Source organism: Lotus japonicus, chromosome 1, assembly GCF_012489685.1.
Source record: "Lotus japonicus ecotype B-129 chromosome 1, LjGifu_v1.2".
Taxonomy (NCBI): Eukaryota; Viridiplantae; Streptophyta; class Magnoliopsida; order Fabales; family Fabaceae; genus Lotus; species Lotus japonicus.
In genome coordinates, this window is record NC_080041.1 from 102245861 (window position 1) to 102390039 (window position 144179).

Consider the following 144179-nt stretch of genomic DNA (forward strand, 5'->3'; position numbering starts at 1 on the left):
ATAAAGGTGAAGATCTTCTCCAACTCCTGGAGCCATAAGTCAGCTTCCTCCGGATCGAAACCTCCAGAGAACTTCGGTGGATCCTGACGCTTGAAATCGTTCAGACCCCTGGTCTGAGCAGCAGCTTGTTCACGCTCCTCACGCTGAACACGGCGAGCATTCTCTTCAGCTTGGTTTTGGGCAGCCACCAAAACCGCAGTAGCAGCACGTTGAGCTTCAGCTTCCTCCCGTGCCGCAGTGTTAGTAACTTGTTGTGCCATAAGGGCAGTCAGATTAGCAATAGCTTGCTCCATCGGATTCATGTTGTCTGAACCTTGAGTCTCGTCCAGTTGTGGAAACCTCCTGTTCCTGTTTTCATGAACAGTCAAAGACCACAACAGATACTCAGGCCAGAACAACACGAGGCTCTATAATGACTAACTATGTATATACTTATATCAAATGTATAATTAACGATAATTAGCATAAGGTTATTCACCTACGAACAACCTTCAAAAATAATCTACATAAGCAGTAATCAAGCACACTCTTCCTCCGATTGACACCCCATCAATCGGTCTCAGAGTTCAAACATCTTAAGCAGACACTCTACCCAAAAACTCTGGTTTTCTAGACCAAAGCTCTGATACCACAATTGTAACGCTCCAATTTCTCAACTGAGGAGTCACATTAGTTACCTAACAAAATCTAAGGACTATTTCGTAATCCTAAGAAAACACAATATTTTTTTTTTCCTTTTCGAAACAGCTGAACATAATTGAATACATAACATAGACTTTATTCAACAACCCGTTCCCGACATAATAATAATAGTGTCTTACATCATCATGAACATGTTTCCAAAATAAGTACGCTCACTTAGACAAGTGGCGAATATAAGGTTTAAACAACAGAGTTTTCAGAAGGAAAAAGAAACTCAGACAAAGACCACCAAAAGGGAGAAGCAACTGCTTCATCCACCTCTACTCGACCGCCCACGATCACGGTCTCCAACTCGAACAGCTAAGCTTCAGCGGAAGGCTATCCATCGCCTAATAGCGTTAAGCGCCCAAACAACAAATAGCAAATAGAAAGGGTTAACTCCATGCAATTACCATGTATGAAAGAGAAAATCATGTCATTCAAATTTAATTACCTATCATGGTAAACAAACTAGCAACATAACTAAACTCGTATATCAACAACTTAACATATGACCTCAAATCAGATATCAAAAACCTCAACAATATAACATCAATTCAGATATCAACAACCTCAACAATATATTATCAATTCAGATATCGACAACCTCAACAATACAACATCAAAATCAGATATCAACAATATCAATCAAACCATAACGTCTCGCAAGACGGGACAACTAGGCGAACACAATCACCTGACCGCCACTTATTCGTCACACAAGACGGGACAACCAGGCGAACACAATCACCTGACAGCCACTTATACGTCACACAAGACGGGACAACCAGGCGAACACAATCACCTGACAGCTACTTATTGTGCCACACAAGGCGGGACAATCGGGTGGACACAACCACCTCATTGCCGCTTATCGCCACACAAGGCGGAACAACCAGGTGAACACAATCACCTGACAGCCACTTATACGTCACACAAGACGGGACAACCAGGCGAACACAATCACCTGACAGTCACTTATTGCGCCACACAAGGCGGGACAATCGGGTGGACACAACCACCTCATCGCCACTTTAGAACATCTCGAAAGATGGGACAATCCCGCGGGACCACACCCACCTCATTGCCACTTTATAACGCCCCGAAAGACGGGACAATCACGTGGGACCACACCCACCTCATCGCCACTTAAGAACCAAAGCCTATATGCCAAGTCAGTCAACAACAATCCCCAAACCAATGATTAATTCGGAGTAACCACATGTTATTCCTATTATCAACGAACATAACTCAATTCAATTGCATACCAACTCAGTTCAATGACAGAAACCAGTAAACGACCGAAGCCTCTCAGAAAACGGAGACACACGTCTCAATAAATTTACTCGGCCGAAGCCTTCAGAAAACATTTGGCATAAGCCTCATAAACAATTAACATAAGCAAGCATACAACATTGAAAGCATACCAATATTTCAATCAATTGTCAATCAAGTTTAAACAACTTCATCTCAAACGCATACAGTGCGATAAAAGCATGCAAGACTCAAATGACGCTCTAAAACTGAGTTACCCTTACCTTCGTGAGTAGAAGTTGGGCATGGAAGTTGTGAACCTAGAACAAGGAAACACAATCATCAACACAAGCCCTACTAGAAGTAACACTATCTAATAACGCTAATCGAAACCGGAAAGAAAGCTTTTAAAGCTTCAGAGTTCACATTTGGGCACGAATTGACAACGGAACTTCGTTCGCTAAAACGAGCATAACTCGAGCTACAGAACTCGGAATGACACGAAACCAGCGCCAAAATTTTGACAATCGAAAGAGCTACGCAATGGCTCAGGTCATAGAGAATCAAAAATTATTTTTGGACACGGTACCCTAAGCAATATGTTTCGGCCACTATGTAAAATAGGGTTTCCGAACTTTTTCTTCGATCTAAATCAATTCCTAGGTATTCTTAGGCGATATCTAGGCCAGGGAAACTCTCAGAAAAATTATCGGGTCGAAAACTGTCGCAGGGGTATTTTGGTCAATATTTTTAGCTCGGAAACTCAAAATCAGAATTTCGAAAAACAAATTAGATGGGGTCGATACCAACGGCGATTATGACGACTAATCTTACTAACGCTAAGCTCAGTCGAGGGTTTTTGATTCAAAAAGCGGAACCTTTGTCATAAATGGGTATTTTCTACAGAAATGAATTTCGGCAGCATTTCGGCGACATTCGGCAAAATGTAATCCGCTAGAAGTACTCTTGGGTACGAAGAGAATATATTTAGACACTAAAATCAACCTATTTGGACAGTTTTACAAAAAGCTCAAAACTTGAGCACAAAAAGACAAAACAAAAAGCGATGGAATTTAAAGATCAGAAGAAAGAAATAACATCAGTACCTCGAGGCCTACGCGTAGCAACGAACAGAGCAACGATCAGGCAAGAACCGGAAAAAAACTCTTCCTCCTTTCTCCCTCAAACTCACCCACAACCAACAAAGAAAATGAAAAGAAAAAGAAAAGACCAGAGAACGTGGTCTGCAGAAGAAGAAGAAAGAAAATGAAGGTGTGATTTTTCTCAGTTTCTGAAGTCCTATATATAGGAAATTGAAAACGCGAGAAAATGATTATTTCGCGATTCCGATTTTTCCTACTAATTCCAACGTATTTTAGACACGATATTCTTCCCGCTGAATCTTCTAATTCTTCGAAGAAATATCAGTATGATTTCTGGTTTTCGAGGCTTGTTTTTAATGTTTACCGGCTTAAAATGCACTTTATGCACTTTATGATTTTGACCTCGGATGCAGAAACTTCCTTCTGAAGAAAGATTTGGAACGTCGATTAGAGTGGGCGTACGCGTGTGGAATCTTCATTTGAAGCTCTGAATAGAAAAAGTCTTCATCGTCGGTTGATTCTAGGGTTTTGAAATACCAGGGTTTCGGTTTCGGCAAACTTCCGATGATTGGAATCGGACGTTCGTAGATCCTAGAGTTTCGCCTCGAAACGATTGTGATATATGGAAAAAGAGACGTTCTAACATTTCTCTGAAATTTTTTTGGAACTTTTCCCATAGTGTTCCAAGGGTGGAACTTTTTGGAAATTTTATTCCTATAGTGTTCCAAGGGTGGAACATAGTTTGATTTCCTAAGGTTCTTGTCCTAGGTTTTAAAACGGATAATAGTCGTGCTATAACTTAAATCGACTTCGATACAATCCTTTGACTTTTCCTGAACTTTCTCCTTCGTAAATTTATTTCATCCGATAAACTCTTATTCAAGTCTTTCCTTCGCGATACATCAAGCCTAATCGTAAATGGAAATCTCTTCCACTTATTCTAAGCTTAAAAACTTGGGTCTTACAATACTACCCCCCAAAAAGAAAGTTTCGTCCTCGAAACTTGGTGTCAGAGGAACTCGGGAGTGTCATTCCCTCACACAACATTTTCTAAGCTATCCTCAAGGTCTCGTTTGCCCTTAGGTTCTTGGTGACTCTCACAAATAATAACCTCCAGTCTGCAATTCAATGCTAGAACTTTCCGTCCTTAACCTTGTCACTCCCATGTCAATCAAATCCTTAGTTTACTATCCAAAGTTTGACAGTCTCCAGGTTTTATCCACTTAGGACAAGAATTCTCAGACTTAAAGTCTACTACATCTTTAATAAGTTTGGACCTCTATTATCCCTTCGCTCTCTCACACTCCTCCTTGCAAAAGATACTATCCTACTCCTGGAACTCATACGACCTCTCATCAGAATCCGTCTCTTAACTTCTATTCCTTCTACTGTTATATCCTTATGAAACAAGGATAGATACTATCAGGTCGAACAGTAATTCTGTCACATCTAGCTTTAACCACGTCACACAAGCTAAGTCTATAACAGAATGTGTAGCACCATAATCAAATAGTACGATAAGGGAATTACCCGGGATCTCGCGGTTACCGCGGATCAAACCATCGTCTTCATCAGCTACAGTTCCAGTAATCGAGTAGACTCTTCCACCAGCAGTAGGCCTCCTTGCCCCAGCAACATTTGCGGCAACCTCAACTTTAGGAACCCTACACTCTACAGCAGTGTGACCTGGCTTGTTGCTGTTCCAGCACAACAGAGGACCTTCAGTACATCGATTAGCAAAATGCCCCTTTTTGTTGCACCTAAAGCAAGTCACATCCTCTCGGCTCAGCGAAAGATGTCTCGGTCCAGTCCCATCCCCGCCCGAGGGATAAAAAGTCCCAGAAGCTGCTCCCTCACCCTGGGAACGGAGGTATAGCTTCTTCTGATAGTGCTTGCCCTTGTCATTTCTTCCTTGGTTAGTCCTTGTCGGACCTCCACTTCCTTGGTTAGACTTGCTCAGACCTTGGTACTTTCCCCTTGCGTTATCAATGGCCTCGATTCCCTTGGTCTTCTCCACCAGCACTTGGTAGCGGTTAAGCCCTAGCGGTTGCACCGCCCTCTGCAGCTCATAGCTCAGCCCATCAATGAAGCGCTCACACATATAGCCTTCATCTATATGTCCTCTAAAGTAGCGGAAGTGTTTAGCCAACGACTCCAACTTTGCAGCATACTCAGCAACGGTCATGTCTCCTTGACGGAGTCTCAGAAATTGTGCTTCCTTAGCGGCTCTAGCACTAGCAGGAAAGTACTTGTCCAGGAAAGCTCCCCGGAAGCACTCCCAAGTGATAGCTTGATGGTCAGCTTCCATCATAGCTCTAGCCCCGCGCCACCAATACTCAGCTTCACCAGTCAGCAGGTAGGTCGCATAATCCACTTTCATCTCTGCAGTGGTATGCATAAAGGTGAAGATCTTCTCCAACTCCTGGAGCCATAAGTCAGCTTCCTCCGGATCGAAACCTCCAGAGAACTTCGGTGGATCCTGACGCTTGAAATCGTTCAGACCCCTGGTCTGAGCAGCAGCTTGTTCACGCTCCTCACGCTGAACACGGCGAGCATTCTCTTCAGCTTGGTTTTGGGCAGCCACCAAAACCGCAGTAGCAGCACGTTGAGCTTCAGCTTCCTCCCGTGCCGCAGTGTTAGTAACTTGTTGTGCCATAAGGGCAGTCAGATTAGCAATAGCTTGCTCCATCGGATTCATGTTGTCTGAACCTTGAGTCTCGTCCAGTTGTGGAAACCTCCTGTTCCTGTTTTCATGAACAGTCAAAGACCACAACAGATACTCAGGCCAGAACAACACGAGGCTCTATAATGACTAACTATGTATATACTTATATCAAATGTATAATTAACGATAATTAGCATAAGGTTATTCACCTACGAACAACCTTCAAAAATAATCTACATAAGCAGTAATCAAGCACACTCTTCCTCCGATTGACACCCCATCAATCGGTCTCAGAGTTCAAACATCTTAAGCAGACACTCTACCCAAAAACTCTGGTTTTCTAGACCAAAGCTCTGATACCACAATTGTAACGCTCCAATTTCTCAACTGAGGAGTCACATTAGTTACCTAACAAAATCTAAGGACTATTTCGTAATCCTAAGAAAACACAATATATTTTTTTTTCCTTTTCGAAACAGCTGAACATAATTGAATACATAACATAGACTTTATTCAACAACCCGTTCCCGACATAATAATAATAGTGTCTTACATCATCATGAACATGTTTCCAAAATAAGTACGCTCACTTAGACAAGTGGCGAATATAAGGTTTAAACAACAGAGTTTTCAGAAGGAAAAAGAAACTCAGACAAAGACCACCAAAAGGGAGAAGCAACTGCTTCATCCACCTCTACTCGACCGCCCACGATCACGGTCTCCAACTCGAACAGCTAAGCTTCAGCGGAAGGCTATCCATCGCCTAATAGCGTTAAGCGCCCAAACAACAAATAGCAAATAGAAAGGGTTAACTCCATGCAATTACCATGTATGAAAGAGAAAATCATGTCATTCAAATTTAATTACCTATCATGGTAAACAAACTAGCAACATAACTAAACTCGTATATCAACAACTTAACATATGACCTCAAATCAGATATCAAAAACCTCAACAATATAACATCAATTCAGATATCAACAACCTCAACAATATATTATCAATTCAGATATCGACAACCTCAACAATACAACATCAAAATCAGATATCAACAATATCAATCAAACCATAACGTCTCGCAAGACGGGACAACTAGGCGAACACAATCACCTGACCGCCACTTATTCGTCACACAAGACGGGACAACCAGGCGAACACAATCACCTGACAGCCACTTATACGTCACACAAGACGGGACAACCAGGCGAACACAATCACCTGACAGCTACTTATTGTGCCACACAAGGCGGGACAATCGGGTGGACACAACCACCTCATTGCCGCTTATCGCCACACAAGGCGGAACAACCAGGTGAACACAATCACCTGACAGCCACTTATACGTCACACAAGACGGGACAACCAGGCGAACACAATCACCTGACAGTCACTTATTGCGCCACACAAGGCGGGACAATCGGGTGGACACAACCACCTCATCGCCACTTTAGAACATCTCGAAAGATGGGACAATCCCGCGGGACCACACCCACCTCATTGCCACTTTATAACGCCCCGAAAGACGGGACAATCACGTGGGACCACACCCACCTCATCGCCACTTAAGAACCAAAGCCTATATGCCAAGTCAGTCAACAACAATCCCCAAACCAATGATTAATTCGGAGTAACCACATGTTATTCCTATTATCAACGAACATAACTCAATTCAATTGCATACCAACTCAGTTCAATGACAGAAACCAGTAAACGACCGAAGCCTCTCAGAAAACGGAGACACACGTCTCAATAAATTTACTCGGCCGAAGCCTTCAGAAAACATTTGGCATAAGCCTCATAAACAATTAACATAAGCAAGCATACAACATTGAAAGCATACCAATATTTCAATCAATTGTCAATCAAGTTTAAACAACTTCATCTCAAACGCATACAGTGCGATAAAAGCATGCAAGACTCAAATGACGCTCTAAAACTGAGTTACCCTTACCTTCGTGAGTAGAAGTTGGGCATGGAAGTTGTGAACCTAGAACAAGGAAACACAATCATCAACACAAGCCCTACTAGAAGTAACACTATCTAATAACGCTAATCGAAACCGGAAAGAAAGCTTTTAAAGCTTCAGAGTTCACATTTGGGCACGAATTGACAACGGAACTTCGTTCGCTAAAACGAGCATAACTCGAGCTACAGAACTCGGAATGACACGAAACCAGCGCCAAAATTTTGACAATCGAAAGAGCTACGCAATGGCTCAGGTCATAGAGAATCAAAAATTATTTTTGGACACGGTACCCTAAGCAATATGTTTCGGCCACTATGTAAAATAGGGTTTCCGAACTTTTTCTTCGATCTAAATCAATTCCTAGGTATTCTTAGGCGATATCTAGGCCAGGGAAACTCTCAGAAAAATTATCGGGTCGAAAACTGTCGCAGGGGTATTTTGGTCAATATTTTTAGCTCGGAAACTCAAAATCAGAATTTCGAAAAACAAATTAGATGGGGTCGATACCAACGGCGATTATGACGACTAATCTTACTAACGCTAAGCTCAGTCGAGGGTTTTTGATTCAAAAAGCGGAACCTTTGTCATAAATGGGTATTTTCTACAGAAATGAATTTCGGCAGCATTTCGGCGACATTCGGCAAAATGTAATCCGCTAGAAGTACTCTTGGGTACGAAGAGAATATATTTAGACACTAAAATCAACCTATTTGGACAGTTTTACAAAAAGCTCAAAACTTGAGCACAAAAAGACATAACAAAAAGCGATGGAATTTAAAGATCAGAAGAAAGAAATAACATCAGTACCTCGAGGCCTACGCGTAGCAACGAACAGAGCAACGATCAGGCAAGAACCGGAAAAAAACTCTTCCTCCTTTCTCCCTCAAACTCACCCACAACCAACAAAGAAAATGAAAAGAAAAAGAAAAGAAAGACCAGAGAACGTGGTCTGCAGAAGAAGAAGAAAGAAAATGAAGGTGTGATTTTTCTCAGTTTCTGAAGTCCTATATATAGGAAATTGAAAACGCGAGAAAATGATTATTTCGCGATTCCGATTTTTCCTACTAATTCCAACGTATTTTAGACACGATATTCTTCCCGCTGAATCTTCTAATTCTTCGAAGAAATATCAGTATGATTTTTGGTTTTCGAGGCTTGTTTTTAATGTTTACCGGCTTAAAATGCACTTTATGCACTTTATGATTTTGACCTCGGATGCAGAAACTTCCTTCTGAAGAAAGATTTGGAACGTCGATTAGAGTGGGCGTACGCGTGTGGAATCTTCATTTGAAGCTCTGAATAGAAAAAGTCTTCATCGTCGGTTGATTCTAGGGTTTTGAAATACCAGGGTTTCGGTTTCGGCAAACTTCCGATGATTGGAATCGGACGTTCGTAGATCCTAGAGTTTCGCCTCGAAACGATTGTGATATTTGGAAAAAGAGAGGTTCTAACATTTCTCTGAAATTTTTTTGGAACTTTTCCCATAGTGTTCCAAGGGTGGAACTTTTTGGAAATTTTATTCCTATAGTGTTCCAAGGGTGGAACATAGTTTGATTTCCTAAGGTTCTTGTCCTAGGTTTTAAAACGGATAATAGTCGTGCTATAACTTAAATCGACTTCGATACAATCCTTTGACTTTTCCTGAACTTTCTCCTTCGTAAATTTATTTCATCCGATAAACTCTTGTTCAAGTCTTTCCTTCGCGATACATCAAGCCTAATCGTAAATGGAAATCTCTTCCACTTATTCTAAGCTTAAAAACTTGGGTCTTACATCATGTCTTCTTGCGGGTTACCCCGATGACAGGTGTCGGAAGGGCGATCAAGTCAAAGAAGCTTACTCCAAAGTTTATCGGACCGTACCAGATTACGGAGCGTGTTGGACCCGTGGCGTATAGGATTGCCTTACCGCCGTTCCTATCCAACATACATGATGTGCTGCATGTGTCGCAACTTCGGAGGTATATGGCTGATAATTCTCATGTGATTGAACCTGATGATATTCAGCTGAAGTATGATCTAACGATGGAAATGCCGCCCATCAAGATCGTCGACAAAAGCACCAAACGCTTGAGGAACAAGGAAGTATCCTTAGTGAAGGTTGTATGGAATCAAGCTACGGGCGATGCGACTTGGGAATTAGAGGATAAAATGCGGAAATCACATCCCGAGTTGTTTGTAGACCCTTAAGTTTCGAGGGCGAAACTATTTTTAAGGGGGGTGGTATTGTAAGGCCCTAAGTTCAATTTGGAACAATTTTATGGAAGTTTGAATAAAATTGAAGTTTTTGGCTATGTTTGATAACTGGCAGATTAGAACTGTCAACTTGTGTGAATTTTTAGAGGGTCTTAACGACTTCATTTGGGAAAACTTCCTTCATGAGAGTGTTAGCCCTTCAAGTCTAGAAAATTCTCCAAGTGGTTTCGTGTCGATCCGATATCTGTAGCTCCAGATATCCCCGTTTTAGTGAACGTAGTTCCGGCTGTACAGTGCCAGCGGGATTATTACATTGTTTTTCTTCTAAGTCCGAATTTAATTATGAATTTACCTTTGAGGGCTTAGGTTTTAGTAAGTTTCAGGTCTGATTAGGTAATTAGACTGGTGGGTTAAGGTTGGACTTGGGTCGGGCTTGTGGAAAACAAAACCCTAGCCCACTTGTGGGTTGCATGGGATTTTAGCCAAGGGGGGAAACCCTATTCTTCCACAATCAGAAAACAGAGATACACTACAGCACCTTCACGTGAAAAACAAAGAGAGAACGTGTGAGAGAAGAGAAGGGAGCCGCCGCCCAAGCCACCACCATTGTCGCCGGTCACGCGCGCGAGCAAGGGAGAGAGCGCGAATAGAGAGGGTTTCGCGAAGGAGAAGGAAGGTGAAGGAGACTTGGACAGCAAGAGATTGTTCTTCCAAACTTCATTCTCTTCTTCTTTTCAGACCAAGAACCCAAGGTAAGGGCTGGTCCTAGGATTGGGTAGATTGCCTAGGGTATTTGCCATGTTTTACTATGAGAAAAGTCATGAACATGATTGCTTTTGCAAGAGTTTTGTGTTCATGATGCTTGCTGTTTTTTTTCTGCCTTGAGATCTTGATGTTTTGCTTCTGATTTGAGATGAAATGTTGATGCCATGATTCTCCATTATTCATCACTACAACTACCGTTTTCTTCTATGACTTTGCTTGATTAAAATGATTGAAGATTTATATGCTTAGATCTGCCTTTTGTGCTAGAATTGATGGTTATCTTGGTTCTGGAAATTTAAGCATGATATATGATATATGATATGTGGTTCTTGCTGCTGGAATATGGTTTAAAACTCTGGGACTTGAATGGTTGAAAAATTAATTTGAAGGCAAAAGTATCTCTGCCAGTTTCCTGTACTAGACAGCGAGTTTTGGAGCTTAATTACACCTAATTCGGGGACTCAAATGAAAAAGGGATAAACTGGAAAATTGTAGATTTTCGAATTGGCTTTCTATGCATATAAAGAACATAATTTTTGGTCTAGTAATGAGGTCTGGAGGTCGATCTTAGTGACTGTTGCACCTGCTGTTCTTCCTGTACCGGACAGCAAGCTTTAAGGCCTAATATCACCTAATTCTGGATCTCAAATGGAAAAGTGATAAACTATAAAAGTGTAGAGTTTCGAATTATCTTTCCATTCATGTATCATGTGAATTTTGTGGCTAAGTATTGCGGTCTGTAGACCAGTTTTAGTACACGCTGCACCTGTTGTCCAAAAACACTAAATTTGAGAAATTGTTGGAAATGTTAGTAACATGTGATTAGGGACCTTTGTGAGATTTTTATATGATGATATCTGTAAACTGAGCCTCTGGAATTTGTAAATAATTTGTGAATTTGGGAGGCCCTGATTATTTCTATGCTTTGCATGAAGTTTAGTTGTGACTTGTTTAGGAGGTCGCTCACCCAGCTGTAATTCCTCCTAGTGTGACTGTTATTTCTTGACGTTGTAATCTGATACGATATTAACTCATAAGACTCTAGGATTGACATTAGAGCCTTAAACACCAAGAGAATGAATTTATAACTCGCTTGCAAGTAAATGTGAATAATTTGGACATAGGTCTGGTTAGGACTATGGACCATGAGAACAATGGTTCCGTTAGAGACAAAACGGATAACTTGCACGCGAGGGTGAATGCGGTTTGAACCGTGATGTTATGACTTGTGGGTGTCTGACCCATGGTGTGATGTGGTCGTTCCAAGGAACGCCATGATGTTGTGAGCTTTGCTCATGGTGTTGTTCGTCTGCTGGACGAATGGTGTTGGATCCAAGGTGAAAGGTGGTTGTGTGAAGTGAGATTCCGTTAGTAACTGACTCTTTCCCATAAAAGACATATAATGTACTTATATTATATATGTTGTTGTTGATTTTGTCATTATCATTCTTTTTGTTGGACCTGACCCTGCTTGTTTGCTATGTGTTTATTTGGGGGGGTAGATGGTCGTGAAGATAATGGCGATGACTCATTCTTGGGAGTTGATGCTACGTGACGTGCCAATACCGGAGGACGACTACACTTCAGAGGAAGAGGAAGAGGCTAAGGAATAGGGTTTTGGTTGAGAGTCTTTTGTTTTCTGTTGGGGTTGAGAGTTTCCGAAGTGTTGGTATCGAACAATTTTATTGCTTAAATTCGAATGAACAAGTTTTGATGTAATCCTTATTTTCATTCAGGCCTTTGATTCGTACTCTTTACAGTTGGTTATTTAAAAAGTTTTACGATGTTGGTTACTTCCGCGTGTTTTTGGAAAGGTTATGTTTCAAGAGTTTTCGTAAAATGAAAGGTTTGTCATTAATTGAAGATTAATAAGTGAATCGACGAAAACTCTTTACGAAAATGGGTTAATTAGTTACTGAGTAACACTCGAGAAATCGGGGCGTTACAGCTGAGGGCTGAAAGGGGTCATCAATGTAATGAGAAGACACTGACAAGGAGCGATTCTTGGAAAGACTTCTAGACAAAGGAACACGTGTGACGTGACTAAGCTGATCATGCACTAGTACATGATGTGTTCCAAGATTGTATAGGTATGGGACTTTATGGTTGATGATGACATATAAGATTTGATAAGTACTACCCATAACAACAAAATGCATCTTTTTTTCAGAAGCCAAATTCATGAGCTCCAAGGTTAGTGGTGTTTTCCTTGGAGAAATATGAGACGAGTTACGTCTGACAATTTTTCTCATAAAGCGTGTGAGTGAGCACAAGTTGTGCTGAAAAGGGTTGTATTGTCACCATGAGGAAAATCGTCAGATTGGGATGCTATATTATTCATCCTCGTCCAATGTGAACCACCCTCATCCCGTTGAGAAACTCGAAAAACCATGAGGCGCCCCGCTGTCTTTCCCGTCCACCGCCGTCGTTAATGTCGTTCTTTGACCGCTCACCTGGTCCTGACCTTCTCACCATGTAGCCACCACTACCAACCACCTCATCATACCCCATGTTGTTTCGTTTCTTCAAGTATGAACCGCTCTCTGCTATACAAGTACACCACCCTCACCAGAACCGCTTAATGCTCCACCTTTATCTCCCCTTGGGCTTTAATTTCAATATCGCATTTTATGTGAACTACAATTCTTCTGAATAGTGTAAACCAAACTGAACAATCTATAGTATAGTTACTTATCATCAGTAGTGGGTTAGTGTTGTGATATTTATTTTTCACCCAATAAAATAAAATTGATTATTTTAGTCTGAATCCTATCCGACTATAATATAATCGAGTGATGGACAGGACAACCCTATTAAAAATCAAAATCACGCGAAATTAAACTAAAAATATCAAATATGCAATTAAACTGAACATTATTCCGCGGCAACTCGATTTTAGTGCCCACTCCACTCCGCATGGACGCCGCCGATCAGATCACAGCTACGGCGGAGGACAGAGGCGCCGGCGGCAAGCTCCGGAAACCACCACCGAGAAGGCCGCCTGCTAGCCCTTACGCCCGTCCGGCGCCCCGCCGTTGGATTTCCAAGCTCGTCGATCCCGCCTACCGAGTCATCGCCGGCGGAGCCACTCGTTTTCTCCCTTCCTTCTTCTCCACAACGGTTCCCGCCTCTGCATCTGCAGCACTACGTCTACCTGACCCTACTTCTTCATCTTCCTCTCCAGACCAAGGTCAGATTCCAATTACTCTCTTCCAATTTGTGTGCTGAAACTTCAATTTGAATGATTGCAAGTTTTCTCTCAAACTGAATGAATTGATATGATGATTCCCATTGAATGATAGAGTTTGAATTTGAGGTCTTAGTTCATAGTCACTGTTTATAGTTTGAATATCAGTTATTTTCCATGATTGTAATGACTCAAGTATATGAAGCACACTTCAAATACTTAAAACAAGGTGTTTCCCAAACCCTAGTAGCCATAATGTTTGCGGCAGTGGACTCTGTGTGTGGTGTTGGGCTTGCAGATTGAGGGTCAGAGATGGGTGGAGGTGAGGGAAGCGAGAGTGGGGAGGAGGACGAGGCAGAAGATGGCGCGGCACCTGAGAGTCTGTAGGGCCTTGGAGGTGCAGGGTTGTCCGAGGAGGCTGATGCTCTTGGTCGCGCGGCTGAAGGAAACAGGGATGAGGGAGAAGAACAGGTGGCTGAAGATGAAGGGGTATCTCAGACTCGCTCAGGCGGTCGAAGGGGAGCTGAAGGATGCGATGGGTGGTCCTCAATAACCTTATGTACCTCCTTGGGTTAGGATAGGGCTCCCCCTGGTTAGGTAGTAGAAGCTTCACATTGGGGTCTATAAATTTGTCAACATGTTTACAATCAAGCATTCCAGTTTCTTCTAGAATATCAAGAAAATACTTTCTTTGGGAGATAACAACACCTGCCTTTGATTGAGCCACCTCAATCCCAAGAAAGTCATAACTGGCCGAGATCTATAGTTTGGAAATACTTGAAAAGCATTGTTCAACTCCTCAATGCCCATTTGATCATGACTTGTGACACGTACACTACCTAACACATACACCAAATGATAAATAAGTTTACATGAATTTAAGCATTTATAAACACAAATGATATGCTTCACAGCTTGTCATGCCACAATCCTAGATGAATTAGCTAAACTCCAAACCCAAGCTCGAGGTGGCTATTTTCAGACCATATAGAGATTTTTTCAATCCGCAAACCTGGCCCAACTCCCCTTGAGAAACAACCCGTGGTGGTTGCTCGATATAGATCTCCTCGAAGTATCCATGCAAGAAAACATTCTTAATTTCGAGTTTATACAAGGGCCCTCCATAAATCTCATCAATATCTCAAAACATGGCAGGGTTAACTTGTCAAAGGCACCCAATTTTTTTTTTTTTTCTCTTCACTAGTGTTTAGTCTCGGATCTAAGTGCAGTAATTGTGGTACTTCCTGTACCTGGAGTACGTGGTCATGTAAGGCCAGCATTTGGCAAATTAGTGGTTAATTGATGGGCTAGCATAATGGCAATCATATTGGCTGATTGAAACTAATAACTTAAGGTATGCTGGCAGCACTTTGACTTTTGTTCTGAAATGGACGTAATGATGCTAGGGCATGGAATTTTTCATTTTTATCGTACTGACTTCAGGACTAAAGAAATATTCAATAAATTATATCATAAAAGAAATGTTATTCTCCAGTTCCCGTGAAGCTACTAACTGTTGAATATCCCAAGCATATCATCTTCCACTGTGTATATATTTGTATTTTATTCTATCTTCAATGCAATCAATGTAAAATCATCTGGTCCTTGATAAGTGTTAAAATATTTATTTGTTGCTCCTTGTGCTTTCAGCTGGTGGAGTTAAATCTGCAGCCTATTACTCTTATCTGTTTCATGTATTTACAATTTACTGATTAGTCTGGAAAATGTTTATTCATTCATGTTTCTGATCCCAACTTGTTTATTGGCAGTATGTAAAGGGCAAACTGGTGAACAAGGAGATAAAGATAATACACTCAAAAGTGATTTACAAGTAAGCTTTGTTTTTGCTTCTTTTCCTGAGCCCCACATACTTGTTATTGAACATGCTTGTTCTTTTGCAGCTCTTGGCATCCGAATCAATTGAGTACAGACAGGATGAAAAAGGAAAGCAGTCTGAGAAAAATAGGCTTTCAGATGTCGAGCAACTTCTGCAAAGGAAAAAACTTTCTAGGTACGTTACTTAAACTGTTGATAATAGTGGTAGTTTTTTCCTTCCCTTGAATGGATCATTTCAGAAGTTTATAATGAATGTCGTTCCTGCTTTTAGATCAGATTATTCATTCCAACATTTCTCGGCAGCGCTGGTTGCTTTACTGTTGAAATGGAAAGTTTTATTGCCATTTTTTGTTGTTATTATTTTATTTTTCTGCTCATGTGAATGTGAGAATGACTAGGAGCAGGAGAACATGTCTCACATGGATACTAATCGCATGCAATGGTATTATAGTAGCCACCATGTCTCCTATTTGGTGAACCTAGGTTTTGAAATGAGTGGAGCCAAGCCTAGTTCGGGCTTGGCTCAATAGAGAAACTAATGTTGAGCCTTTTAGTCCCATCAAGATAGGTTCAAAATTGTAACTGGGTAAATCTTTTCAAGATATGTATAGTTAAAATACAACATGGTTTACAAAAAAATCAAATGCAAAACGAACTAATATTGAGCCTGTTAGTCCCATTTAGTTAGGTTCAAAATTGTGACTGAATAAATTTTTTCTAGATACGCACAATTAAAATTCAATATGGTTAGACAAAAAAAATTCAAATGAATGTATGAAAGTTTATAATCATGTACTCCTACTTGTTTTCTAGAAGCAGTATGTTGGTTATGACTTAGAATTCGCTAATGCACTTCCAAAGATTTAGGTTGCTAATGTACTAGTATTTTAGAGAATGTTAGTTATATTTCGAAGATGTGAATGCTTTTGCAACTTGACTTATTTCTGAAGCTATGTTGTGATGCTCGGGAAAACCTGTTAGCATTTACTGTTTTCTTTAGGTTATGTTTGGATGAGGGCTTCAGGTGGATGGGAAAGGAAGTTGAATTTTCATTTTTAATTGAGAGTCAATAAGGGTCAATTGAAGTCTAAGGTTACATAACAATCTTTCACTTTTTACTATTTGAAGATTTTCAAACTAGAGAATTTGTACGCAAAATGAAAAGTTTACCCTCGTTTCCCTTCCTTTCCCTTTCAAACATACCCTCAGTGAAAAAAAAAAACTGTTCGTTGATTGTTATCTAAAGATTTCCATGTTTAAAACTCTTGAATCTCCTCATGTAGAGATGAATTCAATCATTTGGTAGAGGTTTTAAATTCAAGGGTAATGGACCCCGCAATTGATGAACATGGAAAGGAAAATACAAATTTGACTACTGGGAAAGATGATGGGAAGCTTGCAATGGCAAGCATGCTTCCAAAGGTTTCAAGTGAACAGAGGCATCAAGAGTTGAATGGGGCCATACCGGTAGGCTCTTCACCTCTTGGATTTTCAAAAGTAAGTATTGCAACTTGTTTAAACCATTTGTTTTTACTGGTAGATTATGAACAAGCTTACCTTATCTATTTACATCTGAACTGTGTGTCTTGACTGCCCCTCACTCGTGTATTTGTGTCAGCATTAATTACTGAGATATACATTATGATATGATCCCAAGTAGCCCCCTCTAAAGTGTACGTAGGGAGAGATAGAAGGTGTGATGCACTTGACTGAAACCAAGAGAGAGAAGATAGTAACTAACTGCCAGTGGCCGTGCGTGGGTACTGGGGAGGGCAGAGTGAGTGGGAGAGCAATGTAACAGAATTCAGATATTAGAGGGATGGAAGGCAAGGAGGAAAGGTAGGTTGGACCCTTAGGAGAAGTGAGGCCTCTCGAAGTGCCTTAGAACTTATTTTCTTGTTTTTCTTTTCTAAACCCAGCTGTAAACACTGATATACCTCAGTCTGATCATCATATCATGCCTGAAACCAAGAGAGAGAAGATAGTAACTAACTGCCAGTGGCCGTGCGTGGGTACTGGGGAGGGCAGAGTGAGTGGGAGAGATAGAAGGTGCGATGCACTTGACTGAAACCAAGAGAGATAGAAGGTGTGATGCACTTGACTGAAACCAAGAGAGAGAAGATAGTAACTAACTGCCAGTGGCCGTGCGTGGGTACTGGGGAGGGCAGAGTGAGTGGGAGAGCAATGTAACAGAAGGTGTGATGCACTTGACTGAAACCAAGAGAGATAGAAGGTGTGATGCACTTGACTGAAACCAAGAGAGAGAAGATAGTAACTAACTGCCAGTGGCCGTGCGTGGGTACTGGGGAGGGCAGAGTGAGTGGGAGAGCAATGTAACAGAATTCAGATATTAGAGGGATGGAAGGCAAGGAGGAAAGGTAGGTTGGACCCTTAGGAGAAGTGAGGCCTCTCGAAGTGCCTTAGAACTTATTTTCTTGTTTTTCTTTTCTAAACCCAGCTGTAAACACTGATATACCTCAGTCTGATCATCATATCATGCCTGAATACGTAAATAATACAGTTTTTTGCAGTTTCCATAACTATCTTTGTTTGATGCCTAACAAATTCGTAATCAAATGAAAGCAATATCTCATATGATTGCTCCTACTCGATCTTATCGTTCACACAATATTCTATCATATATATGATATGCAACCCCCCTGTAGCTAATTTGTTAGTTTAGGAGTTAGTTTGAGATTGAAAGAGGAGATGAAATAACAAAAAATTATGAGAGAGACTTCTTGTCATTAGGTTTGTAATTCCAATTCTTATCATCTGGTATCAAATTTCAATCCCGGAGTTGTGGGTGCTTGGGGAGCGAGATTCAAGGTTCGACAAGAATGGAAAAGGCCATTATTGCCATCCTTAAAGAATGAGACACGATTTCTGGAAAATGATATGCATTGATGGACAATGGGTCCATTGTGTATGATGACGGATTAGGATTGCCTCTCGTCAGGCTCTGATACCATGTTGAATTAGGAGAAACTGGCAGACAACATTAGACTTAATCTGTGTGTTTAAACTTTAAACTACACAGCGGAGGTTATTGTATATAATATCTTTTCCTGTTTACATGAAATTGTGTTACCTAATAAAAATAAAGATAAGATATCCTACTTTTCTATAATTAACTTACACTTATCTATAAGATATCTAACAATTATTATTTTGCATTAACTCATATTCTATATGTATGGATATCATGCAGTTTGTTTGATACAAACTTTTAACGTCTTTCCTAAGATTTGCAAACATTTTTTGTATCAAATTCTGTCTTTTCTTAAAAACTGAATTTAGTTTGACAGGTAATGGAAGTTGTATTATTTTAGATGCATTTGAATTGTAGAACACCAGGTCTGTCCTTATTAGGGTCATATGTAATTTTGCTGTTATCATAGCCGTATTAACAACATTTCGTGTTCAGGTTCGAGATGATATTGGTGCTTCACCAATTGAGCTTGCTAGAGCATACATGGATTCCCGTGCATCAGATGCAGGCCTCAATTCTAAGAGCATGTTTGATACTGTTAAAAGCACAACTTTGTATTGTGATGAAGCTGCAATAAAGCCACATGATCTGTCACCATCGAAAAAGTCATCAACATGCTGGCCTGGTGCTATGGTGCAGGATGCTTACTTAACACCACAAAGCCAGAGAAAGGGATATGGACTTCACAACCTTCGCCGGACTCCTTATTCCAGATCTCTATGGACAAACTCTAAGTCCAAGGTACATATTGTTTAGATAGTTTGTCTAGTAATCTTTAATGCTTTGTTTGCAAGCTTGTAATTATTTTTCTTTTTCATTTCACTAGTCAGTTTATGCACAAGTAGAAGACGGCCACTTTTCATCAACTCCCCTCCATCAATCAGAGACTACTCCATATCCGCAGGTATCTTTGAGTAGCTTGTGCCTGTATTTGATTTGTAATTTTTAATATGTCAATTCTTTTGGCAGTCTGTGAATCACAAAACCTCAGATTTGTTATGATAGTGTCTTCACTGGTTTTTTTTTAGAATGTAAGCTTGTTAAAGATTTGATAGTTTATGAAATTCCTATCTTTCTTGCTATATCTAGAAGTGCTTCTGTTAAGACTTAGGAGATTATAGATATATGACATGAACAGGATAGTTTTAAATGAAGAATGGTTTTAGAAGATTCCTTTTTGTTTTTTATCTCTCATTTTAGCATCTTTTCATAACCTACTGCCATACTTTTGATTATACAAACCAAAAATCATTTTTCCTTGACTTTTACATTTAGGTTAATCTGCATGGTAAATGGAATTGGATGCATATTCTTGGGCATCCTATTGTTGTAAAGGACTTGATTTATTTTTCCTAATTATCTTGATTATTGCCTATCCTTCAGATAATGGTTGCTTAATATCTATGCTGATACTGAAACTTGAAACTATCTCACATTTCAAATAAAGGGCATCTGGAACCTAGGAAATATGATCACCATGCAAGCAGGATTTCTATGTTATTTTCTTATCTAGCCAAGTTCTGTGGAAGCTAGACACACTGATTTTCTGGTTGATCTTACTTGTTCTATTCAGTAATTCTATTTTATTTCAACTATGTTACCTTTAATTGCTTTATTGGATTTCAATTTTCTATAATTTAATTTGTGGATTATTTTTTTTTTTGTGGCAATTGGTTACTAACGTAACCCTAATAGACAAAGGATAAATCTAAAGTTGATGCATTGGGAAGTGGGTATGGATCTGTTGGACCTATTCGTTCAACTAGGCGTAAATTTGGTGTGCAATCTACTTCACGAAGACCAGCTTATTCATCTCTGAGTATTCCTTCACAGCGAGAAAGTTCTGGTGTTATTGAAGGTTTCACTCCTACTGTTACAAAGAGCACGGATGCTGATGGGATGGGCAACAATCATAAGCCCCTGGGCTTTAAGGGGGGTGTTCCCATGCATACCAGTTTGATGGCTAAGAAGATATTGGAGCATATTGACAGAAGTGTTCCCACTCCTAAAGAAAAATCTGCTGAGTTGAATCTAGCAACTAAATGGAAGAATCCTGAATCTTTGGTTAATTTCAAAACTACCTTTTCAAATGAAGAAAATGGCTTGGTTAAATCAAAAGATCATAGTCCTTATAAATATGATGGACCTGATGGAAAGAAATATACTCTAAAAGATGATTGTGAAGGAAACAACAATGTTGATATTCAACCTAGGGAGAGAAATGATAAATCTATTGATATCAGAAAGGAAGGAACTTTGGCATCTGACAAGAATGTTTGCAGCAACATCCCTAGACATGGTAATGATGCAAGGACTGGTGATTCTCAAACTTCTTCAATGAGAGCTTCTGAAGAGGTACTCTATATTTTTAACAGCCATAATTTCTTACATGTAGTTTTGTTCTTCGAAAGCAAAGTATAAGATATATATAGATCATAGAAGTCAATAGTACAAAGCCCATTTCAAAGAGGAAAAACTACCCAAAAAGACAACAGAACAAGGACAACCCAAAGAAATCTAAACTCAATTGTCATATTACATATAATTTTGCTAGCTGCCTGGAGAACCAATTTTTTTCTTGATGTGCTCGCCGTGCAGGAAGCTTTGATGACTCTACCAAGAGTAAATGAAGAAAAGATGCCTCTTACTAGCTCCGCAGCGAGTAAGCCAGTTTTAGCTCCTATTACGGTCAAGAAGCCTGTATCAAGATGGACCTCAGGATCTGATAATGGCTCAGGATTTACCTTTCCTGTTTCGGCATCCTCTTCTGTATTCTTAGAGCCGCCGACACCTTCCATAATGCCATTGTTCTCTGCTGCTGGGGATCAACACCAATCAAAAGAAGGATCTAGTGTACTGTCATATAGTTTTGGTTCAAAAAAGTCCGGACCGGCGGTTGTATTTTCCTTCCCTTCAACAAGCAATACCATTCATAATGGGATCGGAGACATCAAGTTTAACTTTGGTTCACCAGAGAAGGCAAGGCTGTCGTTTTCATTTGGAAAAAATGCTGTCTGCTGCTAAGCAAAACCAAGAAATGGTGTTCTGATGGTTGTTCCAGCTACTTTTTGTTGGATTATTGTTATTTTTTTCGTTCAACATTCTTGGAGAAGGTTGTATATTGGTTTTCTTTTCTTTCCGTGAAGATGAGTAAGATTCAGCCGTTGAGTCCTAAATTGCGTGGTTTCTATGATCTTATTCTAAGTTCCTCTTTTGTGATTTTGATTTTGTTTTCTTTTAAATATTAGAATTCCAGAGCAAGCTTGTCGGAACATGTGATGGTGCCGGGCTGCTGGCTTTGGTACGAGTAAACTTAGTAGGGCAGCGGTGCCGGTGAACTACTCTTTAATGACAATTTTGTCTTTTGACTTGTGTTTACAACAAACTTTATCCCACGAGCTGTATGAATCCCACACCATTATACTCAATCAAAACACACATATTATGAGGGATATTATTATGTATTAATAATGAGATCATTTTTAATATCTTTCCAATTTCATTTAGTTTAGGTTTCTCTTTACCTCTTTTCACATGATTAAACACCATGTCATCCATCCTCATTGGTGGTGAAGATACAATATTTTGCGGTGAGCAAAGGTAGATAGGGTATTAAAGGACAAGGAAAGGAGATAAAGAAAGAAGGAGATAAAGAAATAATTGTATTTTTGTCTTCTAAAAAGAGGTTTGTTTCCTTTAATGAATGACTACTTTGAAACAACCACATAACTGTGGTAAGTAAAACCGGTCGACCTAACTAAAATCTGTGGTCACATGGTTATGGTAGTTCGGGAAAAAAAGTTAGATATTTTACCTTAACGAAATTGAGACGCTCAGTCTAGAAAAACAAGTGGAAAGTAACTAGTGGTTGAATTAGATCAAGCCATGCCAAACTTTGTGTGGCCCAACCCAGGTCTGGTTTCCGTTCTAATTTCATTGCCCAAGCTTGACTTGTGGCATGTCATAGGCCAAATTTCAAGGTCTGGCTTGACTTAAGGTATTGGCTAACAGATCATCGGGTAAAAAAATTTATACATAATTAATTAAAATATATATTATCAATAAACATCTTGTCTATCAGGTCAAATAAACTTTTTTCTTTAGTTTCAAACAATAAACTTTTTTCTTTAATTTGATTTTAGTCCCTCTTAAAAAAATGATGTTTAGTGGCTGTCAAAAACCACCAGTAATTGTAAAAATGACCGCCACTAAACGTCATTTTTTCTTAGAGAGACTAAAATCAAATTCGCTTACAAACTCAGAGACTAACTTGACCATTAACCATTTTCTCTCATACTTATAAATTATTGCCAGACCTTGTATACAATGTTTTTCAAGTTTAAAAAGTGCAAGCTTCATGAATTTCCTGCTCTGCAAGAAGCCTAGTAGTATGAACATATTCAGAAACAGAAGGGACATTTATGGACTCCATGCTGATTGATTTCACAGTAAACTGGGTTTCAATTGCCTTAATTGTTCTTTCAATAAATTCTGATCTTGGGAGATAGTCCTTCATTCGACAAACAAAATCCATGTGATCTCTTGTCTGCAAAATTGCAATCAAATGTATGAAATTTAGAAGACATCTGGAGACGATATGATAACCCAGATCCAAACTACACACAAACACACACACACATATGACATACCAAAAAAATCATCTTATTTTCACATTCAATTAACGCTACTCTATGTGTCGGCAAGTGGCGCACACGCATGGAGGGGGGCCTGTAGCTGACGCATGTGCGTGGGTGATTGGCGCACATGCGTGGAGCTTCTGTCCCTACAACACTAAGTGACGTTTTTTGCTACTTTTGAACTGTTTTGTAGGCATTTATGGTTAAGGGTTGTATCATTGAATATTATGCATGATATACATGAAGTTTATGAGTTAAGAATGCATGATTAACATGATAAATTGATTATGAACATGATGAGTTATGAATTGCTTATATGCATAGATGTTTGAATAACATGAATGCGAATGATGAAATGTTAAATACCTTGATGATTGAGAACATGATTACTTGTTGAACATGATATGATGAACCCTAAGATATCTATGATGAGTATATGTTTTGTTTTATGTTCACATGATGCTAGATGAAGTATGCTTTAATATTTAACGAATAATATGCGATGTATGGGTGACAGTGATCGATGAGATCGAAAGTGGAATCTAAGATGGTTGGGCTACCGTGGCGACAGATAACTGGTGACACTCATGAGTTGGTGATCCCGATCACTTATGAGGTGAAGGTGTGGTGAAGTCGTCATCGAACGAAAAAGACTATAACTATGTTGCATGACTAACCGTAAAGCATAGCATTGCATAGAATGAAGGTACTGCTGGAATGAGTATTGTGAGTTGATTACTAATGATTGCTGGAATGGATCATTAGATAAGTGGAAATTGACTGCTCGAATGGGTCTTTGTCCCGTCTGCCTTGTATGAAGTTGGCGTTTATCTAGATCATGGTGTAATTGAGCATTGAGCATATAGCATACGCTAACAATATAGAGACACATAGGTTCCCTTGAACGTCGACGATGTTAGAACATCGGTTGTTATCTCGTGACTTGTGTTAGATGAATGAATACAATATGAGGTACAACATGTGGGTTATGGGCCTTGTGCCTTGCTTGTTGAAGTGGTTGCCTTATCCTATGCTACACCTAGAATTCCTTAGGACAGTATAGGCATGCTTTTGCCTGCTTGTATGTGTGCACGCCCAACATATGACCTTGTGGTGTAAGAAGTTGACCCTTGCACCTTTTCTCTCTTATGAATATCCAACGACGCCGCTCTAAAGGATGAGCAAGAGGTCGATAGACGCACGAGAGGAGACGTTGTCGGGAAATGATGTGACGACGAGCTACCGAGTCAGAGATTAGTCGTGTGGAGATTGCGGGGAGCTCGATGGACATATGAGGCTTCATTTTGTTTGTTTTGGAGTTTATATTGTAATTATATTCGTTGATGTAAGGGTACTCATTATTGGGTATTTATTATGTATGTTGTAGAAGCACTACTTTTAAAAAGAAAAAAAAAGCCTGCATCTTTATGATTTCGAAAGTTCATTAGCATGATTACTTTACTTTTGGTATCACTAAGTAACCCTTAAAAATCGGAGCGTTACAATGTGATTTATATCTATACATTTTCTGTCAAAGTGATTTTTATAGGAAAATAATATAAATGTCTTGTGAGAAGAGCTAAAAGTTCTTTCATGTTAACTAAAAGTTTGGTCTATTTGCTTTAGCCTCAACATTGTTTTATTAGACTGAAGTGTTTCTAAGAATTTTACCCAACATATTCTGATAATGAAAACCCACGTTAGAGAATATTAAAAGTACGTATGTGGATAAGTGTTGTGTAACCAAACATTCACTAAATGGCTATGGTAAATAAAAGTAAGAATCTGAAGTTACCTTCTGTATGCTACAGGTACAAATACAATCCCAACCTTATATTGTGCAATGTGCTGGAAAATAGGTTGAGAAAGATCAAAATGGTGATTGGGAGGATCACACCAACCACCTGGTGGGCAGAAATTGGTGGTCGTGACTATAATGGAACCAGGAAGGCACGTTCACACATTTAATTTGAAAATATGCTCCACAGCTCAAGCCACTGTTGAACAATGCATTGCTAAGTGTTGCTGTATTAGATTTTCATACCCACAAGCCCCACCTACAAATTTGACATAAATAGATGCTATGAATCATTAATAATTGTTGAGAAATTTCACGTTGACTGAAGATGTGACTAAATAAGTATTTATATTTGGTAGGTCAATCCTCACCCCCAAGCTAGCTTTTAGGACTGAGTTAGGCGTAACCCGAATTTTAAGAAGAGCCAAAGTACGTAAAGCACAACTAAAACACAACTATGACAAACTTAATGCGAGTTACATTTGGGCAGGCATACCCATTGTCCCATAAGCATCACTTCCACCTCGGGGTGTCAAAGCAGGTAGCCCGCCCCGCGCTTAGCCCGCCTTAAGGAATACGCTCTATATCAGTCCATCACACAAAAGGAATACACATCCACTAGTAAGAGGCTTATCTAAAAAAACTGGTAAGAAAAATTGAAAAACTTGGGGGTGACTAAGCTTCGGTGAGTCACCCCACTAGCTCCGCCCCTGGAGGGGAATGTTCAGGGATTAATCACGGCGGGTGCAATTTAACTTTCCGATGTACCAAAAAAATTGTATGTGGCGTTTTCAAGAGTTACAAACAAACAATGATTAAGTATTATTGTGAATGATGAAGAAGAAAATGTGTGTTCAACAACTACAAATGATTTATAAGGATGTTTTCACTGAGATTTGACTAAAGCTTGATAATTTTTATGACATACATGTTTGTTTAATTTAATTTTTTATTATAATTATTATAAATTCGCACCTTTCATAATATAAGCCGTGCATGACACAAGTACAATACTAGTTATATTGATTAAGGTATTTTTGATTAATTTCCGTATTAACAACCATTATTGTATTTTTTTATTATGTATATTAATGTGAGGTGCACAAGGTAGTCAGGATCGGGATCCTATGTAGGATCGAGAGTGGGGATAAGAGATCGAAGATCGGAGGATCGGGATCTGGATCGTAAGATCCTACAAGAAACGCTAATATTTATTTAATAAATACAAAAAGTCACATATAGAACAAAAATTATTCATGATCAACCATAAGAAACACAAGTTCTTATGTTTCTTAAAATATGAGTAAAGACATAATGATATATCCATAAGTTAATTAATATAACATAATAGTATAAGACATATCCAAAACATTACTTTTGATTCACCATAAGAAATTAAGAACACATGTGGGTAAATGGGTATTGACTATTTCTAATTCAAAATAGAACTAAGGTTTGGAATGGGTGGGTAAATGGGTATTGACTATTGGGTAAATTAGTGGGCCAAACCAGAAAAAATAAAAAATAAACAAAATTAAAATTTGATCCATTAAAAGTAGGATCGGATTAAGATCTGAAGATCCTACCTCAAAGATCGCGATCCTAATATGATCCACTAAATTTACGATCCTGGTTACAATCCAGATCGAAATGGCCCTTGCAGATCGTAGGATCTTACGATCTTACGATCCAGATTCCGATCCTGACTACCTTGGAGGTGCAAGTGCCACAAGGGAGAATGATTATTTAATCAAAGAGGAGCATGATTGAAATATTATTGCATTCAATTTCATGTCACAGGATTTTGTTTTGGGTTTAGGATTTTACGCATTTAGTTTGTTCAATTACAATCAAAAGAGATGGAGACTGGAAGTGAGGGAAGGAAGCTCTTATGCCCTAGTTTGTTCAATTACTCTAGCGTGTGCTCTTGTGCCCTTGACCTTGTTATGACTCTCACTATCGCACTTAAACTTAAACTTATCCCCATGCTTGTCTTTGGTCTTAGCTAAGTTTCATATACTTACTTTAATCCTAATTTATGATATTCATTATTTTATTGTTGATACATGCATTATAGATGAAATGGCATGGCGTATAAAGAGAATATATTTTCATTTCAACCTTAAAATTACCATTGAGAAGTTTCCGTAGTGCTTCTTTTTATATACAATTTGGCTTATAAAAAAAAACCATTGGGAAGTTTCCATTGTCATTGACACCTTCCATATTTTTTATCCCACAAATTGTGTTCGGGGATAATTAAGAGCTTCCTTCCCTCACTTCCAGTCTCCATTAAAAAATGTAATTGAGCAATGCAAAATCCTAAACCCAAAATAAAATCATGTGATGCATGAAATTGAAATGCAATAATGATTCAATGCCCTTCTTTGATTAAATAATCATTCTTCCTTGTGGCACTTGCACCTCACATTAATATAATTAATCAAAAAATACAGTAATTGTTGTTAATACTGTAATTAATCAAAAATACCTTGATCAATATAATTGCTAATATAATTAAAGTCTTTGTAACTTTTTTTTAGAAAGCAATAGAATATGTTAATCACAGTTTTGACAAAGCTAGAAAGGAGACAAAACAAACAATGATGGTTAGTAGCATCAAAAAGCTAATCACTCAGAGTGAAAGACACTCCTGAAGAGAAAAAAAACCTATAAGGCTATAGGAATCCTACAACCAACCAAAAAATAAAGAACCACCACAATAAAAATCAACCTTCCACTAACACTATGAAAATCAACCTTCAACAACACATAGGAAATAAAGTCACACATGAGTACAGACCAAAACAACAAGGGAGGCAAAGCAGCAAGTCACCACTGGAAGCCTACCTAGGATATAGATTCTAGGCTTCTTCTGATGAAGCTTACTGCCACAGAAAATAGCAGATCGAAACAGATTAGCCAAGAGGAAGATTGGCCACGAGAGTTGCGAATGGAGGTAGAGAGAAATAGAGGTCAGAGCTAGAAAGAGAGGTAGAGCTTCGCGCAGGGGAAAACGCGGCCGCCACTTCCTTGAAGAAGAGCGGCGTGAGTCGTAAAAGTCGACGAAGACCTAGGAAAGTAGAGCAGACACAACACGCGCAAAGAGAAAAAAACGAGCACTAAACTGAGAAGGAGGTCAGAGCCTTCCTTCGGGCTGCCGCCGCTGCTGGACGGACTAGAGTTCCAGAAACCTTAGTAGAGAACCACTACAACGATAACGACCATATTATAATATAGATTTCATAAGTCTTTGTAACTTATTTGTAATCTAATTATTTTAGGTTATATACATAGTGTATCAATTAAAAATTGGACCTGATTGACCATTGTGGAGTACAAATGCAACCCTTCCTCTTATACAGGTGCAGCTCTCTCTCTTAGCGCCCTCTCGTCGGAGACAACAAGTAGCAATGCGGATCAATTAGAAGAACAAAACAGATCCCAAGTCCATTGATTCTTTCTCAAGCTTGGGAACGGTCCTTCTTAGAGACCCTTAGAATGCTCATGACGTTGTGGAGCACGTTGGTCCTACTACTGGTGTGCCACACAACCACACTAATTCTTTTGTACGATCAAAGAGAAGGAAGTTCGAGAAGACTAGTGGAAAGAGGAAGATTTGAGGTTTCAAAGTTTGTTTCAATAGTATTCAAGTGTTTACCTATTAAATTCAGTGAAGTGAATGGTCTCTTGGTGGTGCCTTGCTTCCCTCGACTCCGGTCCCTTTGCCCACGCCGTCGATTCTTGTTCTCCAGGGTGATTTTTGGTAAACAAGTAGAATTCAAAATTAAAGCAATTTAAGGACTGACTTCTGAGTCCTCTTTGGGTTCTTTAGTGAAAACGTTTTAAGTATCAATTCTAGGTTTTTATGAAGAACAATATGAACAAAAGAGAAAATGAGTACAAATGTAGAAGATTGAAAGGAGAAAGAAGAATAGAAAGCAAAAATAAATCAAAATGACAAAGGAAATGACATTACATTGAACATAAAAGTGAGAATCACAACATGCTCTTAGTCTCTTTGTAGTCGTTTGTCACATAAGACTTGTAGCCATCCAGGGAGAGTTTTAAGTAATTGTATGCATCTGCCAGTTTTTACAAACAAAGTCATATTTATAGAACTTGGAATAAAACTGCTACTAGCTATATCCTACTGTAGAGATTAAATCATAGAAAATAACTCCCTACATTAGAGTCCTACACTTGACATAATTATGTATAAACACAATAACTTTCTGCAACTTCCATTTTTCTAAACCACGTACCATGTTGTATCTCCAATAAGTGCTACATTTTCCTCTATGTCCACATACTTCCACTTCAATAGTCACATCTATTTGTGTTTCTTTATATGCTTCCTTGAACCGGTATATAATTTACTCGAACCTTTTTTCTTCTCTAATCGAAAAACATTGCTTCTAGAATTGACTTGAGAGTTGGTCTTCATTAATTCAAATGGTGTCTAACACTTTTATGAATAAATACTTGACCACATCGAAAAAGCATGTTTCGACTTTGTATATTTTTCGACCACAACTATCCAATTCAAGGTCATTCATATAAACTTGTTTTGATCACAAGATTAAAGCCAATAAATCCATTATTTGGCTAACATATATACATTGGTCGAAAAACAATAATTTATTTCCTTGAAACTTAACCAACTTACATGGCTTTATTGTTTAACCAAGTTGACATATAACTTTGATCTAGGAAAAGATACAATATTCTCGACTTAGCCAACTTCCAAAAATCGACCAATACAGATATTTGACAATAATTTGGCAGAAATTAGAAACTACACTAAAACATGTCATAAATTCACATATACCAAGACTCAGTGGTTAATTTTTAAATCTGAGAATTTAGGTGTTAACAGTTTTATACATAGTGTATCAATTAAAAATCAGACATTCACTTCAAATATGACCCACATGTAAAAATTTCTCATTAAATAATTAAAATAAATGAAACAATGGAATACAAATGCTATTATCAACGTCGTGTATATATACAAAATCCTATATATGATGCACTTAAAAGTTGAATCCAAAAATAATCTAGAATGCCCCTCATTGCTCGGCGGCTTTGGTCACGCATATGTGGATCTTTCTTTATGTAACCAATGTATATATCCTAATCAATAAAAAACTTGCTACATTTTATGATCTTTATTAATGTACAAGTAAAATTTTAATTTTAATTTTTTTATAACAGAAAATGGTTCATGCAACACATACACCCAATTTAATTATGCCACATCAAAAATTTATTTTTATTTTAATTATAATTAATAAAAATGTAACCAATGTATATATCCAATTTCACAATTTAAAAATTTGAGAGAAATGAAAAAAAAATAGTTTTGAAAGTTTGAAATTAGTCTATATTTAGGACATTTACTCAATACTCAGTCGGTGGTGGAGGTGCAATAGGAAAGCAGTATAGAATTTAAAGTAAAATTAAAACCTGAAATTAATTAAGATAACAAGAGCAAGACCCTTGATAGTTGATACATATCCATAACAACCCAGCTTATGCTATGCTGGGGAGGGGGAAGATAAACTAAATAACAACTAATTAGAACCTTGATACTAACAACCCAACTACTAGAACTTAAAACACAGACACCCATCAACTAACTAGAGAAGAAGTCTACTAACTACCAAAGTCTATATAGACTTCTTTCTTTCTTCATCCCTAATAAACTAATCTATTCCCCTCGATCTCATTTCTTTCTTTCTTTAATACTTATAATATAATGTAAATAACTTTTTTCCCGATGTGCACGCAACCTGTATAATTTTGCTTAGTTGGGCTGTGCAGTGTTGTTAGGAAAATCGGCTCCAAATTCAACCAGGCCACTCTCTATGCCATCACGAATAAGTACGTGCATCCACCTCTCTTTCAATGTGTATACCGTGACCAATATGTTCGAGTTCCCAAGATCCCCTCATAGGAATCACAGCTGCGTTACCGACTTCAGTAACAACAGTGTTAAGGTTCTTATGGAGCTGATACTTCGCTTTGAGTATCTTTATGTGCTTAACTTCAGTGGAATTGGCAAGTGTAGTCATTTCGGTTGAAAATGTGTCAAACATAGAACTAGAATCCATTTGAATTGGAAAATGATTGGTTTTCCGTGAAATATAACAGTAGTGAGAAAACCATTATATATAGATAGAGTCTGATGTGTTTTACTTTTACCCACCTGTTTTACTTTTACCCACCTGTTTTACTTTTACCCACGTCTTGTTCAAGGGGATTTGTTGCAGAGATTCGGGAGCCGCTTGTATTGATGTTGGTATTGATGTTTGATAAGGAGTTTGATATAGACTTTTTTTAAGCACGAGAGAGGGTGAAGTACACTTTTAATAAAAATTGGGTTCTTTAGTGAAAACGTTTTAAGTATCAACCGAAACGTTTTTTAAGCACGAGAAAGGGTAAACAAGTAGAATTCAAAATTAAAGCAATTTAAGGACTGGATTCTGAGTTCTCTTTGGGTTCTTTAGTGAAAACGTTTTAAGTATCAATTCTAGGTTTTTATGAAGAACTGTATGAACAAAAGAGAAAATGAGTAGAAATGTAGAAGATTGAAATGAGAAAGAAGAATAGAAAGCAAAAATAAATCAAAATGACAAAGGAAATGACATTACATTGAACATACAAGTGAGAATCACAACATGCTCTTAGTCTCTTTGTAGTCGTTTGTCACATAAGACTTGTAGGCATCCATGGAGAGTTTTGAGTAATTGTATACATCTACCAATTTTTACAAACAAAAGTTCTACTTATAAAACTTGGAATAAAACTGCTACTAGCTAGATCCTACGGTAGAGATTAAATCATAGAAAAAAAATCCCTACATTAGAGTCATACACTTAATTATGTACAAATTAAACACAATAACTTGCTCCAACTTCCGTTTTTCTAAACCACGTTCCATGTTGTATGTCCAATAATTGCCACATTTTCCTCTATGTCCACATCCTTCCACTTCAATAGCCACTTCTATTTGTGTTTCTTTATATTCTTTCTTGAACCGGTATATAATTTACTCGAACCTTTTTCCTTCTCAAGTCGCATTGCTTCTAGAATTGACTTGAGAGCTGGTCTTCATTAATTCAAATGGTGTCTAACACTTTCATGAATAAATACTTGACCACATTGAAAAAACATGTTTCAACTTTATATATTTTCCGACCACAACTATACCAATTCAAGCTCATTCATATATACTTGTTTCGATGAAAAGATTAAAGCCAACAAATCCATTATTTGGCTAACATATATACATTGGTCGAGAAACAATAATTTATTTCCTTGAAACTTAACCAACTTACACGACTTTATTGTTTTACCAAGTTGACATATAACTTTGATCTAGGAAAAGTTACAATATTCTTGACCCAGCCAGCTTCCAAAAATCGACCAATACATATATTTGACAATAATTTGGCAGAAAAGTAGAAACTACACTAAAACATGTCATGCATTCACATATACCAAGACTCAGTGGTTAATTTTTAAATCTGAGAATTTTTGTGTTAATAGTTTTATACATAGTGTATCCATTAAAAATTGGACATTCACTTCAAATATGGTCACATGAAAAAGCTTCCCATTAAATAATTAAAATAAATGAAACTATTGAGTACAAATGCTATTGTCAACGTCGTGTATATGAACAAAATCCTATATATGATGCACCCGAAAGTTGAATCCAATAATAATCTAGAATGCCCCCCTTTGCTCGGCGGCTTTGGTCACGCATATGTGGATCTTTCTTTGTGTAACCAATGTTTATATCCTAATCAATAAAAAGCTAGCTACATTTTATGATCTTTATTAATGTACAAGTAAAATTTTAATTTTAATTTTTTTATAACAGAAAATGGTTCATGCAACACATACACCCAATTTATTTATGCCACATCAATTTTTTTTTAATTATAATCAATAAAAATGTAACCAATGTGCAGTGGCGGACCTTAGTGGAGACAGGGAGGAGCTGTAGCTCCCCCAAAAAATTTAGAAAAAGCTTAAATAGTAAGGTTTATATAAATTTTTTAGTCATTATAGTATTATATTAATAATAATGTGCACATTATTTGATAGAGCTCGGCGGCTTAGTGGTAGCACACTTTTCCTATCTCCACGAGAGACAAGGTTCGAACCCGCCAGACCTCAATTCTTGTTTTTCATTAATATTACGTTTTTTTCTTTTTTGCTGAGTTGTTTTCTGTACCTTTTTGTATATGTATTTATTTCTTTACTCTTTTTTAAACTTTTTCGATACAGGCTGCTAAAACTATTTTTTCAACTTATTAATCCTTACTATTCTTTAAATATTTTTAATGCACACATTTTTTTTAAGACTCTATATACATCTATATAAATATATGTGTTTTGATGATTAAAATATTTTAATTTATGTATCAAATTTTATTTTAGCTCCCCCAATTTTTTTTACCAAGGTCCGCCACTGCCAATGTGTATATCCAATCAATTTCACTATTTAGAAAGTTGAGAGAAATGAAAAAAAAATTGAAAGCTTGAAATTAGTCTATATTTAGGACATTTACTCAATACTCTGTCGGTGGTGGAGGTGCATTAGGAAAGCAGTATAGAATCTAAAGTAAAATAAAAACCTGAAATTAATTAAGATAACAAGAGTAAGAGTCTTGATAGTTGATACATATCCATAACAACCAAGCTTATGCTATGCTGGGGGGAAGGGAAGATAAACTAAATAACAACTAATTAGAACTTGATACTAACAACCCAACTACTAGAACTTAAAACACAGACACCCATCAACTAACTAGAGAAGAAGTCTACTAACTACCGAAGTCTATATAGACTTCTTTCTTTCTTCGTTCCTAATAAACTAATCTATTGCCCTCGATCTCCTTTCTTTCTTTCTTTCTTTAATACTTATAATATAATGTAAGTGACTTTCTTCCCGATGTGCACGCAGCCTGTATAATATTGCTTAGATGGAATGTGCAGTGTTGTTTGGAAAATGGGCTCCAAATTCAACCAGGCCACTCTCTATACCATCACGAATAAGTACGTGCATGCACCTTTTTTTCAATGTGCATAGCGTGACCACTATGTCCGAGTTCCCATTATCCCCTCATAGAAATCACAGCTGCGTTACCGATTTCAGTAACAACACTGTTAAGGTTCTTGTGGAGCGGATACTTCACTTTGATTATCTTTATGTGCTTAACTCCATTGGAATTGGCAAGTGTAGTCATTTCGGTTGAAAATGTGCCAAACATAGAACTAGAATCCATTTGAAATTGAAAAATGGTTGGTTTTTCGTGAAATATAAGAGTAGTGAGCAAACCATTATATATAAATAGAGGCTGATGTGTTTTACTTTTACCCACCTGTTTTACTTTTAGCCACGTTTTGTTCAAAGGGATTTGTTGCAGAGATTTGGGTGCCGCTAGTATTGATGTTTGATAAGGAGTTTGATATAGACTTTTTTTAAGCACGAGAGAGGGTGAAGTACACTTTTAATAAAAATTGGGTTCTTTAGTGAAAACGTTTTAAGTATCAACCGAAACGTTTTTTAAGCACGAGAGAGGGTAAACAAGTAGAATTCAAAATTAAAGCAATTTAAGGACTGGATTCTGAGTTCTCTTTGGGTTCTTTAGTGAAAATGTTTTAAGTATCAATTCTGGGTTTTTATGAAGAACTGTATGAACAAAAGAGAAAAGGAGTAGAAAGGTAGAAGATTGAAATGAGAAAGAAGAATAGAAAGCAAAAACAAATCAAAATGACAAAGGAAATGACATTACATTGAACATACAAGTGAGACACAACATGCTCTTAGTCTCTTTGTAGTCGTTTGTCACATAAGACTTGTAGGCATCTATGGAGAGTTTTGAGTAATTGTATGCATCTACCAATTTTTACAAACAAAAGTTCTATTTATAAAACTTGGAATAAAACTGCTACTAGCTAGATCCTACGGTAGAGATTAAGTCATAGAAAAAAACTCCCTACATTAGAGTCATACACTTAATTATGTACAAATTACACACAATAACTTGCTCCAACTTCCGTTTTTCTAAACCACGTTCCATGTTGTATCTCCAATAATTGCCACATTTTCCTCTATGTCTACATCCTTCCACTTCAATAGCGACTTCTATTTGTGTTTCTTATATGCTTCCTTGAACCGGTATATAATTTACTCGAACCGTTTTCCCTCTCTAGTAGAAAAACATTGCTTCTAGAATTGACTTGAGAGTTGGTCTTCATAAATTCAAATGGTGTCTAACACTTTCATGAAAAAATACTTGACCACATCGAAAAAGCATGTTTCGACTTTGTATATTTTTCGACCACAACTATCCAATTCAAGGTCATTCATATAAACTTGTTTTGATCACAAGATTAAAGCCAATAAATCCATTATTTGGCTAACATATATACATTGGTCGAAAAACAATAATTTATTTCCTCGAAACTTAACCAACTTACATGGCTTTATTGCCTATAAAAAACATGGCTTTATTGTTTTACCAAGTTGGCATATAACTTTGATCTAGGAAAAGTTACAATATTCTTGACCCAACCAGCTTCCAAAAATCGACTAATGCAGATATTTGACAATAATTTGGCAGCAAAGTAGAAACTACACTAAAACATGTCATTGATTCACATATACCAAGACTCAGTGGTTAATTTTTAAATCTGAGAATTTTGGGTTTCACTGTTATATACATAGTGTATCAATTAAAAATTGGACATTCTCTTCAAATATGGTCACATGAAAAAATTTCTCCTTAAATAATTTAAATAAATGAAACTATGAAGTACAAATGCTATTGTCAACGTCGTATATATATATACAAAATCTTATATATGATGCACTCAAAATTTGAATCCAATAATAATCTAGAATGCCCCCATTACTCGGCGGCTTTGGTCACGCATATGTGGATCTTTCTTTATGTAACCAATGCATATATCCTAATCAATAAAAAGCTAGCTACATTTTATAATATTTATTAATGTACAAGTAAAATTTTAATTTTAATTTTTTTAATAACAGAAAATGGGTCATGCAACACATACACCCAATTTATTTATGCCACATCACAAATTTTTTTTAATTATAATCAATAAAAATGTAACCAATGTGTATATCCCAATCAATTTCACTATTCAGAAAGTTGAGATAAATGAAAAGAAAGTTTTGAAAGCTTGAAATTAGTCTATATTTAGGACATTTACTCAATACTCTGTCGGTGGTGGAGGTGCATTAGGAAAGCAGTGTAGAATCTAAAGTAAAATAAAAACCTGAAATTAATTAAGATAACAAGAGCAAGAGTCTTGATAGTTGATACATATCCATAACAACCCAGCTTATGCTATGCTGGGGGGAGGGGGAAGATAAACTAAATAACAACTAATTAGAATTTGATACTAACAACCCAACTACTAGAACTTAAAACACAATCAACTAACTAAAGAAGAAGTCTACTAACTACCGAAGTATACATAGACTTCTTTCTTTCTTCATTCCTAATAAACTAATCTATTGCCCTCGATCTCCTTTCTTTCTTTAATACTTATAATATAATGTAAGTGACTTTCTTCCCGATGTGCATGCAGCCTGTATAATATTGCTTAGATGGGCTGTGCATTGTTGTTAGGAAAATCGGCTCCAAGTTTTAAATTGCGTGGTTTCTATGATCTTATTCTAAGTTCCTCTTTTGTGATTTTGATTTGGTAAGAGTAAACTTAGTAGGGCAACAATGAACTACTATTTAATGACAATTTTGTCTTTTGACTAGTGTTTATAACAAACTTTATCCCACGAACTATATGAATCCCACACCATTATACTCAATAAAAAAAGTGAAAAACACAGATTATTATGAGGGATATTATTCTATTATTATGTATTTATAATGAGATCATTTTTAGTATCTTATCAATTTTTTTAGATTTTTCTTTACCTCTTTTCACATGACTAAACACCATATTATCAACCCTTCTCGTTTGTGGTCAAGATGCAATATTTTGCGGTGAGGGAAGGTAGACAGGGTATTGAAGGACAGGGAAAGAAGGAAATAAATTAATGATAGTATTTTTGTCTTTTAAAAAGAGAAATTTTTTCCTTTTAACCAATGACATAGTGTTAAACAACTACATAAATGAAAACCAGTCGACCTAGCTTAAATCTGTGGCCACATGGTTATGGTGGTTTGAAAAAAAAAGTGTTAGAAATTTACCCTAATGAAACTGAGACTGAGATGCTTAATACTCTTAATTCTAAAAGAATAAATTAAAATATATGCTATATTATTATTTATTTATATTATCAATAAAAAATAATATTCAGACCAAACAAATATTTTTGATAGTCTAGACTCAAGCTTACTGGTTTAGGCTCACATAAACCCTGACAATTCAAACCTATAGCCGCTCGGAGCATAGACACCGGAGAGTTTTCGTCGCCGGCTTTGCTACCGGAGTGACCGAACCACCAGCTTCTGCTCCTGTAAGCTTCGGTGCGAGCCAACCACCTTCTGTAAAGAGCTGAGGTATTTTAAGCTTGTCTCAATAAATGTAATTCTTAATAGTAATGCTACACTCATTGTTAATTCTGGTACAATCAAAACATAATGTTCTAATAACCCAAAACATAACTTGATCATGCTCACAATTTGAATGTTTTGTTGTGTTGTGTTGATTTGTGTTCTTGTTTCTGTAATTTGATAATTGAATCATATCATGCACACAAAGTGGCAGGGCCCAATGGTGGTTGTAAACTCCAGGTACTTGCCACCCCTTGAATACATTGTTAAGCTTTTGAAACTCTCTGCTGATGCCAAATGCCTAACCTCTGGCAAAGCTATCCATGCTCAGTTGCTTGTCCGCGACCAAGCTTCGAAGCGCTCTGATGTTGTTCAACTTAACTCCCTGATTCATCTGTATGTCAAATGTGGCCGGTTGCGTCTTGCGCGAAGCATGTTTGATAAAATGCCCCTTAGGGATGTGTTTTCTTGGAATGATTTAATGACTGGGTATATGCATAGTGGGAACTACTTGGAAGTCCTTGTGCTATTCAAAAACTTGGTTTCGAGTTCGACAACGCAACATGCGTGCCCCAATGAGTATGTGTTTACCACTGTTCTTTCTTCTTGTTCTCATAGTGGGAGAGTCCGAGAGGGGATGCAGTGTCATGGGTATTTGTTCAAGTATGGATTGGTGTCTTATCAGTTTGTGAAGAGTGCACTTTTCAACATGTATGCAAGATGCTTACATGTTAACTTAGCACTGCAGGTTTTGAATACAGAATCGGGTGGGGATGAAAATGATATTTTTTTGTACAACTCTTTATTGAATGTGCTTGTGGAATCTGGGCGTTGGGAAGAGGCTATTGGAGTTTTGAGGAGGATGGGGAATGAATGTATGGTCTGGGATAATGCTACATATGTTGGTGTGATGGGCCTTTGTGCTCAGATTGGAGATCTGCTATTGGGTTTGCGAGTTCATGCTCGATTGTTGAGAGGTGGTTTGTTGTTTGATGAATTTGTTGGTAGCAAGCTAATAGACATGTATGGAAAATGTTGTCATGTTTTGAATGCAAGGAAAGTTTTTGATGGATTGCAGAACAGGAATGTGGTTGTATGGACATCCCTCATGTCTGCTTACTTGCAAAATAGATATTTTGAGGAGACTTTGGATCTGCTTACTTGTATGGATCAAGAAGATACTCTGCCTAACGAGTGCACTTTCAAAGTTTTGCTTGGTGCTTGTGCAGGTATAGCATTATTGAAACATGGTGATCTATTACATGCTCGGCTTGAGAAGTTAGGCTTCAAGAATTATGTCATTGTCAATAATGCTTTGATAAATATGTATTCTAAGAGTGGCGACATTGATTCTTCATATAATGTGTTCTCTGATACGATGTGTCGAGATGTCACCACTTGGAATAGTATGATATGTGGGTATTCCCATCATGGACTTGGTCAAGAAGCTTTACGGGTGTTCCAAGACATGAAGTCTGCTGGAGAATCTCCAAACAATGTAACCTTCGTTGGGGTTCTATCTGCATGTGCACATTTGGCTCTTGTAGACAAAGGACTTGACTATTTGTATAATGAAATGAAAAACCATAAGATTGAGCCAGGGTTGGAGCACTACACTTGCATGGTTGTACTTTATTGCAGAGCTGGTTTGCTCGAGAAAGCTGAGAACTTCATGAAGACAACAAAGGTGAAGTGGGACATTGTTGCTTGGAGAACTTTGCTTAATTCATGCCGTGTTCATCGAAATTATGACTTGGGAAAACGAATTGCAGAATCTATCTTACAAATGGACCCTCAAGATATGGGGACATATACCTTACTATCAAATATGCATGCCACGGCGAATATGTGGGATGGAGTTGTGGAAATTCGGAAAATGATGAAGGAAAGAAATATTAAGAAGGAACCTGGAGCAAGTTGGTTAGAGATCAGAAATGTTAATCATGTATTTGTTTCAGAGGGCTGCAAACATCCAGAGTCTAATGAAATTAACAAGAAGGTACAACAGTTGTTGGCAATGATTAAGCCTTTGGGATATGTGCCAAACATTTCCGCTGTGTTGCATGATGTGGAGGATGAACAGAAGGAGGGTTATCTAAATTGTCACAGTGAGAAGTTGGCGATAGCATATGGCCTCATGAAAATGCCTTCACCAGCACCCATCCGCATAATAAAAAACCTTCGGATGTGTGATGATTGCCACACTGCTGTGAAACTAATATCAAAGGTCACAAACAGGTTCATAATTGTCAGAGATGCTAACCGTTTTCATCATTTTCGAGATGGGTCTTGTACTTGTGCAGACCACTGGTAGCATTTTTGTAAGGTTTATAGTCATGATTCTTTAGTGAATATTGTAGGTTCAACACCACTATTTGCATGTGCTGCAGCTTAAGGAAAGCAGGAGCATAGTTTGAGAATGTCCATTCAATATGGATAACATCTGTGTAAATATTAATGGTCTTGTTGTGGTCTTAGATTCTTGAAATCAATTCCATTTTGATGGTATAAATAAATTATTTTATCTTCTTGAAATACTTGTACTTTCAATGTCGGATTGAAAAACGGAATCTCCTCTGAAGTCTGAAATGGTTGACAGGTCAGAAGCATTTCTTCAAACAGTGTGTTTTTCCTTTTTCTTTTGTATTTATAACTTCAATTTTTATCAGATTTGGAAGAGCTTTCACTTGAATTCCATTGATAGTTCTGCAGAGCTACTGTTTGTCTTTTCAAGTAGTGTAATAATGCTTTTATTTATATCACTAAGAACTAGTAAGGAATTTTTTCAGTGAGCTTCAGCAAGCTTACTGTGGTCTTTTTCTCTATGTTGTGGGCTAGAGACCAATAGAGTTTTTTGTTTTTTATTCAAAGCTATCTTCTAGATGTCACATGAATTCTTGTTTCTATTAAATTTCTGATCTCTTATTTACTTATAATAGGAACAAAAGGTAACTTCATGCTTTAAAAGGAGATCTGGTAAATTCTACAAAATAAATGCCATTCAAATAAAATATTGCCCAGTGCTAGAAAGAAATTCTGCACTCCAATATGAAGAGCGACCTATTTCTCTGTCTTTTCAAAATACTACAACATAAAACCTCATTTTTATACTACAATATAGGCCAGAATAAGTGTATTCTTTGTTTTCTTTTATGAATGTCTTCAACAATTTCTTCCTATTGCAGAAGTAAAGCACTGTAGAATGGCTATGGCGGGTAAGGCAAGAGAAGCTGGAGTACCATTGATGAAGCTGGTTAGGTTAAGAGGGCTGCCTATTTTGCAGCAATTGCATTTAGAGGAACGGCTGCTTCGCACCAGTTCAGATAATTGGTGCCTTATTAATGATGGAACCAGTTCCGCTGCCATTGTAATGGGATTGTCTGGGTACTTCTTTATAACTTTAGAATGTTTTTCTGCCTCAGATTCATGATCCAGTTTTGCTAATATTCCTGTACCTGATGTTTTTTTGTTCCATTATTTGGCACTATTCCATGAACATAAGTGTTTGAAGTAGGTCTCTTATTTATAAGTTTACATTGAGTTTAGGAATCTGATGCACATGCGCTTGTGAAAACTGAAAAGTTTATACATTGCAAGTAGTTATAGATGGAGTATAAAAATCTGATACACATGTGGAAACTGAATATAAGCATTGATTGTTTTCCTGCAGTCTAATTTTTTTTTCTTGATTTTGTACCATGTTGCTGTTAAATTGGGTATTTAAATCACTGTCAAGCATTAAGTTCATGGAGTCTTTTTGATTCTGAGGAATTTCCTTGTGTTTTTCACTTTTTCTTTCTTTAAAGCATTCTGTAATATTTTTTTCAAATTCTCTGGAGATTTTTTTTTTCTATTGATTCAAACTGAAAGTCCAACCAATCTTGGCCATTTTCTCCGAAATCCGAATTTATGCTTGGAGGGTGGTAAGTGGGTGATGTCATGTTCTTACTTGTTAAAATTGTTGCACGTTTTAGGAATGTACATTTTTCACCTCTCCCATGGAATTGGTTTTAATCAATCTTGTGGGATGTTGCATTCCTTGGTATGAAAAATACCTCAGACTTCTAATAACACTTGTATCTAGCAAATGTATGTTACATATACTTGTTGATTTTTCTTTATTTGTGTAAATGCCAAAATGGACTTAATTTAAATGTGGATATTTACTTAGGAAACTTTCAGAACTTATCGAAGTCAAGCCGGTGCTGCGAGATCATATACCCATCATCAGAAGGTTTACCGGAGGAGGAACTGTTGTTGTTGACCATGGCACTATATTTGTTACACTGATATGCAATAAAGATGCTGTTCCACACGTGCAACCGTTTCCCCGCTCCATCATGTCTTGGAGTGGTCAATTATACAGTGAAGTTTTCGAAGGGCATGCTGATTTCCGCCTCCGTGAGAATGGTACATTGATCGAGTCCAGTATCAATATGCTTTTGCAATGTTCCTAGGGCCATTACACTACCAGTTTACATGAAATGGACACAGAAAATGGATAGTATGGAGTTGTGTTTTAATTCAATAATGATATTTCTCTTCTTATCTTCCCCATCAAAACTTTAATGAGTTACAAAAAGCATTTGAAAAATTATATTTAAAAAAAAGCATACAAAAAATGAAATTAGTGCATTTCTGTCTACTTCTGTAGTTTCTTTTGGCATTTTCCATTTTCTCAGCCAATCATGTTTCAGGCATCTATATCGAGCACATGCTGCTTTTTATTTTTCTCTGAGAAGCAACTAGAATCATTCAATGAATTCATTTAATTTCTTTGTTTAAATTTCCATATCTGTTTAATTGAAACTTAAAATGAAGTTCTGATTGATTCTCATTTCCTTTGCGCTTTAAGATTATGTGTTTGGTGATCGTAAGTTCGGCGGGAATGCTCAGTCTATAACCAAGCACCGGTGGGTACACCACACGTCTTTTCTATGGGATTATGAGGGCAAGAACATGGCTTATCTCAAGTTACCTGCAAAGGCTCCTAAGTATCGATTAGTAAGCTTACAATTTCATTCTTTTCTCTGCATTGGAGTTATTAACTTGTTATATGCTCTGTGCTCCCTGTCTCCTTGGGTTGGATTGATATGCTTTATGCCACTCATATAAAGATGTTATCACATCCTTTTATGTTTTGGTATGGATTAAGAACTTCAGTTTTAAACTTGTTCCAGAATCCAGACTAAACCGAAAGGATAATAGGTTTTAAAAAGTTGGAATCCAGATAAAAGTGATGATGTTACGAACTTGTATATGATGATACAGAATTGGCTAATTTGTCTACCAAATAATAGCATAAATTGCCTGGCTTGTGTAACCTCCACCTTCATAGCATAAGAAAAGTTGAGTAAATTACTATCTCCTAAAGAAAGTACTAACTAACACAGAGAGCTAGTTAATTGAATCTGAAAATAAGATGATTTTTTTTTGTGTCTTTGTGCGTTTGTGTGTAGTTTGGATCTGGGTTATCGTCTCCAGATGTCTTCTAAATTTCATACATTTGATTGCAATTTTGCAGACAAGAGATCACATGGATTTTGTTTGTCGAATGAAGGAGTATCTGCCAAGATCAGAATTTATAGAGAGAACTATTAAGGCAATTGAAACCCAGTTTTCTGTGAAATCAATCAGCATGGAGTCCATAGACGTTCCTTCCGTTTCTGAATATGTTCATACTACTAGGCTTCTTACAGAGCAGGAAATTCGTGAAGCTTGCACTCTTCAAAGTTGAAAACATTGTTATACAAGGTCTGGCAATAATTTATAAGTAGCATGAGAGAGAAAATACATCATTGGTGATATTGGTGTCAAGGACTCTGATAAAATTGGACTGCTATTTATATTGTTTTCAATCAATTTTTTCTTTTGACCCCAACTTCTTGTGACCAAATTGTGTGTTCTTTTATTTTGGCAGAATGTTGTCTATTTATATTACATAATAACTTTCTCAAATGGTTCATAATTATTGATAATAAACATATGGCAAATGTATTGAGTATACACAAAATAGTTTAAAATAATTCGTAATGTAATACTTTTTTCAGCAGGCTTCATCCATATATATTGCCTTACATTTCTGTTTGTGGGAAATTGAGGTGTAGCATAGAAGAGAATGAGTGCCACAATAGGGTTTTTATTTATCCATACAAACCTTTTCTTCTATCACATTTCCACTTACTTACCTTTCATATCTCTTTTTTCTCTTCATATCATATTCTCATATCTTTAAATTCTATGCCTATCTGGCTATATCTCACAAGGTGTTGGTGGAAATGTGATGTGAATGAAACTTTTTTCATTATGGGGGAAATGAGTATCATATATATGTGTGTTAGGCGCGAAGGCAAGCTATGGCTCCATGGACGACAGCTAAAATAAAGTACCTATGCATCATAGCAAATAGATGAATGAGCTATTTTTATTATACTTATTTAAAATTTTCAGAGCATCACTGATTATAATTTGTGAGTTAGTGACTGAGTAGTCCATATGAATACTAGACTGAGTTGTCCAAAAGTAATAAAGACAAAAATAGAGCAACAAACATGACTTTTCTCATTCATTGATCAATTACTAAAGTACAAGAGCACATTCAACAATCTTTTGATTATTGATCTAGCTTCCTCAACAAAGCAAGTATACCATTTGCTGAGGCATAGCATAAACCAGCACATCATCTGCAAATTCTTGCTATATATAAACCAAATATATGTATAAGAGGGGCTAAACCATCTTCTATTCAGCCCTCTGCTAATCCATCTACACTAATACACTAATCAACTATACCTTGCTTCTTTTAACAGTAATGTTGAGATACTTATTACATATTTGGAAACCCTTCAATAATTGACTCTGAAACCAGAACCAATTATGGGAAAAAAGCTTCTCTGAGTGGTTTCTAGGTTTCAGAATTGATTCTATGAAAAAATAAGTTGATACAAACGTACTATCAATAACATTATTGAAAAGATGCTCAACTGAAAGACATTTTAGTAGTTGAACTGTCTTCCAGTGTAGGTCTGCCCAAAGGACCAACTAGCTGGGGCAACATTGAAGGAGACCACGCTGTGGCCATTACTGGTGGTGACTACAAAGGAAAGACTCTGTCCATTCAGGTAAGAGTTGCTCTGCCAGTTTTGCCCCCAGTTCCTTGACATGGCCTGCCATCTTGTTCTTGAACCTTTGATGGCCACAGCATGCACATCACCAGCACCTCCAACATTAGTCACAAGGACTAAATTGAAGTAAGAATGACCATTGATGGTGAACCTGATGCCATCTTTTCTCCTGCATCTTACCCTTCAAAATCCACGAACGAGAAAAAAAATAAGAATTTCAGCTTCAAGGCCAAAAGTTGGTACATGTTTAGAGTGTATTTGGTTCCACATTAGGGAACTTTAGAATCAAAATTCTGTTAAAGCAAAATCAGTTTTGGAGAATTGATTTCAGTCTCAGTTCTGTTCTGATAGAAGCTAAGAAGAGTAGTTTTTGTGTTGAATATCATCAGCTCTAAGATTTTACAACTGAATTTCACAATACTACTCTACAAAAGTCACTTTTTTCATAAATGTAACCAAACATAAATTACATTATTTTAGCTCATATTTATCATACGCAATTTTACTAGAATCAATTATGTTAGCGTTGATCCAAACACGGACTAAACATTGACAAAAGTAATTTTGGATAGAATTGATTCGGCAAAATTGATATGGTATAGGTGATTTGAAAGTGATGTGATTGATATGTATACATTTTCTGGCAAAGTGATTTTTATAGGAAAATAATAGAAATGTCTTGTGAGAAGAGCTAAAAGTACTTTCATGTTAACTCAAAAGTTTGGTCTTTTTGCTTTAGCCTGAACATTGTTTTGTTCGACTGAAGTGTTTCTAAGAATTTTACCCAACATGTTCTGATAACGAAAAACCACGTTTGAGAATATTACAAGTACGTATGTGGATGAGCGTTGTGTAACCAAACATGCACTAAATGGCTCTGGTAAAAGGAAATGAGAATCTGAAGTTACCTTCTGTATGCTACAGGTACAATCCCAGCCTTATATTGTGCAATGTGCTGGAAAATAGGTTGAGAAAGATCAAAATGGTGATTGGGAGGGTCACACCAACCACCTGGTGGGCAGAAATTGGTGGCAGTGACTACAATGGAACCAGGAAGGCACCATTGAGGGTCATTCACACATTTAATTTGAAAACATGCTCCACAGCTCAAGCCACTGTTGAACAATGCAGTGCTAAGTGCTGCTGTATTAGTTCCATAACCTTGGCTGATTAGATTTCCATACCCACAAGCCCCACCTACAAATTTGACATAAATAGATGTTATGAATCATTAATAACTATTGAGAAGTCTCGTGTTGGCGGAACATGTGACTAGATAAGTGTTTATATAGAGTAGAACAGTCTTTACCCTAAGCTAGCTTTTTGGGTTGAGTAAGGCATAAGCCGAGTTTTAAGAAGAGCCTAAAGTACGCCTATATTGATGTTATGCAGAGAGTAAAGAACCTAAGCACAACTATGAAAAACTTAATGTGAGTTACATTTGTGCAGACATACCCATTGTCCCAGAAGCATCACTTCCACCATAGAAAGTGGCATGAGCATTAGTCCAACCCCCATAACCATACCCATTTACATGTGAGACAAAGGAGAAAATCCCCAGAAGAATTAGAAATCCAAGAAGAGCCATTTTCCTGCATAAATGCAACATTAGAGTGTTAATAATACTGATTTGGTAGCTATGCAACTAGAGCAGTTAATAACACTCTATGAAGAAGTGAAAAGAGAAAAAAGAAAGGAAGAACAAAAGGGATAGAGAATCAGTTATTACAAGAAGCTGAACCTTGAAATGAGATGTTTGTGGAAAATGGATGGGGAATTGGAGAGGAATAAATAGAGGTCAGCTATCAAACCTGACAGACAGAATGACAGATCCGAGCTGTTGGGTCCATATGCAAATGCTGAATATGAAAAAGCAGTTCAATATAGTTCCTATGCAATTGGAGTCCCCTGTATGAGGTATTGGGGAAAATGATTGGTAGAAATATGGATAGTGTATACACTCTGAGTTAGATAGAAAAGTAATGGATGTAATATATGATGAATCTAATAACAAAAAAAGTTAGAGAGAAAAATGCAATGTGTGTGAGGTGTTTGCATTGTAATTGTTTGAGTGTTTTTCTTTTTGTCAAAGATGTTTGAATTAAACACCCAAAGAGTTTCCCACCAACACTTATATCATGTGATACAAAAATTTCAAAAAGTGATATTGCAATGCACATAAATAAATAAGTAAATTAAGAAACAACATGCTCACTGCTGGTACAACCAACTATACATGAAGCAAGCAAAACCCGAAAAGCTATATAGAAGCCCCGAAGCCCCAAAAATTTAACTAATAATCTAGCTGACTTCTAAGCAGAGATAGTTTTTTTTCTACTTTTTAATCAATGTTCCAATATTAACAACTCATATGGTATAGGATGAATGTAAAAAGAAGAGAGAAAACTAAAGTGTCTGCATTGTTTTAGTGTTTAGTATCATTATTAGACATTGGGGCTACACTCACTGTTATCCACATGCTAACAAAGTTGCCTGCATTGCAAGAAAAAAGGACAAAAAAGTTTATGGCTCTACTACAAGACTACAACAGTAAAATTACATCATAGTCAAGAAGTCCTAGTAACTATTTGAGTACAGCCATTTATTGGATAGCAACAAAGATAATGTTCTTGTGACTTGTGAGTGCATTTATACATTGTTTGACATGAGGAAACTATAAATTATAATATGACAAAGTCATACAAACAGTACCTTTCACTTTGTTTCCCCTATACTTACTTACCAAGACAAATATATGAATTTTGATTTCACCCTTTTCTTTATTTGAGTTCAATGATTCTATTATCAACAAGCAAGGTGCAGTAAATAGCTAAAGCAAGGACCAGGATCATATATTATATGAACGTACCACACTCCATAGTACTGGTACTGTATGCACCTAGTGCTGGAATCCTTCACTGGCAGAAAGCACACTGGTCCAGAGGTTCATATTGGTACAATTAATACAGATATTTTATTTATATCATCATAATCAATTTCAATGAAAATAAAATCTTTATTTCAATAGATACCCATCTAGGAACAATGCTACAAAATTATTCATACCAATTATAAGTCACGAAATTTAGAAGACCCAATCACAGCAGTGTATTCAAATAAACGGGAAACGAGTGACCATTACCTAGCCAAGTGAAATTAGTTTTTAATAGACTGCAATTAATCCTTACCATATTTGAAGTATATTTTTTTAGAGTTCTACCATATGGATAGGATATACACCTTTCTGACACACGCATTAGTGCGATATAAAATAACTGCAAAAGTTTGCCGCAGTTAAAAAACTTCAATAATGCTGCGTCGGAAAATTATCGATCAAATGTGTATGTTGACTAATAATTTCTGTAAAAATAAATGTGCTAACATTATATCATAACTAGCGTTTTTCCCGTACATTGCACGGAGAATATGTCTATTTTATTTGATACATTAATTAATCATGAATGTGATTATGCAAGTTCATTTTCTTTAATCTGACATTTTAAATTTTAAATTTTCCTATATTTTTTCCTCTTTCCCCATTAATTGTCCTTCTCTCTCCCCCCAATTTGCAAATTAGGAAAAATCTTAGATATGCAGTATCTTAGATAATTAGGGAAAACCTTTTAAAATTTTAATGGATTATAATCCCAACACTACATATTTTATTTTTATATTGTAGATCATGAGAAAAAATAAAATGAGAAATTCGGGGAACCTGTAAATATATGCAGTAAATTAGGCTTGAGACTTTTCCTAATTTAAAGAAATAATGAAAACGGTTTATTTTGGAAATAAATTTAGTAAGGAGTAATCTAGGTAAATCTTAGATAATTAGGGAAAATCTTTTAAAATTCAGCTTCAAGATAAAATAACACAACAAAAGAGAAACTCTCTAACAAATTGACACGTGAAATTTGTTATCTAACAAATTAACATGTGAATTTTTTCTTATGAGATTGCACCAGAAGCTGCCACCTCACCAAATTGGTCTTATAGAAGTTTTTCTTATTTAATATATATTGATTGATTCGTGTTACTTGTATCTTTCTATTAATAAATGTGTGTTTTAAATTTTAAAATGGGTGTTTAGAAAAACATGGTTATAAATATTTTTTCATTAAGTTAAAGTGTTATTTTATGAAATTACCCATTTTAGTCTTCATGCATGTTTGGTTACATTGTGGCAAACCACAGTGAGAGGTAAAAATTGGGGTAAACAAAAAGACTTTCATTAACTTTTACAATTGTCTACTATAATTTTGGTTTTATTGTAGTTTTTCACGGTGTATCCAAACAGCACGTTAATATTTTTATAATATATCTATCATTTTATATCCATTTTAGTAATTTTATCTAAAAAAATGATTTGAATCTATTTTATCCGAACAAGGTTCATTTATTAAAATTTACTTTTAAGTTTTACCCATCGTTCTCAAATTTTGAAAACTTAAATTTTATCAAACCTTTACTTCTTTTGTGAATGTTAAATTTAGTGGTGTAATCTTAACGAAGTTTATGAAATTTATTTAGTTTTAATTCTTGAATTTCTACCTTGATTTTTTTGAATTTCTACCTTGACTTGAATGCCTTAATTAATAAATATTTGTTTAATTTGATAAATAAATTTAAGCTTATACATTCTATACACTATTTCGACCCCTATAAAACCTGATCCCCCCTGTATATGAATACGAGATTACTAGTTTCAAAAAAAAATACGAAATTACTTAGCTAGATAGAATTTGCGTATGTTTTGACACAGAATGCCTAGCTCTGGCACAATTACTGGGGACGAGAGATTCCGGATTCGCTCCCTTAGAGACGGTGGTTAACAATTGTCGTTTGTTAGTTTTACATTTTGATGTTTTTAATTTTGTGTTTGTGCGTAGAACTGACAACTATGTTGCAGACGCTATTACTAAGTTAGCTTTTCGTTTGGGGTGTTTGGTTTAGATTGAAGTGGCTCTATTGAAGGTTTCCTCTCTCATCCAGAACGATGTTGTTGTTTATGTGGTTTTTTTTTTTTTTGAATTTATGTGGTTTTTTCTTAATTGAATGAAATTCCAATTTCAAAAAAAAAAAAAAAAAACTTAGCTAGATAAAATCTGCAAAGACATCTGTGTTTGGTTGGCAAGCATGCAAGGTTGCTTAGCCATTAAATACAAACATGTGAGATTTATTCATATCTGCAGACACAAGTACCTACTTAGTTATTATGCTCATGACACACAACACTCAGGAGAAAATATTATCTTCACACACTAAATTCATCTATGCCTAGTGAGCCATAGACATAAGAAAAGATAAAAGAGAAAATAGAAAAGAGAAAAATAAAAAATAAAAAATAAGTGATGTGATATAAAAAGATAAAACTAATTTGATTGCGTCTATGTATCATAACACAATAGAGTAGCTTGTTTGTTTCGTTTTTATTTCAGCGTGCAACCAATAAAAAGATGGAAAAAATATGAAAAAAAGTGGTGAGAATTGGATAGAAGAGAAAATGATGTGGTTAAATCCAAACTAGCTCGATATTAAGCCAACAAAAACGGTATTGGAAAACGGATCTTCTCAATTAAAAAAAATAAACTTGAGCATAATGTTGTAAGTTTAAGTATAGCCAAGGACGAAACCAAAAAAATTGGACCAGGCCAGGGAGCGAAAATTTCGCACATTAAATAAAATCAATAATGGCTAATTGAAGAATTAATGTTGTATAAAAGTTGGGGTTGTCTAAATGACCCATGATAAAATTTGGGTTAAATAACCCATAATCCAATCACATTGGAGATAAGTGAGTTGGAATTTCTATATTTTATTTATTAATTTATTTCCAACTCATTTATCTCAAATGTGATTGGATGATGAGTTATTTAACCCAAACTTTATCATTGGTCATTTAGACATCCCAAGTTTAAGGGAACAAATACAATATTTGAATACTGTTGGAATTAGCTAGCATCCTGCCTACTCTCATTAGCATTCGATTAGGGGGGCTAGCGTTTGGCGTAGTTATATCGTGCATGTTTAGAAATTCTCCTTGAACTAATTTTGAGAAAAACTTAACTGTTTGATTCAAACATAAGTCTCCAATGTCTCGGTTCCTCGATGCAATGGTTAACTAACTTCATCTCAGCATTTTAGATACTTGTAAATATAACTATAAGATGCTAAATTTGACCATTGTAATTCATTCATTTCGTCGGCAGAGCTTTATGCAGTCTTTAAATCTGAAAGTGGGGACTTGCAAATACAACATGTAGCTACTTTTTCACATGGCATGGCAAAGCCATTTAGGCCTACCACACACTCACCACACATCACTTTAGAGGATCTTGTTGGAGTTTCTATCTTGCATTTTGGAAACACACGGTCTCTATGATCACATGTAATTTTTAATACTAGATCGTACTTCAAATCTTGACAAATATATTGAGAGAGAGAGAGAGAGAGAGGAAATCTCATTCGGGGATATACTTTGGTCTTGTCTATAAAGTTTTTAAGTGTTTGGTAAATTTGATTTGTTACCAAATAGAAGGGAACTCATGGAAATCACGTATCCGTATTATTTTTCAAAAAACATAAATTAATTTTATTAAGAACAAATTGCTCTTGAGATCAAACACTTTCAAGTGTGATAAGCAAAAACACTTCTATCGCATCAAAAAACAGAGCAAAAGCTCAAAAGGACTTAATAACAAGAACATTCATAATTTGTAAAAGCCAACATATAAATTCAGACCAGCCATCATATATAAGGCCAACCAAATTCAAGAACTTGTGTCACATGAAGAATATTATAGTGCATGTTTAAATACATGGTAAAAAATCATGATTGTTTTGGTCGGTCCAAAAGGTTACTATGCCCAATATTTTTTTGGGGCGGCCGGAAGGTTTGACAACTAAATAGACACCATGTTAGTCAGCCACGATGTTTAAAAATGAGTCGCATCTCGTTCATCAGTTCAGCCGAGCAAATTTGAGCCAAAACATTAATAAGACAGTTGCAAGGTTGTCAACAAGCAACCATCATCTCAGAAGTCATACATAAAGGCTTCACGAAGGCTCAACATCTCGAGTACGCTTCTCATCATGCCTATAAATCCAAATTTAATCGCTCATTAACATAAGCACTACTCTTTGGCTAACTCATTGTTTTTCTATAACTTTGACATTTCTTATTTGTGCTCTCACACTAACTTAAGCATCAAAGTGCATTTGCAGGTACTTCCCATGTTATGTCAACACTACACTACTGTGTCGGAAGATCCTACCAAGCATCTTTCATTGAAGATCAAGAGTATCTTGTAGCTCAGATTTTGGAGGAACATTTTGGTGTTGTTTGTGGGAAACATAATCAACTCCCTGGTTCAAAGGCACAAACGACAACAATCTGATGAAGAATCATCGTCTAAAGGGCATTTTTTGAGATATGCCTCATTTAGAACATGTTCAAGATCAAACTCCTCATGATCAAACTGGAAATCATGTTTGAAAGCTTGATGAACTCATCAAGCGAATTGAGAAGTGACTCTACCACTTGGAGAAATCATCCATGTGTAGAAAATTCCTAATCAAAGCCACCATGTGGAAAACTCTCTCGGGAAGTATGTTCGTCATGAGTAAAATCAAGAAATAAAAAAACCTAGAGTGCAATCATGTGAGAATAGTAATCTCTTTGAGGATGAACCGAGTAAGACCATTGGTGTATGGAAAAATATTTGAAACATTTTATCTACGAAAATCATACTATTGATACCCCTAAAGGCTTTAGGAAGCCAATCGGGATAGAAGCATTCATTCGAGATACCGATCGACCAAAGCATTTGGATGCATTCTGCACCTCCTGTCAAACACCCTGACCTTGAGAAAACCAGCTTTACACTGGTTTCAACTGCTCCCTCCTAATTCAATTCTTGGGATGAACTTTCAACTCAACTTATCCAACATTTTATCACTAGCACCATGTCAACGCTACACCACCATGCCGAAAGATCCTACTAGGATCATGCACCACCATAAAATATCAAGAGTATATTTTAGCTCAGATTTTGGAAGAAAAATTGAAAAACTAAACTTACGATGGACAATCAGAAAATTAATTTTCTATTGTCAAAATCAATTGTTTGGTATTTCCTTTTACAAGCTATTCTATCTCCAAACTTAATTGTGGGATGAAGTTAAAAAACATATTTTTTGCATGACATATATGGAGCATTTGAGTAAACGACTTTAATTAAAGCGTTTGACCTGTTTATTTATCAGCTTAATTGATAAGTTTATTGAAAGAAACTTATAATTTAGCTTTTAGGTAAACATAAACGTTTATTTATAAGCTAATATTTTTTTGTGAATATATATAAACTAATATAAATACTTATAAAGTTGATCATAAACTATTTTTTTTTGGGTAAGCCAAACTGAATTAACAATACTTATAGCACAAGGGAAGTCCATAATTAGGTATATAACTATAACCTCCCAAATTAACTAGCCGCCTATGACCTAAAAAAAACTAGTCAAACATTATATCATTTAATAGTCTAATAAATCATGCATGTAATAAAGGTGAAGCAACCAAGAACTCCAGAGACAATCTTAAGCCTATTAAAGGCCTAAGAAAAATCGAGACTAATATCTTCACTCTAACACTAAACCAGCAAACTAGAGGCTTGATGTTCTACTCATTTGGTACCCTCTGGTGTTTAGGAAGAACGACCTAATATAAGCCCAAATAAACTCATTCAAACACAACCATAATCAATCGTTGAATTCTACAGCTGAATTTCACTACATTACATACAAAAACCCATTTTTTATATATTCAAAATCAATTCTAATTAAGCACACTCATCCAAAGATACACTATTATGATCAAGACAGCTAAATTGTTGGAACAAACGGGAGTGTTTAGAGACCAATCCTGATGACAATACAATATATTGAGAAATAACAATTTGAGCCGCAACTACAACCAGATGCAGACTTTGATTCTCTACCTCTCACTCCATTTTCATTCCACTGTCACATATTTTCTCCTTAGCACATCAAGTATCCATATTTAACAAAACATTGCTTACCAGAAGGTATGAAATAAGCTTATCATATTTATTGGACTTCTCAGTGCCTGTTTACACGTAATTTATGGTGATAATAACTTTCATCAATAATTCGAGTGGCTGCAAAATATGCCAATGCAATGATACCGAATTTTGAGAATCTGTCTTGTATTAGACAAGAAGTTGGTTCAACTAGTACATGTTTGATTTTCAATAAAAAAGGTTTTGATTCAACTTTAGTGTATATAAAAGAAAAAAAATCTCCTCGCAAGGAGAGGTAATATTACAAGAATATGAATGTTCATTACTCGACTAAGATTTACTTCAATTTTACTCTTAATTAATGGACTAATGGTATACATGCCTTTCGATGCTCCTACAAATTGGAAAAAAAATCAGCTATATCAAGTATTCAATAGCAGAATCTTGTTTCTGCTAGTGCTTCATTGTTGTCATGTAATGTAACCAGAAAGAAAATTATATTTAACTATATGATTTTTAGCTGGACCTGAAACACGTCAATTTTGGGTCACTACATCTTCATTAAATTTCGTCGGTCACCGAAATCACATTTTTTCCTCCCTAAAATTGAATTAAATAAATCACACACACACACACACATATATATATATATATATATATATATACACACACTACAATTTTACTTTTTTTTTTGTTAAGAACGTCGATAGTAACAGCAGTGATTAATTCTCTCATCGTGGGTGCTCACGTTAAATGGTAAACGACTTATAGGTGAGAGTGACAACGATATTGATTATAGAATTACTCAAATAAATGTTAAATATTAGCACAAGTTCAATCCAAGATGTTACTTTCCTCTTGTATATGAATTCTTTATATTCTGGGTCTAACATTACCATTGCAGTCCCTTTCAGAAGTGTCAACACCTATGTAAGGTTTTCAGAAAACGCGTTGCTGCTGAGTTAGTATTGTACCTTTGATTGGGAGATTTTAGAACTTGGGATTAGCCTAAGCACTGAAAACCACTATTTACAGACAAGGAAAGTGCACCATCATAATTGAATGTGACCCATAGAAAAACATGGGGTAGTGGATAACAACCTCATGTAGCTTTCTTCTATAGGTGCGCACATGCATTTGTGTTATGGTAGGAGGAAAGTCTAAAGGTATTAGGAAATAAAGTTACATTCTTTTCCTGCAACTTTTCACTTCATTTTATATTTATATACAATCAACCACGTTCATCTGATAAATTCTTTCAAGATACTACACCAAAATAAACATACTTGGACTAATCTATATTCTAGTGTTAAGGTAAAACTTTCTGGCCCCTTCATGGTTAAGTAGCCAACTCAACTTGTTTTATAAGCAACAGCTTACTAACATAAAGTCATAACCCAAGTGAAGTAAGCGAAAGGAAGATAAGATAGATGTGATATATTATTAATGCAATATGAATATGAAAAGAATAGAGAGATAAATTCTAAGGGGGGGGGGGAATACATTTGCAGATTATTTAGCAAATTGTGCCTGTGGCATGTGGCAGGAATGATGTCTTATGGCTCAACTGCGGTTCTTTGTAGTTCTGGTGATGAGAGTTCTCATCATCCTTTTGATGTTTCAAATAAATAAGTTCTGTTTTAGAAAAAAAGAGAAGAATAGAGAGATAAAGAGTAAAATAGAATATAAGAAGTGTTAATACCTTCGGAAATTAACAGGAATTAACATTTGTGGGTGAACCCATATATGAGATCTCAATAAACAGATTTATGATATACTTTTTTGAAATTCAGATTTATGATAACATATCTATGATATAATCTAAGACCATCTTGAAATTTAGATCATGTTTAATTCTACCATAAAAGTTATCTTACGGGTGAGGATTGCTCTACCATATATAAGGAATTATTTAGTCATATCTCTAGCTAATGTAAGAATTCTCAAACATATCTGTTAATTGTGTATAATGTGTATGTTGTGTTTGAGACAAATATATCTGTTAGTTGTGTATAAGTGAATGCTTTATTTCAGACAAATATTTGTTATCTTTGTATATCACTGACACCTAAGAGACCTTTTCTGGTGCAAAATGAGTACTATACCTTGCTGGTTGTATCAACCAGAAACGGATAGATGCTCATTTTGGCACATAACATGGAAGAACAAAGCAGAGGAGAGAGCTAGTAAAAAGGGATGATAATAAGAAGCTTCAAATATGTCCACAACCACAAATAAGGTTGTTTGAATTTTCTTTTCCTTTCCAGAAAAAAGTTGCAAATCTTCATCTAATTTAATTGATGTGACCACTCAAACAATATACTGAGTTGGCCACATGAAATTTGAAAAGCGTTTGAGATATCATAGTTGTGGTAGTTTACAGTAGAAACCACCATGTTTACATATGGTATTGCAAATTAGTTTTAACATCCAAACACAAATATTTTCAAGTCAAAATGTGAAACAAACAAGCAGTAAATCATCCCCTTAAGGTTACAAAACAATTTTTATGATCAATTGTAGCTGGAAGATTGGTTTAGTACCAAAACCCTTCTGATTGGTTATTCAACCAATACAGAGATAGCTATCATCTACTCATCTAGAGATCTGATGGCTTCAACTTCGATGCGATGACACGTAAGTTGAAACAGCAATGTCCAAAGTTTCACATGGTAACTATGTAGCTACTGTGGGTAATTGACTCAGTTAAGTTTGAAATATTTGGATTAGTCAAATAGAGAAAGATGTTTAACCCCTCCGTTTTACCTATGTGAATATTCCATGAAAAGTACAAGAACTTCAAAATGGACAAAAAAATAGAAAAGAAACACGATGTAGAGAGTATATCATACGATTGCTAAGCTTTGTTTGCAAGATAAAATTAAGATGACAACAAAAATAATGAACAATTTTTCATCCAAATAACAACTTGTTAATATCATGGCTCGTTCATCCATCAAAACCGTTCTCTTTTCATTGAGAGAGAAGTAAGGCTATGACTTCCTAACCATAATAATGTGGACCTGGATGTGACGCACCACCAGGTCTCACATTTGGCTGAGCCCCAGGCTGTGAGGAGGCGGCAGCGCCTGCCGGCGGATATGCAGGCATTGAAGGAACTGCACCAGTTTGAACAGGATAAGCACCGCCTCCAGATCCATAACTAGGTCTAAATGACTGCTGGGTTGGATCCCATGATGGCATTTGTCCTCCAGGAACTTGAGTCTGATAAGCCGGGCCGCTGCCAGGGTACATAGGTGCAGCCTGAGGATTTTGCCAGGCTGTGGCAGGAACTTGTGATGAAAGCACACTAGGATCTGGCACTGTATAGTCTCTACTTTTGTCACTGAAAGCCTAAAACCAAAACATATAGTATTAAAATCATATTCGGATAATCACTCACTTATCTTAAACAAATTACTATAGAAGGTCAATCAAGTGTCAAGAAGCATACATTTAAGAATAAATCTCTCTCCGATTAAGAAAGTGTCCACATTGCTTCTAAGGATATCTTAAATTCCCCACCCCCCCCCCCCCCCCACCCCCTTTCATTTTTCCCCTCATGAACATTAACTCAAAAACACGTTTATATACCTTCACATTGAGATCAGTATGACGAGAATATGTTAGATGAAGCTTACAATAGCCACCATCATATATGCAATGTCCCTCTAAAGCTTCTCTAGCAGCAGCTGCTGTTATGACATCTGCGAAAAAATGTGTACACATGATCAAAAACAAAAACATGCTTTGTCCAAAAAAGGGAACTGGAAGGCTAACCAATCTGGTACCCAGTTCCCTCCCCTGCAACTTGTGTTTGAGTATGCCACATGAAATGAACCCTACTCTACATGATGTCTAGAGTAAATAAAAATTATGAAACAATCATGTATTATTAGTTGGAAATAAGAAGGCCACATAAGAGTATAAGAAATTCTCCTCAACTAACATAAATAAGATAATACAAGTAGATAGAGGTGCTAAAAACTACAAAAAAAAAATGACCAGCTTCTTTTTCATATCATTAATGATTGATGATAGTTCCTCTAAAAATACCATCTAGTCCTCAGAATAAGATCCAGTTTATCTCAAAATCATAGAAAAGCACGGTAATTAATCTCTATCTATTAGCGTAAAACACCATCCATTCAGCATTGGAGCAGAAGCATGTGGTTAATGAAATGATCAATAATAAGAAAGAATGAAATATGTAATAGAATTTGTGTGAAATGGTCAAAATCACTGAAAGACAGCAATCTGTTCCTAGCTACCAACCATTCAGTCCAAACACTGGTGCATAAGCATTACAATCTCCAGCATTAAGCATATCAGGAACCTCCAAATCAAATTACACAAAATACCTATACAACGAAGATAATAGGCATATAAACTATATAAATTACACAATAAGGGACCCAGTGCACTAGAACGAGAACTAACAGTCCAATAGGATTAATACCAGGGTATTGAATCAGTGCCTGGGTTTGACCGTTCTTTTCAAAAATAGCAATTTTCTGGACAGTACCAAATGAAGAGAACACCTGTAAAGATGGACCAACATGTAAGAAATTAATTCACGTACAACTTTGGGAGTTTTACTGAAAAATACAAATTCTCACCGTGTGAAGGACATCAACTGTAACAGCATACTGCATATTTTCAATGGAAGCCAAAAGCACATTGCTCTCAGGTTCTTTCTTCTTCCCATCAGGACCAACAGCAGGCTGAAGATTATAAACTATTAGCATGTACTAAAAATAGGAAAAGCAAAAAATAATTGAAGGAAAAAACAATAAAATACCTGTCCTGCCCCTTCAATAGCAGTAAGATTAACAGGAAGCATAGGATTTGTATAGTCCCTGAAAGGTCACGGAAAAATCACTAATAAGACTAACGTCTGAAAGATGAAATTTATAAAATAGAAACTTAGCCGTGCACATTAGAAAAACGTTATGCCTGAATCGAAGATTTAAGAATTATCAGTACATTAAACATACATCTCCAGAGATCTTGCTAGATGCTAGAGCCATTGAACCAAAACAGTTAACTGGCTAGATAAAACACAAGAATGAATAGACAGACAACCCTGTTATATTCATGTACTTCTCAAAAGGTAAAGATAGAAGAGATTTTTAGTACAAAAAATATGCTTTTTGTACAATTATGATTCACTAACAATTTCTTAGAGTTCAATGCCACAACATCAAAGTACTCTTAACATAAATGTTCCCCAAACAGCCAAGTAAAATCACGAAAGAATTGGCAATTACAGATTTTCACAATTTTTTATTTCTTCTTCCTTACATCTAGACTGTAACCTGATTTAGGGAACAGGGCTTCAAGTGAGGAAGCTCGTATTACGGGAAAAAATCAGATAAAAAAATTTAATATAAAAGAAGATACTTTAGAGAGTAAAACCTGATGATGACCCGTGCCAAACACGAAAAAAAAAAAACCAAAGAACTAAATTTACAAAACAAGAAGCTGTTTGAACAACTCTTATTTGGTACATAGAACAAAATTACGAGGCAGCTGTGCATTGTCAATATCAAAGTCGCCTCCAAATATGGAGATGGCAACTAGATTAGATTGAGAACAACTGAACAAGTACAAATAATTAGTACTGTATCCCCAATATAACTTATTTAAAATAATCTTGCTCAATGCATTTCAATAACATAAAAATGATTTCAACAATATTGACAGAAAATACATCAAGCAGCTGGAAAATGATCAAGAAAATTACTAAGTGGCCATGGCAACTCAACTGTATCCTGACTACCAAGCTTCAGTAACCCCTAGATGATAAAAGCACATATATCAATCAATGGATAAGATAACACCACAAAACATTACATACAAGAACTTTTAAAATTTGCGTAAGTATCTTAGAAAATAAACCACCAATAAATACAACTGAAGAATAATATATGATGGTTGTCTCGCTTGCTTTCCACCATTACCTGCTGCGATTTGATTGAAATTTGATATTCAGATCTCTATGTGCTGAGTATGAAATACGCAAATTACAAGAACCAACATGATCTGGAAGCAGGTATCTGAATACAAAAGCATAAGTGAATCAGCAAATTTATGGCTTGTCAAGCTATGAGCAGAATTAAAGATGGGGTTGAGGAAGTTAGGGGCAAATACAAAAATAATTTTGCCTTGGTATGCTTCTTCCATCCAATGCGTCCCTAGCTTGAAAAGCAGTATCAGCATCAGTGTACTGAATCAGAGCCTGCCATGACATAAAACAAAGTTAATACTTACAGTGAGTCAAGGACATGTTGAATAAAGTGCAATTGATGATAATTTTCTAACCTGGAAACCTGCAGTCTTTTCGAAAGTAGCAATTTTGTGAACAAAGCCAAAAGCAGAAAACACCTGAATTAAGAAGAAAGAACTAGTTCATACATCGCATTGAGTTTCTTTAAACAAAAAGGTCAGAAGATAATATGAAAGCACAAGTTTGGGAACCATCACAAAGGTTGAGATGACAAGGCAATGTCATGAAGGAATGAGAAGTTTCAAACAGGTAAGAAAGAAGTGCAGAATAACACCTGTACTTATATGTGTGACCTTAGAAAGTTGTATGACCATATAATAATTCCAAACTGTCTCCGACAAAGTATCTAAATATGAGAGATCACCATCTGTGATTCAACCGATTTCAGTTAAAAAATGGCATATGATTTAATCAGGATTCTGTTTAACTCTAAATAAAAGGGTAAAAGATAAAAAGATCACAAGACTATATGAAAAACGATGGAGCTGCATATGAATAAAAGGTATTAAACCCAGATTCCTCGCCAATCACTCATGAGATAACCCTTGCCCCTCCAAACAGGGAAAAGTAAATTATTTAAAAAGGATATAAGATTTGCTCGAGACTTAAAAATCTTTCCAAGAAAACATCAGACGAAATCAAGTATAAAGCAGGGTTCAGTCAGAAATATTTTCTCATTTAAAACAGTCGCAGAATGATTCAGGTGGACATAAATTTTTCCTAAAAGCAATGTGAATGGAATCTCTTTTCAACTCCATATCATACTTCCAAATTCAATTACATATCTTCACTGATATTTATTTTACTATTTATTTAAAGTTATCTTAAATAATTTAAAACTTCAATTAATTCACATTTTGAAATGTGAAATCCTAAAGCAAGAGGAACAGGCCTTTTTATTGAAAAAAAAAGGTGATATGCAAGAATTAATAATGTAGGACTTAATAACTACAAAAATTACATAGTTTCAAGTTTCACTTAATAAATATTAACAATAAATTTTTAGTATTGGGCACATATCCACTAAGAAAACGTACTGGCACCAATGTTCTTAAGGCAGATGGTGATTAGTGAAGACAAGCCTAAAATTAGCTATAACAGTATGGTGGATGGCATTGCAGCCTGTGGTGAAAGTATGCCTACTATAATAGAACATTGTACAATCACAAAATGTATATAAATGCAGAATATAATAGACTAATAACCTAAGTCAAGAAAAATGAATAAGAAACATATTGCAATAAATAAAGTTCCTCAAAAGTACTGTTATTAGAAGTCCTTGAACCACTGAACAAAGACGACAGAATCACAGAGAAAGGTATGAATAGGACAGAGCAGAGAAGGGAATAGATGGAGATAGACAAAGGAATAGAGAACAAAGCAAGTGACAGAGCAGATACTGAGACTTCAGAAAATAGGGAAACGGAAAAAAGGAAATGAGGAAGAGCATGGGTTGTTCACTAGAGATGTGCAGTTTGTCCGAGATGACCCATTCACCGGAAAAGAGCCATTCACCAAGATGGCAGAGGAGATGTGGGAGAAGCTAAACGGATAACTTTGAGTTTTTCAGGTATGAGCATAGACGTGCCAATAAGAGCAGACAGCAATGATGCGTGACAGTGTGAGAGTGAGAGCAAAGATGTGTGGGTCTGTGTCAGAATCGTGTCAAGTGATATGAAAGCACATTCAAAATAATCCATACTTTTACATTTCAAAAGAACTTGCACAATCCAGAAAGACAGATATTTCTGAAAGTTATTAAAAGTCACTCTCGGATTCATAGATTAAGAATTTCATTACATTTACTTCAAAATTAACATCAGTTTTATTGTGATCATGACTTCTTTTGGCATGTTGTCAAACAATGTCTTCATACATAAGCATTAAAACAAGTAGATCTAAACCAAGTTTAAAAATAAACATGTTAAAAAACAAAGCATCACAATTCACAAGATGCTTCTATCTAAGGAAGATGCCAACAAAATCACACAGAGGAGAACAAAATCAACTCAGTAGTACTTACCAAGTGGATAACATCGATGCTCACATCCCCAGCTTCCACACCTTCAATAGTGACCAACAACACATTGCCGGGAATATCTCCAGGGCTTTTATTGTTCACAATTTCGTGTCTATTAGAATACTGTATATAAACGCTTTTACCACGGACCTGAGCAGGTTCTGAAGATGAAGCATAATATGAAACCATCGAAATGGCTTGATTTAGATCTGCCTGGTAAAGCATGTATATTAGAGAGTTCAGAAATCTGAGTTGGAAAATCAGAAAATGACAGGGTATAATCAAATAAAAGGACATGCATCCTCAAACAATTGGCAGCCACTTATAATACTAATCAAAGGGAAAGAAAAATGAAATAGCTAAACTGGTGACCACTAGCACAAAAGATGTTTAAGATTCAAACTTTTTTCATCGTATGATAGGCTCAATATCCCCAATATATTAAATCATCCATCATGAAGGAAAAACTGAACAGCCACGCACGTGGATTAAATTCCGGCGATGGGACTTTGGGTCCCAGCTCGACGTTAATGGGTTCTCTGATCTAGAGGTTCAAAGGCAAGATCTAATCCACCACCTAATCAAATCTAAATCAGAAAACATAATAACAGTTGATGTGGCCACCACTGATGTCTATGAAGGGCCGCAATCTCTAGCTAAAACACTCAATCATGAGTGCATGGGAGTGGGAAAGCTCCACTCAGGCTGGCATTGACTACCCTTTATGTTATATTGCTTTTATCTATTTAATTCCTTGATTATTACATTATTAAATAGACAAAGAGATTCTATTCACGAACAGCCGCAGATTGAACTTCAAACGCAATATGAACTCATCATTCTAGTTTAAAGCAATGGCTAAACCACATTTAGCCATGAGAACCTTTGCTTTATGTGTGACTATGCCTACGCGATTTCTTCATAATTTCCAGGTTTCAGTTAATCCAAAAAGTTGTTCACTTTGCCAACCCGACAATAACAAGTTGGTTAATTTCTTTCAAAACCCTAACTGTCTGTAAAAAACTATATTTGTACAAACATTAGCAGATTATCCTAATTGTTTGTAACTCATTCATTGACACTCACAAAATCTTATTATTTTTATTCGATATATATTTCAGTTACAATTATATCATTACATTGATAAGGCTAGGAGCAAGATATATTAGTTGCATGCTTAATTTGAAAATATAAAAGCTCAAATATAAAATAACTGATGCATCATTTGAAGATCAAACTAGTCTAAAGGAAAATAATCATAGAAGTCAAAATCAGCAGTACCCCATAAAAGACCTAATTTCGATACCCTAAGTACATGATAATGAACAACCTTGTAATATCAGCTTAAAGATACTGATTGATGCAAATTCAGTGAAAAAATACATGATTAAATGAGAATTCAAAAAACCCTGATTTCATTCAATGATTGATTAATTGAAAGAACGAAATGAGATAAAGGGATTCAGGGAAGTTACGAATTCAACGAAAGCTTGGTTGCGATTGGCGCCGACATTGCACTTGGTGTTGACGATCTTACCGAAGGGTTTACCGAGCTCAATGAGCTCCTCTTCGGAGCACTCCCATGGAAGGTTGCGAAGGTGAAGAACCTTGGAAGGGGTTTGAGTGTATCGGAACTGGGGTTGGCTTGAGCTTGACATAGTAATAGCTATTCACTGTAGATTCCGATGGGAGAAGAGGGTGTTTGGTTTCCGAGAAAAGTAGAGAGATTTTCCCGGGAAAATATGAGAGAGAATGATTGTGGTGGTGGATTTTGTTCTGGTATCGGTCAGTAGATGCAATCAGAGTCCGTGGTGGAGATTTGTTCTGCTGCAGCTGCACCCAGCGGCACACCCTTTTCGATTTATTTGCTACTATCTTGTGACACGTCACCACTCTCATTTAGGCTTTGTTTGGTTGGCAAAGAAAAGTGAAAGGAAAGAAAAAACGAACTAATTAGATGATTTTTTATGATGTTCAATTTAAAGGAAAGTGAAAAGAAAGTATGTGTGTGTGTAAAATGATATAAATAATCATTTTTATTTGATGTAAATTAGTAGCATTTTGAAAAGGTTAGCACTTACCTTTTCGATGAACGTATGTTAGTTTCGAATTTCAAATTGATGTTTAATGTCTTATGACAAATTCAATATTTTTTACTATATAAGAAGCTCAATATTTAAAAGGGCATTATAGTTTTTTTGGACAATAAGAATGTCAATCACGTCACGTAAGAAAGAGTGAAAAGTTGATGTTGTGAGACACGAAGGGATAAACACATAGTTATTTTTTTGACGGGCAAAACACATAGTTATGATGTAATGAAAAAGAGCTATAACGACTAATGAATTGTTCTCATTTGTATTCTAAAGGCTAAATTGATTGTATTGGTTCTATTTAAACCACCTAGAGTTCTTTGAGTAAGTTTACGAATTTGATTACATTTACTTCAAGAAATTATAAGGTTTCTTCTATTACAAGTATTATATTTACGGGACTTCTCTTAGAAGTATTTATTTGTCAAGCCTCTTCAAGGTTTTAGATTTTTATGTAGTAAACATTGTTGTTTCCCTCTTGGCAGCAATGTTTTTAAGGTGAATTTTGATGCTTCCAAGTATGGAGAGGTAGATGTGGATGATTGTGTGAGAATCATTCTAATGGTAATGGCAATTTCTTGCCCAAAATTAAATATCAAATCATCACATAATTTAATTAAAATTTCAGAAGACAAAACAAATTTAAAAAATTAAATATCACAAAGATATTTTTTGATGAAACGACGTTATAGTTGACTTTAAAACGACGGCACATGTAAGGCGGTGAAAAAACAAAAACAAGTGCTACAAGAAACCCTAGCGGCTACACCTTCATTCTGTTGTTTTTTCTCTTCACTCGAAACCGTTCAGCACTAGCCAAATTGCAAGCGATGACCGGTCAACGCGGTTCTTACGGCAAACGCTCCCACTCCCAATCCGACTCCGACCACCACAACGGCGGCGGTAACAGGAACAAACGCCGGAACCCTGGCGGCGACGACCAGCAATCCCACATCGGCCCCGACGACACCGTCTACCGCTACCTCTGCCCCATTCGCAAGATCGGCAGCGTCATCGGCCGCGGCGGTGACATCGTCAAACAGCTCCGGGCCGAAACCAAGGCCAAGATCCGCATCGGCGAGACACTCCCTGGATGCGACGAACGTGTTGTTACCATCTACAGCTCCTCTGAGGAGACTAACGATGTTGAGGACTCCGGCGAACCTATCTCCCCGGCGCAGGATGCGCTCTATAGGGTTCACCAGAGGGTGATTGCTGAAGACCAGCGCTACAGTGAGGATGAGATGGAAGAAGATGGAGCGAACCAGGTCACTGCGAAGCTTCTGGTTCCGTCTGATCAGATCGGTTGCGTGATTGGAAAAGGTGGCCAGATTGTTCAGAGTATTCGGAGTGAAACCGGAGCGCAGATTCGGATCCTTAAGGATGATCGCTTGCCTCCTTGCGCCTTGAGCAACGATGAACTTGTTCAGGCAAATTGAATTTACCCTCTTTTTACATTGATTGAGATGATTGCAACCAGTATCTAATTGGAATTTAATTTGCTTATAATAATTAGTTTCATACTGAATTCAATAGGCTTAAATTGAGGGATGGTTAGCTTCAATTTCAATTTGATATGCTGCTGATATTACAGCATTAGTATGACTTGTTTGAATTTGGATTTGATGATATTATGGACCATCAGGAAAAAAATTATTGAGATGAAGTGATGAACACTCATTTGAATCTGAACTCGAAGAATTAAAACAAAAGAGAATGATTAGGAGGGTGGTTTTGGGATGAGTTTAGTGAGTCAAGATCCGCATTCAGTAGCGACTAGCGAGGCATAGGAGTCTTGTTTAATAATTAATATATAGGAGTAGATCCTATAGTTATTGTTGGTCATGAATGAAAACTTATGGCATGTCTTTGTTTAATTGTAATTGTCAGTTTTTGTTGGTTGTGAACTGCAGATTTCTGGGGAGGCTGCGGTTGTGAAGAAAGCACTGGTTCAAATTGCAACTCGGCTTCATGACAATCCGTCACGTTCTCAGCATCTGCTTACTTCTGCGGCTCCTGGTGTTTATGCAGCTGGCGGTCCAATGGTGCCGGCTGCAGGCCCTCCAATTATGGGGATGGCTCCTCTTGTGGGTGCTTATGGGGGCTATAAAGGTGATGTTGGAGATTGGTCAAGGTCCATGTATTCAGCCCCTAGGGATGAAGGGTCTATGAGGGAGTTTTCGGTTCGAGTTGTTTGTCCAACCGGAAACATTGGGGGAGTGATAGGTAAGGGTGGTGCTATAATAAATCAAATTAGACAGGATTCTGGTGCTACGATCAAAGTTGATAGTTCAGCAACTGAAGGAGATGACTGCTTAATAGCCATTTCAACAAAAGAGGTAAAATTTTGATCATTATGCATACTCTTTTATTTATTAGCTTTGTTTTTTGTGATGGAATATCATGTTTTTCTTCCATTCACGATATTGATTGTTTTTAAATTGTTTTTTTATGTAGTTCTTTGACGATTCTTTCTCCCCGACAATTGAAGCAGCTGTGCGTTTGCAACCCCGGTGCAGTGATAAAGTTGAAAGGGATTCAGGGATTGTCTCTTTTACTACCCGGTTACTGGTGCCATCCTCACGAATTGGTTGCCTTATTGGTAAAGGAGGAACTATCATAACTGAAATGAGGAGGCTTACGAAAGCTAACATCCGCATCCTACCTAAGGAAGATCTTCCTAAAATTGCATCTGAAGATGATGAAATGGTGCAGGTATAGGAAAATCTTGTTTTCTTTTTGGGTGATTAAAAGTTGCAATTCTCTATAATTCTGAACTATGGTGGTCTTTTCTTTCCATTCTTTATTAGATATCTGGAGACCTTGATGTTGCCAAGGATGCTCTCGTGCAAGTGCTTACACGCCTAAAAGCAAATCTTTTTGATAAGGAGCGGGCTGTTCCAGGATTCCTTCCTGTAATGCCATATCTCCCTGCTTCTGTTGATGGATCAGATGGTTTGAACTATGACAGTAGAGATGGTAAACGGCATGGACGTGGACATTCTTACTCTAGTGGCTATGGAGGCTTAAGTGATTTGCCACCGGGTGACAGTTATGGAAGCTATGGAAGTCCACAGGTTCTTTTTACAACCATACTAGTTTGTTAAGATTTTCTGTGGATGAGTTCCACAAGTTCAATTGTTATTTCTCAATTCATTGTTTTTAATATTGTTCCATATGTCTGTAGGTTGGTAGTGGTGGTCCTTATGGAGCTTATGGAAGTTATGGTTTGGGACGGACCAGTACTTCTGGGTAACCATTCAAGTTATTTAATGTTCTGAGTATCATGATTATCTTCTTTTCCTGATTTCACTATTGTCCCCTGTCTATCCTTGAAGTGGCTAGTCTCACTGATATTTTATTCTGCGTTTTTCAAAATTCATCGATGCTGATATTTTGTATCTATTGTCAGATTGTCTAGCCAGAATGGTGTTTCTCGGAGGAGAAACCCAGGATACTAAAACTTGATGGGTCTCTACAGGTAGATTGTAGTTTCATGATTTATGTGGTATTTTATCTGGCAACTTCCTATAGTATAGGCAATTCACATTAATATATAACACATTGATATCTTAATCTGACCAGTGTACCGTTTAGAATTCTGATGCTCTTCTTTTCCCTTTTTTCCTTTCCCCTTCCCATCCAAACAGCTGAGTCCTGTGAAGCCCGCAGCCTCTGCCTAAACCAGAAGACCAGCTGAACCAGGGTTTGACAAAATGGCCCCCCTAGACGCCTCCACCTAGTGGACCAAACATATGGAGACTAATGAAACTGGCCATGTCCGTTTTACCTTATTTCCCAAGCTTGATAACTCGTGTCCCATGAACCTTTAAAGCCGGCTTGCCTTTGTGGCTGTTTTTTTAATTCCTGTTCACTGTCTTTAGATCTGAAACACCATGTAGCTATGATCCTCTGGCAGTTGTATACCTGTATTAATATTATTGTGTTTTGTTTTCCTTATAGTTCATTGTTTCATGCAGCATGAACTTTTATAGATATTTGAATTTGATGATGTTGATTCTTGGTAAGTAGACCTCATTACATCAAAATTTGGTAGGGCTTTTGTGTCATCTGTATTGCAGGGTTCAATATCTTACTATATCTTTAGCAAGGGTGTGCGGCGTCTTCTGAATGTGTAAATTCAGATTTATGGCTGTAGTTTTGAGTACTTCAAATATGATGAATTAAAGGTATGAAGGCTGTTTTCCTACATGCTGTTGCTGTAGCTCAGATTTGATTCATGTGATTCTGACTGTAATGATCTAAACCACTGTGCTAGATTTGGAAGTACCATATTGCTTTTCATTTTCTGTTTGGTTTATTTAGGCAACCGCCTAGTCCACACGTGTACTATATAGTGCAAATGCTTACATGGTGGACAAAAAGGGGAGACACACCATTGGTGAATATCTCTTTCATTGATCTAGTCTGTCATGCTTTTACCCTTGAAAATAATGTCTGGAAGTTTTGGCTTTAATGAACTAGGAACAGGAGGCTTGGAGTACCCGAGTTTCTTTGGGATGTTAATCTTGCCCCTTTTTTAGGTTGTTGGTTAAACATGAATCAAGTGTAACATGCCACTTTCATAATTCCTGGTATTTTAGAAATTATTCAAAACAATATTTGGAGATATAATGGATAATTGAAATTATGTGGCTTATTGTTCTCTCATTATTGCCCGGGTCTCCTGATCTGAAATTGAATGCTTCTGAAGTTTTCTTTGCGACTTAGTTGTCAAAGGAATCACATTGTAGAATTTCAATGGATGAGGTGGAAGAGTCTTTTTCCCGCCATTTGTTGCCTTTGATTAGAGAAGTTATGATAGTGGACTAGTGGTTCAAGAAAATGGGTAAAGAAAATGATTGAGCGGTTTATTTAATTCAACCCGATGTCTTGGTTAAACCGACTTTTTACATTCTATCTGGTAATTAAGATCTTAGTTGATCCAACGTATATAATAAAACCATTGCTCTGAAACAGCTTAAACTAGATCGTAATATGTTGACCATAAATAAAGAAAAAAAACTAGATCAAAGTATGGTTAAGTGAAAGAATAGATGAAGAAGTTAGTGTGGAGAGATCTTACTTGGAAATAATTGGCTTGTTGTGATGATATTGTTAGCTAATGTCTTGAGCCAACTATGTGAGCAATGACCGGTCAAGTGTTTGATAAGTTGATGTATGTTATGGTTGCTCTTCTACATTGCGCTCCAACAATTCGTTATATCATATGATGTAATGTGTCAAACAATCAATTTCCCCAAAAGTTTAAGTTATTAGTAAAGGTCACATGAGTGATTTCATATTATATTTCTAACACGCCTCATTACATAAGAGCTCACAATGAAGTGTGTACAATGCATAGTCTAACCTACCATATGTCAAAATTTCAATTTTTGGATACTGTGAGCAGCAAACAACCAGTTATCTGAAAAGCATAAACTATTGGTAAAAGTTTAAGCATTTCTATTAATTTCCACATTCCCTTTGCTTGTAAACTATCTCTACGTTCGCATTTTATACCTGGGTTCCTTTTCTACTTATCACTTTAAAATTATTCATATGCCCCTTATCTAATCGCATAAATTTTGGAGATAATTGTTTTTTTTTTGTGTATGAACATTTTATTTTTATATTCGCGTTAATGTATGGAAACAATAAAACAAATAGATGCGCTTAATTTGAACTGGTATGAATGATCAAATCTCAGAAAGATAAGTTTCTTATTATCGTGGGAATCTCAGTGGAGTTGGATGAAGACCATTATATTAAAAAAAAATAAAAATAAATGATAGAGCAAGTACGGCAGGTTGTCTCTGATTCACTATTAATAATATAAAAAACAAACTTTCCTAAATGAGGAAAAAGATATAGCATTGTCAAGCAAAGGAAATTTCTTCTTCTGTTTTTTTAGTCAACTAGCAAATTTCAAATCAATGGATTTGTTTATTTTGATTAGGTTCAGTTTCTGGATGTGGATATCTTAATTTATGCATGGCAACTAATCAGCATTATTATTGCATGGATGAATTTGAAGAGAGTGCCTATAAATGCCCAGTATTCTCCCATTCAAGTTCATCAATACATTCTATCCTTTCAAAGTCTTTTGAAGAATTGAGGTTCATATTAGTCACAATTCCTTCATTTGAGATAAAAATGAAGTCAAGTCCTGCTGAGCTAATTAGTGAGGCAAAGAGTTCCACCCAAAATAGCAAGATGAAGAGGGCAGTGTCTGTGCTTGATTTCATTCTGAGGCTAATTGCAGTTGTTGCCACCTTAGCAAGTGCCATTGCAATGGGAACAACGGATGAGTCACTTCCCTTCTTCACTCAGTTCATTCGGTTCAGGGCTGAGTATGATGATCTTCCTACTTTGAGGTGTGCATTTATGGGCTTCTATTATGAATGTCATTGAATTCATGTGTGTTTGTTTAAATGTTGGATGAATGTAAAAGAGTGTTTGCCCAATCCAACCTCTCACATCTATTGACTTCTTAGCATTATAATGTGTATGAATATGCTTTGGGAAGGAGGCCAACAGAAAAATAAACAATCGAATCATAACCCAAACCTTGCATTATTTTAGGCTACGACCATATTTTTGCCTCCAAACATGATCAGGATCAGGGTAAAAAGAAAACTACTATGCTAACCCATTTGAATTTTGATTTGAAAACAGGCTTTTTGTAGTTGCCAGTGCATTTGCAAGCGGCTATCTCATTCTTTCCCTACCATTATCCATCTTGCATATCACAAGGAGCAGCGCTCGAAGGACTAGAGTTATCTTGATTATCTTGGATATGGTAAGTCGTTAATACCAAATTTTGATATACTTCTATACATGTTTTTTTTTATAATAATCAAATTATAACATGACAGTGAGTTGGAAAAGAAGTTGAGGAAGGTTATAACATCAAAAAAATAAAGTGAAAGTGACCAAGACTTTCACATGACAACATGAGAGAATTTAAATATGAGGAAACATAATACAATTTTCACATGAGAGCATCCTAATCTTAACAAACTAAGTGTTAGTAGCATTTTTCTTCAGCTAATCGTCTTTTTCATCTTTCCGGGATGAAATTAATTGCATTTTTTATTTTTCAGGGATTAAATTGAATTTTATCTTTTGGAGCTAAAATAACAATTTTCATTTAGAACTAGTAGATATTACTAAAGTGACTTACCAGTTATCTTAAAATGTGCAAAATGAGTATTTACTCCTAAATCTAAATAAATAAGCAACATAAATGGGTAATTTATGTCTGTTTAATATACAAGTTGAGAAGCCAGCAAATTCTGAAATGTTTAACTATATATATGCAGGTAATGCTAACTTCATTGACAGCTGCATCTTCTGCAGCAGCAGCTATTGTTTATTTGGCTCACAAGGGGAATGCCAAAGCAAATTGGTTTGCCTTTTGCCAACAGTATGACTCTTTCTGTGAGCGCATATCTGGATCTTTGATTGGATCCTTCATTGCAATTCCACTGTTCATCATGCTGATCCTTTTCTCTGCTTTGGTTCTCTCAAAACGTTAAACAAATCTTTGAACCACTCCAGCTACCAATACCATGACCAGACATGCTTTGTTTGGATAAAAATGTGTGTGAGATGTATTCCACTTTGTTGTGTACTTTATATGTTCTCTGTTTGATGTTCAATACTTGTATTGGTTTTCTTCACAAGCTCCAGCTTCAGCTTAATTTACTTGAACATTTATCACCTGTAATCCTGTATGTGCATGTTTAGAAATCATTCTAAAGGAAAAATCAATTCTAAGGAAAGCTTCTGAGTAGTTTCTGAATGTCAGTTGATCCAAAATTTCTATAATTGCAACCATTGTTCATCAGGTATATGCTTCAACGAAGCTTGAACCACGATTTTTTGTCACACCACTATCATCCATTAACTTCCTTACCTTCGCAACCCCATCCCACTCACCTCGAGAAGCATATGTGTTTGACAACAGCACATAGTCACCACTCTGGTCCGTTCTCATTTGAAGCAGCTTCTCATTCGCGTGTTTTGCCAACTCCATATCCCCATGAACTTTGCAAGCCCCAAGCAAAGTCCTCCAAACAATTGCATTAGGTTCAATCTTCATGGAGGCTATGAAGTCAAATGCTTCCTTCAAAAGTCCCGCACGTCCTAGCATGTCCACCATGCACCCACAATGCCTAATGTTTGGCTCAATCTTATACTCACTTCTCATAAGATCAAAATATTGATAACCCTCATCAACTTTCCCTGCATGACTGCAAGCTACCAAAACACCAACAAATGTGATCTCATTTGGACAAATCTTGCTCTTTAGCATCTCCCTAAACAGACCAAGTGATTCCTCAGCATGGCCATGAAAAGCCAACCCGCCAATCACCGAGTTCCACGAGGTCACATCTTTATCTCTTATTGACCAAAACACATGAAGCGCTTCTCCAATGCTTCCACACTTAGCATACATATCAACAAGAACATTCCCCAACAACGTGCTCAACACTCCCCTGCTCATCTCCATGACCTTGGCATGCATCTTTCGACCATTTTCTAAATCCCCTAACTCGACACAAGCAGACAACAAGCTCAGCATTGTCACTTCATCCGGGCGAACCCCGATTCCACTCATCTCATCAAACAAATCCAATGCCGGTTGGTTCAAGTTGCAAAGCACGTAACCAGCAATCATTGCGTTCCAACTAACCACATCCCTCACGGGAGCCTCATCGAAAAGCTTCCTTGCGCTAACCATCTCCCCTTGCTTGGCATACCCGGTGATCATCACGTTCCATGCAACCAAATCTTTGACAGGCATTTGATCAAACAACCTGCGCGCAACCTTCAAATCCCCTCGTTTAGCATACCCAGCAATAAGTGCAGACCAAGCAACCACATCACCCTTATCCGAATCATCAAATATTTCAGTGGCAACCTTCAAATCTCCACATTTAGCGTGAAATACCAAAAGGGTATTCCTCACAAACCGGTCTGAACCAAACCCCAGCCTGAAAACCCGACCATGAACCGCTGAACCGGTGTTGACCCAGAGAAGCTTGGTGCAAGCCTTGAGGACGAAGGGGAAGGTGAAGTGATCAGGCTTCACAGAACGGTGGTCCATCTGGGTGTACAATGCCACCGCCCGCAGGGGATCGAGGCTCTGAGATGAGCCTCGGATCATGGTGTTCCACATGAAGGTGTCTGGTTGGGGAATTTGAGCGAACATTTGGTGTGCATATTCTGCGACGGTGGCGGCGGCTCTGGGGCCCACCAGTGACGTGGCGGCGGCGGAGACAAGTTTTCTGAGGAAACTAATGTTTGAAGTGAAACCGTTGATGATGATTAAAGCGTGGATCTGTTTGAGGGTTACGAGGTTGGTAATGGTGGTGGCTCTTGTTTTTCTGATCATTCTGCAGCAAAACTCTGTTTCATTGCGTGGCTAGTTTTCATTCTAACACAAAATTAATGTCATTAGAACTACATTGATAATACTACATATATATATTTGTTGTAAAACTAAAAGCTGTCAAAAGGAGTTGGAGTATTTGGATTCAAATATAGAAGTTTTCTCTTCTGTGTCAGTCAAGAAAGAAGGCTCGAACAAAGTGTTTCTTTGAGAATTCAATAATGAAGATAGAGGTGATCCCTTCTCTAGTTTCACTTGTCTATTTCATTTTATGTTTTGTAAAAGCAATGTATGATTTTTTGTTTTAAACATGACAATCATATATTGAGGTATCATATTTCACTCGGGTGTGGTAAAAGTTAAATATATGATTTAAGTGTGGTGGAGAGAGTTTTTATTTAGGTTCTATTTGTTTGTTTGTTTGTTTTTGTTCACATTAATATGAACATGTTCTCCTTGAACTTCGGGGATCTCAAGCTCAAAGGGTAACGTTAGAGTGAATATGTCTCATACGTTTAGCCAAAGTCTATTATAGAGGCACATTTTGTCCTTTGGTTGCTGGAGTTTATGAGGTTTCATGGTGTATTAGTGGTATTAATCAGGTTTCATGATTAATTCATTAAGTTGGACAACACCAATAACTTAGTTGGGAGTTACGATCGCCCTCATTTATTATGGAGAAGCTATGATCTACACATAACTCCCTTGTTCCTTGGGTCGGGAATACTCAGGATGGTTCATTGGTCTAGGCCAGACTAATGTCAAGTGTTCCCTATGTCAGTTTGGAACTTACTAAAGTCAGAGGGTAAAAAATCATTTCCCAAACCTACTAACATCCACTACATTCAATTCCAAGTTCTTTGTCCACAATAATACTCACATTATTCCTTCCTCTAACTTTGGCAATGTACAAAAACTTAAATCTTGTGGTGTCCGGAGCTCCTTAGCTTTTCCCCCCCAACTCATTTAGTATCCTAAAAGCATAATATGTTAATCCTTCTTCGAATCACAGTATCCACCGCCTTTATAGATTTACTTGTCAAAATATCAATATTCCAAGAACTAAACTTAATCAAACGATCATGGGGTTATTTCTTTACCCACACCTATCTAGAAAATGTGAGGACTCTTTCTCATTTAACATTGCATCTAGACGTTGATATGCAACGACTCTAGCACATTGAGCCATAAGCGCGTTGCTTCTGGGCAACGATATATATCATTTACACAAATCGGTATTGTTTGATGTCGGTTAGTTTTAAAATAATCATTCTCTTTTACCCGATCTTAAGACCGCTATACAAGAAGAAGTTTGAATACACATTAAATTAGAGAAGAAAATAAGAAGAGATGAGATATGTAATGGATAATATGGTGTAACAAGTTGACCAAAAAATGGGTCGAAAAAATGGTTGTTAAGGTACTCTAATAATGTGTCCAAAATGTGATTATGTTTGATTCATTCATAAGAATATCTTCACCTTTCATCTTTTGGACATATTCAACCATGAACTGGTGCACATACACCATAAAACACACAGCTGAAAGCATGGAACAGTGAAAACTCCCCGAGGTTCCTTATGAGCCACGTTTCTGCATACCTAAAAGACTAGTATTTAAGAAGTTCTGTTTTTTTTTACAACACAATCTTTTCTTAACAGAATCATTCATCAAATTCCCCAAAACAGAACTTCTCTTCCCACTACTTCTATTGCATATGCAGATAAATCAGAAAAATCCATAACACCCACCACAAAACACAGGCAATCTTTTACAGGTTGGTTTCTCCTGCTTTTTCTTCTTTACTTCAATTTAAGCAAAAAAAAAGTTTTAATAATTAACTCACTGTGTTCCTTATCAGAAATTATAATATAAATTGAAAATAATATTTTTGTAAATTGGCCTGTTTTGTTTCTCACTTGTTTTTTTATGAAACAGGAAATTTCTGGTGAAGGATGAGATCAATGGAGAATACTTCCGGACAAAGAAAGGAAGATCAAAAGTTTGAATTGCCACCGGGTTTTCGATTTCATCCAACAGATGAAGAGCTCATAAGCCACTACCTCACCAAGAAGGTAGTTGACAGTTGCTTCATTGCTATGGCAATTGCTGAAGTTGATTTCAACAAGTGTGAGCCATGGGATTTGCCTGGTGAGTCTGTGAATTTCACCATTTCTTTGAGTTGTTGACTTTTTTTCTATCTTTGAACAAGTGTGATTTTGTGAACCATGCATGATCAAAATAATGCTCATTTTTTCATGCTTTAAGGGTTGGCTAAAACGGGTGAAACAGAGTGGTATTATTTTTGTTTGAGACACAGAAAAAACCCAACTGGTTTAAGAACAAACAGAGCCACTGATGCTGGATATTGGAAGGCCACAGGCAAAGACAAGGAGATAATAACCATGGAAAATGCTTTGATTGGAATGAGGAAAACACTGGTTTTCTACAAGGGAAGAGCTCCAAATGGTGAAAAGACCAATTGGGTTTTGCATGAATACAGATTGGAAGCAAAAGCAAAACATGCTGAATATAATAATCTTCCTAAACCTGAAAAGGTATCAAGGTTTCCCTCTGCTTTTTCTCTTTTTTGTTCTGATTTGCTCTGTTTTTGCTCTGGCTCAAGGTAAACATTTGCTAATAAGGTTCTTAAGTTTGAGTTGATTTGATTTGTACCCTTTTTAGAGTGAATGGGTTATCTGCAAAGTCTTTAAGAAGAGTCCTTGTGGAAACAAAATACATATTCCAACATTTGGAAGGTTCAACTCCTTTAGAGAGGATCAGGAAACACATGATAACATAGAAGCTCCTAGCTTGGACTTTTCATCTTCTTTGGATAAAGCAAATCCTGCATTCTCCAACCAATGCACAATGATGACACATCAAATTGGGAAGTCACAATCACAGTGCTCAAATTATTTTCTCCCCGAAGAACATTCCATGTTCAGGAGTGGGAAGCAAAATGAGAATGAGGAGTTTTCTCTGGGAAGAGACTTTGATGCTGATAGTGATATCCCCTCTTTGGTATACAACAACAACAATGACATGTTTCAAAGGTGGTTCGGGAATCAAGAGCATTCTTCAGCTTCTTCAGGGAATTTGGACATTGATTGCCTGTGGAATCAAATCACTGATTAAGGCTGAAGGAAGATTTTTTAGTTTATTAAAAAAGTATGCCATGTACATGATACATGTAATTAATTGATTACCTGGGAATTGCATAAACTTATTATTATTATAGTAAGTATGGGAAATGCATGATGAAATTTAACTGTTTTTCAATTTTTAATTCATGTATGTCTGGCTAAACAAATTAATTAAGCGTTTAAGACAGTAAATATTTATCATATAAAGTGCTTCTTATAAGCTTATTTGAGAAACTTATTAAAATCAATTCAAACTTGTTTACGGGTATAGGCGTGTTTATTCATAAACTATATGAGTATCTTACAAAAATAAGCATAAACTGTTTATCCAGGTTGAACCACCACAAATGTTCCCTCGTCACTATCCTTAAGTCTTCTTTTGGATTAACCTCGTACAACAAAAGGTGAGACAACTCACCGTTCATACGGTCCAAATATCTCAGAATGGAGAGAAACATTTATTTCGAGAGATGAGAGCTCAAAATGAAGGGCGCGTGTTGTTAGAGTACTGCAAATATTATTCTTTAGTATCTTATAATACTTCATCCGTTTCTAATATAAGAACCAACTAACTACTTCACATCCCTTAATAAAATTGGTTAATTTATTTAATTGCATGAAATTTGTTCTTAAATACTGCTGAATTTCCAAATTTGTCATTTCCACATGGAAAGAGTAGAAATTACAATCAATTTAATAAGGAAAATATTGGGAAAAAATAATTAATATGGTTCAAAATTCAATTTAGTTCTTATAAAAAAAGACATAGGTGCATTTCTCATTTAGTTCTTATATTAAGAAACAGATAGAGTACATGTTGATGTTACTATTTGAGCTAGCATAATGTTTTAATGTGGATTTTAATTGGTAGGTTAGTTCATAATGATTTGCATCAATGCACGCTATCTCTTTATTAGGCCACCAACCGGTATATGCATGACGTGATTTGACTCTTCTAAAGTGAAAGAATTACTTTAGAGTTTTAGAGGAGCTAGGCCCATGTATGGAGGTAATGGAGTATTATCCGGAACCGCTCAAAGTTTTGGCAAAGTCAAAGCCACCAAATATTTTAAAGCAATTTTCCTCTCTTTATGATGAACAATTTGTTTTTCTCTTTATGATGATTATGATAAGATGTTAAAATCTAATTGAATGATCTTTTTTCAATTTCAATTTAATATAATATGGCAAGGTGTTGAAATCTAATTGAACGTCCTTGAAAAACTTATATTTCAATGTAAATGTGTAGTTATTAAACATTTAATGCATGTATCATATGGCTAATCAACCTGAAAAAAATGTTTTCTTTTTCTAAATGAATCCATGGAAGTCGAAATTGATTTAAATTTGATGCAGATGCTCAATGGCAGATTCGACATGGAAACAACTAAAAGAAAAACTCTATGATATGGTTGGTATTATTGTGTTGTCTTACATTATTGCATCACTTTGCAATTTCAATGATCTTAAATGACTTTTTTTTTTCGCGGTTGAACAAAGTATATTTTTTTTTGGTACAAAACAAAGTATATTAAACATATAACAATCAAGTTTTATATATTTTCTTTAAATAAAAAGTTTTATATATTTACATGGCTTAAAAAAAACTTTTAGTTTCTGTGAAATACATCATTTTTTTTATCCCTGAATTTTTTTTTTTAACATCCTTCCAAAATTATACTCCTATGTTTTGTTTTTAGCTCTTGCCTTCACATTTTTCATCCAATCTAAGTTGGAATAAACACAATTAATGTAAAAGTATAATTGAATAAACACAATAACCATTTAACATAATTACTATTTAACTCATACCATATGTAATTCCATTTAGATTAGATGAAAAATGTGATTGTACGACTAGAAACAAAAATTTTTATTTTGGAAGGATGTTAAAAAAAATATTTTTCAGGAACGACAAACAAAATGATGTATTTTGCAGAGACTAAAAGTTTATTTAAGCTTATTTACATCTGTCATCTCTTTTATCTCATTTTCACCGACCAATATTTTATTTCTCATCTCTTTTTTCTTACGTCACCCATCGTATTTTTTTTCTCTTTTTTCTATTTATATCCCACTCAAAATGGAGGCAGACTAAACTCGATCATTTGAGATGTAAAGATGAGTTAACCTGTCCCAACAATTTCACACAAAGTTAAGGATGAGATTCTTGTAAAGATATTTGAGAAATTGAAAATATATAATAGAATCTCATTTAATTTAGGTAACGCACGTATATATATAATAGATTTACGTCAAATCCCTTTCCTCAATCTTTGGACCTAATTCTCTCTTTAGACTCAACATCATTCATCAGTGAAAAAAGAAACAAAGCATTCTAGTGTAAGTTTGGAGGTATATATATACCTCACTACTGGCCATTGAGTTTCCAAGCAAATTGTTTATGTGCTGTCTATTACACATCATTCATGGTATGGGCAAACATGCCCATGCTGTTTCTTATATATGATGACCATTTTGAGTTTGAGACATTCTTCTCAATTTTATTTTATTTTTGCAAATTTTGGTGAAATCGATCTTCAAAGTGGGTTTCATGTAGTTACTGGATTCCTGACAAACAGATTTTTTTGGGCTGATCTGATCTTCTAACTTTGCATGCATTTCACAACACATATTAGTGGCCATGGAAGTAGAATTATGGATGGTTAGGTATCTATTCTTTGTTAAAATATGAAGTGTAAATGGGCACTAGTCAAAGCAAAATGCTTGAGGTTACAAATGCTAGCACAAGAAACTAAACGAATTGTTATATTTGATTGGTTAGAACTTCTCTTATATTGCAGCATTCCTCTGTGATTTCTGCCAATAACCCATCTTAATTGGTAAAACTTAGAATTTTTGCATTTCTTGCTCAACTTTCTTTGTAACAACCAGCACTGTTCTTACTCAAATTATTATATTTTATGTCCATCCATTTATCTTCTTTCTACTTTATATCTTTCATAACGCGATAAATATTGAACTCGGAACTCAACACAAGTGGAGAGTATGATGAAACAAACCTAAGACACCATATTGCTTTTAAAAATAAGATTCTTTTAAAAGGGTACACATTTTGTTTTTCTCATGTATTAAGAGTTTAATAATTAGTACCAAGTAAATAATTTTTTTTTGAAACACCATGTAAATAATTTACGTAAATATTTTCTTAAGTGATATGGAGATAAGTGACCTACTGTGAAATTTTCATAAGAAGCGCGTGAGTGAAGACAAAGTGCGCTGGAAAGACTCATGTTGTTATCGTGAAGCATTCATCATATTAGAATGTTACACATGCAATGAAATCATCAATATGCTCAATAAGATTAGCCTTTCTAGAATGCATCTTCACGATTGACCTTGACAATTCTTCTGGAAGAATTCTTTCGGAAGATACAAAGACAATGTTTCTTTTGCGAATGGACTGTGAATTGTTATTTATCCACTCCGTCGAGAATAAATCTTTGCAAAACCAGAATCTTTGAGCTTCTGGAATGGAGTTTCCAGCTGGAAATTGTTTGTGGCATAATTCAACCATACTCTCATAAATTGATTTACATACTTTTCCACATAATACGCCAAATGTTCATCCAGAAAATGATTGAATGTACTTTTGCATGAGAAGTGGTGGTACGAAGTGGTGAAAGAGTTGGAGAATGCGGCGAAACAATATGTTTCCACAGCGGGTGATGTACCTGCAAATGACACTATGACAATCAAGTCAATTCAATATCAAAGAAAATAACTAAAGTCTATAAGAGCAGTATGTTAACAAATGAACAATGTTTAAATTACAGAATACTCAAAGTTATATTCATAGAGTTCCATCATGAAGGTTTTTAACGCTTGTTTAATCATTGTAAGTAGCTTTCAAGATAGTTACTAGCATAGTCTTTGAATCATTAATAATGTTTAACCTTTGTTGGGCTATCTGATTGAATGAGTTAAGATTTTATTTTGGTCGTCATGTCAACCAACACAATGTTTTTTTTTGTAGGTAAATGTTAGTGGTTGGTTGCTAGTAATTACAAATGCTCATCCTCAGGTTCGAACCCTAGACCTCCAACTCCAACACCTATTTCTACCCTTAGCTCAACCAACACAATGTCCATTTAGTATTGAATCATCTGGACCAACTAGTACGATGATGAGCTAAATGGCTACTTGGGCCGACTAGAACAATAATTCAATTTTTATTGTAACTTGCATTTGTTTGTGAGTTAAATATTAAAGTTTGAGACTTGAAAAAATCATACACTACAGTATTTTGAATGAAATTAGTCTTGTTTTAAAATGGTTGAAATACTACCAAGGATAAAAAATAAAAATAAAAATATTGACCACGTCAGACTTATATGAATTTGACAAGTGTCATGAGACCCTATTTAATAGGATCATTAAGTCTACTATGGACCATATGACCATGCTAGAGCTGGCAGAGATCAAGGAAAATTTATGGCCATGTCCCATTTTCCTTCATATAGCCAATACAATTCTTGGATCCACGAGAGCTTTCCCTCGCAGACCACATTTATGTTTTCTAATTTAAGCCCTCTTTTCTCATCACGGGACCCTCCTTTTGTCTTTTCATGCACCAACTGATTCAAGGTACCCTGTCCCAAACTCTATAGCCCCCACCCCTCCATAAATTGCTCTGCCCTTCCCAAATTACCAAAAAATTTCCACCGTTCAATTGTTAATTAAGGCAGTTGATCTTCAATGAAACCTTACTCATGTGACAACTTATTTTGGCAGCTCAAGTTTCTGATCTGAGTTTTAAACATTTTTATGAGTAATGGTTCTTGTGCCCATCCCAACTTGTCTTAATATTTGATTTACCACCAATGAATAATTCAAAAGCGGCCCTAGCTACGCCATAAGTTCTTAGTGACGCATGGCACTTGAAATATTTATGGACATAACTTGATAGCTCAAGCCTCAAAGCAAAGTTGTCTGATACGTTTAAAATTGTACCTTTAAGTACTCTCACATTACTCATCCCTAAATTTCAACCTTACTCTATGTCTGGTTTTCTATTGTGTTTTTTTCTTTTTTGGCAAAGAGGGAATATTAGAGAACCTCAAACACTACCTTTAACCAAAAAAGAGGTGGAAATATTTTCAAATTTAAGTGCATGCTTGTAATTTATTTTTTTAAAGTTGGGGTCAATTATGTAAAAAAAAAAAAAAAGTATGTGAAATTATTTTAAATTTTAGAATTGATTATAAGTAAAGAGAAAGTGACACATGCTCATTAATTGTTTGAGTGTATTTTTTTTTATAAGCAGTTGTTTGAGTGTATAAAACACTACTAATTATACATTATAAAATATGAAAATTATAAATATCGAAATTATTGTAATAGGCAATGAGAGTGAAAATGAAACAAAAATATAAGTTATCATATCATATATATCCAAATAAGTTCTGACTCTGCTCTTCCATCAGGATAAATTTTACACGTAATGAAGACGGTAAAATAAAAGATAAGACTCGCTCAGGATAAGTTTTACACGTAATGAAGACGAAAGAATAAGATATAAGACTCGCTCAGGATAAGTTTTACACGTAACGAATACGGTAGAATAAGAGATAAGACTCGCTCAGGATAAGTTTTACACGTAACGAACACGGTAGAATAAGAGATAAGACTATGTTATCCTATCTGGCTAACTCATCAAACATCTCTTGGAATAATTATATCTCCACACCTCATTTTTGAGGTGTGAAGAGGTGGAGGAAGAGAGAAATAGGAAGAAAGGAGAGAGAAAGTAAAAATGTGATAGGTGATTTGATTGATAGAAAAAAGATAAATAGATAGAAATGAAGGTGGAAAAGAAGTTGAGAGATGTGTATATATATAATAACTCATTTTGCAATGTAAAAAATTATAATATAAAAACAAAAAAACAAAAACAAAATTTCATATTTGTTTGCATTTTTTGAAAATTGTTTTCTGCTGTTAATAACTAAAAAAATTAAAAAACATATTTGTCATAACCACTTTTCAAAAGCTATTTTTTAAAATAGTACTACTGTTCAGCTTTTAAAACTGAAATATCAGAATAATTTTGAAAGCATTGATGTTTACTATTTTTTCTGATTTTAGTTTTTAAATTATGATTTGAATAAAAACAAATTTAAAAAGTTGTATATAAAGTTAAATTCAGTTTTTGAAAACAAATTATCACAAACAAGTTTTTTAATTTTTCAGTTTTTAAAACATATAACAGTTTTCTAAAGCCTGAAAGTCTCAAACAAACATGATATTGAAAGCCATCTCAATAAGATTCATTGAGAATAATCATTTCTTCACACCTCATTTTTTATGTATAGATAGGTGGAGAAAGAGAGAGATAAAAAGAAAGCAGAGAAAAAGTAAATATGTGATAGGTGATTTGAGAAAATAAAAATGAAGGTAGAAAAAGAGTGGAGGTGTGTATATATCATAACTCGATTGATTTATTATGAAGTTAATGTAAATTCTCTAGAAAAGTTTATGCGACTAGTTTTTTTATTCTAAGAAAATAAAAACTAGTATTGATACCATATAAAATTTACACTATTATTTACACTATCATGTGATATTCGATGTCAAGAAAGTATATAAATCAGTGACTAGTCTAGTGCAGTGCGTGTTCTTAAGGGTATTCTAATAGTAATGATATCAGTCCACATACCCAGTGTTTATCCCATTTATTCCGCTGACCTTTCTTCTCTTCCCATCTCTTTCATTCAGAGTCCTACTGAACCTTCTTTCTTTCTCTTTCGATCTCCTTCTCCTCTAGTGCTATATAAAGAATACTAGAAAGTTAAAGCTACTACACTCTTCAGTCTTCAGCACTGTTCCATTACTCAAAATGGGACGATCACCATGCTGTGAAAAAGTTGGTTTGAAGAAAGGACCATGGACTCCAGAGGAAGATCAGAAGCTCTTGGCTTACATTGAAGAACATGGCCATGGAAGCTGGCGTGCTTTGCCTGCAAAAGCTGGTAAGTATATGAAGAAAAAAAAAACAGTGACAATGTTTGGTGAGTTACATGGAAACTTAAGCTTGTTCTGGCCATTAATGTGTACAGGACTTCAAAGGTGTGGCAAGAGCTGCAGATTGAGATGGAGCAATTATCTAAGGCCTGATATCAAAAGGGGAAAGTTCAGCTTGCAAGAAGAACAAACCATCATTCAACTGCATGCACTCCTAGGGAACAGGTTTGATGTTTCTCTAAACTCTATATTCAATTGAGTCATTCGGTTAAATAAGAAAGCTCATACAATTCAGATAAGCTTAAAATGTAATAAGTCATTCAATTTTAGTTGAATGACTTTGATTCCTTAACTGTGAATTTAGAATTTCACTACAATTGATCTTCAGTCCATGGTCTTCAGGTTTTTGTCTTGATGTTCACAGGTGTTCATTTGATTATTTTCCTTTTTTCCCTATGAGTATGTTCATATAGTCAAACCTCATCAAAGGATTCTTTTGTTGTTGTTGTTGAGAACCATGATATCTATGACCCTGTACAAAAAAATTTAGTTGCACTAAGGTTGGTATTCTGACAGCCGACAATTATGAGACTAATCTCCTTGAGCCACTTAATGTGATTTCAGAGTCTCGAGGTAATTAGTCTGGTATCCGTTAGTTCTGGAGATACATAGTCCAACCAAGAAAGAAAATATAATTTATCTATGACAATACTTCTATGATAATTTAAAAATCAAATGAAAAGAACCATGATATATTGTTTGGCACATAAATATTTAACTATTTGTTTTCTTACACAAGCACTTAGTGTGTGTGTGTGTGTTTCAGTCATTTTGCAGCAGGTAGCTATAATTTCTTTCTTTTCCAACTCCCTTGCTGAGCAGAATGTCTTAAATTCTATGACATCTCAAGTTCTTGAACCACATATAATTCTATCCTACATTTCCAACACACAATCTTAATTGTTCCTTCACCATGCTCATAAATTTACTCCTGACACCCAAGTTTATTCAAGACGGTCCTTAAATGTAAAAGGCTAGCTAGCTAGCTAGCTCTTCTTCCTCGCCAAGCTAAATCAATACTATGGTCCATCAAATATGATTCTAACCCTCTAAAATATGTTCTCTTAAATTTGCATTTTAGTCTTTCAAAACAAAAAATAGCATTTTAGATAATATCAATGGAACATAGTAAAAAGAAGTTTAGGCCCAGCTTCACCTACGTCTTGCTTATGGGAAATTTTCAATATGCATAGTATTTGATTTCAAACTTCTAAAAAATAAACCTTTGAAATTTACGAGTACTTATAGAATTTCTGATATATTCAAATTCATTTTCACTTATCACTTTTTATTTTTATCTCTTTTATTTCATATTATATCACTCATCAAATTTCTTATCTCTCTTTTATTCTTTTCTATCTCACAATGTTGGGTAAAATTGAGATGTGAATGTAATATTTTCATTACACTCTGTCTAGCATCAACCACATGTTCCAATGGTGTACCAGTACATTGTTTGTAACTTGTAAAACATTGGATTTGTGACCATGTAAAATAAAGTTTGTAACTTGAAAAAATTGTTAGTCAAAAAATTAAGTAGCTGCCAAATAACTGTGAATCTATCTTTCTCATAACAAATTCGAATTAATTTGGAAGCATTATTTACATCCACCACGCGAGTATACTCTATAGTCTATACTGCCCTTTTTCATTCTAAAAAATTGAGTTACATATAATTGATTTCAGCTTAAGGAAAAAGTTTGATTCATTTTACCTTTTAAACACGAAATTGAATTTAGAAAAAATGATATCTTAATTAAACATGTTTTCTTGTCTTGTACTTCACAGGTGGTCAGCAATAGCTACACATCTTTCAAAGAGAACAGATAATGAGATCAAGAACTACTGGAACACTCATCTAAAGAAAAGGCTAATCAAAATGGGAATTGACCCTGTGACTCACAAGCCCAAGAATGATGCCCTTCACTCTAGCATCGACAATGGCCATTCCAAGGTTGCAGCCAACCTCAGCCACATGGCTCAGTGGGAGAGTGCAAGGCTTGAGGCTGAAGCAAGGTTGGTCAGAGAATCTAAACTACGTTCACACCTTGGAACAAGCTCTTCTATCTTACCATCACCATCCTCATCATCATTGAACAAACATGATACAGTGAAAGCTTGGAACAATGGTAGTAGTGTTGTTGGTGACCTTGAATCTCCTAAGTCTACCTTATCTTTCTCAGAGAATAATAATAATAATCATAATGATAATAATGTGGCACCAATTATGATAGAGTTTGTGGGGACTTCTTTAGAGAGAGGAATTGTGAAAGAAGAAGGTGAGCAAGAGTGGAAAGGATACAAAGATGGCATGGAGAATTCAATGCCTTTCACCTCTACTACCTTTCATGAGTTGACAATGACCATGGAAGCCACATGGCCACCTTCTGATGAGTCTTTGAGGACCATTACTACTGCTGCTACTACAGCTGCTCGTGCACATGTCCTTGGAGACCCGGTTGTTCAGGAAGGGTTGACCGATCTATTGCTGAATTCTAACTCCGATGATGATCGGAGTTTGTCGCCGGAGGGTGGTGGAGAGTCTAATAGTGGTGATGGTGGTGATGGTTGTGGCAGTGACTTCTATGAAGATAACAAGAACTATTGGAACAATATTCTTAATTTGGTGAACTCTTCCCCTACTAATTCACCTATGTTTTGATAATCATGATATTATATTTGTATTTACTTCTTTTTCTCAAAATTAATTCTGACACGTAGAAGCGACTTTGCATAATTGATTTTAGCTTGAGGATCTATTTATATTTGAATTCCTTTATTGATTCCAAACAAAAAATCAATTTTAGAAGAAGCTTCGGTCTTTAACTTCTAGATGGATGTCAGAGTTGATTTTGAAGAAACCGAAGAAAACTAAATTGATCCAAAATGCTTATGAGTAGGGGTAAATGCTACATTGGTTTCACCTTCACATTATTATTGCCATAAGAAGCGACCACATGCACACGGAATAGCTAGTAATGTATAGTGTCAGAGAGCAATAAGGTTCTACTGTGAAAAACAGCTCTTTGTCGCTTATGTGGTATCATCAAATGTTCATATCAATTTGTTATGGATTTGACTTGATTTCTATGCTGTAGGGTAGAGGGATATATACGTATGCATGTAGACAACTGATATAATGTATGTGAGTTGAATGACTTTTACTCGTATGTAATTTCCTGTGTTCAAAGTTCAAACTGTATACAATTATATCTAATAAAATAGAAGTAGTTACAGTGGACTTTATTGCTGTTGGTTTCATGTCGCATTCTTGCTTTAAGAGATCTTTTATTCATTGTTTATGTTTGGGGTTCTCTTTCTTCTCTCTTTTCATTTTGCTTGGTTGTCATGTACTATATCAAGATGGAAACCACAATAGCACTTCATTTGTGTTATGATTTAATTTGGATTTCACATCTTCGGGAAAGAAAACAAAATTTATATGGGAATATGCACAAGTGATTTGTTTGGTTAAGAGAAAATGAGACGAAAGAAGATGAATACAGAGATTTTTTTTTTTTGCTACAAGAGGAAGAGTATGAGTACAGAGATTAAGTGGTGTGTGCAAAGATTAAGTGGTGACAAAAAAAAAAGTAAATTTGTTTACATTCATGTGATGACTTAATTTGGATTTTTCTTCTTCTCCTTGTAATTTTTTTTTCTATCTCTCCAAAAAAAATTAATTTTTGTTTGTTATTGACATTAATTTTTCCGTCTAAATATAATTGCTTAGCAGGACATATGTTTAGGGTTAGAGTATAACCCCTCTCTTCTTCCTCCTCGCTTCTCCCCCCTCTGACCCAACCTAGTTTTTCAAAATCTTATTTCTTCAATCCATGTTAAACTTAATGTGGCAAATTCTAGCTTCTCCATTGGTCCGAAATCACGTCTATGTTCAGTCAACTGCCAAACCAAACATGCACATAGCTAATGTATATGTTTGCTTTATTGTTGTGATTAAAGTATTGTTGAAGTTTTTATTTGGTTATTGTTGAATTGAAAGAAAAAGGAATGGGGTTGATAGTGAGGCTGGTAAACCTTGCGGGTGGGTGGTTTGGTTTGGGGTTTATGAAGGGGGAAGAAAAGGATTGAAGATGATGGAAGCAGGGTGAGGGGTTGAAATCGTGATTTGTTGTTAAGGTTCGAAGATTCAAGGGATGAGTGGAGGAATTGAAGGGGGGAGAAGACAAGGGGTTGAGGGTGGTGAGGTTGGTTAGAACCTCATCGTCGACGGAGATTCCACTGATGAATGGTGGAGCTCTACCAGTCTTGATACTAATAAGATATTTGAAACGTATGTGTCAATGTTTACGCCGGTAAAGGTTTCCCTCTCTTATTCCTAGCTGTTTTTTGTCATTTGAAACATATGTGCTTCAACTTCTAGTTCAATCCCTTATCCTCTTCTTGTACACCTTTACTTACCCATCCTTGCATGGTATTCTCTTCTATTTTTGTGTTAAAAAATGGAATCCAATTGGCTAGGTGATATTGTGGCTATAGATGAGTGGCTTGGTGATTTGGGTTTCCCTACCAAAGAGGATTCATTGAAGACGAGGATGTTGCAATGAGAGTTTCACTTGGCGGTGCTGAAAGGGTTTGAAGGTGGTCTGAGGGGAATTGCAAAGGTTGCGGCAAGGTGAAAGGTAAGATGGTTTGACGGTGGTGGAGAGAGTGAGCTTGTGGTGGATCTTGGAAGATGATGGTGAAGTTGCAATGTTGGCTCGGTTGTGAGCTTCAATGGAAATAGGGAGGCACGTGGGGGTTGGTGGTGGTGGTCCAAGGCAATTTGTGGAGGTTTCCACGAGGTGAAAGGGACTATGGGACAATGGAGCTCAATAACGGCGGTGTCTTCGTTGAGTTGTGATAAGAAGATGATTCCTTGAAGATGGGGATGGTGCGACGAGAGTTTAGTTGGCGGTGATGAAGGGTTTAACGGTCTATGGGGATCTGCGAAGGTTGCGACCAGGTGAAAAGTACAATGGTTCAATGGTGGTGGAGAGAGTGAGCTTGTGGTGGATCTTGGAAGATGATGTTGATGCCGCAATGTTTGAGTTCGACTGCGAGCTTCAATGGCAATAGGGAGGCACAAGAGGGTTGGCGATGGTGGTACAAGGCAACTTGTAGAGGTTGCGACGATGTGAAAAGGACTTTTGGATAGTGGAGCTCGACAACATCACTTAGTCGAGATAAGAAGGGTGTTTTAGGTGGGAGGGGACTAGGTTTATTGTTTACTTGGACTTCCATCTCAAATGAACAGAAAAATTAACGTCAATGATTAAAAAGAATAGCCAAACTTTAGAGTGACAGAAAATGATAAAACAATTATAAGGATTAAATTCTAAAGTGAGTTTATTTATAAAGACCAAAATCTTATTTAAGCCTTCTTAATGATAATATTTTGTATTTGTACTGAAAGTTCTTTAAAAAAATTATATTTTAATATATATATATATATAATTATATATATAGGGAATATATATATATATATATCAAAAATTATATTTTCATTTTTCATTTTGAAATCCACAAAAATTTATGTTTTAAAATGATACTCTACTAAAAATTAATTTCTCAATTTTTAAAATATATTTTTCGTGTATTGCATGAGGAAAAATGCTAGTTTTATGTGCGCATAATGCTCAATTCTAATGTCTACTAAGCATATTATTTTACGAACATAAAACATGTGAGTGCAAAAAAATGTGATGAGTAACTAATATTGTTTGGGACTAAAATGTTGACCATTTCACAATGGCTAGAAACATGTATTGATTGTGACCCAATATGAGATTTTAGTTGTAGCCGATGTAAGATGAGTACTCGATAAGAAGTTTTGCATTTGGATAAGATTTGTGGACAAATACATAAGCATAGATTTGAGGATTAATATACTTTCAAATATTAATTCATAATTTAGGTTTGTCACGTCACATTTAGAGATGGTAATGAGTAGGGTCTGGGTATGGTACTATAGTACTCATTTTCATACTCGCGTTTTTATAAAGTACTCGTACCCGTTCCTATGCACGCGTCGGTAGCAACCTGAATGCCCGTCCGGCCGTCCCCATACCCTATGAGTACCTATATGTCCGTACCCGTGCCCGTTACCTGCAATTTAGTTAATGAAAATTTAACTTTCTTCAATTGAAAATCAAAATTTAATTATTATTATTATAAAATAAAAATCATTAATTAAAAATACAAATGATCATCCGAGTATTTAAGAAGTAAAATCATTTAAATAAGTATAAATTTTATAAAAAAGAATAAGTGATAATTGAAACTTTAATTTTTGTAAATTTAGATTTTTTTTTTGAAATCGTAAATTTAGATTATTAATAAACTCCTAAAGTTGTTGGTTAATAATTTATTTTAAAAATAAGTGAGAATAATTATGAATCATATATATAATATTAAAACTTCACTTACGTATTTTTTAAGTGAAGTTAGGAATTATACTTTAAGTTTATTAAAATATACTACCAATTATGTGTACGTATAATTGTATATGTATAATATGTGTGTGCGTATATGAGGCGGGTTAGGTATTATAGTACTCATTATAGTACTCATACCTGCACCCGTACCCATTAATTTTTAAGGATATTTACCCATACCCAACCTCATACCCATTTAGCGGGTTTTTACCTTACCCATTGTGGGTATTTTATGCGAGTATCCAATGGGTCTTGGACCAATTATCATCCCTAAGTCACATCTCAATGCCAATAACTAAGAGCTCTTTGAAGTGTCTTAAGAACTTACGTTGACGAACAAAATTTCTTCCACGAGTTATCGCTTGTTTATAAAATTGTTACGTTGGTTTCATTACCGACATATGCGGTTAATATTAGGTTCTCCCCAAAATTTTAACCTCATTCTATCTTTCACAAGTTCACCTACGGCACATCTCTGCTTAACTATTACGACGATCAGAAATTGTACTACACACCATGGGCGGACCCATGTTGAGGCAAGGTGTGGCTTTAGCCACACCAGGTTTTTCTTTCTTTCTTGTTTTTTAAAAAATATTTATATGCTTCTATTTTATATGCTCTCACAACTGTGCGTTGCTTTCATTATATTCTCTTCCTGAATGTATTTGATACTGTGTGTCTGTTGTTCATATCTATCATGAAATTAATGTTCACTCAAATTATTGTGTTCATCATGTCATCCAATACAATACATATATAAAGAAGAATATACTCAAACAATATAAATTATAATAAACGACAAAACCTTCACTCAGCACTTTGCAAGCTACTAAAAAAATTCATTAGAATAAATTTTGTTGTAACCTGCTATGTGTTGCTGTGGATTTCTCATCAACCTCCTATTTTTCGGCCTCTACTATTAGTGTAGTATAGATTGTTGTCTTCCTATTTTATTTTACTTGTTTTATTGTCCTTGTTTCTTTACTGTACTGTTGTTTTCACTTTGTTTCTTTTGTTATATTTCGTTGTAAGCTTAGTCCTTCTTGAACTGTAAACTCTTCTATTTCCATGAAAAACTTTATCTCATGGTTTTATCTATAATATTTCTCTTTTTCAAAAAAAAATTCAATATATTTTAGTCTATAATTTCTTTTATGTTTAGCCTCATTGATATATAAGGTCTAGATCCGGCCCTGCTACACACCATCAACAATGTCAACCTTCGTTATGGCGACCAAGGAGAAGAGGAGCATCTTTTCTACGCCTAACTAGGAGAAGTTGGTCATTCTTTCTTCCAGAACCTACTTATTCCACTTTCACTGAAGAAGCTCTTTAGCGCCCTTGAGATTGAGCATTGGCTCCAGCGAGATTGGGCATATGAACCTACTCTGCACATCACATAACTCCATCTCTTCATTCATTCATCTTCCTCTAGAACCAACTTCTCACCCAAGACACCACCATCTTTAGCAACAATGTCCAAATCTAGAATATGGCCACCACTGCCACCACCATCAAATCTGCAATCTTGTTCATTCATCTTCCCCCAAAAAGTGCTTGTTTAAGAGATTGTATCCTCTTTTATTGCAGTTTTCTTAGCTTACCAAAAACATAAGAAAACTTCCGTTTACCAAAAGTTGACTTAGGTTGGCATTGTATGTTCAGGAGGTTTTGGGTTTGGGTACCATCCTTTTGGGCACAAAATACACACCTCGCATAAACTTGTTATCAAGTCAAATTAGCTAAAAAGAAACGTTGAAGAGATGTTAGGATCATACAAGCATCAAAGACATCGGAAGTTCATGCCTAAGTGCTAAATCCAGATCCATTATTGATATCTGCACACATACATTTGGCATCCAATGATACAATTATAAAGGAGCCTCATAAAGTGGGAGTGCAATTGGAAAAAATGAGAAATAATTGCAAACCCAATACTGTTGAACTCAATAGTATTGAGTAAGCAAAATGGACAGTGGATAGATTACATGGTAGAAAATATGTGGCACCTAAACTTGGGATGTTAAAACTACCAAATACATGTTATCAAATTCTCAATATTTACTTCTGCACATTTAGATTAGGCTTCCAATCATCAAAGGCAATCCATCAAGGGATTTTAGGCATACAACTGAGCATAAAGGATGCAGGTGCAAAAGTGGAAGAACAAAGTCATACTTAGTTGACATGGTATCTTTATAGATAGAGGAGAAGAGACTACCAATAATAGAGACAAAAAAAAATCCTAGAACCGGTAGCCACTGATCCTCCGTATATTGAGATACAAAAATGAACTGCAGAATCTGTCTAACCAGAGATCAGGTATGTTTGGAAAGCAAAAGCAATTATGTGGGAAAGCCTCTGTTAGGAGTTTCTAGATTTCAAAATTGATTCTAAAAACCAAAAAGATATTCAAACATATTATAGGAATCAAAAGACAAACTTTGGAGTTAATGTATGGGTAATACAGGCAGCTAAAACACATGTGAAGTTAGATCTGCAAAGCGGTTCCCAACATTCAATTTAGCACATTGAAAAATTAGGCTACTTATAACATTAATCTTGTTACAGAGCCTCAGTACCCGTGCAGTATTGAAATCTAATACCAATCTCAAAACATTAACAAACAATCCAATTTGATATTAGATGCTGAACAAAAGAACAAACATCAGAAGCAGAAGTCAGAACAAGATGAACAATAGCAAACTAGAGATGCTGCAACTGCATAATTTCTTACACCCCAGAAGTTAAAATTGAAAAAGTTGAATTCTTTAGCATAGTTCAGAGCTGCCATCGATGTGAATAGCGATTTAGGGATGGAACTTATAAGAGGGTGAACTCAGAAATTAGGGCATCGTATGGAAGACCCGCATTTTGAAGCCGCATAAAGATCAACGGTGGAGAAAGTTTTGATGGAAACTTGATGGTTTCACTTGGCGACACGTGTGAAGCTTGATTTGGTAACCAAAGAGAACGGTTACTTACCGGGAATTGAGTTTGGTGCCCCACCCCTTAGGCTTTGCACCCCACTTTATTAAATACGGAATTTAAAGTTCCGTATCAATACGGAAAATAAAATTCCGTATCTGTTTTAGTATATAATGAGTGGTTGAAAATGTGACACGCATGCTTAAATACAGTACGGAATTTTAAGTTCCGTATTCAATAGGGAGAATACGGAATTTTAAATTCCGTATTTGATAAAGTGGGGTGCCAAGCCCCATAGGTGGGGTGCCAAACCCAACTCCCTTACTTACCTCATTGCTTAGTGGTAAGCAAGCAACCTTGCTTAATTCTTTTTAGATTAGTGGTTAAATTAGTCTCTGATTTTGAAAGCGAGTTTGATTTTAATTTTTTAGCGGAAAATGATATTTAATTACGATCATCTTATAATTATTGGCTATTTTACTGACACTAAACATCATTTTTTTTATCAAATGACTAAAATCGTATTCACTTAGAAAATCATAGACTAATTTGACTTTTAACTCATTCTTTTTCATTGGAGCATGATTATGCGGAAAGTTGGTTGTAAGCATTTTTACTAATCCAGTCAGGTCTTAAACATGTTAAACCCACCTTTGTCGATGTCTAACCTACTTTTATCTAAAGTACATATTCATACTTTATTTCCACTTACATCCAAAAGAAAAAAAGATATAAGATATATGATAGGTGATATTTTTTATAGGCAAAAGTTAGTTGTTAATTGTTAGTAAATTAGTTTCTTCGTCAGCCCTGACTCTTCACCCTGCAAATCCCTTCATTTCTCGTAACTCATCAAACCTCCCCCATGATAGATGATGTGATATGAAGAAAATAAATAAATATTAATAGAAAGTGAGTTGACATGAGATGAAATAGATAAAAATGTGTGAATGAAATAAAAACCCTTCCATCCATAATGAAAAAATGAGAAATGTGAAGAGCGTATGATGTTAGGGTTCAATTTTCTACTCTAATCTGTCAACTTGAGTGTACTTTACCCAGTTGTTGTTTTGTGCTACTTAGAGAGTCTTGTTAAATTAAGGTTCAATTCATATGTGTTGTGTATGGATAATGATTTTTTGAGGGAGACTCACCCGCTTAATATGATTTTAGAGCATTTAGAGCATTCAGAGCATTAACTTCATGATTGTCAGTTCTAAAAACACCTTGTGAAAAAAAGTTTTGTAAAATCTCTGTAAGATACTAGGATTCGTCTTCTTTTTATGGTCAAACTCTGATTCGTCTAAGTTGGGTGTTTTTCGTGGGCTTTGAGTCCTCTCAAATTCTTGAGCTTTTTTTTTTATCTTTTGGGCTATGTTGTTTTGCTGTGCTCTGGGCCTGTGTGGGTATATCCCCCAGCATAGGGGTGGCAAAATGGGCTAGGCCCGCTGGGCCAGCCCGTTTGGCCCACCTTTTTTGACGGGTTGGGTTGAGATTTTGAACCCAAATTTAAAAGTGAGTTAACCCAACCCAACCCGTCATTAACCCATTTTTCACTTTTTTTTTTGAAATTTTTGAAATTTTTTTTCTATTTTTATTCTTTCAGTAGATTATTGTAACGTGCGCATATAATATGACAAACCTAAACTAAAAAAAAAAACTATTTTGAAAACTAGTCAATGACCTTCTATGGATTCACCTATATAAGTTGCAGCTCTTATTCGTAGGTTATATTTTGTCTAAAACTTCCATGCCTACTCGACATTATATTTTATAATTGTTGGTCGACTATTATTGGCTAAAGTAAACTCTTGTTGATGATTGTAAAACACATTTAGTGATGTTAAGTAATATTAAATGAGTGTGTATCAAAGAAAAATGACATTTATCAATGATTTGATGAAGGTTATTGAAACTTACACTTGATAGTTGCTAGTGAGGTTATAGTTTTACAACTTTTAATAACCACACATGATAAATATTTTTTTGGTATTGCTATTGGTGAGAATTTCTAGTTGAACTCATAACATTTAAAGATTAAGAACAAGTACAATTCTACTTTTTTTATGTGTCAACATATAAAATGTGAAAGATTGCTTAAAATTTCTCATTGCACATCTTTTTTTATTTCACCAAATTTTCTAAGTGGGCTAGCCCGCCAACCCGTTTTCCCGCCAAAATATGGGTTGGGTTGAGCCCAAATACTAAAAGTGGGCTAGCCCAACCCAACCCGCATTTCGGCGGGTTAGTGGCGGGTTGAGCCCAGCCCGGCCCGCCAACCCATATTGCCACCCCTGCCCCAGCACCATATTGTATTGTACCTTTGGGCTATATCAACTCATCTCAACAAAAATAAAAGAGGGTGGATGATGCTAATAGTGGTGGAGGGTAGTCAGGAAAAATGCATAAATATGGTGGAAATTGAGGAGAGATACATTTTAAAAACTAATAATCATATAAAAATTTATGTATTGGGGCCTTGGGGTAAAATCGTTGTTGTTTTCCGACCAGATAATTTTAAATTATTTATTTTTTGTTGTGAAATTTTATAATTGTTTTTGAAGATGGTCCCTGTATTGCTTTTAAGGTAAGGTCCTCAATGGCCATGAAGCAATTAAATATGTGGACAAATTATAAGGGCCCTCCAACATTTAAACAGCCGCAGCCACACACAAGCACATCCAAACAAAATATCTTCCTTTTTCTAGTTCCTCTTGCTGCCAAGACTAGTGCAAGGAGCATGTTGGGTCCATCCATTGTAATGGTGGTACTATCATCATAGTGTGTGTACCTTTTTGGAGGGGTCAAAAACGACATCAGATTTTCTTTATTTGTTTGCTGAATAAATGAGACCTTTCGTGTGTGTTCACATTCATATTCAGTGGAAAATAAAGTGATGATGTATTGAAAAATTTCGCATTGATGGGATGTACACTAAAATAATGTGTATAAATGGTAAGTTAATCATCACTCATAAACTAGCTAATTTTTGAAATATATTTATGACTTATCTAATTTCTAAGATGGTATCAAAGTTTTATTAAATATTTGTTTATTGGACCACCCAAAAATTCGCTACCCACAAATGTTTGTTTCTGTAAATTCAACGCTCCGAAAGTCGAGCCTTGTGTGTGAGGAGTTATGTTGAGAAGTCTCAATTGACTATGGCCCCGTTTGGATAAACAGCTTAATTAAGCGCTTATGGTCATAAGCGCTTATGACATAAGCGCTTATTCATAAGCTATTTTTAAAAATTTATTGAAATAAATTAAAAATAAGCTGTGTATAAGCATAAGCTGTTTTTCATAAGCTATCCTGAGTAGCTTATGAAAATAAGCTGAAAATAGCTTATGGCAGACCATAAGCTGTTTGCATAAGCTCTCCCAAACACGGGCATAAGAGTTTATGCTGTCAGATAAGCTCAAATAAGCTCTTCCAAACTGGGCCTATAGATATGATCAAATAAGTGTTTATAAATGATCATCCCTAAGTTAGCTTTGTAGATAAAAATCATAAAATTAGCTCTAATCTAAATTCTAAAATGGGTGAAGGAGACTGATAAGAGAAATTAAGAGAATAGAGAAAGTAAGAGTTGAATATGGAGAGTGAAATGATTAAAAAAAAGCGTGAGAAATAAAAAAATAAATAGGTGAAAAAGAAAGAAAAATTATAATTAAATAAAGGGCCAAAATCATAAATGATTGGTTTTTGTCCATATAAATATTTATTCTTTCAAATACATCCACATTTTTTAGAAATGCACATGTTTACATCCCTTAAAGGGGTAATGCCTAAAGAAAAAGTAATTTTGAAAGACCCCACTTTTAATAATTTTAAGTCCTCAAAATTAAGACTAACACCAAGAGAATTTTTTTTAGGGATCATATTCAATCATTTGTGATTTTCTAAGGATAAAAATGTATTTAACACTTAAATAAAATCAGTCTAATTTTGTACCTGAGATTTCTTTTATCCGTAATAAATGGTAGTTTATCCAAGTCAAATTTCAACACATATTTCCATTTCAAACCCATAATGAATTCTTATGTTTATAATTTAATTAGCACAGTGATTAATACTGGGTGAAATTATTTATTATTATTTTATATTTGAATAAAATACACTTACCCTATGTTTGCCACAAAAATACTTAACCCCATTCTTTTTTTAAAACACCTGCTGCAGCTTTTGTTGCCCACTCTCCCAATTTCGATTTTCATTTGAATTCATGACGTTGTGGCAGTTACAAGTTCGGTAGTTGTGGACGTACGACTTTCAATATGATAGTCGTACAAAAGTCATCCAAAAGATCCTCCTAAGTTGCAGACCTTCCGCGAAAATGCATGGTCCTTTTGAGTAGTGACACTCTCATTTAGGGTACGCGTCTATTAATGTTATTTCCTTATTAAATAAATCAAGATGTTTGTCTATGACCTCATTGCTTCCTGATCTTACGTTATGTTCCTCGTGTTGATTGGCGAAAAGAAAACGTTTACTTTTTTTGGGTACATCGGAAGATAAATTACATTTGTCAGGAATCGATTCCTGAACTTCTTCCTACCTACCCAAATATTTCAGCTCCTACCACTTGAGCTATTATACGATGACGTTTACTTTTAGGCTTACTTTTATGTTAATGAAAGATGCTCAAAACGTGTTTTGGATCTTGTTCATCGTGTTTTATGTGTCTCATCACCAACTCCGCCTAGAGTTGGTTTTATTCACTATGTTATTTTGGGAATGGTCATTCTCGGTGTACATGTTGTGTGCTTCGCAACACAAATTTGATTTTTGTGATGTGTAATTCTTAGTTCTTAGCATTATTCATGTAAGTCTGTATTGCCACATGTGCTTAAGCAACTCTAAAGCAATTTTGCTTCAACCATGAGTTCTTAGAGCATCTCCAATGGAGTCCTTATTTTAGGACCTTAAAATAAGATCCGGATCTTATTAGATCTCACAATTGGAGCTATCCTACATGGCATGAGATCTTAGCAAAAGCTAAGATCCGTGCCTTAGCTCAGGTACTCTCAAATGTGAGATCTTAAATAAAATAATATTTTTTTCTCTCTTCTTCAATACCAAAACCAAAGTAAAAACTAGGGAGGGAAATAAATAATATAAATATATTGGGTACTGTGGGTCCAGTCAAAAAGTAAAATAAAACCTTAACCACTAGAGTGAAATGTGCATGAAGACCTTATGAGTGTCTTAAATCCTATGTGGCAATTTGGGCTCACAAAAATTGAGTTAAGTCTCAAAATAAGTTCCTACCATTGGAGATGCTCTTAGTTCCTAGTTCTTACCACTATTTATTTGGTCACACCAACCACATTATTTATACTTTTTATTTTCATAAAGTAATAAAACAAAACTCATAAAGTAATAAAGTAATATGGATGAAAGATAAAAAATAATATTTTATGCTAAGAACTCAAAAAGTAAAATTCCTTATATAAAAACTGAGTTCTTATTTTTAAGAATTAAGAACTCCATGTCAGCACCTCTAGCATCTCCAATGCAAGGTTCTTAGTTCTTATTTTGGAGTTAAGAACTAAGAACTAAGAACTTTACCATTGGAGGTGCTGACATTGACTCCTTAGTTCTTAAAAATAAGAACTCAGTTCTTATATAAAGAGTTTTACTTTTTTGAGTTATTAGCTTAAAATATTAATTATTTCTCTCTCATCCAAATTACGTTATTACTTTATGAGTTTTGTTTTATTACCTTATGAAAATAAAAAGTATAAATAATGTGGTTGGTAGGACCAAATGAATAGTGGTAAGAACTAAGAACTAAAAGAACTCATGGTTGGAACAAAATTGCTTGAAAGTTGCTTAAACACATGTGACAATACGGGCCCACATAAATAGTGCTAAGATCTAAGAAATAAGAACTAGCATTGGAGATGCTCTAATGGTTAAGAACTCAGTTCTTAGTTCTTAACTCAAAAATAAGAACTAAGAACCTTGCATTGGAGATGGTAGTTTTTAGTACTATTCATGTGGGTCCGTATTGTCACATATGCTTAAGCAACTATTTGCAGATTTTGCTCCAACCATAAGTTCTTAGTTCTTAGCACTATTAATCATTCCGGTCTCACAATACCATTATATTAATATTTTTATTTTCATATGATTTTGATTTAAATTTAAATGTTAATTCAATACTTAAATTAAATAAATGAGAAAAGTAATTAATTTTTTATGCTAAGAACTCAAAAAGTAAAACTTATTATATGAGAACCTAGTTCTTATTTTTAAGAACTAAGAACTCTATGACATTCCCTCTAGTGGTTAAGAAGTCAATTTTTACTTCTTAACTCAAAAATAAGAACTAAAAACATTGTATTAGATATGCTTTTATAGTTTTAGTCATTTGTAGAAAATCAATTTTTGACAAAAACAAATGTTTTTCAAAATCATGGAGGCGCGAAATTTAACAATAATCGGGTTCAATGGTTCATAATTATTTCCTCACTTTTTTACTATTGCATATTTATTGGACTGGACCCATATAAATGAGGTGACCCCTAATGTGGACCACTTTTAAAGTGATCTAATTTTAGATCACTTTTTTTAACCTGCTATAACAGGTCAACACATCTTTTTTTTAAGAAATTTAATATATGACAAATTTTTAATGATATTTTTTCTTTAAAAAAATAATGTGTTGACCTGCTATACTCGGTCAAAGTAGGTGGTGTAAAATTACATCACCTAAAAATGGTGCATATTAGGTTCTCCCTATGAATGAAGATTCTTTGCAACTTTCAAAGTGATGGCTAAGGCTTAGGCCATTATTATTACTTTTATTTCCTTTTCTTACTGTATTATTTATTTATCCGTGACTTATGCGTCTTTCGTCAAGTCAGTGAAGTCACCATCTAATAAAATATTAAAAGTTTCATAGTATTTACTCTAAGAGCAACTCCAACGCTGGCTTCTTAACCCAGCTGGAGTTGTTAAGAAACGTTTCTTATTTTGTGGCTGCATTGGAGTTTGCCTACTTGGCAGTTTTGGTTTCTTAACAACAGTGCAGAGTTCCTTGTGCAAGGAACTCTGCTTTTTGATTTCTTAGATTAAAATAATATTAACTTCTCTCACTTCCATCAACTGAATTCAGAGGGAAAAACAACAGAAGATGAAATATGAACAAAAATTCCAGAACAGAAGATGAAATTTATAACCGAATAATTACAGAAGATGAAATTTATAACCAAAACTCAACACTGTATAGAGTTTTTTTGAGCATAAGCTGAAATTTTTACATGAGAAAAAAGGAAAAAAAAAAGCAGAAGCTTGAGTCTTGGGTCTTGACTGTAGAATGACGGTGGTGGAAGAACAGAAGCTCTGATCCGGTCGTTTTGCTTTGATCTGGAAGGGAGATGAGAGGGTTTCAGAAGAAGAGTAACAAGAACAGAAGAAAAGCAACAAAATCAACACTGACATACCTCAGATCACCTCAGTTTGCCTTGCATGTGTGAAAAGGAACCTCCTTTGCAAGATTGAAGACCTTGAGAGTTTGAAAAACAGGGGTGGTGACGACCGGAGATGGTTGGATCGTGGTGGGTTGGGGCCCTGATGGTGGAACCGAGGCGGGTTGTGCTAGAGAGAGAGAGAGAGAGAGAGAGAGAGAGAGAGAGAGAGAGAGAGAGAGAGAGAGAGAGAGAGAGAGAGAGGAGGGAGAGGGGTGGAGATGGTCAGAGAAGGGTGGAGGTCGCCGGAGATTACAGAGGAAGAAGAGAGCGTGAGAGGAAGGTGAGTGTTGACGGCTAGGGTTTGAAGCAGGGAAAGAAGGAAATTTTATATAGGTGGTGACCGGTTCAACCGGTTATCCAGCCGTTAGGACCGACTTTAGACCGATTTTGACCGGCTGAAGCCGGTTTTTAGGTCATTTGGGCCCTTTTTGACCGGTTTTTTTGCCATTTGGGCTCCTCTGATCAGCCCACTTTTAATAAAAAAAACTTTCAGCCCAATTATTAATATTTAATTATAGTATTAAGAAAATTAAAAGAAAATAATTAAATTTTTGATTTAGTATTAAATTTTAAATCTAAATTGGGTGAAAATAAATATTATAAATTTATGTTGTATGGTGGGACACGAGTGGGACCCCTCAAATAGTAATTTAAGAAACCATGGGTTGGAGCAAAATCTGGTTCAGTTCCTTATGAGTTCCTTAAGGCTGATGTGTCAGTATGGGCCCACATGAATAGTGCAGAATAGTGCTAAATAATGTGTAAGAAATCAAATAAGAAACTTTCGCATTGGAGTTGCTCTAAGTACGTCTTTCTGACACTTACCAATTTAGACATGATTTGAAGATTGATTAAAATCCTTAATGTGCTTTTTATTCAAAGTGGATGTAATAGTCTGTTCAAAAAAAAAAAGTGGATGTAATTGTGAAACTCAAAGGCCAAAGCCTCTAAGATTTAATTGGCCAAATAATACATAAACTATTTATCAATTCATGACCCAAAAAATATAAAAATTCAACGACACCATTGGAGGGTGCTAAACAGATAGGGGCGGACCTACTCATGGAATTATAGGGGCAAATGGCTCTTCAAATATTTCATCATTTCTTATAATTCTATATGGTCAAATACGTTTTTCTTTACACGATTTATACACTCATATCTTTTTTTTTATACATCAAAAAATTTATACACTCGTATCTAAAATGATGTATATGATTTTTTTTATAGCTTTTAGTCCTAAAATTTTGGATTCTAAACTGATGCATGATACTCGGTGAAATAAAAAACATTAAGGGTTAAAGGTCATATTAGTCCCTGTATTTGTAAAAGCGTTTGATTTTGGTCCCTCAGTCAAAAAACCGCCAGTAATTGTATTATAAACCGCTAGTAATTGTAAAAAAAACCGTCACTAAACGTCATTTTTTTGCTAAAGGACCAAAATCAAACACTTTTACAAACACATGGACTAATATGACCTTTAACCCAAACATTAATTATAGATATATTTTAACGTCAAAACTATATTTAGATCACGAAACAATAAAAAAAATAAGAGATGAAATTGGAGAATTATCAATCCCAAGATGAATTTCACGCTTATGTGGTGAGAACACATTTGCAATAACAATTATGCTATTTATTGTTCCTCTAATTGTATTATTACAACTATTATTTTGTTCCATCACATGATCTAACATTTTCATTCTCTTTTATTTGTTCATTTTTAACTTTAAGCTTGTAAGCAACTCTTTTGATCTTCAAAAGGCCGTTTCTTCTACTCATTTCATTCGATCTTTGCTATTTCTTGCTATTTCCCAACAACAATGTCTTTTTTATAGTCTTCTATGACTTTGCTACTAAGCTTTTTTTTAAGTGTAGATCTAAGCTACTAGTAATAAAATAGTAAAACAGTGACTGATCATACATTATTATTTCATTTTTTATTGACAGCCACAACATAGCAAAATACAAATTATACAACCTCTTAAGAAAAATAAAAGTCACAAATAAAATCAACATACTAGCTAAGTCGATAGACGACAATGGAGCGATTGTAGTGAGACGACGATGATGAGGAGGCGACACGACTGGGTAGGCAGTGCGATAGTGGGGAGACAACACGATAATGAAAATGTGACATATAGTAGTGGGATCAGGAGGTGGAGGAGGGCGAGAGAGAGAGATTTGGTGGCGTCCCTAAATGGAGGAGGAAGAGGCTAAGAGAGGGAGGGTGGGGTGGAAGAGAGGAGAAAGGAGGGGCCAATGGAGAAAGTGAAAGTGACAAAATGAAATGGAAGAGAAAGAGGCCAAGGGAGTGGATGAGAGTGGTAGAGGAGGAAAGAAAGGTCAAAATAAATGGTAAGGGAGTCATCACCGAAGGGAGGATGAAGAGGTCGGGGAAGCGATTGGGGGGGTGATGGTGGCGGATGAGGAGAGGGTCGTGGGTGAGGGCGGTAGAGGAGGTGGGAGAGGGTGAGGGTGGGAGTGTCGTTGCTGGAAAGAGGAGGGTGAGGACAACAATGAGGGTGGCGGGGGGGGTGGTGAGAGAATCATTGAGGGTTTGATGAATGAGCTTAAAAGGAAGATGGGAGCATTAAAATCAATGAAATTATTGTCGACATAGCCAATGCTAACCCTTGAGCCTTGCGAAATCAACTTACCTCGTTACACTAGCATTGATCACAATGCTAAGTTGATAGATGAGTGTAGAGCTGGCCCAAACCGCCGCTAACTGTAGCGGGCAGACGCCAAGTTGGCCGATAATTTTAGCGTCTGCCTAAACTCTAAACCGACACTAAAACTCAGTACGCCAACGCTAATTCACGCTAAAATTAAGTTATTATTTTTTACCATTTATGTCGGTTGAATCAACAATAATTTACTAGCAAAAATTAGCGTCTAAAACAACATTTTTTAATACACTACTTGTCCTATCTTATACTTTGAATGAGCTCTATAAAATTGTTTTTCTTCAGATAAGTCAATGAATTGTATATTCAACCTTAGCACAAGGGGTGTCAAACCTAAAGACAAAGAGGAATAATAAAAGAAAAAGAACAACCTAATCTAGAAGGTAAAAATCAATACATATAACATGGTCAAAGGCCCTACAACACAACAAATAGATGAAACCAAGAATACATAACTCCCACCAACATGACAAAACCCAATAAAAACACGACATCCACCCCACAAGCTTCCCAACAAAGTTACAATGCTGAGAGACAAGCCACTGGATTCGTCTTCCATTCAAACAATGAGTTGTGAAAGCCTCTCACCTTTGCCTTAATCTAATGTCAGGAATGAGTCTGAATTAAATCTATGAGACTTTTCCAATTCCCATCCTTAAATATAATGTCATTTCTCAGAATCCATAAAGACCAAAAAAATCATCCACACCACTAACATTTATTTATGCTTAGACTAGAAAATTGAGAAAAATACACTACTGGAGATGTAGCAAAACAATTGAGACGGCCAAGCCACCGGAATACGTTAAAGGTTACACTGGCAGATGCGTAATTAAGAATGACTAGCCATATATCTCCCTTGACTAATGTAATAAAATAGTGTTGATTAGTAAAACTTATAAAAAAAGATGTTCTGTTGTAAGTTGTATTATGTATTGTACCGAAAACTTGTGAGTTGTATTAGGGAGAAAAATAACAAGTCATCGTTGAATCATCGCATCATCGCATCAAAATAGGGCATTTCAAACGACATAATTCTTTGAACATGGGCTAGACATAATCTATTATGCTCATTCCTTCTCAATTTCAGATGAACCTAAAGATCTAGGGAGAAAACTAACATGATAGATATTAGTTGAATTATTCAATCTTTTTATAGGCTACGATTGTGATCGTTGACCTTATCCACATTATATATATAACATGCATGATTTGATGATCCGATTATTTTTAATTAGAGTTCATTCCAAAATTAAGAAATGACTTACATAAGTCTTTACTTCAAAGTTGATTTTTACTTAATCAATTATGAGAAGAAAAATGATTCATATGTGTTTAGCAGTCATTATTTAAACATACAAATTTTAGTGACGGTTTTAATCCATAGCTAATGTTTACCGCGGTTGACAAATCTATAGAAACAAATTTGTTTCTTCAAAATGGACAATTAATATGGAACTTAGTATTCCCTCCGTTCCAAAACTATTGTAGTTTTAGCTTTTGTGTATTTTTTCAAAATTATTGTTGTGTTACAAATTCCAAGCATTTTTTTCATTTTTTTTTTCCATTCATACCCTCATTTAATATTGTATCTCCCAAATAATCTCTCTTATTTTCACCAATCACAATTCTCACTCTTTAATTGATTATTAATTTTCATTTTCTCTCTTTCATATAACTCATATAAAATAAGAGTGTTTCAGTCAAATTACAACATAAAAAATGAACTCTTAAACTTTGTGCATAACTTTACACTACAATAGTCAACGGAGGAGTATCATTCATGGCATCAGGACAAGTACATCAAAATCCAGCTTAGATTTATTTTGATATTTAACTCTTCCGCCCACCATTTATGACTCTGCTAAGTCCCAAAGAAGTTAATAAATGTGTGCTACTTGGTCAATAGTAATTGTCATTAGTCACAATCATTTCATAGTCATCTCGGCGTTATTAGCTGGAACAGTGATAATTATAACAACCCCTAATGACCTAAATTTTGGTTTGGGTTGGATTATTATAAAGAATTTAAATAAAATGTACTCAAGCAACTTGTGGACTAGTGGAGCAACTAAGAATATACCGCTAATAAGTAGTTTTGATAATTTATACAACAGTGTGGTTTCATTAGAACAAATGATACTTGTTAGTCTAGTAGTAAGGAAGTCAAATTTCCATAAATATAATGTCAATTTTGAGAAAATCATTTCTTGAAAAAGACTAGTATTACCATATCCTAAATAAGTTAATAATGTCAAGGAAAACAAAGAAAAAATGTTAGTACTACTAATGAAATTTGCAAGTTAACTCCACCAAGGTACAAAGATTCATGTGGAATATGAATAAGCATAAAGATTGGTGTACATTTATGATTGATTACTTTCAAAAAAAAAAACATTTATGATTGATTGTTGAATGTAAAAATTGTATTCTTTTAAAAAAATTGGTGTACACTTAATGAGTAAATTAATTTTTTTATAATAAAATACATTAAAATTTTCTTGAACCATATATTTGTTTATTTATTTATTTATTGATGACATGGGTCCCTGGCAAGATATATATGTCCCGGCAAGAAATTTTGGTGAACGGCAAGAAATTGACAACATACACTCGCTTTTATTACTGATAAAAATATAAAAATAACAAAAAAATATTGGGGAAAATGCATTGATTAATTTTACTTACTTTTAAGTGTTTGTTAATATCATTTCTTAGAGCATCTCCAATGCATAGTTGCTAGTTGGGTTGCTTAAAAACTATTTCAGTGGGTCCAGACTGACACATAGGATTTAAGCAACTCAAGCATAATTTGCTCCAACCCGGTTGCTTAGTTTACTTTTAGTTGGGTCCCATTATACCTCTTATATTTATATTATTTCAAGGTAATGACACTATACAAGTACATGAATGAAAGAGAAAATATGATTTTTTAGTCAAAAAGTAAGGAGAGAGAAAATAAGCAACTGTTGCCTAAATAAGCAACTGTTGCTTAAATTTAAGCAACCCAACTGCCACGTCATGTTGCTCCAGTGGTGCTTCAAAATAAGCAACGTTGCTTAAGTTGCCAATTGGATTTAAGCAACCCCCATTGGAGATGCTGTTAGAGTCATGGATAAGAAAATGGATAAGAAAGGAGACATGGGCTAAGTAATTAATCGGCAAGCACATTCGCGTCCCTACCATAGTACCATGGTCTTTCTTTCATGCACATTATTGACTCAGTTTTGAGCTATTTCACCATACGAGTGTGAATTAACGTACGTTAGTCAACACAGGAAGTTGGAATACCTTCAAAAAAAATCACTTTGGATAATCACTTGGAGAAGATTGAAACTCATTAGAACCTATGTGGCTGTCAAGACCGCGTTCAATTTTGCAAGGAAGTTGTTCGTGTTGGGCCAAATAAAATGTCAAACAAAGGAGATGGTTTAAAACTTGGGGATAAAACTCCACATTGGGTATTAAATATCAAACCACAAGTGGACCAGACATCACATCTTTCACCCAAAACCTTAAGACCATGAATGTATGAGTCATCACACTTATAAACCACTAAAACTTATCCTTATGAATAACGATATACTCACAGCTCTCTTCCTCTTACATATCATTTCCACTCTTCTTTCTTTCTTTCTCTCTCTCTGCATTTTTTGTCACATCATCTATCATATCTTCTAACTCTCTCTCATTTCTTCCTTTCTCTCTCCAATAGGTGGAGGTGGAGAGGTGTGAAAGAAACATTTTTGTATCATTATCTTCCAATGTGAGACTTACTCAAACTTGATACACAACAATCTCCCCTCAAGTGTGAGTCCATCTCAAATGAAAGATGGGCTTCTACTCAAGCGGAACCTCAATGGTCGTCATTCTAGGCTTGTGCTCCTGAGTTTAGGAGGCCCATGGCCCATGATCAAACAATCATCAGTTTTGATACCACTATTGGAAACCAGAGTGGCGCAACGGAGAAATTAGAAGCAGAAAAGCTCTTTTTCACTTGTGAGAACTAAACAAAAAACTTACAAGCAAATCCAAATAATAGTAGAGGCAATAAAAATAAAATAGAGATAAGAAAATTTGAACATGGAATCAAGTGTGAGTAAGTCCCACTTTGGAAGATAAGGATAAGTTTGAATGGTTTATAAGTGTGAGGACACATACACTCATTGCCTTAAGGTTTTGGGTGAAAGATGTGGTGTCTGGTCTACTTGTTGTTTGCTCCTTAAAGCACAATGTGAAGTTTTATCCTCAAGTTTAAAACCATCTCCTTTGTTTGGACCAACAGTGGTATTAGCGTTGGTGGTTGTTTGACCATAAGCCATGAGCCTCTGAGACTCAGGAGCACAAACCCAGAATGACAACCTCTGGGGTTCCGCTTGAGTACAAGCCCAACTTTTGTTTGAGATGAGCTCACACTTGAGGGGGAGATTCTTGTATATCAAGTGTGAGTAAGTCCCACACTGGAAGATAAAAATAACTTTGGGCGATTTATAAGTGTGAGGACCCATAAACCCAATGTCATAAGGCTTTTGTGAAAGATGTGGTGTATGGTCCACTTATGGTTTGCTCTTTAAAGCCCAATGTGGAGTTTTATCCTCCGAGTTTTAAACCATCTCCTTTGTTTGACCATTTATTTGACCCGACAGTGGTTTTAGAGCCGGTGGTTGTTTGACCATGGGCCATGGGCCTTTGAGATACAGGAGCACAAGCCCATAATGACGGCCTTCGTGGTTCCGCTTGAGTATAAACCCAACTTTGTTTGAGATGGACTCACATTTGAGGGAGAGATTGTTGTATATCAAGTGTGAGTAAGTCTCACATTGGAAGATTAAAATAACTTTGAGCGGTTTATAAGTGTGAGACCCATAAACCCAATGCCTTAAGGCTTTTGGTGAAAGATGTGGTGTCTGTTCCACTTATGGCTTGCTCTTTAAAACCCAATGTAGAGTTTGATCCCTCGAGTTTTAAACCATCTCCTTTGTTTGACCATTTATTTGGCCCAACAGTTAACATAAGTCAATTGATTGGACTTTCAGTTTGGAGAGTGGCAGTTTCGGAGCTTAGCCCCTCCTTGTAACTAAAAAAAGTCATGGATAATAATTTAAGGCTTAATTGCACATTTGGTGTGCGAAGTCTCTCCCTCATGTTTAAAATGAGCAGATTCCCTCCCTCATGTTTCAAATTGTGCTGCCGTTAGCTTTCCATCCAATTGTTAACGGGGTTGCTATTTTCACCTCCTCCTTTTACTAACCACACCCCTCAATCAGAAATAATAAAACAATAAAAAAATAGTAAAACATATAAAAAAACAAAAAACACCATGAAACAGGGAGAAGAAGACATCGATCTGAACCAGAAGTCCATAACCTTCTCCGAAATTGCTATCTTCTCCTTCCCTTCCACCAGCGCCACTCACCACCACAACCACCCTTCCATCTCGATTTTCTCCTCCTTCTTCATCCTCAATTCGAACCCAAAAATTTCGCCCAAATTAGGGTTCAATCGGAAGATGAAGGGAGACATAACCCACATTAAGAGAGAGCAATTGAAGGAGGAATGTGTAAAAGAGAGAGCAACCCACTTCTCTGTTGTGCCTTGTTTCTGTGTCGCACACCCATGGGGGACCAACAAAGGGGTTTTGCTCATCACCCAGCTTCTTCTGCCAAGCTCTCCGTTGCGTCACAGTGCGAGATAATGGGATGGGTTTCACGCACTGTCTGAGGTGAGGGAGGATGGGTGTCACGCACTGTCTGAGGTGAGGGAGGATGGGTGTCACGCACTGTCTGAGGAGAAATCTACCATCAAACTCGCGTCTTTCACATTATCTTTCTCGATCTCTTCTTTCTTCCTCCCACTCTTGTCTCTACCCTTGTTCTGGGTTTGTTTATGGTTGGGGGTGATGGGTATAGCCGTAGCAATCAGGAGTCTGTGGCCATAGAGAAGTCCTAAGCCCGAAAAGCAGAATTGCCATGCTTCTTTTTCTTGTATTTGATTTGTCCACATTTGGAATGATAGCTCATTTGCTACATCTTCATCATCCTTATACGGTTATACCCCACCTTTTCCAAAATTTCATGTATTGCAGTTAGATCTCTTCTTGAATAAGCTTCACTAAAAGGTGTTAATGAAATTGTTTCCTTTGGTGATAGACTCCCATCTGGTATGACCAATAAAACAGATGAAGGTTGTTTTTTTTAACTGGTTTTTGTACTCTTTCTTTTGTAATATGGGTAATGATAGCTTGACTTATTAAGAAAAATCAGTGTGGGTGCTCATTTTGTGCGTTTGGATTTTAAGTTGTCAGGCATATTTTACTAGTATTTTTTGTCAATGTGTGTGGCTAAGTGTGTATGCGATTAAATTTGGGGTAAAAAAAATTTGTTGGTTTTTTTGTTGTATACCATGAAGAAGATGAAGATCATGAGGGAAGAGATGAAGATGATAGATTTCTAGGTTTTTTAATTAATATTTTTTCCCCAAAAATCGTGTAGGTGGTGCAGATAGTAAAAAATGGGTGAAAATAACATACTCCGTTATCTTTCAGACGACTAACTAACGGAAGAGACATGTTTTCACAAATTAATACATGAGGGAGGGAATCTGCTCATTTTAAACATGGGGGAGAGACTTCGCACAACAGTGAAAGATGAGGGAGCAAATGTGCAATTAAGCCATAATTTAAATATGAATTCTTGAGAAATGAAATATAATTTATATTTATGTATTTTTTGTGTCATGAATATTTTTCTCTCATAAATACTTAATTTTTGTATTCTTATTGTTTAGGCTGATATTAGTAAAATTATATTTTTAATGTAATACCAACTCTTAATTATTTATAAAGTTGAGTGAAGAGAACTTTGTTCACATTTAAGGGCTGATAACGAAGGCCAGGGAAAGTAATGTTGCTTATTCTCTTCAAAGCATGGCTTGAAAATGCTTGGCTAAACACACATCTACGACTCTCTTCTTCCTTTATGCCGTCTCTGTCTCTTTCTGGTGTGATAGTACGTGCATCTACCAAGTATAGGAGGGCTGGGCGTTGTAGTTTCTTTATTTTATTAATAATTAGGTGCACTACTTTAAAATTGGTCCAACTTTAGACCATTTATTTCAACTTGTTCTTACTAGTTGAAGAAATTTTTTTTTTCAAAAAAAACTAGTTGAAGAAGAAAGGTAACTTTTACAAGAGAACAACACAACCGCGAAGGCAACATGGAGCGCAATGACGACAAAGACGGAGAGGGTGATCGTCGGAGGAAATAGAGAGCGCGACAACGATAAAGAGCACAACAAAGAATGTGACAATGACATGAGTGACATTGAGAACGTGTCCAACAACAGAGCATGCGACAAATAGTGTAGCATAGAGAATTGTTACAAAGAGCGTAGCGACGAAGCAAGTCACAACCTTCAGCTTCGCTTATGCCACATTCGTCTTTCTAGGTGTGCGTGATGAAGAAATACTAATGGAAGATGGCTCCTAAGTGGAGATCACGATGGCAGAACAGAGGTCTTAGTTGTTCGTGATGGTTTGGTTGGTGGCTTAAGTTTGGGCTTCACTTATGGTGTGGTGTAAGACGAAATCCACATGAATCCGAGGGTGTGATTGGTTTTGTAGCATAGCTCCATGAGTGGGGTGTCATTCCTTGTGGCTCATGGAAGCTCTATCCATATATAGTGGTGGCGGCTGCAAAGAACAATGGATGATCGGTGGACCAAGGGAAATAGGTCAGAGACGAGGAAGAAAAGAAAAGAAGAAAGGTAAGAGGCCATAAAAGGTGAAGAGGCCGCGAAACTCCACGAGCAGGCGTGGTATATGGAAGCTCGATCCATGATGCCAGCAACAAAGGAAACTCAGATGACGAAATATCAATGACAATAGAGAAATATAGGACGTTGCATGACTGGTGGTGAATGACGATGGTGGTCCACGAGATTACAATGGAAAAACTAGTCGAGACGCGACAGCAACGAACAGGAAGATGAGCCGTTCCCGCACGTAAACACATGGTGGGCTAAAAGGAAATATTTTATCACAATGAGTTCAACATGTATCTAAATTGAGTTCAACAAATCCAAACACACAATACACATGTATTAATAAAGTCATTAGGATTAGATTATTATAATTAGTCAATAAAAATATAATACAAAAAATAAGAGAAAAAAAACAAACAAACCGATAAAAAGGGACTCGATTTATTTATTTATAAAAGGGTTGAAAGATTCCTATTCCTAGAACATACAGCACAAATAGGGAGTAGGTGAAGAAACAAACCCAAGATCCGTGAAACGACGACGAACATGGCCGTTTCAAGCTTCCACCGTGTTTTCACCTTCGAATGCCGTTCCGATCCCGATTTCTCCCTTCCACCCTCCTCCTCTGACAACCTCCGCCGCCGCCATTTCAAGCCCTCCGCCGTCTCCGCCGCGTTTCACGGCCCCTCCTCCCTCATCCTCCGTTTCCCACCCAACTTCCAGCGCCAGCTCAGCACCAAGGCCCGCCGCAACTGCAGCAACATCGGCGTCGCGCAAATCGTCGCTGCTTCGTGGTCCAACAACAACCCCGCCGCCGGGGCTCCGCTGCCGCACGCGGCCTCCGCCGTCGATGCTGCAACGTCGCCCCTCCCCCTGGACCTCGCTGCTGACGAACCAGTTGTCGTCGCCGCCGGAAATGGGGCTGTACAGCCTAACCCCCCTCCTTCTTATTCTTCATTTTTGAAATCCGATGCAAGCAAAACCATTCATGCCGGTATGTTAGAAATTCTTCGTTTTTTTCTTTTCTTTTTTCTTCTTTCGTGTTATATTTGCTTCAAAGTTTATTTTTTTGCTCTTGTATTTTTCTGGGTTTGTTTTTAAAGTTTCAAAGATTTTAGATCTTTTGTTAGTTTTTTGTATGTTACATTTTATGATTAGTTTATATGATTTTCTTACTAATTTTGTTTTCTGGTTATGTTGATTTCTGAGTTGATTGATTTTGCATTTGGGTATATGCAGCTGAAAGATTAGGTAGGGCTATTGTGACTGATGCAATTACCACCCCTGTGGTGAACACTTCAGCCTACTTTTTCAAGAATACCGCTGATCTCATTGATTACAAGGTACTAATCTTTGTAGTGTTAAGATTTCCTCTTTCGCGTGAAATTGTCATGTGAAAGAATGAGGTGGAAAATGTTGAGAACTAGCGTGGCTAAATTGTTTCATTGTTTTGCAGGAGAAACGTCTCGCGAGTTATGAGTATGCACGCTATGGAAACCCAACCAGTACAGTTTTAGAGGAGAAGATAAGGTTTGTGTGTTTGTTTCGTTATTATGATCATATGATGTTTTTAAGTTGTGAGGTGGTTTAATGAGGTTTGTTGCCGTTATTGGAACAGTGAACTGGAGGGTGCTGAATCAACTGTCGTCATGGCATCTGGGATGTGTGCTAGCATTGTCTTGTTAATGGCGTTGGTTCCAGCTGGTGGACATCTTGTGACCACCACGGATTGTTACAGGAAGACCAGAATATTCATAGAGACTGTGCTTCCTAAGATGGGAATCAAGGTATATGATCCACTTGTTTGATAGTTTTATTTTATTTTGTTGTATAGGGGGTGGAAACTGCTGATTATATAGCCATGTTTCTTTAGGTAGCCTGAAGAGTTGTGTGAATTGTTTCGATAAAAAGCATGCACATTTAATTTTCTGAATTTGTCTTCCCTAAAATATTTTGTTAAGAGAAATAAAAACTCTGCTCTGAAATTTCATGATTGATAGAGGTAGGTGCCTACCTATATATATATGTATGTATGTATGTATGTATGTATGTATGTATGTATGTATACATATTCAGAATTTGCTGGGATTTGAAACAAAATTTGACATAGATATCTTCAACTGATTGAGTATGGGGAAATGTATCTTACCTTTCTGATCTGGGAACTTACAACTATAATCGTTTTAATGTGTACAATTGTAACAATTTTCACTTTGGTCTCCAGACCAGTGTAATTGATCCGGCAGATGTTGGAGCCTTGGAATCTGCATTGGAGCAGAACAAAGTGAGTGTTGGAGGGAGTAGTTGGTTTCCTTCTATGTATTTCTCTGATTTATTTTGAAATCAAATAGATCGTCTAGAGTTCAGATGGTATTATATAAATGTGCAGGTTTCTCTGTTCTTCACTGAGTCTCCTACCAATCCATTCCTCCGATGTGTTGACATTAAGCTGGTTTCAGAGCTTTGCCACCGGAATGGGGCTTTGCTCTGCATTGATGGTACATTTGCAACACCTTTGAACCAGAAGGTCCTTGCCCTTGGTGCTGATCTGAGTGTGCACTCTTTAACAAAGTACATGGGTGGACATCACGATGTTAGTCAACCTGTTCATTAAAATTTAATTTATAATAAATTGAAAATATTTTTATTTTCAGTTACTCGTCGCTAAAAATATGTTTTATCCGGTTTCAGGCCCTTGGTGGTTCCATAAGTGGTTCTCTTGAACTGGTGTCACAAATTCGAAATTTGCATCATATTTTGGGGGGAGCTATTAACACGGTAAGTCATTTCTACAAAGCTGAGCTTTGATTGATACATTATGAAAGTCTTTTCCATGGACGGATATTGTAATTGATTATTGTGCCTGACATTGTGCAAATGTCTTCACAGAATGCTTCCTACCTATTGATCAGAGGCATGAAAACGCTGCATCTCCGTGTACAGCAGCAGAATTCCACAGCATTAAGGATGGCCAAACTTTTAGAGGCACATCCCAAGGTACCATGGCATTAATATGCCCTATGTCTTGTCTCCCCTCCCTACTTATTTATATTATTGATTTGTTGTTCTTGTAAAATGGGATTCTTAAAATTGTTGTATAAGCTCACACATGAGTGTGGTTGGATTGTGTTTTATATTTTATATTAAAATTGAAATGTATGGTTGAAGTATATTATTCGATTTCAGCAGACTTATATTTCTTTGCTGTTCATCATTCATCTGGATGATGTGTATTTTTATGTTGCATTTTGCCCCCATATGCATTGAATATGTTAGGTTTAGTCTTTAGAGGAGGGGAAGGGCCCCATGCAAGGGATTTTAATGGAGATGAAGGAAGAGGTTCTAAATCTTATTGTGTTTGGTTAATGGGAAGGGAGGGGAGGGGAGGAGAAGGAAAGGAAGGGGAAATTTCCCTATTCTTATTTGGTTCGTGAGGGGAGGAGAGGTATTTTTAAACTAGTTTACTTTTATTGCCCTCATTTTAAAAAAAGAAGTGGGTTTCAAAATATGAGGAAGGACATTTTAGTCAACACAATTTATCTCTTCCAAATTCTTCCAATTTTGGAGGGGAACCAAAATTAAATTAGGAAGATTTTTGGCCCCTTCCATTCCCCTCCTCCCAAAATTTGAACCAAACATGGTAGTTTTAAAATTTCCCTCTTCTCTCCATTCCCCCCTACCAAACGCTGTAAATTTTATGCACACAGTATTAGTGGGTAAATGATAGCCTAGAAGCACCATGTTGCACCCAGTAAGGAAACATTGATTTCTTTCGAATTTTTGGAGTAGTGTAGCTCTTAAATGTGAATCCCTTCTTAGTGTGCTGTGTGTTCTTGTATGTTAGTAATAAGAATATGACCTTTTAATGGTGACCTTTGGGATGCTTAATCTTTTATGTGGAATCTCTTCTGTGTTGGGTTGTCAAATCATTTGCTTCTATCTTTATGTTTTTCTCTACAGTGTCATTCATGTTTCAGTGATGATCCCGAGATTTTCATGCAAAAGGTTTTGATGAAAATGTTGAGTTCTGTATCTGATGTAAACTGTCTTCCCTCATTCAATGACATAATTCTATTGGCAGGTGAAGCGTGTTTACTATCCTGGCTTGCCAAGTCATCCTGAACATGAGCTTGCCATGAGGCAGATGACTGGTTTTGGTGGTGTAGTCAGTTTTGAGGTGGGTATTGCTATTCAAATATGTGGTAGCAACCAGCCATGATACTTTTTAGTTTTTACTCTGATGTTGTTGATACTATTATTGGCCTTAGTTTGATTATTCGATTGCCAATCATGCAGGTAGATGGAGATCTGGACACCACAATAAAATTTATTGATTCACTGAAAATCCCATATATTGCGCCCTCATTTGGTGGCTGTGAGAGCATTGTGGATCAACCTGCTATTTTGTCTTACTGGTACTCATTTTGATTCCTTCAGTCCTTATGTTAATGATATGACACTAAAGGGCAATGGTCCTACTTGAATGTGACCCTGTGCTGCTAGCATCTACAGTTGTTTCTTTGTGCTTTATAGTGTTCAACTTGTTTTATTTATCTGTCTGCACTCTGTTGTGGATTAGGATCGTCTCATGTCACACGATAATGTGAAACATTGTATATATCTCGGTCTTCATAATATTCCGAGGCTCCCACCTATACTTATGATGAGAGAGATAAACATAAAGTTTCAACATTGGCTGTGTCAAGCAAAGTTGTTTGGAAGTATCCTTATCTGTCTTTATATAGCCCTATATTAAGTTTTCAAGTATTTTGCAACAGGGATCTTCCTGCGTCAGAAAGGGCTAAGTACAAGATTTATGACAACTTGGTTCGGTTCAGCTTTGGAATTGAAGATTTTGAGGATCTGAAGGCTGATATCCTGCAAGCTCTGGAAGTTATATAGGCAGTTTTCACTATTCACCTGATGCTTTTGTTTTTTTCCTAATTGTGTTCTTTGTTCCCTTTTGTTATCATGTCTGGCAAATCAATTAAATTTTGATCGTCTGATGTTTTGTTTGTGCTTGTGATGGTCTATGATTTGGATATTGAACTTGTGAGTTTTCAAATTGAAATTTCCGTTCGACGTTTAATCCTACTTTTCCCTCAAATTTTAAAAGTAAAATAATTAAATGCTATTAGAGGCTGGATATGAAGTGATTTTCAAGAGGAATCATTTGCAGTCATTATATAAATAGGCTAAAATCGGTATTTTCACCGTTTGCATATTATTTTTAACCCGGGGTTTTAATTTTGTGTGATGTTTTATTTGTCTCAACTTCATTCTAGGAGTTGCAAAATTTGTTCATATCTTTTTCTTCGGCTATATTCAGTCCATTGTAATTGTGACTGGACATATTAGTGTATAGTTTGCTTTTATGCGGTTGCAAACACAACATTTCATGTATTTCAATGTACAAAGTGAGAAGTAAGAACATACTTCATTGAGTTTATTGTGGATTGGTGTTGAGTTCGACAAAAATTTAAACATGCATGTTTGTTTTTTTGTTAGTACCAGCACAACTGTGATTTTACAAACTTTTTATGGATGCATGGATGAGACTTGAAGTAACTAAGCAACATTGGGATTGGAACATTAGTTTTTTTGGTTACACATAGGAGGTGAACTTCCTTCGGCTAACACAAAATTAGAGGGAGTTTTTGTCTTGAACAAGGGAAAATGAATGGTTGAAGTCCTCATAAAAGAATGATCATTTGCACTTGTTATGAGTGATTGCGATTTTATGAATTGTTGGCGTCTGACATTGTGGAAGCGAAAGATTGGTCCTGGAAACATTGAGTGAGCAAGAGAAGGGAGTAATGATAAAAAATTGGGTCTGTGGAGAGAAACAAGAGGTAGATAGTGAGATTGTAAAGAGGCAAAGTGATAATAGTGGGCTTCAACTGAAATAGAAAGTTGTACCAGAAAATAAACAACACCAACTTTGAAATTCAAACATTGAAGACAACGGAGTTGGTTGAAATTGTTTTGGGAAATAATGAAAATTCAGATGCATCCATATTCTTAACGCTAGGAAATAAGGATGCAGGGGGAGGCAAATGTTGTTGGCACCAAAAACCACCGGAAGCTGACACAAAGATAGTGGCCAATGAGCAAATAGCAGATACGTTGGCACCTAATGTAAAGCCTAAATGGGGGATTAGTTGATTGCTGATGATTGTTCATCCAACTAGCTAATATTTATTTGGGCTTTTAGGATTGAGCATACTTCAAAAGTTAGTTTGTGTCTCAAAAAACTATGCACAAAATGAGAGTAACCAAATGTTCCTCTTATTTATTGGCGAATTGTAGATTTATCTATTACTTTGGGAAAACACGTCATGATGAATCCATGGGCCGTGATAAATAGAAGTTTAGGTTAGTGGGCCTAGCTACTTGATGAACATAGAAAGGGATATATTGGTTGAGTGGGTAGATTTTTTAGGGATAATGAATGTCTTCTATGAGTTGGGGAAGATGGTGGTGGGAGGAAAGGGCGAATTGAAGGGCGAAAGATTCTTGTGCATATCTTTGGTCACCTCATATGTTTGTCTTTGCACACGCGGGGCAAATCCTCTCTTTCAACTCTATCCTTATTAAGCCCATACCACCGTTGCTATTGATTTCTCGAGTATGTAAGGTCTTTTCTTCGTCTTTATGGATCTGTTAAAACTAACTGATGTGACTCAGAAACTAGTTAATGTGTCTGACCTTTGCACATTCAAGGTTATTTTAGATTATTTTTACCTTCTCGGGACAAAATTGAGAGTATAAACTTTTACACTTGTTTGTTATGAATTAATTTGGTGAAAGAGAGACACCGAAGAAAGAGTTAGGCGAGAGAGAAGAATCCACCCACGTTTAGTTATGCAACGTACTAGGGGTGTACAAGGGACGGGTTGGGACGGGTTTTGGTTAACCCTAACCCGGCCCTAAATGTTGATCGGGTCAATTCATAGACCCTAACCCGTCCCTAGACCCGAAGCAACCCGACATTATGCGGGTCCAATTTAGGACGGGTCTATGTAGGACGGGACCGGGTTGGCCCGAGGGACAATAAGTTTAAGACTATTTGATACTAATTGTAAAATTTAAAGATAATAACATACTAAAAGAGTTATCAGTTGGAACTATCTTTAAGAAAAAATAACTTGAAAGGATCCAATTCTTTCATAATCTATTGCACTTGAGATGTTTACATTTTGTTTGATCATTTCTTCACTTGTCTCACATATGCATAATACACACACATGATTTTCTCTTGTTAGAGCATGAAAGTGTCCATTGTTTGACCAACGTTTATTTAATTCATAAGGTAGATGTTAAACATTTTAATCTCATCTACTTGGTAAGATAAATTTGAGCATCATGTATCACATTTTAATCATTATAAAAAATTAAAATTTTATAAAATATATATGTGGGACGGGCCGGGTGACCCGAGTGTCAACCCGAACCCAACCCTACCCGAAATCGGGTAACTCGAAGATCAACCCGAACCCGGTCTCTTTTAATAATCAGGCCGGGTTCAACCCGGCCCTAAAGGCTTGGGCCGGGACGGGTTGGCGGGTAGGGTCGGGTCTCGTACACCCCTACAACGCACATAAGAAAAAGAGGAGAAATATGTGGGGCCAACCTACTTTTTTCTTTCTCTACAACAACTTGTGGAGAAACATGTGAGGCATGAGAGTATTGGCATTTATACCCAAAAAACTTTGATTATTTTATGGTAACATACACATGTTGATTAGAAGTATAATAAATACAATATATTAATATTAAATATATCTATAACATATATAGATATATAAAATCTATCATAATATTTTTTTAAACATATATATATATATATATAAAATAAATAAATATATAAATAATAATTTTACAATTTTTATATAAATATATTTATATATTCATAATATTTTTATATTCATGGTAAAAATATCATTTGCTACAAATGTAAATAAGTAATCTTCTCTCTTTTCATTCTCCACACAACCAAACGAGAGGAGAGAGTTTTCACTTCATTCTTTCTTTTATTTCTCTATTCTCTTTCTATCATAATAAACAATCTTAAGTATTTATTATATTTCTCACCTCTTTCTCTTTACTCATCTTTTTTTTCTTTTTTTTCTTCTCTATCTCTTTAGAGGCCAAGTTGATATATGTACTCAAATAAATAATACGATACAACACCCAACAACTTTTTTAAATACTTGTGAGATTTCATAATGAAAATGATTTTGTAGGCATGCATCCGCATAATGTAGACATACAACATATATGAGTGACAAATGAAAAAGGGAGAAAAGTAACTAATATTATATATGTAAAGATTGGTTATGCTTGTATAGTCTTAGGATCTTCTCTTTGACTTGTATCCCTTGGTTTGGTATGAATTGCTCTTTTGTTTACTGTCAAGCTGCCTCGTTTTTATTGGGGTTGTACTCTCTCCTTAAGGGTTTTGTCCTTAAGGATTTTTTGTGTGGATAATAATACATAATCATTTATTTTTCAAAATAAAAAAATTAGATAGAAAGAAAATTAAATTTTTTGTTAAATATCTACACTATTTGTATTATCCTGTATCGCAGTGTGCTTTCGTAAATAGAGATATTTGTGAGGCTTCATAATTCTATTTCTACTCACTCCGTACCCATTTATAAGTCAAATTTTTAGAGTAATTTTTTTTCCAAAATATGAGTCACTTAATAAAACCGATGAGACATTTAATATTTTTTTTTCAAACTTACCCAGATTATTTACTACTTCGAATGAAAGAAATAATATGATTTTGAAAAATTCTTAAATTAGAGAGAAAAATTCATAGGTAATTTAAGTGAATTAATAAAATAAATTAAAAATATATTGCAAATAACTATTTTCCTTAATTCTTAAAGAATTATATAAAAGTGACTTATAATATGAGACGGAAAGAGTAATATCCAATGACAATGTTGGCACCATGTGGAACAGTCAAATGAGTAGTCATGACTTATTTGTGTTGTGGCTGGTTGGCCATCCACGTTCTGTAGTGAGTGTCCTTATGTTTCTGTAGTGATCCTATATATGCGTGTATTTATAAGGAAAGGAGGATATAAATACTGACTTGTTGTAAAGGAGGCCTTTAGGCAACAAATACTATCTATTTTACTAAAATATTCAATCTTCTTTTATTTTGTCGCCACAGTAATCCTATCCAATTTAAAAAATCCAAACATAATCTAAAATCTTATTAAAATATCTTAGTAATAGGTCATATAGAAACAAAATTGATTTCTCAAACAATCATTGGAAAAGGTCCAGTACACGTTCATGCATCAGCTTGCTTTTGCTTCTGAGAATGAAGCATGACATGTTACTATAAAAGTTCAATGGATCGATTTGTTTCAGTTGCAAACACCAGAATCATCATAAATTAATTAATACTGTTTCCTCGTTGTCCTTTTGCATTTTGTTTTATTTGATTCCCCACAGTGCTCCTTGATATTTGGAACTTCATGATCAACAAAAATTTTGGTCGTTCACGCCTGACTATATATGATCAGCTTAACAGCCTTAACTCAATTAAATAGAAAGGTTATGTATAAAGCGAATGACAGTGATGGATACTCGTTGGATCATTGATGTAACCAGAGGCTTCCTTAATTAAGGGGCTGGTAGCTAGGGTCACATAAATGGCGTACTTAAGGGGCTTATATAATTAATATGATTTAATTTGTGTTTTATTAAAAAGCCATGATAAGTTATTAGAGCGGCAAGTAGTAATGATAGCCGAATGTATTTTTTGGATGAGCTTGGGATTTGAAACAAGTTTGAATCGAGTTGATAATGAAGTTCTCATTTAGAATCAATAGTAAATTTGATAAGCATGTTTAATGCAAGATATTTATTGTAAATATAAATGAAAACGCATCTAATTTTTCTTGATAAAGAGATGTAAAAACAACTTTTTGGAATCAATAATACTTTTTGTTAAACCTTATAATGGCGTTCTTAAAAATTATATACATTGTTTTTTGTGTTAGCAATTAAATATCTTTTTCAAGAATGAAGAGACAATGGTTAGAAACTACTATTAGAGATTGTTATATACTTATATATATCATTTAGTGATAGGTCACCAGTTTGAAGTTATGGCAAGCCCCTTATTTTATGGGAAATGATCGTCATAAAAAACAAGGTGGATATGTAGAACATCATTATAAAATAGATATATTTTATTCTACAAATAATTTGCAAATAATAGAAGGTTTAATGAAGATGCATTGTAACTTCTTATACTATCATTTTGATGTTATTTGAGATCTTAATTTAGGAAAATGTCTGAGATCTATACTAGTTTTATAAGGTTAATTAGTTGAAACTGAAAAACAACGATATTTTAATTTGTTGGTAGATTGATATGTATGTTCTCAAAAAAAAAAGCTTTTTGCTTCAACAATATTTACATAGAAATTTTTTTCCTCAATAAATGTTAAGACTCATTTTTCACAACAAAATAGAAGAAAGAAAAATTGTTGAAAAGTTCCCTGATAATAATAATTTTATTATTATGAAAGGAGGAAGTGTTACATTAAAATAAATTTTCTTATTTGGCTTTGTAATCTGGTGCCTAATTTTGTTAATTACCTGTGTGCGTAGAGAAAATGCTTTTGGCAAACTTTTTCACAAAAAGAAGTGATTCTTCCACTCGAACTATACTTAAGCCAACGTTACGTAGCAGCAATCTTATTTAGAACCCAGTGGTGTTTAATTTAGAGCCGTTACGTTAATTAACGAGCTGATCGATTTTATTCACAACCTTATCTTTTAATTTCTCCTACCAGCTACCACTATGTGGTTTTCTTCTTCTTCTTCAATCATACATTGATTATTACAATAAGGCTTAATTACAACTTTGGTCCCCGATGTTTACCAATGCCACGATTTTGGTCCTCCACCTAATTTAATTACATGGATGGTCCCCGACGTTGTAGGTCGTGTGCAACGTTAGTCCTACCGTTTATTTCTTAATGGAGGGGACTTACGTGGACGTCTAGTTGGAGAGAAAAAGGAGGTATGAGGAGAGAGGGAAGCACGTGAGTATCACGTGAACCTTATATGAACCCATTATACCCAAATATGAAACCCTAAGGATCTAAATCGTGTTACCTTCTTCGTTCTAGGGAGGTCAGGGGTTTGGGTATAATGGGTTCAGATAAGGGTCACGTGATACTCACGTGCTTCCCTCTCTCCTCATACCTTCTTTCTCTCTCCAATTGGACGTCCACGTAAGCTTTTTCCATTAAGAAATAAACGGTAGGACTAACGTTGCACACGGCCTACAACGTCGGGGACCATCTATGTAATTAAATTAGGTGGAGGACCAAAATTGTGGTATTGATAAACGTCGGGGACCAAAGTAGCAATTAAGCCTTACAATAATGATGACCTCTTTTCAATCTTGCAGTACCATCATCGTGCGTAGACAGCTAGCTATGATAATTAAGGTAGGCAGTCAACTGTCTACACAAATTGACAAGAAAAGTTTTTCCAAAATAACTTTTCAGCCTTGTGAGTTCTGAGCATGACAAATGATTTTAACACACACACACACATATATATATATATATATACATATATATATATATATATATTAATGATAATGCATTGTTAGTCTAAACATTTTTTTACACAGATTATTCAATTATATATAGTCAAATTAGAAAATAAGCTTTATATTTAATTAAACTAAAAAGCAAATGAATGTTTTTCAATATATGACATGGTTATTATACATCAGCATGTGCAAAAATATTATGTTTATCTCTTTCTTAACAAATATTCGAAGAATTTCACCTGATTAATATTGATTAATATGTGAAATATGTGAAAAAAGAGAAAAAAATACACAATTTCACCTGATGACAAGGGGTATGCAAAGATAGGTTAGTCATGGACACACATATGCCTAACAAGACATGGCACTCATCACTTCAACTTTAATATGAAGTGGTGCCCATCTCATGGTATTTTTTTCTTCTAAAAGAAGGATATATTCATCGTTTACCGTCTCTCTCTTAATTTATCAATAAAGCTATTGAAGATGTACACAAATGTGCAAAATTAGGGGTAAGAGTAACAATTTTGTTTTTCTCCATATCATTTTATATAGAAACTATGTGATTTGAAGAGTAGGAAGCAGGACACATAGTCTGTTCTTCTGGAAATTATATTACTGAATTTGAAGAAATAGAGATATATAGATCTGAACAAATTGTTTCCAAAACTAAGCCTCAATAGCATTGAATCTCAGTATCTCATCATGGAAGGATCAACTGCAGGTGTGGTGATAGGTGCAAGGACTACAATTGAAGATAACCTTCTCAAATGCATGTCCAGCATTATGGAGAAGGAAAATGGCACCCAGTTTCTCAAAGAGCAGGTTTTATTTTTATTTTTATTTATAAATGTAAATCTTCTTTTGATTGGTTTCAATTCTGAGTAAAGTAAATCTAGATCCATCTTTTCAAGAACAACTATTTATTACTTCAATTTAATGTTGATCTCTACTAGATATGAATTTACTTACATTTTCCAAATTAAACACACACATAATCTAACTAGGATATACTTGATCGATTGTGAATGTTAATTCCTTGATATGATATTCTTCCCTTTGGCAAGGTTGAACAGGTGCCGCAAGAGTTGCAGATTGATTTGATGATCAGATTGCACAAGCATTTGGGGAACAGGTGCGCAAAACTAGTACATACAAACAGAGTTTTAATAACTCTCTCTCTGTCTGAAAAAGAAAAAGTGACACAGGTGACAGATTTAATGTGAATTAAGTTTAAAATTTGAGAGAGAAAATGTAAAAATTGGAATGCGGGAGTTGTTATTGGAAAAACCATAATAAAAGAAAAAGATCCTAAGAAATTAAATTGGGGGTTTTGTGACATTCAAGTAACATCAGCATTTTGGCGGTTTTTTACCATCACAATTTGTGAAGTTTTTTTAAAAAATGACTGCGACGGTTTTAAACCGTCACAAATTGTGCATTTGAAAAATACATGTGCAACTTGTGGCGGTTTGAAACCGTCAAAATTATATCATTTTAACTTCGTAAATTGTGACGGTCAAAAAACGCTAGAATATTAATTTTAAAATATGTGATAGTATAAAACCGCCACAATATATAGTTGTTGCTTGGATATATCACAATGCCTATTCTGCGCGACCCATATTAAAATATGATATGGCCTTACTTGATTTGATAAAATATTTTTTATTAATAATTAAAAAAATGTCATTTTTATTTTAAATTCTATTTGTATTCTTTTATAAAGAAAAATGTTAATTTTGTTATCTTTTCTTTATATATAATTTGAAAACCAAAAATGAAAAAAATACACAACCATGCATTTTTATAATTATTAATAAAAAATGTTTTAAGATCCATTAAGTATTCAATGGGCTAGTGTTTCCTTCAATTGATACATTTTGATTTTTCTTAAGCATTGTCTCGAGTTTAAGTTTGTGTTAGTATATTAAAAAAAATCCCACTGAATGAGCTATTCCCACCAAGGTGTGAATGTTTCGAGCTGAAACATCATGATAAAGTGTTTACCAATATAGTGACATGCCATAAAAAATCCATCAATAACATTCTATTATTGATGTCTTTTAGCCGTTGCTGACGACTTTTGGTCGTTGGTAACAATGAGTTTTACTGTAGTTAGAGACAGATCTTCATGGTGAGTAGGGGAGTCGTGCCTTTTCCCACAATTTTTTAAATATAGAGGTTGTCTAAATCACATATTAGGATGATTTAACTCTACCATAAAACATACTTAAGCAATATTGTTCAAATAGCTGAAAGTTTTTTTGGGAACTAGTATGAAATTTAAAACAAAGCAAATATTAAAAGGATGTTAACCAAATATGAGAAAACTATTGGGATTATGTTTCGCCAATCAATTCTTTCGTATTCGATGATTCAATACACAAATTTTGTCCTACGCTTGATTTCATCAACATTAGTTCTTATCTTACTTCAATAGTTTTCTAATGAGAAGATCGACAACTCACTATCCTAATAATTAATTCCTCGTGTGACTAACAAATCCTATGCTATTCCTAAAACTTGGATTCATTGGATGATATAACCTATGTCGGATTAAAAAAATTAGCTTCCACTAACATAATAAATTCAAAATCATGTTTTAGGCGATCAATCTAAAACATGCATAAAGAACAAGATTATATCGTTGAAATCATTGCATATAAACATATATTTGTATATATAAATATATCAAATTTGAAGGATTACTTCCAGTATCAACGAAGAGAAATTTAGCAATCTATTTCCATGGATGCTTACAAGCTCACAATAAGAAAATAAGATGAAGAAGATAGTCAGTGATGTCTTCAGAACGTTTACACTTTACAACCCTTTGAATGATCCCGAGATCCAAGTCTTCAAGCTTCTCCTGTATTTTCTCTATTTTTGGACCTGATTACTTTCCAAAGATGTGATTTTTGTTTTAGAATTATGTTTTGAGGAAACAGGGGAGCATGTTCTTGCTTAGTGAGACAATTCTCGCTAAGAGAGAACCTTCCTTCAAGGCAGGGTAACTATCTCGCTTAGCGAGGGAAATCTCTCTCAATAAGGAGATTTCCTTCATCAATTTGTAGAATTCATTTTTATCCAAGCTCTAAGGGATGAAGGAGAATACTCTCATACTTTCATACAAAGTCTTCCTGACATCCCGAATTCGGAGTCCGTTTATCTCCGTATGAGCTTTCAAAGATATACCGACCGTAGGTATCTTACTTACCATCAGATACCGACAATCGTCTTCTAACATTACCGACCCTTAAATATCAGTTCACCCGAACATGAATGGGCAACGCATCCGTTTTTCTTGCTCCCCAGCAACAGCCGGTCGGGGCGGGGATAAGCTTGTGAAGAAGCAAATCCCCCCCCCCCCAAATCTTTTCCCGGTAATGATTTTGAATTAGATGGTGAGGATGTAACTAATAAACTACGGAAATGATTCTTATCCGTGTTTACCAGGCTTTTACCATGTCTCCCGAACAATTTCAGTACATATGGCGCAAGATGCGGGGAACCCTTCCTTGCATTCTATTATAGTATTCGCTTAATATCATCTAAATGAAAATATAGTATAAAGAAGAATATATTAATAAACTCTATTTGCTAGATGAACGTCTCTTTTGGCACTCCTACAATATTCGTCTCCCTTTTTTAATTGTTCAACTTCAACTTTTATGGGAAAGAGAGACGGAGGATGACGATTCTTTCACCCTTCCTTCTTCATAGCTTGTTACTTGTGAATATCTTAATCATCCCAATGAACTTTCTTCCTTTTCTTTTGGAGAGGAGCCTTTGTCCCTTCCTCCCAATCTTAGTTCATTTTCTAGTTACATTTGAGAAATTTTGGAAAGGTTTGAATGATAATACTATGGGCAAAGGATCTTCTAATGAGGTTTCTGATTTGAGTTTTACAAATTCGTTTGCAACGAGTCATCAAAAGTATGTGCCACTCCTAATCCTTGTAAGCTTGGGTGTTACCTATAACTGGGTAGACAATAAGGTTTTAGGAACTCGCCACATGTTGGAATCATATTCTAAAGTGGAGTTAAAAGATTTGGAAATAACTCAATAAGGAAATGCATCCGAAACGTACCCCTTTATCCTCCCAAACAAAGGCGCTCGTGTTTGCGCCGAGCAACCTAGTGGGTGGGAAACTTTGTTAGATGATATGGGAGATGACAATACAATTGCGTTGGATGAAGAGCTCGTTGCTTCAATAACAACAAATGCTTGTGACTTTCTTACAGAAAGTGATCAAACTTGGAGTGACTTTCTTCTTAACGTGAAATTGTAGAACACTTATGAAAATAGAGATATAATACTTCTTCTATTTCAAAATAACTATTCAGAAAAAAATGCATATTAAAAAATGCAATTAATATTGATAACTTTATAAAATATATTATATAATTTGTTTTGTTATTTTACCATTTAAAGTGTGTTTTTATCTCTTATTATTTATTCTTTTCACATAGAAGCATTATATGAAAAACATCGACTAATGAAACATTTTTTTCACATATAAATGAACAGTTATTATGGAATAAAGAGAGTATTTAGAAAAATAAGATGTACGAGAGATTAATAAACCTAGAATGCAGATGTATTTAAAATCTTTGTTAGGTGTACAAAGTTAGGAGGAGCCAACTTTAAGTGTATTAGGATTATTAAACTCTGACCGATTAATTACTACCTTAGTCGAGGTGTTGGATTAATGGGACAGTGCACTACACGATTTTTTTCCCTTTTGATAACACAGGTTTAAGCAACATACAAAAAGTGTTGACTAAAAATGCATCACGATCACTTCGTGACTGCTACCATTGAGGGGCTCATTTTAGACACCAAGTTTTTTTACAATACTAAATAAGTGTTCTGAATCAAATATTAGGGAGCAATTATTACGCAAAAATTGTTGCTTTTTTCACACAAAAAGTTACATTTTCTCAGTGTGTTACCAAAGAGTACGAGAAACTGTTTCCAAAAGTAATATATAATGCTGGAACATGAGACCATAAAAAATTGTTGCGTAAACTTTAAGAAACATTTTTGTGCTATGGATATACTTTTGAACGGTTGCGAAAAGAAAAAAATGTTGTAGTGATAGTTCTAACCGGTGAGTGATTGGTTGGACCATATTTATAAATATAATATTAAAATAGTTTTTTTTTGTTTAGGCATATAAACATTTGCATTAAAGTGCCCAAAATCATTCCTGGGAATGATGGGTAGCAGGTTTGATTCATGCTTGGAGCATTTTTTGGATTTTTTTGTGTTTGACCATCTGGAGTGCGCCTTGATCGAGATGGTTTGAGACCGAGTCAACCGAGTTTGACCGGGTGAAGTTGGGTTTGACCAATTTCACAACATATCGCTCCAATAAGCTAACCAGAGTGGCCATGGGCTCGATTTTCGGTTCAACCGAATGGACCGGCCTGATTTTCACAACAGTGTGTATAACTCTATATGAGTGTTCAATTTTTATTTAAAGGAGAAAAAAGATTCAATTTTTATTTTGAGCGTCGTCGTAGTATTGATCCACCAAGAGTTGTCTCTCTAGACATAACACTTGTGATTTAGACAACAGAAAAACCGAAGAGGCAAGGAGCCTCGATCATGGAACAAACGACAACAAAACCCTAACCTCGCTGAATTAGAATTTTGCACTTTTTACCATTGCAAAAAAAAGAAAAAAGCTTAGGTGGCTTTTTTCTTGGATATGTAAATTGAAAGTTGCAAAAGAAGGTGACAGAGTGACAAGGTTTAGTTTTGCTTGCACGTCCTTGTTCTATGTGTGAAAGTCTATGTTAGAAGTCTCACATTGGCAAGAGATAGAGCATATATAACCTTTATAAATGGAGTGCAAACCTAAACTCTTGAGCTAACTTTTGTAGTTGAGTATAGGCCTTCCAATTTCTAATAGTCTAGGTGAACAAATGGTCCTGGACAGGGTCTCTGCGCGCTTGTGCCTCGGCTTGGGTTGCAATTTGCATATGAACTGGTCTTAGGTAATTCTGGAAAGGTTCCATGTACTGTCTAGGTGGTGGTAGAATCATGACCAAATTTAGTGATATTTGAATGTCTGAGGACCAAAAATGAATTATCCCTAAATTGTCATTCAAAATGTTGGAAATATTAGGGAAGAAAAGTTGTGTCGTGGACGAACCACTGCCTTGAAAGCAAAAATTCTGGCAGACCTCCGGTGCAATCCAGTGCCAGGTTTGCTCCCCAAGATTAACACAACTACACGCAAGGTAATGTGCACTCAGAACCTAAACGTGCTGGAATCTCTACAACAATGCTCAGAAAAAACAACAAGAACAAGAAGTGAACCCTCTTATTTCTTCTTCTCTACCTCACTTCTCTTTCTGTGTCTATTATATAATGGTCGAATGTATTATTGAAAGATAAATGACATATAAAGTGAATCACACCATTACAAGATAAATCCGTTTCTCTCCTTCATCACTTTATGGTTCACGTGCAAAGGCATTCAAGTGTGGTGTTAATGGACTTTATCACCAAGTTTTATTGTACTTTGATTGCAACTAGGATATTAACTCGTGTCCGTGCGATGCACGGACGCGCAATTTTACAATTTATCATATTTAATTAATCATATGTAATTAACTTACACACAAACATTTTATGGTTAAAATCACCGCTAACCTCAAAATGTCGACGGTGCTATAAACTAAACATAGGTAAAAGACATACAAAATGTGTTCCGCAGAGTAAAAACTAACACGAAATGTGTTCCGCAGAGGATCTTTTAGCTCAACATCCTCGGACAAACAATTAATTCCTTTAAGACTTTCTTTACAAAAAATAATCCTTTCAAGCTTTATTTTCCAAAACTTATCAATTAATCTCCTGAACCATAAATACACGTAGACACATTACAACTTATCAAAAAAAAAAACGTAGACACATTACATTCGTAATCAAACGTAGACATTTTATCCTTCTCATTGCTAGTTGTTTCAGATGATTTAAATGATAATTAATCCAAACAACAACTACACCAAAAACTAAATATACTAACATGAATAGCTTTTTTACATCTGACATTATATTGTAATCTGCAACAATGTCTTTAAAAAAACAAACAACAACAACAACATAATAATTAACCTCCAAATTTAACTATAGATTCTTTGAAAAACCTCCTTATACACAATATTTTTCGTCACATCTCTTTTTGTAATATCCTCATTGCATACAATAATCTTGAGACCTGCTCTTGTCTTTACACGAGAAACAGCAACGTACAATTGCCCATGTGAAAAAACAGGACTTGGCAAATAAACACCAACATGTGACAATGTCTGACCTTGGCTTTTGTTAATAGTCATAGCGAACGACAAAAGAAGAGGAAATTGTCTTCTTTGGAACCTAATTGGTATGTTCTGGTCAGTGGGTATCAAATTCATTCTACCAATAAAGGTTTGCTTTCCAGCATGAGTGCCAGAAATAATAGTCCCTCCAACAACATTTGGTCGAAGATGTGTAACAATCAATCTAGTGCCATTGCACAAACCAGCAGATATATCTAGATTTCGCATTAGCATAACAGGAGAACCTTCTTTGAGAACCAACTTATGGTCGGGAATACCTGAGCATTTGATATCATTAAGAAATTCAGTTGTAAGCCAATCCGATTCAATGGTAACCTCTTCATCAACACCCCATATTGAATCAGAGCTTAAATAAGTCCTCTCCTTGGCATTGAATAAAGACAACGTGTATCGATTAACAATATCAACAGCATCCAAAGTTGGAGCAAGTATAGCCTTGTCTTGAAAATACTGCACACAACCAACATTCTGTTGGATATTTGGATACATTGAGGATACAATGTCACTCACAGGATTAGAAGACTGGAGAATCAATGTTTCATTTGGCACTCTAATCACAGATTCACCATCATTATACTCTCCCAAGTTACCATCTCCAACATCTAGCACCCACTTGGCAAATTCTCTAGTATCATCAACATTTGAAGCATTTGGATTAGAAAGCAAACGCATGTTTTGTGATAGTGTCACCACCTAAAACAACAACTTTGCCACCAAATGGTTTATCACAACTACCAGGAGTAATGAATCTCATGATATATCTCAATGTCCTATCTAATGCCTCAAAAGCATATCTACTAACCATTGGTGCTTCATCCCAAATAATAAGACTGGTTGACTGAAGTAATTCAGCTTTTGGACTACCTTGAACGATTCCACATACTGAATCCTCATTAACATTTAGAGGAATGCAAAAAAGAGAATGTGCAGTCCGACCACCTGGAAGTAAGAGAGAAGCTATGCCACTTGAAGCAACATTGAGTATGATTTTTTTTTCTGATCTTAACCTAAAAGTTAAAGTTTTCCACAAGAATGTTTTCCCCGTACCACCATGTCCATTGACAAAGAAAAACCCACCATCACCCTTATATACTGCAGAAATTAATTCCTCATACACTTCAACTTGACAACTATTTAACTTGTGAAAGTAATCAGCATGCAATCGATTCATCTCGGCAATGTCAAAGTTGAACTCATTGAATAGTAGAACATTACCATATTGGTTTAGAGTACTTTGCTCAACCTGGGGCATATTGGAAAAATCTTTAAGTGATTTCCCATTCATCATCAACACTTTCTCTATCTCCATTAAGCATAAATCTTTCAATTGTTCATCCGAAATTACCAACTCTACACAATAATTAAAATAATAATTCAACAATAGCAATTATATGATAACGAATAAAATCTTACTAATGTTAACACTATAAACACATACCTCTATTGTTATGCTTTCTTTGCAAATCATAAGCAATTCCATCAGCCAAAACATGCCAAGTCTCATTCCATACATGCAATGGATTACACATGGAATTTGGCAAAAGGAATGAAACAAACAAGGCTCTCGTGTAAGCCCCACCAGCCAATGTAGCCACATCAAGTATACCATCAATAAATTCCCGATCATCTTTCAACAATCCCAAAGCCTCACATGCACCTCTAAAAGTATCATGTACATTATTGTTCACTGATCTCAAATCTTCATACTTCGTACATCCCCTTTGTACATTCAACAACATTCTCAAGTAGTACAACTCACCTGTGCCAGGCGGGACGAAACTCATTCGACCAATAGATACACCTTGTTTCCTTGGATGCCATGACTTGCTCTTTGGATCATAAACAAATAATTCTGGAAACTCAACATATGTCAACTGTCTACCATGTACATACTTACAATTTGCATCCATCCACGCTAAGAACATGCTATTCTTAACTATATTCCTCCTAAGTACATCCTCAATTGCTTCATTTTCCTTAAACAACACAACTTGCTTCCTAGGCAAATGATATGTGAGCTTCTGAACAGGCGGCCATTTATGATGGATATCATATTGAAAGATTCTCCACACCGCTTCACACGACGACAAATACCTGCAATCAAAGTATTGCTTGATCTCATCATCTTCCACTGCTTTATCTTGTGTAGTTCTACCAGATGACATAGACAATGTGACCCTATCCACTCCCTTGTTTATATATTTGAAGAGGTATTTTATAGAGTTTGATTTGTTGCAATACTCAATATTGATGTGTGCTTGGTATTTCATCAAAAGTTTGGGGTTATACGGAACAACAAACCCATTGTCTAAATCAACCCCCTCCTATTGGTAGAAACACCAGTATTCCTCCTTCTATACACCGGATACCCATCACTATCAAATGTTGTGACATCAGCATATTTTTTTAGGAAAAATTTTGCACATCGCCCATTTTTCATGCAAGGAGATTCTCTTCTGCTTAATCCACAAGGCCCATGAACCATATAATTAGAAACACATTCAAACAATGAAGGATATAGTTTAGGGTCTGGTAACTCAGCACATAAACTACAAAAAACTTGCCATTTACCAACGGCAGAAAACTGTCGGTAAAGGGTTTAAAACCGTGGGTATAACCCAAAAAACCTTTACCGACGGACATTTCATTTCGTGGTTTTTAAGTCGCTATACCCACGGATATATTTCTGTCGGTATATCTTGTAGTGACGGTTATGAATCCGTAAGAAAAATATTTTGATATATACCTACGACTTCTGTTCCGTCGGTATAGGTATTAGCACTACAAAAAAAAAGTTTTTTAGTGGCGGTTTCTGACCGCTGCAATTGCACAAGTTCTTGGAAACTAACAATCAATTGTGGTAATTAACAACCTCAAATAAAGTTAACATATCAAACATAAAAATATCTTAACATCAGATAACATAACACTTAATACTACTTTATAAAAGAAAACAAGATAACAAAGCTTACATATAGAGAGTTCTGATATATTTCATTTACTACATTAACCAAGAACTATTCTAGAAAACTTGTGTAGTGGCAAAATAATTGCAAAAATAGTTACATAGGAGTTCTTATGTATCCCTATCACTCAACCTATCAATTCATCCCACATTCAGAACAAGAAGTACAAAGTTTGGAAGTGTATTAAAATAATAGATGAGACAAACTCGTAAGGTGAAAAGCTCAAGTCCATAACAGCTAAATATCCAGATCTGCGACTTCAACTGCAATGCCTTCATCAAGGACTCAGCATGCCTCATTCACCACAAGAAAGAAGATCATCTATATGATGTCCTTTTATGCTAAGCTAGTACATGCTTTTGTAATAATTGCCTGCATCTGTGACCTACAATGCAGCAAACACACAATCAAAATTCATTTCTATAACTGAAAACTAAGTAAAATAATGTCTGAAGTTTTCTCTCAGACATAAAAACTTAACGCACTGCACATGCATGTCTCTAAAGGTTTGGTTATCACAGAGCAAAAGGTTAAAATGTTAATCTGAAAAGCTTCAAATATAAGTGAAGAACTTAGTTGTGCCTCTTCCTTTCTCAACTTTCACAACAAGCACCTAAGAACATTAAAAGATTCCATGAAACCAAAAAAGAGTGGACCTCTAACCTTGATGCAAATATTGGATGCACAAAAGAACATAGTAGCATAAATCAACAGTCATGAAGCATAAATATCCTTGATGAAAAAATTAGACCTCAGTGAGGTGTGTGTTCCCTCTCCATCCCAAGCTATAGATTTGGCAAGAGATTGCATTACCTGTAAAGGAAAATTAAATCAAAACCTCACAATTAATGAAAGAAGATAACATTGAACAATAAATTACAAGCTGTAAGGGAAACGTGAGACAAGATCTAAAGGAAACAATTCATGATAAAAAGGAAATTGCAACATAGAAATTGCATTTTTAAACGGATATCCAACTAAAAATCATGCCCCAGTGCACCTTGTAATGGATAAATCATCAAAAACCACATGCATACTTTTGCAAAGCCAAAACAAAAGCATATGAACAAAACAAAAGCATCGTTGTGTAGTTATAGTTGATATCTACTCTTGCACCCTCCGCAAATTTTTTGATGTTTTTCAGCATGATCAATTTTAGCATTCAAATCTTGAATGCCTCTAACTACTGTATGGTTTTTGTATTATATTTCTCTGTGATATTGCCCTGCGTGCCACAAAGCCTCTCAAACCTGCATCAATGATTATTGGATAAATATCAAATTCATGGCATGACAACTCCATACAAGCCATAAAATGAATAACAAAATAATACCAATTGGTTTTATAGTAGCATCTCAGCCACTACAAAGCATCACATCCTGCACAAAATTTCCACATTTATTAAATTTGTTAGTACCTTTGGATAAAGTGAAAATCTCATTAAAACACACTTTCAGGCCAAAAAATAAAAAGAAGAAAAAGCTAGGAGAAGAAATCCAGGATCCTAAGCGTAAGTATCAAAGTCAAATACTTATAGCTTCACCTCTATGATATGGTTTGCTGCATTCAACATACAAAAAGTTACTAGTAGCACAAGCTGTAGAGATAGAATAATTAGGGCTCATCCATGCCTGCAATCCATAAAGAATCATTAATCAAATATCAATAGGAAAAATAAAGAAGCTTATGAGTAAAACCAAATACCTAATTATGGTGTCTATAGTATGCTCTAAAATCTATTCAAACAAACCAGATCCATTGTAAGAATGGAAAAACCCATATTTGTTGTTGCAAAAGGGTTATTAAAAACCTGTTCAGCAGCATCATTAAAAACCTGTTCAGCAGCATCATTATATTTGGGTGAGACTTGGGTAGTGGTTAACATGAACTGCTACCCCATTGCCGCTGCCCATCTCACTTTTTTCTCAATTTGCAAAACTGCAACCACATAAACAAAAAGGAAAAAAAATTAAGAAAAAAAGAAGGAGCAGGAGTGTGGAGAAGCCCATAAGGAATGCCAGTTAGGTTTTAAACAGCAGATGCAGAACAATTAAATCAAGTGATTAAACAGTAGTATTTTTCGAATTGGGGGTTAGGGTTTGCACAATCGTAACTTCCCTTTGTTGCTTCGCGACGTCCATGCTCTGATTCTTGTGCTCTTTTCGTTTCCACATCCGCAATTAGGGTTATCCACCGTGAATTGGAGACCATGGCAGCTTCTCCCAAGTCGCCTTCGTCGAGGAACCTTTTCCATCTGCCCCGGTAATTATCTTTTCCTCTTCGTCGAGGAAGATTTCAGTTTCTTTTGAGAACCTTTGCATTTTTCAGACTATGGAGAAGCTGATAACTGGCTCACGAAGACACGACAGGTAGTGAGATTAACAGGATCCCGTGAGTAGCCTCCGTGACTGGTGGTGGCGATGCGGCGTAGAGGTTAAGTGGATGGGAGGGTGCGCCACAAGGATCCCGTGATTCAGCGAGCAAATGAGAGTGTGAAGAAGTTGAAATTTGGGAAGAGGGCAGATGAGAGCATGAAGATGAGCGCAGGGTGAAGAGAACGAGAGTTTGTGGGTTTTCAAGTCTTAACTCTAGTGAGTAGTGAGGTTTCATGTCCGCTGAACTTAAACTTATAGTGACAAATGAATTTATTCGTCACTATATCATGTTTTAACCCACGGGAAAGCTTTTGTCACCAAAAGAATTAGCAACTTAAACGAGTAATCGAGGGTATATGATACCTATACCCACGGTTTACAATATGTCTGTAGGTATATGAAGCTTATACCCACAGTTTTATATTTTGTCGTTAAAACCTATAGTGACAAATTAAGATTTTTGTTAGTATATACTGCATATACTGATGGTTTAAGTTTCGTGACTAAAGGATATAGCTACGGTAATAGTCATCTGTAAGTATATCACACTTATAGCCACAGTTAGTAATTTTTCTGTTGGTATATAATGGCTATACCCACGCTTTTCATACCTGTCACTAAAAATATCCGTTGGTATATGGCAAATTTCTTGTAGTGATATAACCGAGTCTATCATAGCAATGAAATTTAGTTTATACTCAGCACTCAACCATAAGAGAATATGCGCATGCGGTAAACCTCTCTTCTGAAATTCAATGGTGTACATACCTACATATAAATAAAGTAATTAGATCATATTAAGCAAAAACCATTTGGTTACTGTGTTACAACTACAGCAAATTGTATTGCCAAAACTTTTAGCCAAAAATACTTACCAGCCATGGCCTTCCCAAAGAATTCACCTTTCTTCAAATCTGTCATGAGTTGATCTAGTTTCATACGAAAGACTCGGCATACAATATCTGGCCGATCATATGCAGACAACAAATAACCTACAACATGCCGCTCAATCTCAGGCCATTTCGGATTGCACGTCATTGTAAGAAACAGGTCCGGATAACCATAAGTCCCACAAATAGCCATAGCATCCTGACAATTTTCAAACATGTACCGTCTTCTGCCAGTAAAAGATGATGGGAGTATAATTCTAGAACCAATTGTTGAAGAATTAGTATCACCACGGGTAATAGCATCCTCAAGCCCTGCAAGAAAATCCTTGCGAATGGAGTCCTGATTGTACCTAATATAAAATAGTCTATTTGCTTCAATCATAGAGTAGCAATCAACCACAAATTGTTGCAACAATCTTCGAGACAATAATATCCTCTTGCACTCAAATTGCCTTTCATGAAGTCTAAACGCTACCCATTCACATAGAGACATATTCTCCCGCTTGTAAATAGCATTGTCATATTTAATGCCACCAAAACCCATTTTTTCTGAAAAGCCTTCTTCCCCATATGGAAACAGCAATGGATATTGTAAGGGGAGAAAACATGAATGTGTCTCATAAATCCTTTCTAACTTACCACTTATTGATCGAAGTATAATATCACGTCCACAATCAGAACTATCAAAGTCACCAACAATTAATGCTGCAACTTCATGCCATATTCATATCACCTAGATCAATATAGGCTGAAAAAATGTACTCTGCATTAATCTTTTATCATAAGACAAGAAAAATTTAAAAATTACCGAATGTAGTCGTCCTAACTCTTACATTGAAACTCAGCCACATCAAAGAGCAAATTATGGTTGTCAAATTTTGGCTGCACTCCCTGCGTCATTGGCCGCGAGCCAGACTCTTCATTACACTCACTCATTGAACAAAAAAATTGAAATTTAAAAATATTAGTTTTATACGCAAAATGAGTAAGAAAACCTAAAGTTAAACCATCGAAAACTAATATAAATAAAAAAAATATTAAAAATATCATAAAAAATACAACGTTAACTAACAAAAATCCTACAATGCTATGCATCCATAATCAATAAAAGTATAAACATAAAAGAATATATTAATCAATACCATTGACAGAAAAAAAAAAACTCAAATTATTTACCACCAACTAATCCATTAGAATATTACTAAATTAATCCATTAAAACTCAAATTATTTATCACCAGAAAAGTTTCCATAGTACTTCTTCCATGCGCTTATATGTGAAAGCTAAATATAAAATTAAAAACACTAACTCATTGTGATCCTCCTCTTTGCTCGTTGCAAATTGGGCTTTCGTATTGCACGTCCACGATTTGACCTCTTCCCCAAAATTTCTATAACACAACAATTTCAAAAAAAAAATTAAACATCACAGAAGACGAGTATAGTTTATCCAACTACGAATATTTACTTCTACCTATTAAAATATTTAACTAAGGAAACTTACGCCAAAAAAATACTAATAAACTACAACTTATTCTAAACCTAACAAAACACTAAAATAACTATAACACATATATTAAAATTAACATCATATTCAAATTTAATAAGATTTCAATAAAAAAGTATAAACAAATTTGTGCTTATGATTTCACTTACTTGTACCACTAACTACATGTGGCCCTACTGGGTTAGAATCTGCTACACTACAAATGTTTTCTCCTCCTGTCACATTCGATCCTGTTCATATAATGCAAGGTTAATAGCCTAATAAAAAGTAATTACGAATAGTTAAATACAAAATACAAAATTGAAGTATAAGATCATACCACAACTACTGCGCCCTTGAACACAACTTGAGAATTGACTTTCATTCGTAATATCTACGACATGGTTAAATATAAATCACTTGAACATTTAATTAACATTAATTTCAATATGCATATATAGCAAAATAATATCTAAGATGCACAAATATGTACACATCAAATAAAACACTGAGCATGTAGAACACGAAAAACAAACTATATTACTAACCTCTAAAAGGATAAGCCATGGTGTTTATAGATACAAAATGGTAGCTTATAGAATCATTTTCCAACCAATGTACACTCCTGAAGTACCTGCAACTAAGAATCATAGATAATATTTATTACCAGGAGTAACAAATAAACTCATGTCTTACTAACAACTTAGATTAAATTTTTTTCCTAAGTTCTCACTTCATAAATCGGTAACACCAAACCTGTAGCCACCCATGATCCTAGCTTAAATATTGATTATGAATATAAGGAACTAACGCGTCACCTGGGTAAATGGCAAGGATATGTAATTAGAACATATACTTTGAAGGACTCATGAAGATTGTAGCATACAAAGAAGCAAGAAGATTGTAGAATGAAAATGAGCTTGCTTCAAACCTTATCATATATATAGAGGGTATATAAATATAAATATTATTAGATAAATTAATCCAAAACAAAATTTCGGTTGATTTTTTTAATATGAACACATCAATACAGCTAGCTTTAGATTTGGCCTTTCTGAATGGGACTTGTGATGATTATATGAAATAGTTGACTACCAAACTAAGTCCAAGTGTCTGCACAGCCTGGGTAAACAACCTAAAATTATTACTTAATTCCATTATAATACTTACTAATGTATAAAAGTACAAAGTCAGTGCAATAGTAGTTAGGGTCATTAAATGCATAGCAATGAATACATCTTGAATGCATAGCATGGGAGGTGTGGAATCAGACCCTCCAATGGCTAGGTAAGCATTTTGTTTTCCCTGCTAGCCCAAGGGATCACTTTCTTCAATTTGCTTGGGCTAATTCTCCAAAACATCGAGTTGGTTTGTCCACTATATGGCTGGCTGTTGTGTGGGTGCTTTGGCATGGCAGGAATGCGAAAGTCTTTAATGAGGAGGATTTATCGTCTACTTCGCTCTTTGAACAAGCAAGGTTGAAGGCTTGGCTTTGGTTGAAGGCTAAGAACAAGAATTTTACCCACGCTATGTCTGAGTGGATTTTGGAACCATTGTGTTGCTTGGATGATATATAGCTTTGGGTGAGTTGGTTCGTGGATTGATACTGTACTTGCTAGTGGTGACCTTGGGCGAGCTTTACTTGTTGCTGTTTGTTGGTCAATTTTCTATCTTCACGTGGTTGATAGTATACTGGAACATTTCTCTAGTTGTGGCACCTGATGGTTCTTGTTGCTGGCATATTATGTTGGGTTTTTTGGGTCTATTGTATTAAGCTCCTTAGTGGGTACTCTTTGATTCTAGACTTCTGTACTCTTTTTCCTTACTAGGTTTTCCCAAGGGGGTTTTCCCTAGTAAGGTTTTAATGAGGCATATTTCTGGGATCTTCCCTCTAAGAGCATCTCCAATGGAGTCCTTATTTTGAGACCTTAAAATAAGATCCGGATCTTATTAGATATCACCATTGGAGCTATCCTACATGGCATGAGATCTTAGCAAAAGCTAAGATCCGTGCCTTAGCTCAGGTACTCTCAAATGTGGGATCTTAAATAAAATAATATTTTCTTTTCTCTCCTTTAATACCATAACCAAAGTAAAAAATTAGGGAGGAAAATAAATAATATAAATATATTGGGTATTGTGGGTCCAGTCAAAAGTAAAATAAGATCTCAACCACTAGAGTGAAATGTGCATGAAGACCTTATGAGTATCTTAAATCCTATGTGGCAATTTGGGTCCACAAAAACTGAGTTAAGTCCCAAAATAAGTTCCTACAATTGGAGATGCTCTAAGGGGTGGGGGGTTGTTATTGTTAGCTGATGATAGCGTAAGTTTGTATGTTTTGTCACTTTCCTCTTTTTTCTCTTGTTTTTCTTCTTGTATTGGGATTGAAGTACCCCTTGTACTTCGTTTCAATATATATTCAATGGCTTATAAAAAAAAATAATACAATCAAAAACTCAAAGATTGATGTAACGGATAAAGAAACGAAACATAATGACCACACATATTGTACTTACAGAAAATTAAAATGCAAGTTATCTTGATGTTACAAGTAAAGAAAATTAGTTGCACTTTGCCATACTTTTTTTAAAAATCAACCAAATTCACGGCCTTGGAAAAATACGGCCAACACAATTATTTAACCTTTTTATAACTAACTAAATAAATAATCTGGAAAAGTTACTCATACAAATCCAAATATATTTCCCCTTATCATTCTAATTATCCACCAAACTATAACTACATGAGCTAACTTCAGGTTTTCATTACTCAAATATAACTAAATTATATACAAAGTAAGAGCATCTCTAATGGTAGGATCTTATTTTAAAATTTAACTCACTTTTTGTGGGTTCAGACTGCCACATAGGATTTAAGACACTCATAAAGTCTTAATGCACATTTCACTCTAGTGGTTGAGATCTTATTTTACTTTCGACTGGACTCACGGTACCTAATATATTTATATTATTTATTTCTCACACTCTTTTTAACTTTGGTTCTGGTATTGAAAGGAGGAAAAAAAATATTATTTTATTTAAGATCCGGGTTTTGAGAGTACCTGAGTTAAGGCCCGGATCTTAACTTTTGCTAAGATCTCATGCCATGTAGCAGAGCTCCAATGGTGAGATCTAATAAGATCCGTATCTTATTTTAAAATCCCAAAATAAAGACTCAATTGGAGATGTTCTGACCAAACTAATATACTGAGCACAATTAATACAATAAATGTTACTTGTTGTCTTCACCTATACAAGCTAGATTTTTTTTATACCTATACTTTACGTTCCAAAAAATGATTGTAATATAACATTCATTTTTAACTTCCAAAGCTTGTAACAACACACTCCACAAGTAAATGATTAAACACAAACCTAATTATTGTCTTTTTAAGGCACAAAATAAAAAAAAATAAGTTCTTTAACTTCTAACATTGCTAATCAAACTACAATTCAACGCCATTAATAAGAATCCAAATTATATCTGTTTATAACAACATCATTTTTTGGAAACTTAAATAGCCTTAACTCACTCTTGGTCTGCTCTATAGTCTTCTTGTACATTCCCTTGACTTTATACCACTTAAGTGCATTAATACACGGTTTTCTTCTCTGCATGTTATGTTTGATATGTAGCATGGAGCCAAATATTTTTATTTCTTTTCTTCTATTCCTCTTTTTCTTTGCTCATTACTATACAATCTTGCAGTTTCAAAGAAAACTACGTTTCTCCAAGAAATACATTTACTTTGAGAAAGTAAAAAAAAAAAGAAGTTAAATTTAGAAGAATCACACAGTAAGCCCGTCACAAAAAGAACTTACATGATAGTCAAGATACTTAAACGGAATATCTGAACAACACAATACTCAAAATGTTACAAATAAATATAGAAGTCTACTTTAATTAAAAACTGCAAAAAAATACACGTTGAGAAATTCAGACTTAAAAGTGTACTCTTATGTAAAACAAACACATATCTAATTAGAAGCATGATACAGTGATCATGTCAGGAAAACCAGCCCAACTCTATAAAGGAAAGATAAACGGCCATAATTAAATGCCTTGAGAGTGGGACCACACATGAAAGAATTGAATGGCCAGGATGGCTATTTCTCTTATGAACAGTATTCTCTCACACTCTCTATTCATGTAGAGTAGATGTAACGGTTGAGAGTGTAAGAATACATTCGACCATTATATAATAGACACAGAAAGAGAAGTGAGGTAGAGAAGAAGAAATAAGAGGGTTCACTTCTTGTTCTTGTTGTTTTTTCTGAGCATTGTTGTAGAGATTCCAGCACCTTTAGGTTTTGAGTGCATATTACCTTGCGTGTAGTTGTGTTAATCTTGGGGAGCAAACCTGGCACTGGATTGCACCGGAGGTCTGCCAGAATTTTTGCTTTCAAGGCAGTGGTTCGTCCACGACACAACTTTTCTTCCCTAATATTTCCAACAATTTGAAAGCAAAAATATATTTTACTCTTGTTGGTACCGATGGCGTGCTGCTCAACAAAATTAGGAAGCGGGAAAGCAAATGGTTTGAAAGATAAGTATATCTTTGTTTCTTTCATAAACTGATTCAAATGCTAAGAATGAGAAGACCGAGATGCGTTTAAATTCTATTCATGATCTTTGTTTTTTGTGTGACTGCTTATTTTTGTGTGACTGCTTAGACTAGTGGAAAAAAAAAACCAATAAATAAAAAATGAGAATGGTGTGCAAAGAGAATCCCTCTTGACAAGAGAGGATGCCAAGAATTTTGAACACATTTTCGGTCAAAATGTACAAGTATGAGCATGACTCAATTTATTTCTACACGTACTCTTGTGTTTTATGCCTCCACCTGTCTCTGAAAAAAAACGACGGAGATATAATTGTGAAATTGGATGATTCATAATTCATATGCATCATATATTTAGAGTTTTTTCCTGAAAAAAAAGTCTTAAACACTCATAAAGGACTGGTAGAATGAAGGAAACCCGACAATATAATAGAGTTCAACACTATTGCTTGGATTTGTGATGAATGTCATTTTGTTTAATTGTGGTATACTTGATAATATGTGGGTGAAAGGAAAGCTATCCTAAAGGCTTGATGTATTTTTAAAGTTTCTGATGAAATTTGTGAAAACTATCAAAGGATTGTAGAAATGATTTTTTTTTATGCTTGAAAATTATTGAACTGTGGGGGTATTTGACTAAAGTAGGAATACCAGATTTTAAGAGAGAATATTGGTGCTAAGTCATATTACTTCGTTGGTTATGCTCATGATATTATTGTCTATAAATTCTTGATCTTGAATGATAATATAATTATTTGATTGAGATGTCTTGAGTTTTATGAATGATACATTTCGTGCTTGTGTTTGTGTTTGTGGTTCACTAGAAGCAATTTGAGATACTAACAACGATGCTTGCAATAGAGAGAATAATTACATGTCAGACTTTTGTTGTTAAGAAATTGATTAAAAATTGTTTGGTTTTCTTTGAGTATGTCAGAAGTGAAAGAAGTCTCGTTGATCTTCTTGCTAAAGGATTGACCAAGAAAATTGTTTTGGATACGCTGAGGAGGATGAACCTTAAGCCTTGACAAAGAGGAAAATACGGTGGATACCCATTTGTTGGTCAAACTAAGCCGTATGATTACTCTTATGCAGTACATCTTCATTTTATGACGTGAGGTAATGCTATTTTTAGAGACACATAGCTAATTGTGGTATTTCTTTTGAGATGCATCTAATGTATCTATTAAAAGTGCTTTGAGATGCACTTGTTGTATTCGAAATAAAGTGTTTTAGAGACGCACTTGATATATTTAAAAGGATACATAACCATTTGTGGTGGTGCTATTGAGACGCACTTGATGCATCATGACAAAGTGCTATTGAGCGACGCACTTAATATATTTTGAGAAAGTGCTATTGAGACGCACTTGATGTATAAAGGCAAAGTGCTTTTAAGACGAACTTGATGTATCTGTGATATAGTGCTTTTGAGATGCACTTGATATTGATGAGATACATAGTGATCTTCGATGTGCTATTGAGAAGCACCTGGTATATCTATGTGAGAAAGTGCTTTTGAGAAGCGCTTGATATACTTTGAAATAAAATTATGAAGTTTATTCACAGTTGTGAAAGTGCTTTGTGAGATACACTTAAATGCTTATGAGACGCATTTAAAAATTATGTGAATAAATATGTGAGTGAGATGGTAAAAGCCGCTGTCTATGAAAGACTTGAGAAATCTTTCTAAAACACTCACATGTATCCCAAGGTTCGGAGAATGACTTTAATCTACTATCGCGGAGTCTTTACATTTCAAAGTTAATGTGTGTGTAGTGGGGGTTCCAACCAAGTCAAATTAGTTCAAGATTCGTTCACTCTTTTGACAAAAGTTGTT

At 35.6% G+C, this 144179-nt stretch overlaps 12 protein-coding genes across 16 annotated transcripts; 7 read left to right on the forward strand and 5 right to left on the reverse strand.

Moving 5' to 3' along the window:
* Positions 1-4437: 4437 nt before the first annotated feature.
* On the reverse strand, positions 4438-5139 carry LOC130715539 (uncharacterized). Its single transcript, XM_057565657.1, has one exon. It carries the CDS (start codon positions 5137-5139, stop codon positions 4438-4440), a length of 702 nt encoding a protein of 233 aa, XP_057421640.1.
* An 8310-nt stretch (positions 5140-13449) lies between these two features.
* LOC130728532 (nuclear pore complex protein NUP1) lies at positions 13450-21820 on the forward strand. The gene is made up of 8 exons (XM_057580032.1): positions 13450-13819; positions 15586-15647; positions 15718-15827; positions 16936-17149; positions 19080-19385; positions 19471-19548; positions 20340-20999; positions 21243-21820. Exons 1-8 carry the CDS (start codon positions 13546-13548, stop codon positions 21666-21668), a joined length of 2130 nt encoding a protein of 709 aa, XP_057436015.1. The 5' UTR covers positions 13450-13545; the 3' UTR covers positions 21669-21820.
* A 15557-nt stretch (positions 21821-37377) lies between these two features.
* On the forward strand, positions 37378-43697 carry LOC130728533 (pentatricopeptide repeat-containing protein At5g39680). Of its 3 annotated transcripts, none has more exons than XM_057580034.1 (5): positions 37484-37651; positions 40831-41029; positions 41817-42055; positions 42501-42649; positions 43170-43697. In XM_057580034.1, exons 2-5 carry the CDS (start codon positions 40848-40850, stop codon positions 43380-43382), a joined length of 783 nt encoding a protein of 260 aa, XP_057436017.1. In that variant the 5' UTR covers positions 37484-37651; positions 40831-40847; the 3' UTR covers positions 43383-43697. The 3 variants fall into 3 exon arrangements, with proteins under 3 accessions (XP_057436016.1, XP_057436017.1, XP_057436018.1); XM_057580035.1 differs by lacking the exon at positions 37484-37651 and adding an exon at positions 39987-40244; XM_057580033.1 differs by lacking the exons at positions 40831-41029; positions 41817-42055; positions 42501-42649; positions 43170-43697 and adding an exon at positions 37854-40243 and having other exon boundaries at positions 37378-37651.
* Positions 43698-44183: 486 nt separating this feature from the next.
* On the reverse strand, positions 44184-46614 carry LOC130728534 (expansin-A1-like). The gene is made up of 4 exons (XM_057580036.1): positions 46499-46614; positions 46225-46361; positions 45678-45966; positions 44184-44950 (listed from the first exon to the last, which is right to left on the reverse strand). Exons 2-4 carry the CDS (start codon positions 46355-46357, stop codon positions 44641-44643), a joined length of 732 nt encoding a protein of 243 aa, XP_057436019.1. The 5' UTR covers positions 46358-46361; positions 46499-46614; the 3' UTR covers positions 44184-44640.
* Positions 46615-56645: 10031 nt separating this feature from the next.
* Positions 56646-63970, reverse strand: LOC130728535 (polypyrimidine tract-binding protein homolog 1-like). Of its 2 annotated transcripts, none has more exons than XM_057580037.1 (10): positions 63595-63968; positions 62123-62332; positions 60135-60197; positions 59978-60051; positions 59774-59869; positions 58612-58669; positions 58430-58534; positions 58270-58351; positions 57405-57517; positions 56646-57164 (listed from the first exon to the last, which is right to left on the reverse strand). In XM_057580037.1, the coding sequence occupies exons 1-10, from the start codon at positions 63775-63777 to the stop codon at positions 56814-56816; spliced, it is 1335 nt and encodes a 444-aa protein (XP_057436020.1). In that variant the 5' UTR covers positions 63778-63968; the 3' UTR covers positions 56646-56813. The 2 variants fall into 2 exon arrangements, with proteins under 2 accessions (XP_057436020.1, XP_057436021.1); XM_057580038.1 differs by having other exon boundaries at positions 57021-57164; positions 57452-57517; positions 63595-63970.
* A 973-nt stretch (positions 63971-64943) lies between these two features.
* On the forward strand, positions 64944-68240 carry LOC130728536 (KH domain-containing protein At4g18375-like). Its single transcript, XM_057580039.1, has 7 exons — positions 64944-65642; positions 66126-66551; positions 66670-66927; positions 67023-67289; positions 67400-67464; positions 67625-67693; positions 67863-68240. Exons 1-6 carry the CDS (start codon positions 65043-65045, stop codon positions 67671-67673), a joined length of 1665 nt encoding a protein of 554 aa, XP_057436022.1. The 5' UTR covers positions 64944-65042; the 3' UTR covers positions 67674-67693; positions 67863-68240.
* Positions 68241-68266: 26 nt separating this feature from the next.
* LOC130728538 (casparian strip membrane protein 1) lies at positions 68267-71900 on the forward strand. Of its 2 annotated transcripts, none has more exons than XM_057580042.1 (4): positions 68267-68402; positions 70172-70589; positions 70891-71014; positions 71538-71900. In XM_057580042.1, the coding sequence occupies exons 2-4, from the start codon at positions 70207-70209 to the stop codon at positions 71751-71753; spliced, it is 723 nt and encodes a 240-aa protein (XP_057436025.1). In that variant the 5' UTR covers positions 68267-68402; positions 70172-70206; the 3' UTR covers positions 71754-71900. The 2 variants fall into 2 exon arrangements, with proteins under 2 accessions (XP_057436025.1, XP_057436024.1); XM_057580041.1 differs by lacking the exon at positions 68267-68402 and adding an exon at positions 68477-68614.
* LOC130728537 (pentatricopeptide repeat-containing protein At5g15300) lies at positions 71428-73872 on the reverse strand. Its single transcript, XM_057580040.1, has one exon. It carries the CDS (start codon positions 73613-73615, stop codon positions 72062-72064), a length of 1554 nt encoding a protein of 517 aa, XP_057436023.1. The 5' UTR covers positions 73616-73872; the 3' UTR covers positions 71428-72061.
* Positions 73873-75249: 1377 nt separating this feature from the next.
* On the forward strand, positions 75250-76821 carry LOC130732350 (NAC domain-containing protein 100-like). The gene is made up of 4 exons (XM_057584416.1): positions 75250-75389; positions 75551-75763; positions 75881-76170; positions 76298-76821. Exons 2-4 carry the CDS (start codon positions 75568-75570, stop codon positions 76748-76750), a joined length of 939 nt encoding a protein of 312 aa, XP_057440399.1. The 5' UTR covers positions 75250-75389; positions 75551-75567; the 3' UTR covers positions 76751-76821.
* Positions 76822-83400: 6579 nt separating this feature from the next.
* LOC130728539 (transcription factor MYB16-like) lies at positions 83401-87036 on the forward strand. The gene is made up of 3 exons (XM_057580043.1): positions 83401-83750; positions 83838-83967; positions 85591-87036. Exons 1-3 carry the CDS (start codon positions 83618-83620, stop codon positions 86462-86464), a joined length of 1137 nt encoding a protein of 378 aa, XP_057436026.1. The 5' UTR covers positions 83401-83617; the 3' UTR covers positions 86465-87036.
* Positions 87037-111574: 24538 nt separating this feature from the next.
* Positions 111575-116191, forward strand: LOC130728540 (cystathionine gamma-synthase 1, chloroplastic). Its single transcript, XM_057580044.1, has 11 exons — positions 111575-112096; positions 112342-112445; positions 112559-112632; positions 112721-112889; positions 113327-113386; positions 113492-113695; positions 113794-113880; positions 113992-114099; positions 115184-115279; positions 115399-115517; positions 115881-116191. Exons 1-11 carry the CDS (start codon positions 111649-111651, stop codon positions 116002-116004), a joined length of 1593 nt encoding a protein of 530 aa, XP_057436027.1. The 5' UTR covers positions 111575-111648; the 3' UTR covers positions 116005-116191.
* Positions 116192-129843: 13652 nt separating this feature from the next.
* Positions 129844-132224, reverse strand: LOC130715548 (uncharacterized). Its single transcript, XM_057565667.1, has 3 exons — positions 131498-132224; positions 130862-131409; positions 129844-130752 (listed from the first exon to the last, which is right to left on the reverse strand). Exons 1-3 carry the CDS (start codon positions 132222-132224, stop codon positions 129844-129846), a joined length of 2184 nt encoding a protein of 727 aa, XP_057421650.1.
* Between the last annotated feature and the right edge of the window lie 11955 nt (positions 132225-144179).

Coding starts and splice junctions, on each gene's coding strand:
- LOC130728533 (XM_057580033.1), top strand. CDS start 37,866: ATGGTGGTTGTAAACTCCAGGTACTTGCCACCCCTTGAATACATTGTT.
- LOC130732350 (XM_057584416.1), top strand. CDS start 75,568: ATGAGATCAATGGAGAATACTTCCGGACAAAGAAAGGAAGATCAAAAG. Junction 75,764..75,880: donor TGAGCCATGGGATTTGCCTG/GTGAGTCTGTGA, acceptor TCATGCTTTAAG/GGTTGGCTAAAACGGGTGAA. Junction 76,171..76,297: donor ATCTTCCTAAACCTGAAAAG/GTATCAAGGTTT, acceptor TACCCTTTTTAG/AGTGAATGGGTTATCTGCAA.
- LOC130728532 (XM_057580032.1), top strand. CDS start 13,546: ATGGACGCCGCCGATCAGATCACAGCTACGGCGGAGGACAGAGGCGCC. Junction 15,648..15,717: donor CACTCAAAAGTGATTTACAA/GTAAGCTTTGTT, acceptor GTTCTTTTGCAG/CTCTTGGCATCCGAATCAAT. Junction 21,000..21,242: donor CAATGAGAGCTTCTGAAGAG/GTACTCTATATT, acceptor CTCGCCGTGCAG/GAAGCTTTGATGACTCTACC.
- LOC130715548 (XM_057565667.1), bottom strand. CDS start 132,224: ATGTCATCTGGTAGAACTACACAAGATAAAGCAGTGGAAGATGATGAG. Junction 131,410..131,497: donor AAGAAAGCATAACAATAGAG/GTATGTGTTTAT, acceptor ATTATTGTGTAG/AGTTGGTAATTTCGGATGAA. Junction 130,753..130,861: donor TTTGGGATGAAGCACCAATG/GTTAGTAGATAT, acceptor TTGTTGTTTTAG/GTGGTGACACTATCACAAAA.
- LOC130728538 (XM_057580041.1), top strand. CDS start 68,584: ATGGTGGACAAAAAGGGGAGACACACCATTG. Junction 70,590..70,890: donor GATGATCTTCCTACTTTGAG/GTGTGCATTTAT, acceptor ATTTGAAAACAG/GCTTTTTGTAGTTGCCAGTG. Junction 71,015..71,537: donor TCTTGATTATCTTGGATATG/GTAAGTCGTTAA, acceptor ATATATATGCAG/GTAATGCTAACTTCATTGAC.
- LOC130715539 (XM_057565657.1), bottom strand. CDS start 5,139: ATGTGTGAGCGCTTCATTGATGGGCTGAGCTATGAGCTGCAGAGGGCG.
- LOC130728535 (XM_057580037.1), bottom strand. CDS start 63,777: ATGTCAAGCTCAAGCCAACCCCAGTTCCGATACACTCAAACCCCTTCC. Junction 62,333..63,594: donor ACCAAGCTTTCGTTGAATTC/GTAACTTCCCTG, acceptor ATGCTTTACCAG/GCAGATCTAAATCAAGCCAT. Junction 58,535..58,611: donor CTATTGAAGGGGCAGGACAG/GTATTTTATTGT, acceptor TATAATCTTCAG/CCTGCTGTTGGTCCTGATGG.
- LOC130728539 (XM_057580043.1), top strand. CDS start 83,618: ATGGGACGATCACCATGCTGTGAAAAAGTTGGTTTGAAGAAAGGACCA. Junction 83,751..83,837: donor TGCTTTGCCTGCAAAAGCTG/GTAAGTATATGA, acceptor TAATGTGTACAG/GACTTCAAAGGTGTGGCAAG. Junction 83,968..85,590: donor CATGCACTCCTAGGGAACAG/GTTTGATGTTTC, acceptor TGTACTTCACAG/GTGGTCAGCAATAGCTACAC.
- LOC130728537 (XM_057580040.1), bottom strand. CDS start 73,615: ATGATCAGAAAAACAAGAGCCACCACCATTACCAACCTCGTAACCCTC.
- LOC130728534 (XM_057580036.1), bottom strand. CDS start 46,357: ATGGCTCTTCTTGGATTTCTAATTCTTCTGGGGATTTTCTCCTTTGTC. Junction 45,967..46,224: donor TGATGCTTCTGGGACAATGG/GTATGTCTGCAC, acceptor TCAAATTTGTAG/GTGGGGCTTGTGGGTATGGA. Junction 44,951..45,677: donor GTACCTGTAGCATACAGAAG/GTAACTTCAGAT, acceptor TGGATTTTGAAG/GGTAAGATGCAGGAGAAAAG.
- LOC130728540 (XM_057580044.1), top strand. CDS start 111,649: ATGGCCGTTTCAAGCTTCCACCGTGTTTTCACCTTCGAATGCCGTTCC. Junction 113,387..113,491: donor CTGCATTGGAGCAGAACAAA/GTGAGTGTTGGA, acceptor ATAAATGTGCAG/GTTTCTCTGTTCTTCACTGA. Junction 114,100..115,183: donor TTTTAGAGGCACATCCCAAG/GTACCATGGCAT, acceptor TTCTATTGGCAG/GTGAAGCGTGTTTACTATCC.
- LOC130728536 (XM_057580039.1), top strand. CDS start 65,043: ATGACCGGTCAACGCGGTTCTTACGGCAAACGCTCCCACTCCCAATCC. Junction 65,643..66,125: donor GCAACGATGAACTTGTTCAG/GCAAATTGAATT, acceptor TGTGAACTGCAG/ATTTCTGGGGAGGCTGCGGT. Junction 66,928..67,022: donor AAGATGATGAAATGGTGCAG/GTATAGGAAAAT, acceptor ATTCTTTATTAG/ATATCTGGAGACCTTGATGT.